The following is a 105,269-nucleotide window of genomic DNA, read 5'->3' on the forward strand; positions in this document are numbered from 1 at the left end:
AGACTCACGGCCACCTGCTGAGGGTCAGGCCTCTTCTCCCCAGACGGGGCCCCACGACCTCAGAGAACCTTGTCTCCCGTGGACCCTGGGGGGGCAGCCCCATAACTCCCCGCCGGCCATGCCCTTTCCCCGCCCACGGAGGCTTCCCCCAGCTGCTCAGAGCCTCGGATCCTAAGGCTGGACCCCAGGATGACCGGGGACATGCACTGAAGGTAGTCAGCCTATGGGCTGGGAAGTCCCTTCTGGGGATGCGGAAGCCCATCCTAAGGGTGTGGACGACCATTGCAGGTCACTCAGCAGGGTGGAGCAGGGACTGGATTCCTAACCATGATCTCTGAGACCCAACATCCCAGCCCCTGTCCCTTCCCACCGTGTGGCCTCCAAGAGTCACCCCGTCCACTCTGGGCTCCCCGACCTGCTCTGCGCTCCTCAGACAAGAGAGCATCAACACCGCCTTCTTCCCCCGCTCCCGTCCCGTAACGGGGACGGTCCTTCAGAAGGCTCAGTCCCTGACCTCACGGTTAGAAACTCCTCAGACGGAGGCCCCACCCGGGCAGCTCACCACTGGTCACTTCGGCGTGATGGGGAGCAAGTCGGCAATGCCCCTGTCCCTGTCCCTGTCCCCCCAGGGAGTGCCTCGGGGGAAGAATGTCTGCTCACCAAAACCACTGTGTGGGGGACAGGGCCCAGGGCCCCGGAGGGAACCCCCAGCAGCTGCAGGTCAGGGACACGGGAGGGGCCGCCAACACACATGCCACGCCGGCACCCCAACAGGGACATTTCGAACCCACATACTGATCTCTGTCACTCGCCGCCGTCCTGGGCAGCAAGAGCTAACGTCATTCGTGCACAGCGTGTCTGGTTTCTGCGGTTCCCAGGCACGGTCCCTGCGAGAGGCGGCGGATATCAAGATTAGCGTCCATTTTACAGATGAGCAACGTCGGGGCCCATTTAGGGTATTTGATGAGCCCACGGTCTGGAAGCTGGGACATGGCGGGGCCAGGCCCACATCTCAGGCTCATAGGCCACTGGTCTGTCCAGACCTCAGTCCCTCCTGACCTTCAGAAGCCCCACTGGAGGGGAAGGGGGAGGGAGGCCAGACCTGCCCCCGGACAGCCTCTCTCCTTTCTCACACCCCCAGGCAGAGGAAACAGGCCCTGTGGCCTGAACCCTGCAGCATCTGAGGTCCAAAGAGGCCCCTGCTGACCACAGCCACCCCCCTACACTGCCTGCGTCACACGTGGGCCAGCGCCTCCAGCCCTGCTCACCGTGGGGCTTACTTCTCCCACACTCAGCTGCTTCCGGAACTTTCTAACCAGACTGGCAGCAGCTAATTTAGATCATGACCCTGAGCCAGAGAATGCGCCCTGGGCAACATGGCTTCTGTGCTGACCCGCGGGCTTCGGGCTGGAAACCCTCCTGGACGTGCCGGGGCCACAGTCAGCTGCTGGGAGAGCGGCTTTAGGACCAGACCCAGTGAGAATCTCATCTTTTTCACTCATTCCCTGCATGTCCGGGGACAAATGGCTCCATGGACCTGAGCCAGCGAGCTCTCAACACGGAGGGATTTGGAGACGCTCCAGGGGTCACTGGGTTAATCACCGGGACTGTGTGGGGCCAGTGAGGTCACCAATGCTCCGGAAAGCCTCCAATTGTATCCAGAATGCCCGTCTCCAGGAGAAACCTCCTGCGTCCGGAATGTGTTGGCTTACTCCTGAGCAGATTCCCAGCAGCTCCCCGTCCTGACTCTACATTTCCCTAATTTCCTTTCACAGAAATAGGACTGACCTTGAGGACAGGAAAGCCCTGAGGATAGAAACTCCTTCCGTCTCCAGCTCCCGTCAGGATCTCAGGTCAGGAGCCCGCGGCTGGCTCCCAACAGAGAAATGTGAGGGTATATTGTAGACACTTACCAACAGCACAATGGAGTCTCTCCCCCAGGGGAGGGAGGCCACTGAGCCCAAACATAATGCGTGTACGTGTGGCCATCAGACGGGAACCGACAGAAGCAGAACGGGAAACGCGTCTACCTCCCGCGTGCGCCAGAAACAAACGCGATATACTGAGTCATGTGCACCCCAAGTTCGCACCGCAGGGTGGATCCTGAGTGCGCACGGGCCCCATGCGCCTGGCGTCTCTAACAGCAATCCCAGAGGGACCAGGCTAGTGATGGGGCCCTCCCGCCCTGGGGTGTGTGAGCAGCCGGGTCCTGCCTGCACTGTCGTCCCTCGGGACACCGGCTCTGACACAGCACGGGAGCCTCCCCCCCGATGACCTTCAGGGCCAGGACGCCAGTCATGACACTGCCGTCTATTGCCAAATCCCTCAAAACCCCCCCACCCCGGCGTGGAAGGGCCCCTCCCTCCTGGAGATGGCTGACCCGGGGGCGGACCCCGGCCACATACTCAGACCTGCCCCTGACCCTCCAGGCCCAGTGACAGCGGCCTCGGCCCTTTCCAGCTGGTGAGGGTCCAATACTCCGTCCCCCCCCTTCCTTTCCTGGGCCCCTGCCAAGGGATCCTGGGGAGGGGGGAGGCAAGTCACTGTCCCCATTGTCTGTAGGGTCCCCAGATCTAGGAGGGCCTGCTTGCCAGACTCTGACAATCGGAGCAGGGCCCCGACCTGACCTGGGGGAAAATTACCGCTGAGGATGCCACCAACCTGTCGTTACATCTGGACCTGGAAATAGTTCGACCCACATCCCGGAGCAGAGGCCCAACTCTACTGTCCTAACAGAATCTACCTGTGGGGTCTCAATAGGCCTTGTGGGCCGGGGACAGCTGGCACTGTGTGTTCCCGAGCAGTGCTGCCTTGCATCTTCGGGTGGTTGACATTATTGAGCGCCTACTGTATGCCAGGTGCTGAGGCCCCTCACTTGACGGTGTCCCGTGTCTCAGGGCACCCGAGCATGATGGACAAGCAGAGCAGCAGGACCAGGACCCCCTCCTCCCTGGCTGGGGCTCCCCGTCCGGCTGGGGGCGAAGTCAGGAGCTTCCGAAGGAAATCGGGGCCCCTGAGGCCCAGGAAGGTCTTTCTATCTTGCGTCCTCAGGTGTCACGCGGGCCATGTGGGTAGTGGGCACGCAATGCATGTTTTCTGGATGTGAGGAAGGCTCTACTCCCATAGACCTTACAGAGGAATTGGGACAATTCTCTGGACACCAAGCTTCTATGTGGGTCACAGACCGCACCAGATACAAGCAGACGATGCCTCCCACAGGCGTCCCCAGCGATGAAGGCCTGAGGCTCTGAGCTGACCTCTCCCTGAAGGTTTTTCTAGACTCAGGTCAGAGCTCAGAGGCCCTGCCTGCCTGACCTCTGCTCCTCGGGCTTCTGACCACCCAGTTCCCACAGATCCGGCCAGAGAAGGCTGCCTGTTCCCGCCACCCCTGTCCAGCCCCGGTGAGCACCTGCCTCACCCCTGCCCCGGCAGGCCCAGACCCAGGACCCGGCGCAGGCTCACGATGGGGACAGCGACCGCGGGCTCTGAGCCTGGGGTTTCTCTGACCCTGAGCCCTCACCTCACCTTGGGACTCAGCGACTATTGGAGGAGTGTGGCCAGGTCACCCAGACATTAGCTGAAAAACAAGCAGAAATGACTGAGGCTCATTCTGGGTCCTGCACACCACCCACCCCTACTGGTTTTGGGGGCCCATCCTCCTCCTGATGGGTCTGCACCCCCACTCAACCTCCCATGAGGTCGTCACTCCGTTCTCCAGGACAGAGGGTCTGTGGGTGCTCCAGGCCCCCAGGGCCCTGTGCCGGACAGCCCGCACCCCCAGACCTCTCACGCCCGCTGTGCCCAGCCTGGCCTCTGGGGTCAGTGATCGCCCGTGCTCCCCCTGTCCAGGCAGCGCAGCCCCCTTGTGTGTCCAGCAAATCCCTGAGGCCCAGCCACACCTTCCCCCGGGATGAGCAGGGGGAAGCCAACCTCTCCAGGTGATTCAGCCCTTAAAGCCTGTTCCTTAACCCACAGGTATATTCAGGAATTCCTCCTGAAACCTGGTGCACGACTAAGAGACCCACCTTGCAAAATGGCACAAGACCCTGGAAACAGCAGTGGGGACACAAAAGTGCCCTTTTAAAGGACAGAGAAACAGGGGCGCCTGGGTGGCTCAGTCGGTTGGGTGACCGACTTCAACTCAGGTCATGATCTCACGGCTCGTGAGTTCGAGCCCCGGCGTCGGGCTCTGTGCTGACAGCTCGGAGCCTGGAGCCTCCTTCGGATTCTGTGCCTCCCTCTCTCTCTGGCCCCTCCCTGCTCACGCTCTGTCTCTCTCTCTCTCAAAAATAAATAAACATTAAAAAAAATAAATTTAAAAATAATTTAAAGGACAGAGAAACAAAGAGAGGAAACTGAGGCACCGGGCTGTTTGTCCAGCCCGCCCCCCCACCCCCACCGCCCTCCCTGAGCCAGGCGGCTTCGCTGCACCCCCCACCCCGGACCTCCCACCCTGTACTTCCCTCTGCCTCCACTTTCCAGGTTCATGGTCCTTGCCTCGGTTTCTTTGAAGAAATGTCCCAAGAGCCTCCGTATTCCTCTGCCTCTGAAAGTCGGATTAAACCTGTCCCACGTGCTTGTGTGAAATCACCGGCTGAACCTGCAGCAGCCCCGTCCCGTCCGGGAGGGTCCTGGTGAAGAATCGGGCTGGGACCCAGAGCGGGGCTCCCCTGGGAGAACCTGGTCCCGTTCCTGGAAGGGATCCTGAGCAAGCCTCCCGGGAGGGGAGCCGTGTGGACCGCAGACACAGCTGTGTCCCTGGGGACCCGGGGGAAGGGGCCCGGACTCGCTGGGGGAAGGGGTGGTAGGAGGAGGCTGGGAAGCAGGTCGGTTCCACAGACGGAGCAGACAGAGTGGGGACGTCCCGCCTCCTGGGGAGCCCGGCCCAAGTCATGCTGGGGCGGGGGGCGGGGGGCGGGGCACAGGCCTCGAGCGTGCCCCGCGTGCAGGGCCCTGTGCAGGGGGCTCCGCGCCTTCTCCAGGACCCCCTGTGGCTCCGCGGCTCTCTCCTCCCCACCTGCTCTACAGAGGTGCCGGCACCCGCACCAGGACTCGCGGGAAGAAGGTGGGGATCGAGTGGGAGGGGCCGCAGATGACAGACCACAGGCTCTGTGACCGGCCTTGTGTGCACCCCCAGAACAGACCAACTCGGCCATCCCGTTCCTGCTGCCTACGGAGGTGGTCCAACTGGAGACAGGCGGCAAGGGCTCACGTCTGGGGACGGGGACTTTGGGATTCGTGAGGCCACAGGGAGACTCCTGGGGGCCGGGGCGTCCCTGTCCTGACCCCTGCTGCTTATGTGGAGTGTTTCTTTAATTCATTCACCTATAGGTTTATGCTGTGATCTCTCTGTATTATTCCCACAACTGGGAAGGTCTTTTTTAATTAAATTAAATTAATTTAATTAATTTAATTTAATTTAATTTTTTTATTCTTTTTTTTTTTTTTTTTTAAAGGGAGGGTCTTTAACAGAGAACACTGTGGACAACTTTTGAGCATAAATTGTTCCCAATATTTTTGGTTTTTCCGCCTTGGGATTTATTCACAGATGTGAGTGACGAGGCACATGCTGGGAACAATTCACACTCCTCCCTACTCACCGCCCTTGTGTGTCTAGAACACCAGCAACTTGGAACATGAGCCCCAGGTTTCTGAGCTGCTTGTATTTTCTCTTTTCTGATTTTCTACACTCATCCCTGAACATGATCCACTGGAAAATCCCGTCATATTTGGGTGGTGAGATCACTACATTTTGCGGAGAGAGGGTCCCTGAGGGAGAAACTACTAAGGACTCAGGGGGGCCTGGGGGAACCGGAGGGGCCACGGCCCCCTTCTTCCAGAGCCTGTGAGGACCTGCTGTCCCTGCGGACGAGGAGCCGTGCACGTCCTTCCGTTTGGGGCCACTTGTCCTGCTCCACAGCAGCGGCTCCTGTGTCGCCAGGGACCCGGAGCCAGCCCCACCCTCCCCCCACCCTCCCCGCCCCCCCACCCCTCACTCCCACCCCGGCATGGGCAGGAGCAGGTGCACTATTGTGTGCCCGACTCCACAGTGATCACTTTTCTTCCATTTAATGTTTCAACCTGTCCCAAGCAGGCAGGTGCTCTCCCATGACCTGGGTCCTCCCGCAGTTCCCTGCAGAGGAAAACTTAAACCCGAGTCAATCTGGAAGGAGCCCCCCTTCCCAGAGATTCAGTGTCTGGAAGGCTCCGGTTTGGGAGAAGAGGCAGGTTATTCAGACGCCCAGGTACCAGAAGCTCCTCTCCTGCCCCTACCTCAGCTCAGTTTTGAGAACGGGACGATCAGAGGGCTCCGAACTGGGGTGCAGAGGGCAGTTGGCCGCTTTACGAGGTCACTCGCCGCCAGGCTGTGGCCTCTCATGCCACAGCAGCGGGAGGAGCAGAGCATTTCTGCTGGTGTGCTGGCTGCAGGGTCCCCGTGTCCCCTGTTTCTGCCTCTTGGAGCCGCAGACCAAGACCCCGGGCTGGGCCTGTGCCTGTGGTTGCTGGGAAGGACCGGAGGGGAAGACTGGGCCCGAGGGCACCTGGTGGCCCCTTCCCCAGCTGGACCCTGGGACACAACACCAAAAGAACCCACAAACGCGCCGCTAAAGGTCCCAGAGGCCAGAGTTCAGGGCTGTCAAGCAGCTGGAAGTTTGGAGGAAAAATCAGAAAGCGTGAGAATCTAGAGGGACTGAGACCCCAAATCAGAAAGCAATGTGTCAACCCCCTGCCTGGCAGCTAAAGAGTTCCCACAAGAGGGAGACCCTGGGGACCCGGTGAAAAGAACAGCACAGCAGAGAGGGACCTCTTACGGACAGATGGAGCCACGCAAACCGGAGCTTTTCTTTTAATTTTTTTTTTTTGGTAATGTTTATTCATTTTTGGGAGACAGAGACAGAGAAAGAGTAGGGGAGGGGCAGAGAGGGAGGGAGACACAGAATCCGAAGCAGGCTCCAGGCTCCGAGCTGTCAGCACAGAGCGGGGCTTGAACCCACGAACTGTGAGATCATGACCTGAGCCAAAGTCGGACGCTTAACCGACTGAGCCACCCAGGCATCCCGTCTCTCATAATTTTAAATGCATGTGGACTGTATGAGTCAGAAAATCTCACTCTTGGTTGTTGACTCCAAAGTCCTATTCCCAAAGAAATGAAAACCAAGGCTGAGGCCAGCGGAGACGAGATAGGTGTCCAGGGAGGGAAATTTCCCCCACCCGGGGCTGCTCTTGCAAGACCCTGAGAGCGAGTGTCTCCTTAAAGCTTGCACCTGACGCTTTCCCTGCCTCACCCTGGTCCCAGCCCTGAGCAAACGTGGCCGCACGAAGACACGCGTGTTTGTGGCATCTGTATGTGTAACAGCCCAAATGGGGAAACAGCTCGAGTGTATCTGTTGGTGGGTGGACAATCACGCTCTGCTGCATCCACACAGGGCAGCGTTATTCAGCACCAGGGAGACGCCAGCCACGAACACGCACGGAAACGTGGGGGGCTCTCTGAGGCACGATGCTAAGCGGAAGGCGTCAGACACAAGAGATCACAGACCGCATGACTCCGTTTACATAAATTTCTAGAAAAGACAAAATTACAGAGTCAAAAAGCAGATCGGGCGTTGGTTGCCCGAATCCAGGGGGGTCCAGAGGGAGGGGGACGGATTGAGAAAAGGGTTAGCGATGGAAATATTCCCCCCCTGCATCGTGATGGTGGCTCCCTCACTGGGTACCTCTGAACAAATGCGTGCATTACGCATCCTTCAAGGCAAACAGGACTTGCTGGGGCCCTGAGACAGGCTTTCAAGCCCCGAGGCTCACGGACAATCTCGACCACGGGGGAACCGATCCAGACTCCAGACAAGGGTTTGTCCAGCCCTCTGCGTCTCACCTTCCCAGGACCGGGTGAGGGGTAGCATGCGCTGGGAGAGTGAAACGCATGTTAAAGAAACAGACACACCTGTCCTTCCTCACAAACAGCAAATGCTTCCGAACCGTTTGCTGAGGATTCCAGGGGCCAGTGGAGCCCGGGAACCACCGAGGGAAGGGCGTGGAAAGGCGCAGAAGTGGGGGGAGCAGGGTTTGTGCTTCACCAGCTATTTTTTTTATTGATGTGTAAGGTACGTAGAGTGGAAGTTACCAATTTTAAGTGTACGAGATTTTCTCGTGTTTCCCAGAAAGCGGGGGGGGGGGGGGGGAAACATAACTTTCCTACAACTCTGTCTTAGATTCATTCAGGTTTTTTACTTCTTGGGTTGCCGTGGGGACAGTTTGATCTGCCATGTGCCTCAAGATATGAGTAGGCACGCCTGGGGGGGCTCAGTCAGTTAGGCGTCCGACTCCTGATGTCAGCTCAGGTCATGATCTCGTGGTTCGTGAGTTCCAGCCCTGAGTGGGACTCTGCACTGACAGAGTGGAGCCTGCTTGGGATTCTCTCTCCTTCTCTCTGCCCCTCCCTCACCCGCACGTGCTGTCTCTGTCTCTCTCTCTCTCTCTCTCTCTCTCTCAAAATAAATAAAATTAAAAAAACCTTAAAAAAAGATATTATGAGTAAAACTGTGCCTCCCCTTTCGGTTTGGATCCTCCTTTCAGAACCATGTGGTTGGGCCGGATGTTGATGTCTGCGGCTACTCAGTTACTGCGACAGGTGGGTTTAGACACGGGAGGCCATGGGCTGCGAGCTTAGTCTGTGGATTTGCTCTGAACTTGCTAGGAGAACTTGCACCTGAGGCGAGTGGCCTGGGCTTATGACGTGGTTCCATTGCATGGTGACAGTAATGCCCTTTTGATTTGTGTGTGTGTGTGTGTGTGTGTGTGTGCGCGCGCGTGTGTTCATTTTTGCACGGCCCTTGTGTAGCCAGCATCATTGGCATCATTATCTCTAGGAGCAGAGCCTGGAGAAAACAGCACGCTGGCAAATGTTGCTTTTTTGCAAACCCTTCTGGGAGAAACTGTTGGGTGAGGTAAAGAGCTTCGCAGAAGTTACAAAGTCTTTCTTTCTTTCTTTCTTTCTTTCTTTCTTTCTTTCTTTCTTTCTTTCTTTCTTTCTTTCTTTCTTTCTTTCTTTCTTCTTTCTTTTTTACTGGAAAAAACCATAGCAGACTATCTAGGCTGCCACAGGGCTAAGAGTTACGTTCACTTGGAATCAAGAAACTCCCCACACTTGAGACGCTCGTTGGTGTCTGGGCAGAGCACCCCCCTCCCCGCCCCCGCCCCAGCACGGTGGCAAGAGTGTGGAAATCACAAGGTGCTGTTTGGAGCTGCCCAGCGTCACGCGTCTTGTGCGCACTAGCACCGTATGAAGGCAGTGGGAGCTCAGGTGAGCTGGGGAGGGACGCTCCTCACCTTCTACTTTAATTTTCAGAGGCTACGGGGTGGGTGGCGCCCACGCGGATCGCCAGCTCTCCGGTTGTCGTCCAGCATTCTACAGTCTTCTGCTAAGGCCCCTTTCAGACTCTGCACCGTGAGGTCCAGAGCTGAGGCTGCAGAGCTGAGCTGAGCCGAGCTGGGAGGGGAACCCACATTCTTGGCCTCGCAGGCAACACCAGCGGCAACGTCTCGTGGCTCTGGGGTCAGTGGTCTTCGATGCAAACGCCGGCAGGGGCGGCTGTGGTGAGGGCCCTGGGGCTGCGAGGGGCTGTTTGGCTCCTGGCCATCTGGGCCCCGGCCACACCTCGAGGAGGCACAGGAAGGATGGAGGGGACCTGGCAGTTCCTTCTTGCCGAGGTCCTCGAGATGTCTTTGGCTACCGAGTATAAGGAAGGTATTAATAATAACTGGAATGGCCGGTATTTATATAACTCAAAGCTCATCAGCATTGTAATGAACCAGTGCTGCAAAGGGGTGTGGAAAATGGGGTAGCAGTGGATTGCATTAGTGAGGTTATAGTCCTCCATTTACTGGGTCATCAAGAGAATGGGTTGATGACTTAAAGTGAGTCAACTTCTATTTTTATTTTTTATATTAAACCGTTTGAAAATTTTTTACATGTTTTATTTATTCTTGAGAGAGAGAGAGAGACAGAGTGTGAGAAGGGGAGGGGCAGAGAGAGAGAGAGAGAGAGAGAGAATCTGAAGCAGGCTCCAGGCTCTGAGCTGTCAGCACAGAACCCGACGTGGGGCTCGAACTCATCAACTGTGAGACCGTGACTTGAGCCGAAGTCAGAGCTCAACCGACTGAGCCACCCAGCTGCCCCTAAAATGGGTCAAGTTGAATCTAAAAAATGACTCAATGTATGGCTGATCATGTTTATAGTGAATGGCCTCAAGTAACCAGTGGACCAAGAAACGTGACTGCTCTCTTGTCCCATGAAATTCCAAGTCCCCGATTTAGGTCCAGCTGGCATGACATCAGCCATGGCATTGAATCAGTTTTACCTTGTGTTTTATTGCTGTGTGTCTGGTTTTATGCTTCAAATTTTTGTGGTTATTCGAGAAGCAGAAGGCGGAGGGGGTTTCGTACTTGCCCACATTTGGGTCGTGTGGTAATCAAATTGTTTGTAAATCAACGCTGAGTTCAAAGTGGGCACTGGGAGTTTTTTTTTTTTTTTTTTTTTAACGTTTATTTTTGAGACAGAACGGGGGAGGGTCAGAGAGAGGGAGACACAGAATCGGAAACAGGCTCCAGGCTCCAAGCCATCAGCCCAGAGCCCGACGCGGGGCTCGAACTCACGGACCACGAGATCGTGACCTGAGCTGAAGTCGGACGCTTAACCGACTGAGCCACCCAGGCGCCCCGGGCACTGGGAGTTTGAAGACCATCGGAGATCCTGGCGGGAAGGCCTGTGCTTGTGGTGTCAGCGACACCCGGTGGCGCGAGGCGGAACTGCAGCCCCGCTGACCGGTCCCTCCTGGATACGCTCCCCTTTCTTGGGAAGGAGTCTTGACACGGGGTGACCAGCCGTCCCTCGTCTCTGCTGTCCCGTCTGTGTGCACTGCGGCTCTCCGGCCTCTGGAAGCAACTGTATGGAGAGAAGTGGCGCCATGTGCCTTTTAGAGGAAGTTTCCAGTTAGGCGTTTCCAAGAACCACGTTCCCACGATGCACGCGGCGTGGCTGGAGTCGCGCCGACTGATGTTTTGGGGAATCAACGCCCTGCCAGCAGAAGGGCTAAACCAGCATCTGAGCAGACGCTCACGGCGCCCGTCCAGCAGGCTCCCATCGGAAGCTGACCCTCTGGGGAACGGGGCTGGAGGTCTCCTGCCCGGCGGCCAAGTGCATGATGTCAGGGCGTGAGAGCGCTGCGCTAACGTGTCTGGAAGCGGCACTGACGCTCTGGGGACCTTTTTACAATGAGACGTTGAGCCCGGGCGCCGGCACTCTGACCAAATAGGGCAAAGAAACTGACGTGCCTCTGTGTCAGCGAAACTCTGGCCCGTCACCACGGTGCCACCTTTCCACCATCACGGTTGACAAAACACGTGTTCACCGAGGGGCGTGGGCTCCTGAGCCCTGCTCGCCTCTTGCCCCCAGCTGGAAGAAAGCCGCGCGGGTCTGCTCCGGACCCGGCTGCCTCACGTGGGACACAAGGGCAAGTCTGTCACCTTGTGCCCGGTTGTCGCCCGAAGACCGGGCAGAGGCCGGCGCTCCCAGCTTCCCCAGCGGCTCTCTTTCCGGATGCTTCTGGGCTTTGCGGGTGAGTGCTTGCCGCCCTCCCTCCCTTCCAATGCCGGCACGCTCCCGGTAGGACTGGAGAAGCCCCTCGTGGAGGACTCTCGTCCCTGTGGGCCGAGGCCACCGGCTGCTGTCCCTGCAGACGCCCGTACGTGCCATTCTGCCTCGTCAGGCAGCTTTCCGCCTGTCCAGAGCTCTGCCGAGGGCCCTTCCGCCCTCTCATGTAGCTGGCCAGACGGGAGCCACGGTCTGGTTGTGGGCGGCAGACTGTGCCAGGGGCTCTGTTACCCAGAGCCAGACTTGGTTTGAAACACTCAGTTTCGACTGTTGCGTATTTGCTTGGTGTGTATTTTTCTCAAGCTTCGTCTCCTTCATTCGTGCTTATTGGGAGGAAAATGTTGCTCTGAAGCCAGGTGCTTATCGTCACCAGCCCTTTGAGAAAACACTGTTGGCGATAAAGCCTGCCTCACTCACTGGCCACACAGCCGCCACGCGTCCTGCTGTGTGTTGGTCCCTTGAGCCTTGCACCTGTCGTGTTTCCGTGTCCCTGCGAGGGTGCCTGTGCAATCCGTCCCCACCACACGGGGTCACTGGCAGTCAAGGGCCTCATGTAAAGGACAGAACTGTTCTTTTCCTTCTGAAGCTGGTGACCTCGTGAATGTGGCCCAGGCCCAGTGGGACCGAGAGTCTCAGGAGTGTCTGGGGGTCTGACCAGCCTCCCTGTGAGCTATCTCGGCCCCTCCTTCCCTCCCACGGGGCCCCCGGCCCAACTTGCCCTCCTCTCTCTGAAGGCAGCTTTCACCAGCCACTTAAATGTGGGTTTCCTCCTCCCTTGTCCCTGACTTTGGACTAAGCTCCTTTGTGCTTGGATATTCCTGGGCCTCTTTCAGGGCTTTACTGGTTTTTCATCTGGGGACAGAGACGAGGGGCACAAAATAGGCAAGTTACACAATTCAAGAACTCCTGGGACGCCTGGGTGGCTCCGTTGGTTAAGCGTCCAACTCTTGGTTTCAGCCCAGGTCATGATCTCACGGTTCGTGGGTTCGAGCCCCGTGTCAGGCTCTGTGCTGACGGTGCGGAGCTTGCTTGGGAGTCTCTCTCTCTCTGCCCCTCCCCTGCTCATGCTCTCTCTCTCTCTCAAAATAAATAAAAATAGTAAAAATAAATTTTAAAAAATAAAATGCTTAAGAAAATTCAAGAACTCCTATAGATGTGACCTGAGGCTTACCAGCAGCTGAGAGTTTTTGTGCAAACCACACAGGCAGCGGCTCTGGGGGAGCTTCCAGGGGGACGGAGGGGAGACCGGGTGGGGAGGTGGTGGCCAAAACCTCCGGGTGTCCTTCTCCAGTGTTGGTGGGAGCTGGAATCAGTCAGGTCTTGTTTAGGTATGAAATAGGAAGTTTCTGCAGTAAGAACCCTACGTTAGGTTTAGTTTAAAAAAAAATTTTTTTTTAATGTTTATTTATTTATTTATTTTTTTAAATTTTTTTTCAACGTTTATTTATTTTTGGGACAGAGAGAGACAGAGCATGAACGGGGGAGGGGCAGAGAGAGAGGGAGACACAGAATCGGAAACAGGCTCCAGGCTCTGAGCCATCAGCCCAGAGCCTGATGCGGGGCTCGAACCCATGGACCGCGAGATCGTGACCTGGCTGAAGTCGGACGCTTAACCGACTGCGCCACCCAGGCGCCCCAATGTTTATTTATTTTTGAGAGAGAGAGACAGAGCATGAGTGGGGGAGGGGCAGAGAGAGAGGGAGACACAGAATCGGAAGCAGGCTCCAGGCTCCGAGCTGTCAGCACAGAGGCCGACGCGGGGCTCGAACTCGCGAGCTGGGAGATCATGACCTGAGCCGAAGTCGGACGCTCAACCGACTGAGCCACCCATGCGCCCCTAGGTTTAGGTTTTAATAAAAAAAAATTCAGAAATCCCTAAAATTTTTGTTTTGCTGGAAGAGAGCAGTGGAATCACTCCTCTGGCACGATGATCCTTCCAGCAAGTCCCCCAGCACCAGGCACTGGGGCCGTTTGACGAGCAAGCTGCCGAATCATTTGTGCAGACCTTCGTTTTCCAAATCAGCTCTTTTACCTAATTGGCTTCTTATGACTTCACAAACTTATCTAAACATCTCACCCTTTACACTATTGGAACACCAAGGTTTTAATGTGTATGATTCTGTAAAAACAAAGGAAGCGTCCTTGCATTGGGGGGTGGTCTTCCCTTTCTGTGGGTCGTTAGGAGTTTGAGGCGGGAACAAAACGAAAACCAAAATCAAAACCAAAGCGCAAACAAACCAAAGATTATTCCTTTTTCTTTAAGTCTCGATAGCAGGGACTTTCCTGGTGACGAGTGGTCTTGACCGCCTGGGGCCGCTGGGTCAGCCGGGTTCTCCGGGGGAACAGAGCCAACGGTCCAGGCAGACCCACCGCCAGAGGGGAAGAGTCGCGTTAGGAGGGTTGGCTCGCCATATGCCGAGGCCGGGGAGTCCCCGTCGGCGGGACTGGGGGTGGGAGAAGGCGGGCGCCCCACTCGAGGACGGGTGGATGTGCCCTCCGTCCCCGTTTCTTCTTCTGGTGGGGCCTCAACCGATTGGCTGGTGCCACCGGCAGTGTCGAGGGTGATTTTCGCTCCGTCTACGGATGCAAGTGCTGTCTTCTTCTGGGGACGCCCTCGCAGACGCACGTGGGATTAAGGCTGTGCCAGTTCTCCGGGCCTCGCTCAGCTCAGTCAAGTGGACGCATAAAGCTAACCATCACGGCCGCCATTGGGCCGGGGGGCTTAAACCGCACGCACCCCGTGGGTTCGGGGGCTCTGGGCTCATCCCCTAAGTGGCTGGCGGAGGCTCGGGGGCCTTCACCGGGCCTCCCCGAGTTGCCCATCCCTCGCCCACGCCATTTCTCCCAACCACTTTCTTCACGTTGGCCACAGACGACAGACCAGACCAGAAGAAATGTGGACAAACCGAGTGTCCCGGGGGGCGAGTCTGGGCACCGGATCCCACCGTCCTGCCTCCGTCACAGACACCCCAGCCTAGGACCCAGGCTGCCCAGCAGTGCCGTCGTTTGTCGCTGCGGTGACGCGTGCGGGGGGCCGGCCAGCACGTGCACACAGGCCCAGCCTGGACAGAAAGAGCTTGAGAGCTCCCGGGTTGTCCTGAGGCAGGAGACCACACGGTCCTCCCCGCGGGCCCGTCCCCTTGGCAGGGCTGAGCCCCCCGGGGCAGGACAGGCCCTCGTCACAGGGTGCCAGCCGCAGTGGCCTGGTGGCCCCGCGCCCGCCCCATCCGGTCCCTCCTTGGGTTTCGGAGAGGCCTTTCTGGGCCCGTGCGGTCGGAACAACGTGACCGGGCTTTGGCTGAGCCTTTGTCGTTGTGTGTGTGTCCTTGAGCCGGAAGAGGAGGGAGACCGACTTTTGTCACCCCCAGGGCCGTTTGTCATTTTAATAAAGGTGACAGGTGCACTGGCATCATTGCAGCCCCGCCCTGTGACAAATGTGATCACAGGCGATGGTGCTGTAGCTGCTGCTTGAGGAGCCCCTCCACGCGCCCGGCCCGCTGCGAACACCAGTCCTGCATCGCTCCCAGGCTGCTCCGGGAGACCCCGCGCCACCTGCCCGTTCCATGGCCAGCGCCTCGGAGCAGGCCTTGAACTTCGCCCAAAGGCAGGCCTCCTTCAACTTAAAAGCGTACATTCCTTTCAGCGCGTGGTCTGGGAGTCTCGGCAAGTGTACACAATCACGGAACCCCCCCCTCGCGGTCAGGAGAGACCATTCCACCCCTGCCACGAGCTCCCCCGTGCGCACCGTGGGGAACCCTCCCCCCACCCCGCCAACTCGGGCAGCCGCCGACCTGTCCACTGCCCCTTGCGAGGACATCGCGAAGACGGGGCGCGCCGCCTCCAGGATGTGGAAATGGCCTCTTTCGCTCGCTGGGATGCGTCCCGGGTTCAGGCCCCCTGGTCACACCTGCCGGGAGTTTGGTCCGTTCAGGGCCGCGTGGGATTCCGCCGTGTGCCGTTTGCTCCTTCCATTTATGAGTTTACCGCATCGGGGATATTTGTTTGCGTTGTTTCCAGTTTTTGGTGACTGTAATCAAAACTGCTAAAACCATCCGCGTGCCGGTTTGGGGTGCGAACGGTGGTTTTCATTTCCCTCGGGCGAGTACACAGGGGGCCGGACGGCGGGCTGGTGCAGTAAGTGTGGGTTTAACTTTATGGGAAACGGCCAAACTGAGAAAATTTTTTTTTTGTTTTTACAACTTGTACATCTTCGTGCTCACCGCAACCGTTTGGGGCAGGTGCTCTCGTGGTCCCGCTCTCCAGGAGAGGGCACTCAGCCCCCCCCGGGCCAGGCGGCCTGCCCAGGGCGCACGCCGGCCCTGCGGCAGGTCTGGGGAGCTTGGCCTCAGCCCTCCGGCCGGATGCCATCGCGTCTCGCTCACTGGCGTCTGTCGCTCTCACGCTGCTGCCTTCCCCCGCCTTCCCTCCTCACGCGGGCTGGCCCGGCCCCGCCCTCCTCGGGCCCCTTGTCCGTCAGCGTGCCCACCAGCCGAGCCCCCGGTGGCTCCTCTCTCTCCTCCTGGCCTTGATCTTTCCTGCTGCCGGGGGCCGTGAACCCGGGAGCTGCAGGTGCGCCGGGCACCGACGCGAGGCCCTCCTCGCTTTTGTCAGTCAGAGCCCCCAGAGAATGCATCTGGAGAAGTCACTCCTTCGCTCCTATTTCTCTGGAAAGTGACCAGATAGCCCCCAAATCACGGAAGTCCATGCCCGAAGTGCTGAGCATATCCATTCCTCTGCCTCCTCCCTGATCGCCCGGCTCTCGCGTTAGAAAGGACGCCGAAGTGCTCGTTTCGGCAGCACGTCTACGAAAAGGACACCGGGTCATCTTCCACCGTTTTCTCTGGAGCATCTCTGTGGCAGTTCAGCAGCTGCTTCCTCGTAACGATGAAGCAATAAAGGCAAACGAAACCGCGAGCACGGGCGCCTCACCGCCTGCTCCCGAGAACACCTGCTCCGTGTGTACGTAAACGGCGTCCCCACCTGTAATCCAGTCAAGCAGCTGTCACTACTTTTCCTGTTTTGCGGATGAGGTGACCAGAGCCCGGGGAGGCCAGACGGGGAGCGGTAGGACCTTCGGACTCCAGGTCGCCCGTGCTTCACAAACGCCTCTGTCCACACGGGACAGGTGACCCGTGAAGCCTGCCGGGGACATTGGTCAGGTAGCGAAGAGTGTGGGCACTTCTGGCTCCAACTGACCGATGCGTGGCCTCGGGCAAGTGGGGTACTCTCAGCCTCAGTTTCCCCATCTGTAAAAGGGACGCTGATGAGTACTTGTTGCACGGACTTCCTGGGAGGGTCGCATGATTGATGCAGAACGCGCTACCTGGTGCTCATGAATAATAAATAGTAGCTGCTTCTGTGAGTTAGGTCTCTGTTGGGCGGGCAGTACTAACCAGTACTAACCTGAGAGGACGGGAGCGACCACGAGGCTGGCTAGCTGAAATAGAAGAGGTTAAATCGGGAGACGGGGTGCAGGTCAGCGCACCGTCACAGGGGAAGACGGACCTCGGGGAGGCACAGAAAGCACAACAAAGAGAAAGCAGCTGTGACCCGGGAGCGGTCGACATTCTCTTAAACCCAAACGTGAGGGAGGCCAGGCAGGCACCCGTCCTGTTCGAGGAGACCCCCCCAAATGAGGATTCGTTGTTCTGAGCTGACTGAGGAAAACCCCCAAAGGTCTAGTGGAGGCAAGAGGCCACCGTTATGATCGGGGTGGCGGTTTTCGTGTGGCAATTTGACCGGGCCACAGGGTGCCCGGATATTTGGACGGTGTTCTGGGCGTGTCTGTGAGGGTGTTTCTGGAAGAGGTTAACATCTGGATCGGCTGGAGTGAAGCAGATTGTTCTCCTGAGTGTGGGTGGGCCTCGTCCAATCAGGCGAAGGCCCGGCTAGGCAAAGAGAGCTGAACCTCCTCTGAGTGAGAGGACAACTTCTCTTGCCTGACCCGCTCCGAGTGCGGGCATCAGGCTCCTTCCTGCCTCGGACTCCGACTGAAATGTCGGCTTCTCCGGGCTCTCGAACCCGCTGGCCTTTGGCCTGAAACCATACCAGCTGTGAGTGCTCAGTTTGCCAACTGCCAATCTCGGGACTTGTCAGCCCCCATAGCCCCACGAGCCAGTTCCTGACAGCAAATGAACACCTATGTCTCTGCATCTCCCTCTGGTTCTGTTTCTCTGGAGAAACAACTAGGAAAGCTGAGGCGACAGAGCCCAGCGGGCCGGCCGGCCGCCTGTTCTCCGGGCTGGAACCTGCGGCAGCCCGCCCCAGGCACAGCCTCCGCCTCCAGAGCAGACCCGGGATCCGACTGGGCGGGGGGAAGGAGGAAGGGAACAGATCCCCAGGCCGTGCACGAGGCCCCGGTAAAGATGTATCGTCACCCGCTAACTGGGGAAGCCTGAGGGGGGCTCGGGGAAAATTCCAGGGTTTCCCTAGCTTCTTGTTGGGCCCGTCGTGCTCACCCTTGAGGCCCGCAGCCGGTCAGGGGTGAGGCGGGCCGAAGGAGCATCGGTGCCGACCCCACCGCGGCAGGGTGCTCCCCCAGACCCCACGTTCGACCTCTGTGCGGCCTCCTCCCGGGAGCTCCCGGGCACTGGGGTTTTGTCCCTCGACACTCCAGCTCCAAAGCGGGTCAGAAGGGCAAACGTGTCAGAGGCCACTCCAGGTCCCTCGGCACCCGAAGCCGAGAGCCCCTCTCTGCCCCGCTCCCCCCCGCAAGTCACTTCGTCTGAATTCCCTGCCACGCGAGCCCCAGACCCCGCCAGGGCGCCGCCCCCCCCCCCCACGCGAGCCCCGCCCCTCCAATGCCCGCGGCAGGTGCTCCCATGGTGGGAGCCGACTGTTCCACCAGGAAAGCCTCAGGGAGGAGCGACGGGGAAGGGAAATGTTTTCACTGCAAAATCCCCGGCCCGCCTCCTCCAGGTCTTGCTGGGCTCCCTCCTGAGCCCGTGGTGGCGGGAGGGGTGCCGGCCCGGGCGGCGCCCCTCAACCGACACCCGGGGTCCGACGCGCTCCGGGCTCCACCCTCAATGTTTTAGTTAAAAAAATGAAATCTCAGAAAAGTTAACAGAATGATACAACCGATGCCGTATGCCCTTCTCTGCATTCACCAGTTCGGGTTTTTGCCACGTTTGTGCTCTCTCCGTACACACACACGCACACACAAATGCACACTAAGACAGACACACGCTAACACAGACGCTAACATGCACATGAAAAAATGTTTACTGAATCACTTCAAGGCATTTCAGATATTTTCAAATATTCTTAAAGTAATGCCAGGTTATTGATTCAATAGTATCAGTAATATATAGTTCATATTCAGTTTTCCCTAACTGCCTCCGAAGTTTCTCCTGCGGCGTTTTCTTGACCCAGAACCCGGTCGAGGTTCCCACCTGTCGGGCCTCCTCCGTCCCCCCGATGCTCTGAGGTGCCTCTGTCGGAATGTGCAGGTCTCCTCATGGGGATCAGGGCGAGCCTCCGGACAGGAGCTCTGTGCAGGTGAGACGCGTTCCTGCACCCACACCGGAGGGCTCACGGGAAGGGGATGTGAGCCCACTGGCAGGGGTGTGGGTCCGCATGCAGGGGAGAAGCTCTCCTGCTGTCAGGGGCTGGCCTTAACGTCCCAGGCAGATGGGGGGCATGAAATGCAGCCCCATGGTGTGGAGGTCCACAGCCAGCTGCGCCCGTCCCCACTTGGTAGAGTCCCATGGTGGCCCCACCAGACGGAAGAGCACTGAAGAAAGGAGCTGCAGGGGAGCAGGTGTCCGGGGGAGGGGGCGGGTGTCCAGGGGGAGCAGGTGTCTATGGTGGAGGTCTCTACAGGTGACGGGTGTCCACAGGAAGGGGGCAGGTGGCCTCCTCGAAGTCCAGGAGCAGGCTCCACTAGGAGTGGCTGGCGTGTGCACGGGAGTGGGACCCAGAACAGGGACCGTGGCTGAAGCCCGCTAAGGAAGCCAGGGGACGGGATGGCCCCAGGGGGGAGCAACGCGTCACCAGAGAGACCGCGAGGCGCACGGGCTGTCACTTGGGAAACGGCAGCGTCCCGTAGTCCCGTGCTCCGGTCACACCGAGGGCAGAGGCCAGGGGCAGGGCCTGGACCCGTTCAAGTCACCCCGTGCCGATGTCCTTGCCCCCAGGATGGCTTGGGACGCAGGGCGTGTGTGTGGACTCAGCTTTGAGGAGCCACGTAGGCCGAGGGGCATGCCACCTTCACCTGGGAGTAGATGACAGACGAGCCCGGGGGGTCGGAAGGCCGGTGGCTGGCGGCCTGGCCGTGGGAGGGCAGGTGGGTCCGGAGGAGCCCTAACACGGAGTCCGAGTTCGCTGAGGGAGAAAGAGCACTGCTCAGCCGGGAAAGGAGGCCCAGAGCTCCCCGCGCCCCAGCCCCCATGTCCCCGTCCCACCCTGGCGCCTCTCCCCACCCACGCGGCAGCCGCCCTGTACCGCAGGGGCCCACTCCTGAGCCCTTCGCCTCTGGCCGGGCCCGGCCCCTCCTCGGCCTCACTTCCCACTCTGCTCCCCACGCCGCCCCCCGGGAGCCCGCGAGCAGGAACCTCCCTCTAATCTTGTTAGTGCTTTGAGCGCAGACCCCTGACCGAGCGGGGCGCTGTGCCCCTCTGTGGCCTCGGACGGGTCGCCGCCACTTCTGCCCTGGTGGTCTCGTCCACGGGGTGGGAGCGATAACGTCACCCGCCTCCGGGGTTACTGTGACCTCGCGTGAGCTCACGTGTGTGTGCGTCTGTCATGTGTCGCGTGTTTGCTGTGTGCCAGGTACGGTGCATACGCACACGTGTGCACGTTTATGGCGTATTCACGTTTAGCACTTAAAACTACTTGGCACACAGGGACTTCGGAACACACGTGGATGTGATGTCAGACGTTATTATCACTTGTACATGGTCTTAAGCCGGAACGGAATAGGGCAGTCTGCAAGCAGGCTCTGTCCTTGTGGCTCGGTGTGGCCCTCCAGGCTTCCTGGAGCTGCACGTGACCCTCTAGGCTTCCTGGAGCCACACCGAGGAGCAGAGCTCAGTTGGGGCTGGGACTCTGGAGACAGACCGTTCAGTGATGCACTTGCTTTGCGACTTCGGGCCAGTCGTTTCAGATCCTCTGCCTTAGTTCCCTCGTTTCCAAGATTGAGGTAAGACAGTACTCGCCTCAAAGGGGGTTGTGAGCGTGTGTGACTCCATGTGTTACAGGTGCGCCGTTGAACCAAGAATGGGCACAAACACGGTTCATCTGACTTTATACAAGAGGATCGGAAAACCAGAGAGGGAAGCAGAACGGCTAGAGTCACACAGCACTCTTTACGGAGCACAGCTGGGAGCGAGTTGTCTCCCTGATGCCGGAGGGGTTGGGCTGGGACCGGTCCTGGCAGACCACTCACGAGCGGGCAATGACACAGCCAGACCACCAGCAGTCAGTCACCCTCAAAGCTGCCGTAATGGCATTTCCACATCTGCTCTCTCACCCCTATGAGACAGTGTGGGGGTGCAGAATAATGCCCCCAAGATGTCCATGTCCTGATTCCCGGAACCTGTGAGTGTGTGACCTTACAAAAAGGGACTCTGCAGATGTGATTAAGATTAAGGATCGGGCCGCCTGGGGGGCTCCGTCGGTTAAGCGTCAGACCTCAGCTCAGGTCATGATCTCGAGGTTCATGGGTTCGAGCCCCGCGTCAGGCTCTGTGCTGACAGCTTGGAGCCTGGAGCCTGCTTGGGATTCTGTGTCTCCCTCTCTCTCTGCCCCTCCCCTGCTCATGTTCTCTCTCTCCCTCTCTCTCTCTCTCTCTCAAAATAAATAAACATAAAAAAAAAAAAGATTAAGGGGAAATGATTCTGAATTAATCCAGGTGGGATTTTGAGAACTTTAAATCAGAGAACGTTTCCCAGCTGCACTCAGAGGGAGACCTGACTTGGGACAAAAGGTCAGAGATGTAGCACTTTGAAGACCAGGGAGGGGGTGTCCTTGAGAAGCAGGAAAGGGTCAGGAAATACTTTCACCCCCGGGGCCTCCAGAAAGGAATGCGGCCCAGGGAGATGCTGGTCTGACTTCTCCTCCCCCCCACCCCCCACCCCTCCGGAGCTCGTGGCCATTTGCCACGACAGCAGTAGAAATCGGACAGAGGCAGGACAGGGACGGTAGCCCTGTGTCCCGTGACAGCTGCGAGTGCAGAAGCCCTGATGGCGTAGCCGGTCCTCAGGCCATCCCGCGGCGTCCGTGGTGAATGGCAGAGCGGCACCGCACGGTGGGCTCGGGGACCCCAGCAGGGCAGGCGGGCGCAAGTGAGGGCGACCCTGCGTGAGGGCGGCTCCGCGCCCGGTCTGCCCCAGACCTGCCCGAAGGACGGAGGCGGGGCCGCGCGCGGCCAGCGCCGTCAAAGCCCAGGGTCCCCAGGTCTTACCTGCAGGTTTGCTCCCCTGCGGAATCCTCCGGACTTCCGAGTACACAACTTCTCCTCCTTTAGGATTTACTGGAAAGAGATTGCAGTTTGAGAGACTGCAAGGCTCTTGCCTCTGGTCTGAGTTACTTCCTCCTCCCCCAGCTGGAGTTCGCTCTCTGCAGGGACACGTGTCCCCCGGGCGTCCGCACGGCCCCCCCCCCCCCACCCCGTCCTCTCCTGCCCCACCCCTGCCGGACCAGCCCCGGCTCGCTGCCCAAACAGGGGCACCTTGCTCCTCACCATTGCTGTATACTGGCTGCAGTTCCAGCCAGGCTGGTGCATTGTGGTAGACGGGCTCTCGGACGTCGGAGTCTGCAGGGCTCCTGTGGGACAGAAACAGCCGTGTCTCCCGGGAGCCCCGATGAAGGAGCCAACGTAATAATCGTGCCCCGTTGGCAGGTCTTTGCGCGAGGTGGCTGCCAAGCCCGGAGACACAGACGAACGCGTCCCGGGTGGTGTGCTGCTATGAACGAGTACGTTACAAATCGCAACATGTTCCCGGACGTGGTGGGCACGTGACACCACCAGGCACTGTGCTAATGCTTGTGACAGTATCAGGGCGATTCTATTATCATCCTTCTCTTATCGATGGAGAAAACGGTGGTTCTGAGAGAGAAAGTGACTCGCTCAAGACCGTGTAACTAGACACGGCAAACTAGAACCTGGCTCCAAAGCCTCCCCTCTCAGAGAGATCCGCATCTCAGAGGGATCAGTCATGGTGAGCGCTCAGAGGAACCCGCATGGTCAGGATGCTGCTGCCACGGGCTTGCCCGGAGAGGGTTTTGAGCTGTGGCGTGCCTCCCGAGGTCAGCCGCTGGGATCCAAGACGGCAAAGCTTCTTCACCGGCACCGCGTCTGGCTGGCGGACCGCCTCTCTGGACGGCCAAGTCGCGCGGCTCCATCTCCTCGGCTGTCCCCACGGCAGGCGTGGGTTAGGTTGCTCACATTCAGAGATTTCCAGGCCGGCTGAGCTAAGATTAGCTTCGGGCACGGATGGATCCAGTGTTTACAGCGGTCACGCAGACAGCCAAGGCAACAGTGGTGCAGGGTGCAAGTTAATAAATAAAAAAGAACTGGCCCTTGGCGCATGGAGGCCCAGGTAGCTAAGGTGGCAGTGAGCTGCTACCTGGGAATTGCCTTGACCTACGCCAAGGGAGACCACAGTGTGCAGACGGCACAACCTGTCTGCGTCCTCAGCGGTCACCAGACCCAGGTCAACTTTTATCCCCTGTGGGCATCTCCCGGAGCACACGAGATCATAGCCCGGGTCTTACCTGGAGGGGTCCGAGGTCGGCCTTCCTCCTGCAAAGGAAAGCAGAGCATTTGGAGCCACGCGAGGAGGGGGCCTTGCCCGGGAGCACGGCCGCAGGGAGGGGCAGGCACCAAGAGGCGGACCCTTCTCTGCTAAGCCCGAGGGAGGCGGCAGATGGCATGAAAATCCCTGAGCCTGGCTTCCAGAAGGGCCGAGTTGCAATGTGAAAGGGGCTCCGTAAAGAGCAACGCTCGACAGCTGCAGGGGGAAGCAGACCTGATGGGCTGTGACAACACTGCCTGTTGAGACACTCAGCAAGTCACGAGGCCCCACTGGGTTTCCGTCCCCACTCCTGTTTCTCGGTCTTCCTTCTCTTCCTCCCAATCCTTGGGGGCCTCGCAAGGGTGGAGAGGGGAGTGCACACAAGGGTATGGTGCTGGATAAACTCCTCTCCTCTGGGCATCTTCCACGCACTAGGGCTATTTGGGGAACTCTGTGTTTGTGAAGAGGAATTCCGGGGGAGCAGGAGGGGAAGGGGGGACCGGGATGGTGGTGGGGGCAGCGGCTGAGAGATCAGCACGAGCCTGAGGGGACAGGACGGGGAGGGCAGGGGCTCCCGCAGAGGTGACCCACCTGCTTTCCTTGGGAGCCGGCAATACAACAGCAGGGCCACGACCCCAAAGCCCAGGGTGCTGAACAGCCCCCCGGTGACACCCGTAGCAATGGGGCCACTTCTGCTCCCGGTCAGCCCTGGAGAGGAGAGCCCACGCATGAGCTGGAGGGAGAGGCTCGTAGCCTTGACCTGCCCTGACCCCTGGAGATGGTGCCCGGGCCTGGAGGAGGAGGGGAAGAATCTGGGGAGCCAGGACTCCCGAGGCAGCAGCACAGGAGACAGCTCTTCTCTTTGAGAGGAAGCTCCTGTCTGCGGCTGGGGCAAGGGTGGGGGGCCAGGGTGGACAGAGCCCATCAGTGAGCGCTAAAGTCAACGATCCTCTCGGGCCTCCTGCTCCCACTCAGGTACCAGCACTCCAGAAACGCTTCAGAAAATGACAAGTTAGAGAATTCCCAGCTTTGCGCACCTGCCCCTGAGAACGTCCTGGTCAAACATCAGCAGGGGTACCAGAACATCCTTGGAGCAGGTATTCTGTCCACATCTGTGGCCTGGGAACAGGAAACTTACCTGACATGCTGAGTGGCACCGCCTCGCTGCGCCGGGCCCCCAAGCCGTTGTCGGCCTCGCAAGAGTAGTTTCCAGAATGTTCTGCGGTCAGAGAGAGGTTGAGGGACGCTCCTCCTCCAGAGGGGGCCGAGCTGTTCCCCAGGGGGACGTCCTCGTGATAAAACCGGTACCAGATGGGGGGAGAGCCCCTCTGGGCTTCGCAGCGAAGCTCCACCATGTCTCCCACCTTGGCCTGGGCCCTGGGCGCCCTGAGGGTGAGGGTGGGGTGCGACGCTGGGACTGAGGGAGACAAAAGCCAATAGAAGTTCCTGCTTCTAATGTATCCATAAAGGAGCAGTAATTATAAACAAATGGCAGAAGTCAGATGTTGATCTTGGAAAACAGGCTGAAACTCATACGGCGGACAAAGCTAACAACCTTAATCTACAAATGCACAAAATACCCAATAGAAGAGTGTGAAAGGGTATGAATCACTAAAAACTTTAAATAGCCAATGAACAATTACTTTCATTACTAATTAAAGACGTACAAATAAAAACACCCATCAGATGGGCAAAACTTAAAAGGACAGACGATACTGATAGAGTTATGGAGAAACAGGTGCCTTGAGATGCTCCGGGCAGGAACGCAAATTTGAGACACTTTCTTGCACGGCGATTTGGCCACACCTGCCAAGTTCAAAACGCACATCAACTTTGACCCAACAAATCTACCTCTAAGACTGCTTCCTTTAGGGATACTGACGTCAGATGTGCAAAGGTCTTTGTGCAAGGATTTCTATGCTAGAATTTTTATAATAGCTAAAAACTAGAGGTAGCCTCGTTGGCTGACTAAAGAAACACAAGAGAGAGCCAAGATCTATTTTTTAAACTAAAGCCAAGATGTATGTTTTAAGTGAAAAACGCAAGTTGCATCGTTATGTATAATCTGATGCTGTGAAAAATTTTATACTTTTATATTTATAATACATTTGAATACTTCTAGAAAGACGCCCATGAAACTATTAATAGCAGTTATATCTTGGAAGTACACCGACATAAAAGTGTGTGCCTGCAGGTGGAGACCTTCACTTTTTATGTTCTCCCTGCTGCACCATCGGTTTTCTTACGAAGATTTATGTATCCCTTCAGAATAACGAATCGTTAACAACTCGAAAGTTGTGCTGAAACACGGCCACGAAGGATGAAGGAATGCCACGGTGGAGACGAGGGCAGGCCCACGGAAGCCCGGCTTTCCCATTGCTAGCTGTGTGCAGACTGCCTGCTTCCCACCTCTTGAGTCTCATCTTGCTCTCCTGCAAATTGGGGATAACGGCGGTTTATCTCCAAGATGAAATGGGATCTCGCATGCCCACTACTAAGCACAGGGCCAGGCACATGCAAGGGCTCAGTGAGGATGATGATGATGACAATGACAAGGACAATGATGGCGGTGGTGGTGGTGGTGGTGAGAAATCTCTCCCTTTCCCGCAGTTCTCTGTGATCGGCACCCTTGTCGCAGAGCTAAGACATAACTCACGGAGTCCAGGCAAGGAGTCCCTCGGGTGTGATGGCAGCAGCAGAAACAGCCTGCATCGTGTGAAGGAATCATAGAAACAAAGGCATGAAGGTGAGCAGAACGTCAGGAATACTGAGTGTGGCGGGTACGATGCGCGGTCCGCTGTGTCGTGAAGAGAGAGGGAGTGGCATTTAGCTCACGTTACACGCCTGCGTGTGTAATGCAAGAGTCTCTGAAGTTTCTCCTTTTGAATATCTCCTTCCAGAAAACTTTGAGTCCAAAATACTCCACAGTCACTGTGCACCAAAATCATAGAATTGTAGGGCTGGGGATGACCACAGTGGCCATCTAGTCTGATTTTCCCACTTTGTGGGTGTGGAAATCGAGGTCAACGTAACGGGCAAATATGCTCGGCCAAGGTCACGCGGCTGGTTGCCTCCAGAGCGGAGACCAGAACGCTCACCTCTATGGCCCTTAGCATACCTGTGCTACTCTCCCCCGGGTCCCCCGGAGCAGGAGGTTGGAGGTTGGGTCTGTAGGGCTGTCACAACTGGGTCAGAGCTCACAAGAAGCCGTTTCCCTTTGGATTCAACACTGAATGGCAAGTGGTCGGAGGGCAGCATAGAGAACGGAGGGATTTGGTGGAGAGTGGCTCGTGGCATCCATGCTGTCCTGTTCTAACCTCTCTGTGCTGCTCTCCCGCGGCCCCACTGCTTTAAGATCCACTTTGTAAAAAAAAAAAAAAAAAAAAAGCGGACTCGTTGTGTCTCCTACAAGGCCACGCACAGAGCTAATGTTAATATGGAGTTTTAAATATGGAAGTCTGAGGCGTATTTATATTCCTGGTAATAAAGAAGCATAAGAATAGGGGCACCTGGGTGGCTCAGTCGGTTAGGAGGCCGACTTTGGCTCAGGTCATGATCTCGCGGTCCGTGAATTCGAGCCCCGCGTCGGGCTCTGTGCTGACAGCTCAGAGCCTGGAACCTGTTTCAGATTCTGTGTCTCCCTCTCTCTGACCCTCCCCCGTTCATGCTCTGTCTCTCTCTGTCTCAAAAATAAACGTAAAAAAAAAAAAAGAAGCATAAGAGTAAAGGCTTGAGGGGGGGTTCAAGGAGAGAAAAACCTGGACAAGGAACAGCCAAACCTGTTTCTGGAGCAGAGAGACCCATAGTCTCCCTTTGTAATCTTAACCACAGATCAGAATATAGTCTATGGTGTAAAAACCCTTTGCATTTTTAGTGAGGAGTTTTGATGCCACTGAGGAAGACCGCTTGGGCTGGGTGGGCAGGAAGGTCCAGGTTCTTGTCGGGGAAACCACAGGGAGGATCCTGGATGCACAGAGGGAGGTTGTGGCAGCAGGAAGTACTGGGGGCCCGAGCCGTCTCGGCAGCTGGGGGGAGGACCTCAGCTCCCCTCCAGGGGCTGGTCCTTGCCTGTGCTGCTGCTGGGGCAGGACGAACTCACCGATGACACTGAGTGGCACCACCTCACTGCGCTGAGCTCCCAGGCCATTGTCGGCCTCGCAGGAGTAGTTTCCAGAATGTTCTGTAGTCAGAGACAGGTAGAAAGACGTTCCTCCCCCAGAGGGGGCTGAGCTGCTCTCCAAGGGGACGTCCTCGCGATAAAACCGGTACAGGATGGGGGGAGAGCCCCTCTGGGCCTCGCAATGAAGCTCCACCACGTCCCCCTCCACGGCCTGGGCCCTGGGCGTCCTGATGGTGAGGACGGGGCGGGACGCTGGGACTGAGGGAGGAAAAACAGTTAACCATCAGTTCATGCTGTTTGAACATCTCCCTCCACAGGAAAGACGTTTCAAACCAGAAACTGTTTTCCTCGGTCTTTAGTGACCTTGTGACATTATCAGAGCCCAGTGATGATTTCCTCAGATCTGAGGACACAGTAAGATCCATGTGGTGCCGTATCCAGTTCAGAGGACTGGGATACACAGTCTCCAGTGTGTTTGGGGGCCTGAAGGCAAAGGTTACAGGGACTACCGAGAAGTCAGGAGACAGTTGGGGGAAAGGAGGGACAGGAGACCCGTGACTCACACAGCCAGGGATGTCACGGAGCCTGGGCCGCGTCGGAAACGAGGTCCACAGAGAATGGGTGCTGATCACCTTATTAGCTCATTTTATAGTCATTCACTCATCCAAAATTAATGGAGCACTAAGTAAGTCCCAGGAAGTGCGCTATGTGCTAGGGATTCAAGAGCGAGAAAGACCCCGTCCCAGCCCTCCCGAAGCCTCAATCCAGAGGACGGGATAGGCAGCGATCACGTGAATAGCAGGTGCAGAACGAACACAGCGATGACTGATGCAAAGTGGAGACTAATGTGCTGTGAAATGTGTCATCCCAGGGACCCGGTCTCGCAGGGGCTGGTCAGGGAATGCTTCCTCACAGGGACATCTGAAATCAACCAGGTGAAGAGGAAAATGCAGAGCGTGCCCGGCAGGCAGACAGCATGTGCAAAGGCCCTGAGTTGGAAGAAGGCTGGAGCCCTGGAATTACTGTAACAAGGTGGCAGCAGCAGTGAGAGGCGGTCTGAGGGGTGGCATGCGTAGGAGAGGGAGGCTGGGCTCGAGGAGCCTCGGGGAGGACACTGACCCCCCCTTCACACAGCCTCAGGAAGTCGCTAAGTGTATCTGTACAGGGCTGTGAGGTAATCCGATTGGTCCTGACTCATCACGTTAAATAAATGTCCGGGGAAAGGTCCTAGAGAGAGGGAGACACTGGGAGAGGAGGAGGAGGACACAAAGGGCTAATCGGTGTGCAAAGTGTCGGGAATGCGAGAAAGACAGAACCTAGGGATCAGGTGGAGTCTCACGGAGAGCGGAGGCCTCTCCTCTGGGCCTTAGGCAGCGGACGGAGGGGTCACCGTGTGGGCACCAAGACAAGCGGTATGGCGGTGGAGTCGGGGGCCAGTGTCCGGGAGGGAGCAGACAGGTCGGTGAACTGGGGCTCTGCTGGGGTCTGAGGACAGTGGTGGCCACAGGGGTTGAAGCAGCAAGCAGGGCAGGTTGTTGGAGTGGCGCGTGTACAGGGGGGTGCAGGCTGGCATGGAGCAGGTGACGAGGCGTGGTGTCCAGTCACCAGCGGCTACACATCAGAGCCATGGCCTGATGGCAGGATGGAGGGCAGAGCTGTGGGTGAGATGCTGCCCTGCGGGGAAAGGGGCATCTCGGGGAGGCCAGCCCACGGCGACGGGGCCAGGTGCACACGCTGGGACACGGTGGTCCAGCCCCAGGCAATAGGGGCGGGGACAAAGTCGGGAGAAGCTCTGGCAAGTCTTGTAGCCAGAGCTCCGGGAGGGGGCCGGAGGAGCCAGAGAGAAGTTCAAGGGCCAGTGAGACAGTGAGGCGGCCTTTGTCCTGATGGACAGACAGAGGAAACCCCACCCCGGCCTCTTCTGGGCTGAGACGCGCCCACGTCAAGTGTCCTTTCCTGCCCATCATTGCGGACCAGGATGCGGTCTGTGGTCTGAAAGCCTTTACTTCTACATGAGGGCGCTCCTGGTCACAGTGGCTGCAGGATGGCTTCTGGGGAACACACAGCAAGGGGAAGGTGCAGGTTCCTGGAAATGGAGAGTCCAGACCTCCCAGATGGAGGCTGTGAGGGCAGGGGCCTGCTGTGATGTCATAGCAAACGGCCCTGTGGCACCTCCAGCCTGGGCCCCCGGGGAAGTTGGGGGCACGGTCGGCCCCTGGTTGTGCCGTCGTTGGAAGACTCAACTCACCTGTGACGTTGAGTGACACCGTCTCACTGCGCCGGGCCCCCAGGCCATTGTCGGCCTCACAGGCATATTTTCCAGAATGTTCTGCGGACAGGGGGAGTTTGAAGGATGCTCCTCCTCTGCTGTGGACCCTGCTGCTCCCCAGGGCATTGTCCTCGCGATAAAACCGGTACAGGATGGGGGGAGAGCCCCTCTGGGCCTCGCAGTGAAGCTCCACCACGTCCCCCTCCACGGCCTGGGCCCTGGGCGTCCTGACGGTGAGGACGGGGCGGGACGCTGGGACTGAGGGAGGAAAAACAGTTAACCATCAGTTCATGCTGTTTGAACATCTCCCTCCACAGGAAAGACGTTTCAAACCAGAAACTGTTTTCCTCGGTCTTTAGTGACCTTGTGACATTATCAGAGCCCAGTGATGATTTCCTCAGATCTGAGGACACAGTAAGATCCATGTGGTGCCGTATCCAGTTCAGAGGACTGGGATACACAGTCTCCAGTGTGTTTGGGGGCCTGAAGGCAAAGGTTACAGGGACTACCGAGAAGTCAGGAGACAGTTGGGGGAAAGGAGGGACAGGAGACCCGTGACTCACACAGCCAGGGATGTCACGGAGCCTGGGCCGCGTCGGAAACGAGGTCCACAGAGAATGGGTGCTGATCACCTTATTAGCTCATTTTATAGTCATTCACTCATCCAAAATTAATGGAGCACTAAGTAAGTCCCAGGAAGTGCGCTATGTGCTAGGGATTCAAGAGCGAGAAAGACCCCGTCCCAGCCCTCCCGAAGCCTCAATCCAGAGGACGGGATAGGCAGCGATCACGTGAATAGCAGGTGCAGAACGAACACAGCGATGACTGATGCAAAGTGGAGACTAATGTGCTGTGAAATGTGTCATCCCAGGGACCCGGTCTCGCAGGGGCTGGTCAGGGAATGCTTCCTCACAGGGACATCTGAAATCAACCAGGTGAAGAGGAAAATGCAGAGCGTGCCCGGCAGGCAGACAGCATGTGCAAAGGCCCTGAGTTGGAGGAAGGCTGGAGCCCTGGAATTACTGTAACAAGGTGGCAGCAGCAGTGAGAGGCGGTCTGAGGGGTGGCATGCGTAGGAGAGGGAGGCTGGGCTCGAGGAGCCTCGGGGAGGACACTGACCCCCCCTTCACACAGCCGCAGGAAGTCGCTAAGTGTATCTGTACAGGGCTGTGAGGTAATCCGATTGGTCCTGACTCATCACGTTAAATAAATGTCCGGGGAAAGGTCCTAGAGAGAGGGAGACACTGGGAGAGGAGGAGGAGGACACAAAGGGCTAATCGGTGTGCAAAGTGTCGGGAATGCGAGAAAGACAGAACCTAGGGATCAGGTGGAGTCTCACGGAGAGAGGAGGCCTCTCCTCTGGGCCTTAGGCAGCGGACGGAGGGGTCACCGTGTGGGCACCAAGACAAGCGGTATGGCGGTGGAGTCGGGGGCCAGTGTCCGGGAGGGAGCAGACAGGTCGGTGAACTGGGGCTCTGCTGGGGTCTGAGGACAGTGGTGGCCACAGGGGTTGAAGCAGCAAGCAGGGCAGGTTGTTGGAGTGGCGCGTGTACAGGGGGGTGCAGGCTGGCATGGAGCAGGTGACGAGGCGTGGTGTCCAGTCACCAGCGGCTACACATCAGAGCCATGGCCTGACGGCAGGATGGAGGGCAGAGCTGTGGGTGAGATGTTGCCCTGCGGGGAAAGGGGCATCTCGGGGAGGCCAGCCCGTGGCGACGGGGCCAGGTGCACACGCTGGGACACGGTGGTCCAGCCCCAGGCAATAGGGGCGGGGACAAAGTCGGGAGAAGCTCTGGTAAGTCTTGTAGCCAGAGCTCCGGGAGGGGGCCGGAGGAGCCAGAGAGAAGTTCAAGGGCCAGTGAGACAGTGAGGCGGCCTTTGTCCTGATGGACAGACAGAGGAAACCCCACCCCGGCCTCTTCTGGGCTGAGACGCGCCCACGTCAAGTGTCCTTTCCTGCCCATCATTGCAGACCAGGATGCGGTCTGTGGTCTGAAAGCCTTTACTTCTACATGAGGGCGTTCCTGGTCACAGTGGCTGCAGGATGGCTTCTGGGGAACACACAGCAAGGGGAAGGTGCAGGTTCCTGGAAATGGAGAGTCCAGACCTCCCAGATGGAGGCTGTGAGGGCAGGGGCCTGCTGTGATGTCATAGCAAACGGCCCTGTGGCACCTCCAGCCTGGGCCCCCGGGGAAGTTGGGGGCACGGTCGGCCCCTGGTTGTGTCGTCGTTGGAAGACTCAACTCACCTGTGACGTTGAGTGACACCGTCTCACTGCGCCGGGCCCCCAGGCCATTGTCGGCCTCACAGGCATATTTTCCAGAATGTTCTGCGGACAGCGGGAGTCTGAAGGACGCTCCTCCTCTGCTGTGGACCCTGCTGCTCCCCAGGGCGTTGTCCTCGCGATAAAACCGGTACAGGATGGGGGGAGAGCCCCTCTGGGCCTCGCAGTGAAGCTCCACCACGTCCCCCTCCACGGCCTGGGCCCTGGGCGTCCTGACGGTGAGGACGGGGTGGGACGCTGGGACTGAGGGAGGAAAAACAGTTAACCATCAGTTCATGCTGTTTGAACATCTCCCTCCACAGGAAAGATGTTTCAAACCAGAAACTGTTTTCCTCGGTCTTTAGTGACCTTGTGACATTATCAGAGCCCAGTGATGATTTCCTCAGATCTGAGGACACAGTAAGATCCATGTGGTGCCGTATCCAGTTCAGAGGACTGGGATACACAGTCTCCAGTGTGTTTGGGGGCCTGAAGGCAAAGGTTACAGGGACTGCCGAGAAGTCAGGAGACAGTTGGGGGAAAGGAGGGACAGGAGACCCGTGACTCACACAGCCAGGGACGTCACGGAGCCTGGGCCACGTCGGAAACGAGGCCCAAGTTGGAAGACTCAACTCACCTTTGATGTCGAGTGACACCGTCTCACTGCGCCAAGCCCCCAGGCCATTGTCGGCCTCACAGGCATATTTTCCAGAATGTTCTGCGGACAGGGGGAGTTTGAAGGACGCTCCTCCTCTGTTGTAGACCCTGCTGCTCCCCAGGGCGTTGTCCTCGTGATAAAACCGGTACAGGATGGGGGGAGAGCCCTTCCAGGCCCTACAGTAAAGCTCCACCACGTCCCCCTCCACGATCTGGGATCTGGGCCTCCTGATGGCGAGGATGGGGCGGGACACTGGGACTGAGGGAAGAAAAGTAAGTTGGTTGACATCTGTATCTTTTCAGATTTCTTGTATTTTCATTTTTCAGACATGACCTCTGCACTGTATTGATGACGTTTTCTAGATCTTTCCCTGTACCAGAACACTCATGCATATCAACACATCAATAGACACATAAAAGCATACAGGCACGTACACGCACAGGACCACAACATACGCACTGGTCTGTGCCTGGATTTTTCCTTCAGGAACGCACCATGAGCATCTTTCCACGTCATTGCTTGAAGATCTGTCTCATTTGCTTTTAGAGATCCAACTTATTGTGGTATGATTCACACGCCACAAAATGCAACTCTCTGAAATCTACAATTTGCTAACTTGGGATAAACATTGCTCGATTACTTTAATAACCGCAAAGCATTCCAGTGCATGGATTCACCACAGTACACTGAAGCAGTTCCCCACGAGCAGGTGTTTATGTCCCAGCTCTCCTACGATGTGACGTCCCACAGTCCTGCATACACGTCACGGTACATTTGCACATGAGCTTCTGAGCATGAATTCTTAGAAGTGGACTTTTCTCGGGTGAGGAATATGAACATTTCAAGTAACCATATATTATGCTAGATTGTTCTTCAAAAACTTTGGACCCTTTTCCCTTTGCATTAATGGAGGTAAGAGCTCCTGCTCCCACACTGTCATGAGTGATAGTCACAGAAATGCAGAGGCTCATTTTTATTATTTCTTGTCTCTTCCTAATCCTAAATTCTACAGTTATTCTTTTAATGATTATGTATTTTTGAGAGAGAGAGAAAGAGAGAGAGCAAGAGCAGGGGAGGGGCAGAGAAAGAGGGAGACATAGAATCGGAAGCAGGCTCCAGGCTCTGAGCTGTTGGCATAGAGCCCGATGGGGAGGCTTGAACTCACAAGCCGTGAGATCATGACCTGAGCCGAAGTCAGATGCTCAACCGACCGAGCCACCCAGGCGCCCCTACAGTTATTCTATCTGAACAACTCCCCCGTGTATCCTATGTGACTCTTCTGTCTACTTGCTGATTTTTCATGGGCTGCTGGTGAACTATAATCCATGAATGAGAAGTTACTGCCTGCAAAGTATTCAGATATTGCTTACAAAATGGAAAATTTGACAGCTGTCATTAATTTTTCAAAATGTATCAAGTCAATTCTTTTTTGTGCTCCCCTATGAAATAACAGTAGTAATCGTGAGAAAATTCTTGTTCTCTTATTTCTTTTTCCCCATCTGGCCAACTAGCTTTTCTTTGTTATGTATATATTTTTTACACCTTTGGCACTCTCTGTGACCATAACTCTCACAGTTGATTAGGCTTGTTTTCATAACTGATTCAGTGGTTTTCACCCTATGTGTACAATATTCTTTTTTTTTTTTTTTTAATTTTTTTTTTCAACGTTTATTTATTTTTGGGACAGAGAGAGACAGAGCATGAACGGGGGAGGGGCAGAGAGAGAGGAAGACACAGAATCGGAAACAGGCTCCAGGCTCTGAGCCATCAGCCCAGAGCCCGACGCGGGGCTCGAACTCACGGACCGCGAGATCGTGACCTGGCTGAAGTCGGACGCTTAACCGACTGCGCCACCCAGGCGCCCCAACAATATTCTTAACTAAGGACGTGTAAAAAAAAAAAATAGAGATTCTGAGACCACATCTGAGAGATTCTGAATGTAATGGGTCCAGAGAGATGATTAGTAATGAGCCTGTTTTCAGAGCTCCCAGACTCTAGCCTGCAGCCAAGGCAGGGCTCTGCTGGTCGCTGGTCCAAAGAGATCCAGCTTGCACTTCTTATAGCTAACTCCTTTTGAGCCCTTTGTATCGATTCATATTTTGGCTGGCTGGATTTTGTCATCATATAACTTGTTCGAGAAGGTTTAATGGATACTAAGTTCCCTGGGTCCCTGCATGTTTGAGCATGTCTTTTGGATTTGGTATAAAATTCTCCATTCTTTTTCCTCCTTTGAAAGTGCAAATCTGCGGAGAAAGAGGATCTCTTTTGCACTGCTGGTGGGAATGCAAGCTGGTGCAGCCACTCTGGAAAACAGTATGGAGGTTCCTCATAAAACTAAAAATAGAACTACCCTATGACCCAGCAATTGCACTACTAGGCATTTATCTACGGATACAGGTGTGCTGTTTCAAAGGGACGCATGCACCCCCATGTTTATAGCAGCCCTACTGACAATAGTCAAAGGATGGAAAGAGCCCAAATGTTCATGGATGGGTGAATGGATAAAGGAGATGTGGAGTATTACTCGGCAATCAAAAAGAATGAAATCTTGCCATTTGCAACGACGTGGATGGAACTGGGGGGTATTATGCTAAGTGAAATTAGTCAGAGAAAGGCAAAAATCGTATGACTTCATTCATATGAGGACTTTAAGAGACAAAACAGAGGAACATAAGGGAAGGGAAACAAAAATAATATAAAAACAGGGAGGGGGACAAAACAGAAGAGACTCATAAATATGGAGAACAAACTGAGGGTTACTGGAGGGGATATGGGAGGAGGGATGGGCTAAATGGGTAAGGAGCACTAAGGAATCTACTCCTGAAATCATTGTTGCACTACATGCTAATTTGGATGTAAATTAAAAAAGAAAGAAAGAAAGAAAGAAAGAAAGAAAGAAAGAAAGAAAGAAAGAAAGAACGAGCAAATCTGGACATGACTCCTCTCTCCCAGCACTGGTTTCTGTGCAAAGTCTAAGACCAATCTACTAATCTTTCTTTCTGAGATGACCAATTTCATTTATTTTTGCCGTGATCACATGTGCACGCACACCCACACACAATGCATGTGCACACAACAAACACATGCACACACATGTGCATATATAACCTCGAAATTCAGTAACCTTATCAGAGTATGTTTTTTTTTAAATTTTAAATGTTTATTTATTTTTAAGACACACACACACACACACACACACACACACACACACACACACACACAGTGGGGAGGGGCAGAGAGGGAGACACAGAAGCCGAAACAGGCTCCAGGCTCCGAGCTGTCAGCACAGAGCCCAACGCAGGGCTTGAACTCATGAACCGTGAGATCGTGACCTGAGCCGAAGTCAGACGCTCAACCGACTGAACCACCCAGGCCTTTCGAGCTACATATTCAATTTTCTTCACTTTGGGAAAATTTTTTATTACATCTTGGACTTTTGTTTTTTGTCTTCAGTTTGGTTTCCTATCTTAGGGACATTCCACACGGGGTCTTCACTGGTCTCCATATTTCGAACACTTTGTTGCTTTCGTTTTTCTTTTTCTACTTTGCATTCTGTCAGGTTTTCTCAAACCAATTCTCCCTTTGATTAACGGTTTTCAGAAGGATACAACCTGTTCTTAAGGCTTCGAACTTGGATTTCATTTCTAAGAGAGCTTTGTGGGGGTTTTTTGGCTTTTCTTCCGAGCTCTGCTAATTTATAAAATATCTTCTGTTTTCTTATCATCTCTCCTTTAACCTGTTTGTTCCTTTTTGCAGTTTTTTTTTTTTCTGGAGTCCGTATTGTCTTTAATTGTATTGAGAATAGTTAGAAGAATTTGTGGGGTTTTTTTGTTTCCTATGGCAATTCTTTTTAAAAGTATTATGAATTACGTGTCCCTTCTTCCCCTTTTATAGTTTCAAATGCATCAATGCAAAACTCCCATATTCTGCTTCTTTTTGCTTGTAACTAATCCTTCAATGGATGGAGGTATATTCAGAGTCTTGTATCTGCTTGAGAATGCTGTGTGTGTGTGTGTGTGTGTGTGTGTGTGTGTGTGTGTGTTTCGTTGACCCAGGGCTGGTGATAGGTTCCAAATGGGTATATCTTATCAGAACACCTTCCCGCAAACTCTCTTTGTCATTTCTTTGGGGCACAGTCCCTCAAAAAAGTACATAGTTTTGTCAGAGTATCTGCCTGGCTCACAGTGAAGCTTCCCAGCTCACAGACAGTTGTCTGCGAATCTAGGGCTCATGAACTTCTGCCCACGTGCAGGAGTGGATGCAAAGATCAGTGTTCTCTTCCTCATCTTGCCTCAAAGGCTTTTTGTTCATCGTTTTATGAATGCCGACTGAGGACCCGCACCGTGCCAGGTGCCAAGTAGGCACAGGGATGTGGCGGAGACCCAGAGTGACGAGGCTCTGTTCTCATGAAGCTTACAATGTGGTTTTGAGGGAGGCAGGCAAGAAACAGGAGATAAAGAAGTTTGAGGCATTGCTAAGTTTGAGAAGAAAATAAAACGTGGTAATGGGATGGACGGCGCCTTAGGGCTGGGGCCTTTCCTAGGTAGGTTACGTTCCAGCTTCGGAGCCTGGGTCTCACAACACTTAAATTTCTTAACTAATCTCTTGACCCCACAATTTACGTTGGGGGAATGTCTGCCTTTGGTCATTCCTGATTTCTGTGACCTGAGACAGAGGTTGTCCAGGAGGAAGAGAGCCTTCAGATCTGTCGGTTCAAAGATAAGACAACTCCACCCGGACTCATGTGTTCCTAAGATCAGCACGTTGCCAGTTTACATACTCACCAGCTGCTGCCTCCAGCCGCTATCGTGCTCCGACTCCTGCCCCCTTCCATGGCCCCGGCGGTGCCTCCCCTCGCGCCGCCGGGAGCGACGGTGAAGCCGTCGGTGGCGCTTTCTCCCGGGGGGCCCGGCAAACGGGCCCAGCTCGGCAGCACGCCCCGCTCTGCCCCCGCTGTCTTCTCTGGGGCTCGGAGGGACGCTAATCACCGTCTTGCCTAACTTCCAGCATACGGTGGAAACAGTAAGACAAAGGCAGTTTACACGTTTTGCCCGAATTACGAACCACATTTTCATAGCCAGAGCCAGAATTCAGGTTTTCTGACTTATACTTAGATCGGACGACCCAAGTGTTTTCAGGTACGCTGGCTCTTTCTAGGAAACCCCAGAGTCCCTGCCGTGCACACGGGTCCCTAAAACAAGTATTTTCTGAACCGTAGTTCGTGCTGTGCTGTGTCGTCTCCACACTTTTGTTGGGCTGGAGGTGGGCAGTGCATGGCCTACGGCCCCCCGGGGCCTGGCTGCCCGCCCGGTCCTACCGCTGCCTTGGCTCGAGCCATCCGGCCCTGGAGGCCGGGCAGAGGCTGAGATACACGGCAAGGAGTCGTAGCCAGAAGCCGAGCAGTTGATGCCGGCGTGGCAGAGGTCACGAGGTGGAGAGAAGGGAAGGCGCTGAGGAGCAGCAGGGGTGACGGTGGGGACACAGGAAAATAGCTGGTGGCCTGCGAGCAGAGTGAGCTTTGAGCTCGTCACAGGCCAGTATCACCTGCTCTGGAGAAATAAGTGATTTTCTGAGAGATCTCCCAGCTCTTCCTTGTGCCTGCAAGTGTTCTCTTGTTTTTCTCGCTCCCTGGACGTCCACGAAACAACCCTCCCCTCTGGGGACACCCGGTCTCAGTTTCCTCATGACGTAGAATGGTCTGGTGAACCCCGCTCATGGTTTTTCCATCATCCTTCTATTTCTCATAAAAACAGATAAACCAACAGGGGCGCCTGGGTGGCTCAGAGGGTTGAGCATCTGACTTCGGCTCAGGTCATGATCTCACGGTTACGTGGGTTCGAGCCCCGCCTCGGGGTCTGTGCTGACAGCTTGGGGCCTGGAGCCTGCATCCGATTCTGTGTCTCCTTGTCTCTGCTCCTCCCCCACTCACCCTCTGTCTCTCTCTCTCTCTTTCAAAAATAAATAACATTAAAAAAAATTAAAAACAAAAAAAACGGCCAAACCCACAAACAACTGGGCTTTCACTCCCTAAGAAGCAAAGATCCAAGTGTAAACACAAGCAACTTCACTCCAAACGTGATGCCACCTATTTGGGTGGTTACGTGGGTCACCACGAGCTGTATGCCTCTGATTTGTGTGCTTTTCTGAACGTATGGCATATTTCAACAACAACTTAAAAAATGTGATACGATAAAATGAAACTTATTTTCACGGATTCAGGCAAAAGATCACGGAAACTCCAGAAAACCCTCCCTCCTTCCCTCGTCGACCCTGCCGTGAGTGCTTCAACGGCTTGGGAACTCTGGACCGGTTGAGGGCTTGCCGCCTACTTGGCTGCGTGACCCTGCTTGCAGCCAAGTGCACGCGTGAGCGTTAGTGCTTCTGGGCACTGGGTTAAGAAAGAGTCTCCCGGGACGGGATCTACAGAACATGCGAAAACCTCGGAGGGAATGCATTCCTCTGGTAAAAGCTGGGGATGGGGCGCCTGGGTGGCGCAGTTGGTTAAGCATCCGACTTCAGCTCAGGTCACGATCTCACGGTCCGTGAGTTCGAGCCCCGCGTCGGGCTCTGGGCTGATGGCTCAGAGCCTGGAGCCTGCTTCCGATTCTGTGTCTCCCTCTCTCTCTGCCCCTCCCCCGTTCATGCTCTGTCTCTCTCTGTCCCCAAAAAAAAAAAAAAAAAAAAAAAAAAAAAGCTGGGGAGTCCCTTGAGCTATCCAGGGGTCAGGCTGAGCCAGGGCTGGGAGGGCTAAGGCCCACAGCTGGCTGCCAGGGGCGCCAGGTTGGGGAGGTGGAGACTGCGAGATCCATGCAGACTTCTGAAAGGAAAGAACCACGTGAGAGGCAAGGACTGAGTCAGCGCCCCCGGGGTTCAGCCACAAAACGCCGCCATGCAAAAGCAGAAGACGCAAAGGAGAAGGGAGTCTGGGTGTGACGGCTGCCTCGCCACTTGTCGCATCGGGCCTCAGTTTCCTCTTAACATGGTGGCAAACCAGAGATGAGTGGCTGACAAGAATGCAGGGCTTACCTTTGACAGAGAGGCTCTTGGCCTCACTGCGCTGGGGCCCGAAGCCATTGTCAGCGGTACAGAAGTAGTTCCCAGAGTCCTGCACCGTCACGGTGACACGGAGGGACACTCCTCCTGCAGACAGGACCGACCTGCTCCCCAGGCTGATATTCTCGTGATAAAACTTGTACAGGATGCGAGGCGAACCTCTCTCGGCTTTACAGGAAAGTGTCACTGTATGTCCTTCAGGAACCGAGGCCCCACGGGGGCTGAGGGTGAGGACAGGACGAGACACGGGGACTGAGGGAAAGAATCATCAGTCAGTGGGTGCTGGGCCTCCTCCCTGCACATTTCCGGTGCTGGCCGGGCTTCAGCCCCTGCCTTCCACGCGACCCCTTCTCCCCATCCGCCCCCCTTGAGGTGACCCCACTCCTGTTTTCCGGTGCAAATGACGCTCTTGTGGAGGAAGTCCCTTCTTTTACCCCTCCCTGCTCCGTCCTGTGACCCTGGAAGAGCTGCCCCCACCTGCCCACCCCAGAAGAATCCTCCTCCTTCTCCACCTGCCTCTGTCCCACATACAGATTCTCTGGCTCCGTCGGCTTCTTCCAAACTCCATGTAGACGTATTTAATCCTCTCCACATTAGAAAATCAGCAAAGCATGGGGCGCTCGGGTGACTCGGTTGGTTAAGCGCCCAACTCTTTGTTTCGGCTCAGGTCATGATCTCATGGTTCATGGGTTCGAGGCCCATGCTGGGCTCCGTGCTGATGAAGCCTGCTTGGGATCCTCTCTCTCTGCCTCTCCCCTGCTTGCTCTCTTTCTTGCTCTCAAAATAAATAAACTTCAAAAAATTAAAAAAATCAACCACAGAAAAGCTTCCGCATTTGTGTACTCTTCCCCGTCATCCCTTTCTCCTGTGGACGGATTTCTGAGAGAAGGGGCCTACATTTCCTGTCTCCATTTCTTTGCCTCACACTCCTGTTTTGGTCTGTGAAAACCTGCTTTTTTTGCCTTATCGCCACCAATCTATAACGTTGATCTTCCGCGTTTGCGATTATAATGAGAATATAGCGCTGTCACATGTGCATCTACTGTACGGGTGTCTGTCGTGTATAATTTGTAAACACATGCATGCAAGCACTAATTATCAAACAAGCCAATGGGGCAGGGGCTATTACTGCCCCTATTTTACAGAAGAGGAAACTGAAGCCCAAAGCAGTCAACCGCACAGCTGGTAAGCGAGGCAGCGGTCACACCCAGACTCCCTTTTCTCCTTTGCGTCTCCTGCTTTTGCATGCAGCTCTTTGTGGCTGAACCCAAGGGAGGTGACTCAGTTCTTGTCTCTCATCAGCTCGCAGCTCTGCTTTGTACGAAGTGGCCACATCTTCTGCTTCAAATACGTTCTTCCCTTGGTTTCTGCGGTTTCTGGGTCAGGGCGCCTCCTCCCACGAGCCACGGTGCTCAGGGCCCTTCCCCTTCGGCGGGGCTGGCCTGAGGTCCTGTCTGGCCTCTCTTCTGGAGCCTCTGCTCTGCTCCTGGCGGCTCCCAGGGCGGGCTCTTCTCTTTTCTGCCATCCATTCGTCACCCCGGCGGCCCGAGTGATCTCTCCGGTGTGAGTCCCGATCGCGGAGCCCGGAGCTCCCTTTGGAATAAGGCCCAAGCCCTGAGCATGGGTCTGAGGCCTCCTGCCGCCCGTCCTCCGCCCCTCGGCCCTTCCACGCTCGCTGCAGTCTGCACCGCCAGCCTCCCGCCGGGTCCTGGACGGGTCCCTCGTTGCCGCTGCGCGTCTTTCGGCGCCTGCCTCCGCCCGGGTCCCAGGCTCTCTCCCAGCCCTCAGCTCCCCCGTGAGCTCTCCTCGAGTCCTGTCCCGGGCAGCGCAGATCGGGGTGCCCCCCTGCCCCCACGGCCCGCAGGTACTCGTGGGCCTCGGCCCGGGGCTGGCCGGGGTGCCGATCCACACCCGCCGGTCGCCCCCAGAACCGTGCGCAAGGCCGGGCCGGGCTCGCCTCAGGCCTCCGCAGAAGGCGCGCAGCGCTAGCCGAGCGCATGCGCCGTCACGTAGGCACTTCCGCCGCGGCGGGCGCTTGCGGTGACGTCACTGCCCGATGTCCTCGGGCCTCTGGGTGTTCGCAGCGCGGAGCCCCTGCCCTCCTGGTCCGATGCCTCCGTCGGGGCTCCCTGGCCCAGTTCCGTACGACCTTCTGCGCAGGAGCTGCGGGAGCGGCTGCACTCTGGCTCGTCGCCAGCCTGGTTGTGTGTTTTCTCCAGAAGCGGAAACTGAGGCTGCGCGGGTCCTGCGCCGGGACCGGACTGCGCATGAGTACACCCCCCCCAACCCCCGCCCCCAAAGGTGCGCCCGGAACTGGTTCTGTGTCGACGGTACAACGCTGAGACTCGAGGCTCCGCAGAAACCGGGTAGGTTCGTAACTTTTTCGACACTCGCCTTTGTCACTTTGGGGGCCTTAAGGCCATCGGGCGGCGGGGTCATCCGTGCTTCCCAGACTCGCTCTCCCCTGCACTCCTGCTCCCCGGCGCCCGCGGAGGAAACGCTGATCGCGCCGCGCGGGCTGAGTACCTTTGGTGGCTCTGTACCCCGCTGGGATCCATACGTGACGTTCGAGAGCCACGTGATCAAGGTGTGTGGTGATCAATAATTGACGTCACCTCTGGGCCCCGGGACTGATTCTGCAGTTACTGAGAGCACGTGCGAGGATGGGGCCTCGCAGGACGAGGGGTGGGCACGAGAAAGCACTGGGCTCCTCGGGTGGGGCCGGGAGGGGAGCTGCGGTGCAGACGTCCCGGGCTCTGATGGCGCCTGCACTGTGCCAGCGACCAGGCGCAGAGAGGCAGGCAGCTGTCCCCGGGAGCATCGGTGGGCCTTGGAGGCGGGAGCGCACTACGGGAGGGCTGGGGGAAGGAGGCCGAGGATGGAGGGCCGCAAGCCCAGGACTTACCAGTCACAGTGAGGTACACGGGCAGGCTGCGTTGGGCACCCAGGCCGTTGTCCGCGGTGCAGTAGTAGTTTCCAGAATGCTCTGCCCTCAGAGACATGACGGACTTCATGCCCTGAGTGGGCTCCATCTTCTGGATGACGACTTCTTCACGAAGGAATTGGTACAAGATTGGGAAGGAGCCACTCTCGGCTTTACAGGTAAGCGTCACTGTATGTCCTTCAGGAACCGAGGCCCCATGGGGGCTGAGGGTGAGGACAGGACGAGACACAGGGACTGAGGGAAAGAATCATCAGTCAGGGGGTGCTGGGCCTCCTCCCTGCACATTTCCGGTGCTGGCCGGGCTTCAGCCCCTGCCTTCCACGCGCCCCCTTCTCCCCATCCGCCCCCCTTGAGGTGACCCCACTCCCGTTTTCCAGGGTAAATGATGCTCTGGTGGAAGAAGTCCCTTCTTTTACCCCTCCCTGTTCCTTCCTTCTGCCTGTGACCCTGGAGGAGCTGCCCCCACCTGCCCAAGCCCTGGGGTCTTCTGCTCAGTCCCTGTTCTCCGCTTCTCCACTCACTGGGGCTGGGCTCAGTGCACCAGCCTTCGTCCTTTCCCTTCCAGATTCACACACTGTTCCAGGATCCCCTCCTCTGTCCCCGCACTCTCCCCGCATCCATCCTGACCCCCTCTGTTTCCCTTGGAGAGAACAGGGTCAGGAACAGGATGGGAGGCCTGTGAGTTTCCAGAGGCCAGGACTGGGGTCTGCCTGCTGAGTACTGGCCCAGTGCTGAATGAAGAGTCTCCTTAGGACGGGCTGGGTTAGGCAGCCATGACATCCCTAAGGGCCTTGAGTGCCCTGGTCAAGGAGTGGTGGTTTCGGGGGTCCTCCTCACCCCTGACTACATCTCTGGAGTGGCTACGATGTTATTACCCATCTCTGTATCTTACGAGGATATGTGTGTTGGTTATTGTCAAAAATTAACTGCTAATTGGGAAAAGATACTTCTGCATCCCTGGGAGAAAGAGAGGTGGAGACAAACAGGGAGGGAGGGACAGAGAACGAGGGAGGGAGGAAAGAGACGCTGCGGACACATCGAAGGGCGTGATGGTCCTGGGCTGGACAGAGCACGAGGCCCACGACAGATAGAGAGACACCCTTGCTCAGAGATCTGGGAGACAGCAGAGACATCAGGACATCACTGGCTGCACCGTGTTCCTCCAAAATGCCTGTGTGGAAGCCCTAACCCCAGAGGTGGCTGTATTTGGAGACGGGGCCTTTGAGGAGGTAATTCAAGTTAAAGGAGGCTATAGGTGGGGCCCTAATCAGGTCAGACCGGGGCTCTTATGACAGCAGAGGAAAGAAGCCCAGGTAGGACTCGGCGAGAAGCTGGCCAGCTGCAGGACGGAAAGAGCTCTCTTGAGACACCAACCTACTGCTCCTTGATCTTGGACTCATAGTCCCCAGGGCTGTGAGAGAATGCACTTCTGCGTGCAGGCCATGCAGCCTGAGCAGACCCACGCAGGTGACTTGGGGAGGAGGCAGGAAGCGGGTAGGGCAAGAGATTGGTTGGGAGGCAGTACAAGGCCCGAAGAAGCCGGAGGGGCTGGGCTCCAGTTGACCAGCAGGACAATCAAGCACTGATGTGCGGCTTTGCCTGGCTCCTGCCCCGTCCCTGGGTCCTGGCGGATCAGAACCCGCTGACACTCACTCTGCACGTGTAGCTGGGATTTCTGGCTCTGTTTGCAGACGCCGGAAGACCCTCTCTGGACCTCGCACCAGTAATACGGCGGGTCTCTGCTCCTCGTGGTGAGGGTCGAAATTTTCAGAAAGCTTTCCGAGCCCAACTGCAGCATGTGGTCGTCTTTGAAGAAGCGGAACCAGAGTTTGACGTCCGACCTCAGCGGAGGGAGCTGGGTCTTGCAGGTCAGGGTCACTGACTTCCCAGAGACGGTTGGTGAGAGGCTGGCTGTCAGCACGGGACGTGGAAACAGCTCTAGAGAAGGATCACAATGGTCCCCAGAGCAGTGAGGCCCGGAACTGCTCTGGAGAGAAACGCAGCCCGTCTGCAGCAGCCGCGGAAGATGCACAGCAGGCAGGGGGGAGGCTGCTTTCCATCCGCAACCCCCTTCAGCTCAAAGCACTCCTGCGCTTCCTCCGATGCTCGCAGGAGTGAGCCCTGAGGTGCGGGGGTATCCCAGCCCACCCTTCTCACCCTCTGCTGCCTCAGGGAGCGTCCTTTCAGCAAGCCCGTCTCGCAGATAACGAAGGCTTTACCTTGGACTTCGATGTTGATCGTGTTGGAAGAGTAGGAACAGCAGCCATTCTTAAATCCGGAACAGCGATAGTCTCCGTTGTCTTTGAGACTTGCTTGCTCGATGCGGAAGTCGGAACTTTCATCAGAGACGCTCAGGACCTCGCCCCGCCTGTGCAGTGTCGTGGTATCCAGAGTGATTTCTGCGTTTGCTCGGCATCTCAGAACCACAGAGTCGCCTTCAAACACGAAGGGGGGAGCCTGTAGGATCAGGTTCGCTGCAAGACAACGCGAGCCTGGTCACTCGGTGCCTTCTCTTGATTAGTGTCCCCAACGGATTTTCTAGGATTGGGATGGGGGAGAAGAACGCATAAAATAACTACAATCCGCTTTTATTCTGATTTTAGAGTGAACACGTGTCCTGAGAAGACTCGGAAAGCAGAAATGTAAGTACAGATCCCTTCCCGCCTCGCGGCCCAGATGTGGACGTGCACGTGTCGGGTGCTCTTTTCCATGGGCACGTACGTGAGAGTCTGCCGTGTTCTCTTTATGAAACTGCAGCAGTGTTTGCGTATTTGACAACCTACTCTGCTACGAACCCTTCTCTAGGCCGTCGGTCTCGCTACCGAACCTGCCTTCTAACGGCCGCAAAGTTTCCCTTCAGTGCGATGCCATGTAATTTACTTAACGAGCTTTCTTTTCTTGACCGTTCAGCGTCTTTCAGTTTGGGGGGAGTGTGTCTATGATTCCAGTAGGTGAATTCTTTTTTTTTTTTTTTTTTAATATTTATTTTTGAAGCAGAGAGAGACAGAGTGTGAGCGGGGGAGGACCAGAGAGAGAGGGAGACGCAGAATCCCAAGCAGGCTCCAGGCTCCCAGCTGTCAGCACAGAGCCCGACGCGGGGCTCGAACCCACGAACCGTAAGATCATGACCTGAACTGAAGTCGGCGGCTTAACTGCCTGAGCCACCCAGGTGCCCCTCCAGTAGGTAAATTCTTAAGAGGGGAATTGCCAGCTCAGAGAGGATAAGCATCTTACTTTCTCCTTGTTACCATACCGCTTCCTTGTTCATGAAATCAGAGAACATCATAACTTGCTTCGAATTCAAACAGGTGGCTTTATTTATTATTCTTTCTGGGGTGCCTGGGTGGCTCAGTCAGTTAAGCATCAGACTCCCGATCTCACTCAGGTCGTGATCTCACGGTTGGTGAGATCGAGTCCTGTGTTGGGCTCTGTGCTGGCAGGGCAGAGCCTGCTTGGGATTCTCACTTTTCTTCTTTTTAATTCAGAAGGAAATTACACCAAAATAAATCAGAATCTCTTTACATAAAAAAACAAAAAACAAAAACAGGTGGCTTTAGGACACAGGGAAAAAGAGAAATGTTTCTTCTTTTTTTCTTGTTGTCTGTATACATTATACCCTTGCACAACATGGGGGTGGGGCACCGACCCCCCATGCAGTGGAAAATCTGAGAATTACGCATTTTGTGACATTAACACGTATTTTGTATGTTCTCTATATCATAGACCGTATTGTTGGAAGGAAGTAAACTGGAGGGAAATGTTATTAAGAAAATCATCAGGAAGAGAAAATACATTTACAGTCCTGTCCCGTAGAAAGTCTGCAGGGAAGGGGACCCGTGCATTTCAACCCCGTGGCATTCATGGGTCAGCTGTACCTCTGTCTGCCTGCCTGCCTGTCCATCTGAAAAATCCTCATGCTGCTTATTATTCCAAATAAATTTTATAAGTTTGAAACTACACGTGTGGGGTGCCTGGGTGGCTCAGTCAGCTGAACGTCCAACTTCAGCTCAGGTCGTGATCTCACAGTTTGTGAGTTCGAGCCCGTATCAGGCTCTGTGCTGACAGCTCAGAGCCCAGAGCCTGCTTCGGGTTCTGTGTCTCCCTCTCTCTCTGCCCCTCCCCCACTCTCACTCTGTCTCGCTTTCAAAAATAAAAAATAAAAAATAAAAAATTAAAATAATTAAAAAAATCAAAACTATACGTAGATTCAGAAACCATTCAAATAATTTGCTTCTCCAATTTTCTTGGATCTGAGCAACAAATCTCTGGGTCTCATCTGTATAGATTATTATTCCGTAAATATAGGCAGCTTCTGGGTAACTGTGTGGTTTCTTTTTTTTTTTTTTTTTTTTAATTTTTTTTTTTTCAACGTTTTATTTATTTTTGGGACAGAGAGAGACAGAGCATGAACGGGGGAGGGGCAGAGAGAGAGGGAGACACAGAATCGGAAACAGGCTCCAGGCTCTGAGCCATCAGCCCAGAGCCCGACGCGGGGCTCGAACTCCCGGACTGCGAGATCGTGACCTGGCTGAAGTCGGACGCTTAACCGACTGCGCCACCCAGGCGCCCCAAGGGTAACTGTGTGGTTTCTAAAGAAACTGTGGTTTGTTTCTTTTCTTTTTTTCTCACCTGAAGAAAAGGTCAAGCTCACATGGTCACTTGGGAGCGAGTCCTGGGTCTGGCATCTGTACTGTCCGGAGTCACGGACCTCCAGGGTGTTTCCTGGGGTTTCGCGTAGCATTCTCCCCTCGAGGTACCAAAGGAACCGTTTTATTTTCTCTGGAGCGTGGAAGTGCAATACGTGACAAGTCAGGGTCACTGTCTCTCCTGTGAAGACGACGGTCCATGGAGGATGGAGGGAAATCACGGGTTTGGCCGCAGCTTCTGAGGAAGAGAGAGACAGAGCCTGAGATGGGGACGCCTGTGGTCCCCGCCGCAGTCGTCTGTGTGGGACGGACCCGAGGACCAGGCTTGGGGGGATCCCCAGGAAAGCCTCCCGGGAGGGTCAGTGGTTGCTCACGGCTGTTTGTGGATTGGAGCCCCCAGGGGATGGCACTGAGAGAAATGATTTCAAGCCGACAGTGTAAGCAGTGGGGTTCGCCGCCGAGTGTCAGTGGGATCAATGGCCAGTTGGCTTCTTACGGGCGCTAGAGAAGGCCGCCCCTGCCCTCCTACTTCATCACGTCCACCGACTCATGGGGACCTCCCAGGGAGCTGTGCGCATCACAGGTGTGCACTTTCTCTCACGGGATAAACCCTATTTTCTGAAGGTTTTGGCACTGAGTAAAGCCTGAGGGATTAACTCGTCTAACACCTTCGTGTCACAGATGACGTTTCAGATGCCCAGAGACTCTTGTCACAGCTGATTGTGGCAGAGCAAGGAACGGACAGGTCGTTTGCTGGAATCCAGAAGTGAGCCAGACAAGGATGAAATCCCAGGGCAGCTGATTTCGGCCAAGGAGAGCGGTTGTATTGCCGTTCGCGAATCCTCAAATATTCAGGACATTCTCTGACCCAGGGGAATGGTGGTGGGAGTCAGAACTAAGAAAATGTGTGACACAGATAATATGTCTTCTCCCCCAATTCCTATTTTGGGTGCGTTTCTTCTTTTTGAGGGCCTAGTTGCTGGATGTTCTTCTGGAGGAGGAACATTTCCTGCAGGATTTTACTTCTGAATGTGTAGAGAACGTAGTATTCCTGCTCGCGTCTTCGCAGTGCGATGCTTACAGAGACGTTCTTCGAGCTTGCTGATGGGAGAAAACCTTATCCCAAGCCCTGCGCGTTTGCCGTGGAGTTGAGGACGTCCTGCATGGTCAAGTGGGTTCCGTCTGCGGTAGGGTTAAGTTCAGGGTCTACCGAAGGCCAGGAGCCGCTCGTGCATTTCTTAGTTCTTCCAGGGAGAGGCGGGGCGGGGGGGGGGGGGGGGCGTGTGGCTGTCCTGGCCCTTGGGTGGTGCCAGCAGAGCACGTGACACTTTCACACCCCCTCTGGTCTCGGCGAGAACAGGAGCTGTTGGAGACCCTCAGACAGACATTGCAAGCGCCTCGTGTTTTTTAGGGAGACATTCTTATCCAGGGACACCCGAAGAGCAAAAGAGACGAGAACTCACCAGATTTTCCACTGACAGGAGCTGCAAAATAAATAAATTAGCCAGAGATGAACACAGAGCAAGGATTCTTCGGTTTTTCAAAAGTCATGGCTGTTGTTTTCTGTTCATTTTATTATTTCTTTCAATAGAAATTCATTTAAAAAACTTAACAGACACTTGTCAAATGTCTCCTTCTCCTTAGACTTCTAAGATGAATAAAAAAAAAAAAAAGGTACCTGCTGGCAAAGAGTTGACGGCTGGGGGAGCAGAAGCAGGAAGCAAAATAACGTAGTGCGGAATGGAAGTGCGGTAGTAGAAACACACACGGGCATCTTGAGGGCGGAAGGGCCAGCGAGGCCGGTGAGTGTGTGTGTGTGAGTGTGTGGTGAGGGGGATGGGCTGTGACACGTACCCGAAAGAGTGATCCTTGAGAAAACTGAATGAAAACAGGAGTCAGCCAGGCAAGGGTGTCTGTACCTGGCGAGACATGGTGGAGGAGGTAAGAAAGGAGGAAGGGCACAGAAGTGGAGAAATAGCACTGGTGTTCAGGGGGGCTGAGACGGAGTTCTGGAAGGAAGCGAGTGAGGAGGACTCGGGTCGGAGAGGCATGCAGGGCTCGCGTCATGGGCGGTAAGTAGCTGTGGGTTTCTTCTAAAAGCTGCAGTATTACCATCATCAACAGGGAGCCATGGAAAGGCTTCAAGTAGGAGAACGGTAAGGTTAGAATTTGTAACTTCGATGGAGCATTATGACGGTGGGTAGACGTCCGTGAGACCGGATGTGAAGCAGAGAGGCTGATTAGAAGGCAGGGGCGAGAGATGATGATGTTTACTTTTCTTCAGAGTGTTTATCCCAAATTATTTGCTTGTTTACTTTCCCACCTCTAGAATAGATGTTCTGTGAGAGCAGGGGCTTCTTAGGTTTGTCATATGCCCCCCTGGATCTACAACAGTGCCTGGCATTTAAGAGACATTCCGTAAATATTGAGTGTGTATTTATTAAGTAATGAATTAAGTAACTAAGTGAATAGAGGTAGGAAGTACAGGTTTGAGAAATGGGTAACGGGAAGACAGAGGAGGCAAAGTTGGCATGTTTATAAACTGCTTAGACACTCCAGATGAGGGGCCGTTCGTTTATTCAACAAATTAAAAAAAAATTTTTTTAATGTTTATTTTATTTCTGAGACAGAGACAGAGCTTGAGTGGGGGAGGGGCAGAGAGAGAGGGACACACAGAATCCGAAGCAGGCTCCAGGCTCCGAGCTGTCAACACAGAGCCCGACGCGGGGCTCAAACTCACAAACCGCAAGATCATGACCTGAGCCGAAGTCGGTCGCTCAACCGACTGAGCCACCCAGGCGCCCCTATTCAGCAAATTTTAAAATGCCGACTATGTGCCAGGGCCTGGATAGGACAAAGGAGATCCAGCAGTGAGCAAGCGGTACTGTCCCTCTCCACATGAGGCTGGTGGGGAGAAGTAATCCAGACCTATGAGCTTTATAGAGAACAGTGGATTATTTCCCATTGCCCAAGTATCTTGGTCACCGTGGACTTTGTATTGTTTTAAATGTGGCTAAAATTTTCCCGAGTATATTCTATGCGGTAGATGTTTACGTGTAGTGTTTTGGGTCATCTTGTCAACATCTCTGTGAAGTAAGTTCTAGGATCATCCCTGTTTTACAGGCTGTAAACTGGTTTAAGTAGCCAGTAGGCAGCAGAACGGAGTTTGGGGCCATTTGTCTGAACACGTGCTATTTGGCCCCAAAGCATGTGCTCCACGCCATTACCCTAACCTGTCCCTCTGTGTTGGCACAACATTGGGATGTCCTATTTCTGGAGTGTTTGGTGCAGCTTCCAACTATGGGGTCTTTTTCCTGCCACTGGGCCCCGCTACACGTCTGCCTCCTCTAGCTCCTGCTCTCTGTCTCCTGAAGGCATTACCAGCTCCTTGGCAGGCAGTGTGGTATTTGCTTACACCACTGTTGGTAACTTTGGACATTTATTTAACTGGGCTCTTGTTAGGTGGATGTTTCTTGTACACTGGGTTTGCTGGAGGCCTACTTATTTATTTATTCACTTATTGTGTATTTATTTTGAGAGAGCGCAAGCAGGAGAAGGGCAGAGAGAGAGGGAGAGAGAAAATCCCAAGCAGGCTCCGCGCTGTCAGCACAGAGCCTGATGTAGGGCTTGAACTCCTGAACTGTGAGGTCATGACCTGACCCGAAATCGAGAGTCGGATGCTTAACCGACTGAGCCCCCCAGGCGCCCCTGGAGGCCCTTTTAGATCATGAGCTTTCTGAGCACAGAAATGCTGCCTCCCATGCTTTCCCATCATTCTCAGCACCCCGTACAGGGCTGTGCATATGTGTCACTAAAAGTTTTTGTGAAATACATAAATAAATATTTTATTCTAAGGTTTTCAGTGTTGGTAAAAACAAACCCCTTTGTGTGTGTGAACTGATAGAGACTGAAACACACCCGCAGATGCATTTAGTGCCGTGTACTAGAAAAATGACATGAGGGGCGCCTGGGTGGCTCAGTCAGCTGGGCGTCCGACTTCAGCTCAGGTCATGATCTCACGGTCCATGAGTTCGAGCCCTGCGCCGGGCTCTGTGCTGACAGGTCAGAGCCTGGAGCCTGCTTTGGATTCTGTGTCTCCCTCTCTCTCTGACCCTCCCCCATTCATGCTCTGTCTCTCTCTGTCTCAAAAATAAATAAACATTAAAAAAATAAAAAAAAAAAAAAGAAAAATGACATGAGTGAGATGATGGAATAGGAGTTCTCCAACCTGTGTTTCCCACAGAAGCAAGTATTTGGCAGCCATCCATAGATAAAAGCGGGGAAGCTTTGGGACCTGGGTAGGAGATTGCACAATCCCATTGGAGCCCAAGACCAAGGAGGATCACTTTGAAAAGGCGGGCACATGCCCTGGCAGAAGACTCACTGACTGTGAGCCCAGCTGCAGACCTAGAGCTGCCTCGTCTTTCTGGGGACTCAAATCTTGTCTCATTTGTTCATGGTCTTGCATCTAGATCCTACTGCCGAGAGACTTGAGAGGAACCATCCCCTTCTATGCCCCAGCATCATGGCCTGCTGAGCTCAGACCCAACTGTTGTTGCCAAAGTAGTCCTGTGACCCCAGCTCCAGTGCCATTCTGCTGCAGTCTACAGGCAGTCTTGGCCATCTAGGAATCAGCCTAACTTAGTGGGAGAGTACTCAAGGACCCAGCAGAAATGAGATCCGTTCATACCCCTGGCAATGGAACCGCCAACTGCGGACCCAGCAACAGCCGTGAAACCCAGCTCCAGCTCTGTTCAACCATATCTTGGAGGCAGCCTTATAACCCCAGGGAGGCTGCAGAAGGTATTTACCTTCCAAAACCAGTCTGTGAAGGTATCAGCTCTTCTAAATAGAGACACCAATGCAGAGTTGCACTGATCATGAAAAGTCAGGCAAATATGACAACATCAGTGGAAACTAATAAAGCTCCAGCAACTGACCCTAAAGAAAAGGAGATTCATGAACTATTTGACACAGAACTCAAAATAATAGTCTTAAGGAAGCTCGGTGAGCTATAAGGACACAACTAAATGAAATCAGGAAAACGATACACAAACCAAATGAGAAGTTTAACAAATAGAAAACATGAAAAAGAATCAAACAGGAATCTTGGCACTAAAGAATACAGTGACCAAACTGAAAAATTCAGTAGCGGCAACAGCATAATTGGTCACTTAGGAGAAAGAATGAGCAAATTTGAAGACAGGCTGTTTGAAATTACCCAGTTAGAAGAAAAAGAAAAAATGAAAAAGTGAACAAAGCTTCGGTGACTTCTGGGAAAACAATAAGTGAATCAATGTACCTATTACTGAAGTCCCAGAAGGAGCAGAGAACAAGAAGAGAAAGATTATTTAAAGAAATAACGACCAAGAACTTCCCAAATCTGGGGAGGGAAATCTATATCTAGGTTCATGGCTCCCAAATAACCCCTAACAGGCTGAACATCAAAAGGTCTAAACTGAAGCACGTTATACTCAAATTCTCAAGTCAAAGACAAGGAGAATTTTGAAATCAGTAAGAGAAAAACAATGCATCAAAGAGTCTCATACAAAGAACCCCCTGTAAGATTTATAGTGGATTTCTTTAGCAATATTGTAGGCCAGGGTAGAGTGGGGTCATATATTCGAAACACTGAAAGGAAAAAAAAAACAACAAACCACTGCCAGTCGAAATACTATACCCAGCAAAATGAAGGAGAGAGAAAGACTTTCCAAGACAGGGGCTCCTGGGTGGCTCAGCTGGTTAATCATCTGACTTCTGCTCAGGTGATGATCTTGCAGTTTGTGAGTTTGAGCCCTGCGTTGGGCTCTACACTGACAACTCAGAGCCTACTTGGGATTCTCTGTCTCCCTTTCTCTCTCTGCCCCTCCCCCATTCATGCTCTTTCTCTCAAAAATAAATAACATTAAAAAAAAAACTTTCTGAGACAAAAGCTGGGGGGAATTCACCACCACTAGACTTGCCTTATGAGAAAAGCAAAAGAGTTCCTCAAGGGCACTAAAGCAAGGACATTAATTAGGAACATAAAAACACACACTCCTTGGTGAAGGTAAATGTATAGTCCAATTCAGAATCCTCTAAATATGGTACCTTAGTGCATTCAGTCTGCTATGACAACAATACCATCGTGGGTGGCTTATAAACAAGAGAAATGTATTTCTCACAGCTCTGGAGGCTGGAAAGTCCAGTATTAAGGCACCAGCAGATTCATCTCTGGTGAGGGCCTGCTTTGTCATAGACAGCCATCTTCTCATGTAATGCGGCAGAAGGGTGAGAGAGCTCTCTATGCTCTCTTTTATAAGGGTACTAATCTCATTGCCTTGCAGAGCCCTAAAGACTTAATCACCTCTCAAGACCTCACCATCTCCTAAAACTACCACCTGACAGGTCAGAATTTTAACATATGAATATTTGGGGATGCATATATTCAGACGATAGCATACTGTGTGGTGATATATAATCACTTTTAACTGTAGCATAAATTAAAAAAGACAAAAGTATTACAAATAACGATAGCTACAATCATTTGTTAATGTATGCAGAATATAAAAACAAGGAGATTGTGACATTAATAACTAAATGTGGGGAGGGAGAAGAAAAAGTGTAGAGTTTTTATATGTGATAGAAATAGATTTCTTAGCTTAATTGACTGTTATGTTTAATATAAGCCTCACAAAGAAAAAAATCAGAAGGAAATCACAAAGAGAAAAAAAAACCTATAGTAGATAACACAAAAGATAAAAAGAGAAGTTAAAGCATACCACTACAAAAAAATCATCAGATCACAAAGGAAGATAGTAGGAGAAGGAAGAAAAAAAAGGAACTACAAAATAGTGGGAAAACAATGAACAAAATGGCAATAGTAAGTCCTTACCCATCAATAACTGCCTTTAATGTAAAAGGAATACATTTTCCAATAAAAAACGTGGGATATCTGAATGAATAAAAAAATCCAACTGTATGCTGCCTACAAGAGATTCATTTTACATTTAAGGGCACACATGGGCTCAAAGTAGAAGGATGGAAAATATATTCCATGCAAATGGTAACTGAAAGAGACCAGGAGCAACTCTACTTATATCAGACAAAATAGATTTTAAGTCAAAAATTGTAACAAGAGACAAAGAAAGTTACTATACAGGGGTAAAGTGGAATTAGGAGGATATGCAACCATAAACGTACATGCACCCCATATGAAAGCACCTAAACGTAGAAGACAAATAAGAGAACTGAAATAAGGAATAGTAACAATACAATAGTAGTAAGGGCCTTAATACCCCATTTTCAACAATGCGTAGATCATTCAGACAGGAAATCAATAAGGAAATGGCAGGCTTGTACAAGATTCTAAACCGAAGAGTTTGCATATCTAACATGTACACCTGATGGATGTATACAGAACATTCTATCCTACAGTAGCAGAACACACATTCTTCTCAGGTGGTCACGAAACATTCTCCAGCACAGATTATGTATTAGGTTATAAAACAAGTCTCAAATTTGAGAGGATTGAGTTTTCTGACCACAATGGTATGAAACTAGCAATCGTTCACAGGATGAGACTGGAAAATTCACAAATAACGGAAACGAAGCAACATACTCTTGAACAATCAATGGGTCAAAGGAAAAATCTAAAGGGAAATCAGAAATTATCTTGAGTGAAATAAAAATGGAAACACATTGTAAAACCTATGGGATATAGCAAAGCAATTCTGAGAAAGAAGTTAATAGTCATAAATTCCTACTTCAAGAAAAAGATAAAGCTCTCAAATAAAAAAAAAACCCTAAAATAAAAAAAACCCCTAACTTTATACCTTGAGAAGCCCAAAGTTGGCAGAAGAAAGGAAATAATAAAATTAGAAAAGAAATAAATAGAAGATAGAAAATAGAAAAGAAAACAAAACTAAGAGCTATGTTTTCAAAAGATAAAGTAAATTGACAAACCTTTAGGTAGACTAAGAAAAAGGGAAGACTCAAAATCAGAAGTGAGAGGAGGCATTGCAACTGATAGCACAGAGATATTTTTAAAAAGACTACTATGAACAGTATATCCCAACAAATTGAATAACTTAGAAGAAATCAATAAAGTTCTAGAAACATGCAATCTACCAAGACTGGATGGATCTTGAAGAGATAGAAAATCTGAACAGACCGATAACAAGTAAGGATATTTAATTGTTAATCAACCCCTCGCCCCCCGACAAAGAAGTCAGATGACTTCACTGGTGAGTTCTACTAAACACTTAAAGAATTAACTCCAAACCATTTCAAGGGCTTCCAAAAAAATGAAGAGGAGAGAACATACTTGCAAACACACTTTGTGAGGTCAGCCAAATAAGCACTCTACAGGAAAACAAAATTACAGGCCAATATCTCTGATATACATAGAATTAAAACAATCCTAAAATGGAATACTAGCAAACAGAAGGAACATGTGAGATTTGCCCCTGGGATGATTCAATGTATGCAGTGCAATAAAGTTGATACACTACATTAACAGAATGGATGATAAAAATCATCAGATCATCTAGGGGCGCCTGGGTGGCTCAGTCGGTTAAACATCTGGCTTCTGATCAGGTCATGATCTCACCTGAGCAGATGAGGTTCCTGAGTTCAAGCACCGTGCTGGGCTCTGTGCTGACAGCTTGGAGCCTGGAACCCGCGTCGATTCTATGTCTCCCTCTCTCTCTCTGCCCCTCCCCCACGCCTGCTCTGTCTGTCTCAGTCTCTCAAAAATAAATGTTAAAAAATTATTTTGAAAATCATAGGATCATCTCAATAGATGTATAAAAAGCATTTCACAAAATTCAACACGTTTTTATGATTAAAAAAAAAAAAACTCTCAACAAATTATGTCTAGAAGGAAAGTATCTCAACGTAGTAAAAGCCATAAGAGATGAACCTATAAGTAACATCACAGTTAATGGTGAAAAGCTAAAAGCTTTTCCTTTCAGTTCAGGAAAAAGGCAAGAATGCCCACTCTTGCCACTTACATTCGGTATAGTCCTGGAAGTCCTAGCCAGAATCATTAGGCAAGAAAAAGAAATAAAAGATGTCCAAACCAGAAAGGAAGAAGTAAAACGGTCTCTGCAGATGGTTATCTTATATGTAGAAAACCCTCAAGACTCCACGAAAATACTGTTAGAACTGATAAGCAATTCAGTACAGTGGCAAGACACACAGTCAATGTACAGAAAAAAGTTACATTTCCGTATACTAGCAACAAACTACTTGAAAAAACAGGAAAACAATCCCACTTCCATTAGCATCAACAAGAATAGAATATTTAGGACTGAATTTAACCAAGGAATCGAAGAATCTCTATACTGAAAACTATAAGACATTGAAAGAAATGAAAGAAAACACAAATAAATATAAAGACATCCTGTGTTTACGGCTTGGGACAATTAATATGTTAAAACACCACATTATCGAAACGATCTACAGATCTGATGCAATCCCTCTCAAAATTCCAATGGCATTTTTCACAGAAATAGAAGAAAGGATCCTAAAATTCGTGTGAAGCCACAAAAGATACTGAGAGTCAATGCAATACTGAACAAAAACAAAACTCGAGACCTACTCCTTGACTTAAAACATATTACAAAGATATAGTCATCCCAACTGGCACAAAAGCAGACATATAGAGCAATGGAACAGAATCAAGGACCCAGAAATAAATCCACACATTTACAGCTGACTGACCTTCAACAAAAGTGCTAAGAACACACAATGGGGAAAGAATAGTCTCTTTTGTATACCGTGCTGTTTTTATTTGTACAAAAATAACTCTAAGTATATTAATGACTTACATGTAAGACCCCAAACTGTGAAGCTGCTAGAAGAAAACATAGGTAGGAAGCTTCTTGACATTGGTCTGGGACACAATTTTTCAGATATGACCCCAAAAGCACTTGGGAACAAAAGCAGAATAGACAAATGGGGTTGCATCTAAGTAAAAAGCTTTTGCACAGCAAAGGAAACCATCAACTGCATGAAGAGGTAACCTATGGAATGGGAGAAAGTATTTGTAAGTCATGATTCTGATAAGGAGTTAGTATCTACAATGTATAAGGAACTCTAACAAATCAACAAGAAAACAAATAGCCTCACTGAAAAACAGGTAAAGACCTGAACAGATATTCTCAATAGAAGACATACAAATGGCCAGTAAGTACATGAAAAGATGCTCGACATCAGTCATCAGGGAAATGCAAATCAAAACCACAATGAGATATCACATCACACCTGTCAGAGTGGTTATTATCATGAAGACAAAAGATAACAAGCATTGGTTAGGAAGTGGAGAAAAGAAAACCCTTGTGCAGTGTTGGTGAGAATGCACTTGGTATAGCCATTATGCAAAACAGTATGGAAATTCCTTAAACAATTAAAAATAAAACTATCATACGATCCAGCAATCCCATTTCTGGATATATATCCAAAGGAAATGATACCAGTACCTTTTAAAAAAATCTCTGTCCTTAGGTTTATTTATTTTGAGAGAGAAAGAGAGAGTGGGGGAGGGGCAGAGAGGGAGAGGGTGCTTCACCTCCTGAGCCACCCAGGTGGCCCGGAAATGTTACCAGTATCTTGAAGAGACACCTCTGTTCATTCCCACGTTCACTGCCACATTCTTTGCAATAGCCAGGATGCGGAAACATTCTAAGTTTCCATACCAAGGAGTATGGAAGTCTACCAACCAAGGAATGGATAAAGGAAATAGGACATATATGTATATATATGATGGAGTATTATGCAGCCTCAAAAAAGAAGGAAATCTTGCCATTGTAACAGCATGGATGAATCTGGAGGACACAACGCTAAGTGACACAAGCCAGACCCAGAAAGACGGATGCTGTGTGACCTCACTTTCACGTGGAGTCCAAAAAAGTTGGAACTCACAGAAGCAGAGAATAAAATGGTATTTCCCAGCTGGTGGGGGAGCCAGGGGGGTGTGGATCCAAGGAAATGAACTTTCACTTACGAGATAAATAAATCCTGGAGACCTAATGCACACCACGGGGACCATAGTTAATAAGAACAGACACTCGAAATTGGCAGGGAGAGTAGATCCTGACAGTTCTTACCACACCCGCGCACAAAAGGTGAAGTGAAAAGATAGAAATGTTAATTAGCTCAATTGTGGTGGTGATTTTAATAATAGATGTATGTTAAAACATCATCTTTTGCATCTTAAACATGTACAGTTTTTATTTGCCAATTATACTTCAGTCAACACTGGGGGAAAGAATGTCAGGTGCCCCAGGCTTTCCCCGAGCCTCACTGCCTTCCCTCTGGGGCCCTGCTGTCCCCCTCCCCCTGTGATCTTTATCTGCCCATCACTGCCGGGATTTGCCATGGTGTAGGGGAAGGAGACATCGTCGTGTTAGAGACCGTGCCCTTCCGTGCCCAGGACCAGGGTCTGGGCTGGTCATACAAGCAATAGATGATCTCCTTTGCAGAGAAACAAGGAAGGTCTCCTCTGAATCAGGCAATAGGAACAAGCAAACAATACATTTTCTGGACTTCATGAAGTAAGATTTATCGCAGAAAAACAACGAATAGATCCTTCACCGTGTGGTCACGGGGTTTCCTTCTCCGTAAGGGTGAAGGTTTATCCCAGCTCCCTCCACTGCTTCAGACTCAAGGGAGAAACCCCTGAGCTGGATGGGGAGTCCCGAGAACAGTCTCCCCTTGCAGGAGAGAACGTCTGAGCCCCATGAAAGGGCCAGCCCTGGGGTGGAGAGAGAGGCTGTCCCCGTCCCACCTTGGGCCCGCGTTGGGCACTTGCACTCACCCAGGACCAGCACTGACACCCACAGAAGCATGAAGGCCTGGCCTGCCCTGGGATGAGGCCAGATGAGGGCTTTTCTCAGGAGTAACAGGGCTGGTTTTGATTCTTGAGAAGCACAGCTCCACAGCAGCCCCGAGGAGCTCATCTGAGAAAGTTCTTTTTCGAAGAGCAGGTCGTGCTAGTGAATTAGAAAGAAGGAAGTGGCACTACCCTTCTTCAACTGAGAATCAGAATGTCCTGCCCTATGACCAAGGTGAGAAAATAAATTCTAGGCTTAAAAAAACACACACATGGCTCCGTGACCCCACATCTCTAAGGCTGGGAAATTACCTTAAGGGAAGTATGTGCAGATTGTCTAAGAGAATGTTTACAGCGGTGTCGTTCATAACTGCCCAAAACACTGATAGCGCGTGAAAGGTCATGAACACGGGACCGTGGGTGAAGATTCTGTACATCTCTGCGGCGAGATGCAGTGCAGTCATTATGGATGAGATCAACCCCCATGGAGAGGCGTGCAGCACCCTGGTGAGTGGGAAGAGAGAGCCCAGGAGTGGGTTGGTACTCGTAATATCGTCCCAGTGGGGTAGATGTGACAAATAGAACACGTGTGTGCAAGCTGATACAAATACGCTGTTTTTTTTTTTTTTCCTGGAAAGTATGCCTAAGATAGTAGTTGTGTTGATAAGAACTGTGGATGGAAAGGAAATACTTCATTTTATGGCTTTCTTTACTGTTTTTTTTTTTTTTTTAAATGTTTGTTTATTTTGAGAGAGAGCGTGAGCCAATGGGGGAGGGGCAGAGAGAGAGGAGTGAGAGGATCCCAAGCAGGCTCTGCTCTGTCAGCACGGAGCCCAACGTGGGGCTCGATCCCACCAACCGTGACACCATGACCTGAGTCGAAATCAAGAGTCAGGTGCCACCCAGGCGTCCCCATAAACAACCACTATGTTAATAATTAGTGACAAATAGTATGTTGGTGCGTTGCTTTGATAACTTGCAAAAGTCAAGCTTCCATCCTGGCATACTGGTCAACAAAGATCCCTAGGACATTAGTAGCATGAGGACTGCCACTTTCTTCCTTTCAAGTAGTGTTTCTCACCTTTTTTCTCCCCCTGGGCCCACACCTCGGTCCTCCTAAGGGGACGTTTAATTTCACGCGGACAAATGCATATCCCGTTGCATACGTGATGCTCCCCTGACCTGCGGCGCTGGGAGACAGGAGAAGCATCATAAGGGTAAACAGAGTTTAACCCACGGCAGCCCAGCAGGACCTCAACGCGAGCCAGGAGCCTTCCCATGCTTTTGGACACAAACAGCGTCGATATGTATATTCTTGGACGGGTCTCCCGGTGCGCGCGTGCGCACACATTTCTACTGGGTACACCCCGAGGAGTGGAGTCTGCAGCTCCTAAGGCTTGCGTATATTTTGAGAAGGCACCGCTAAATTGCCTTCCAAGGTGGTTGTGCTAATGCACACCCCATCAACCTGTGTGTGTGAGTTCTCGTCCCTCTAAAATCCTTGCCGATCGATACTGGTATTATACACAGTCTTGTAAATTTTAGCCCTTCTTCTGGGATGATCTCAGTGTGGTTTCAATTGTTGTGTCCCTGATGAATTTTGCAACTGAGCATGTTTCATATTTAATTGGCAATTTAGATATTCTTTTTAATGTGAAATCTCTTTTCCAATCTTTCTCCCTTTTTCTAATTTTTCAGTCTTTCTCATTCTGTGTTGTGGGGCTTTTAAAGCTGGATATGGATCCTTTTTCCAGGTAATGTGTTGCGAATGTCTTTCCCTGTCTCTGTCACACTTTGATAGAGCCTTTGACAAATCCCTGCTGTAACTCTGGTGGTCCATTTAGCAGTCTCTTCCTTTATGGTCAGAGCTTTATCTGTCCCTTCCAGGAAATGTTGTCTACTCCAAGCTCTTGAAACTATTCTCCCAAGTTATTTTCTAGAAACTTGATTTCTTTTACTTTTACTTTGTATCCATAGTATCATTGGAATTGACTTCTATATATAAGCAAGGGTTCATATTCACTTACAGATGGCCACTTTGCCTGGGTCTCAAATTTATTGAAAATCCAAGCTTCCCATAGCACCATGCAATTTCACCTCCTTGTAAGACAAACAGCCATGTGGGTCTGCTTCTGGAAACTCTGTTCTCGTCCAGTTGTCTGTTTATTCTCATACCAGAACCACAGTGTCCTAATTGTTGCCTTTTTCTTTTTAACTTGAGAGAGAGAGAGAGAGAGAGGAGAGAGAGAGAGAGAGAGAGAGAGAGAGAGATACAGAGCAAGAGCACGTGCGTGCGTGAGAGCACGGGAGCGGGGGAAAGGGCAGAGGGAGAGAGAGAATCTCAAGCAGGCTCCTCGCTCAGTGCAGAGCCCAATGTGGGGCTTGGTCCCACAGCCCTGGAATCATGACCTGAGCCAAAACCAGGAGTCAGTAACTTTCTTGTAGAAGTTACATTTTTTTGTTAGGCTTATTCCTAAATAGTTGTATGTATTTTTCGTGTTATTGTAAGTGATATCATTAAAAGCTTTCTCTAAATATTTATTGTTGGTGTATAGATACAGCTTTTTTTTTTTTTCTGATTTTCTGTCAATTACTAAGAGAATTATGTTAAAGTTTCCCTCTATAATTGTGAATTTGTCTATTTCTTCTTTAATTTCTTGTCTTTTTTTTGTTTTATAATTTGAAGTTGTTTTATGGGTGCATATACATTTAAAATTACTTATTTATGTAATTATGTAATTTATTTATATTTATGTATGTTATTTATAATTTATATCTATTTATAAATTTATATAATTATAATTATTTCTTTCTGGTAGTTTGACTCACTGCTCTTAAATGTCTGTATATGTTTCTAACCTGAGAACCCATTGGCGGGGGCCCATCCACCTTTGGACCTGATTTAGATGATTGAATCTGAATCTGATAACCCTATCCTGTGATTGGATGAGTCTTCGGGGGTCTCTGGAGGTGGTGAGCTTATTTTTCGTGTAAGAAGGATGTAAATATTTGTGGCTAGAGTGCAGACTGCCTCCTAAGAAGCAGTTCTTGTATATGTATGTACCTCACCCTCTTCCCATCAGAAGTTCCTTATATATCCTTCACACTTGAATCTAGCCACCCAGTAGAACGTGGCAGACGTAAAGCTGAGCACATTTTGAGTCTGGCCCTTCAGAGACGTGGCAGGGTTTGTTTTTATCTTGGAGCCCTGAACCACCGAGTATGAAGTCTGACTGCCCTACTGGACAGTCCCATCAAGGGGAGCTGCTCCAGCCCCAGCCTGCCAGACCAGGCCCCAGACATGTGGATTAGGCCATCTTTTTTTAAGAATTTTTTTATTATGTTTATTTATTTTGAGAGAAAGAGACAGAGTGTGAGTGGGGGAGGTGCAGAGAGAGAGGGAGACACAGAACCCGAAGCAGGCTGCAGGCTCCGGGCTCTGAGCTGTCAGCACAGAGCCTGACGTGGGGCTCAAACCCACGAACCTCAAGATCATGACCTGAGCCGAAGTCAGACGCTCAACCGACTGAGCCACTCAGGCACCCCAGGAATACTCTTTTAGTCATCAAGTAATAATTCATTTATCCCTAATACTTCCTTTGTCTTCAAGTTTATTTTTGTGATTAGATCAAGCTTGTTAATCATGTCACTCAAATCTGCATACTTACTAATTTTAGTCTGCCTCAGCTTCTGCGTTTTGTGCATGTATAATTTTACCTTATTCTTTCCAATTCTTATGTTTTATTTCTCTTGGCCATTATTCAGAGAGTGCAGGCACAAAGTCGTGAAGCCCGTGTCGTCTTCCCCCTTTGGGGTTTCTTGGTGACCAAATGTCTGCTCCTGACTCATATTGGATGGGGAACTTGAGTTAAAAATGAACTTTTATGGTACGGTGTAGGGAATATAGTTATTGATGTTACAAAAATCTAGCTATGAAACTGTCTTGAACTGATGTTTTTTTATAAGAGTGTTCTTTAGCGATGGTCTAAATTTCTACCATGATACCTTATCTGTTCAGACTTTCTTCCCTAACTCAGGACAGTTTTTATTTTTAGTTATTTTCCCTGGTTTTTATTTGCTAGTATTTATTTATTTTTAATCTCAAAATAACCAGCTCTTGAGTTTAATTACAGTTCTTTGTTTTGTAATTTATAAATTTTTACTTTTCGTAGATTTTTTGTTTTCTTCAAAGTATTAAATGAAATGTTTAATTTTTTTCCTCTTTAGCCATATGAATATTCATGGCTCTGGATTTTTTTGTGTGTGTGCTTTGGCCATATTTTGTAAGTTCTGATACAGTCTTTTCATTATAACGCGTTCTAGGTAGTTTACAATTTCAGTTTTGATTTTGTCTTTGAAACAAGAGTTTTTAGAGTTTTCCAATCTCTAGATGGTAGATTTTTCTTCTTCTCTTTTCGCTATTATTAATGACGTTTCGTTCATCATTTCATTGTAATCCAAAAATATGGTGTGTGTATATCCTACTTTCTGGAATTTATTGAGATTTTCTGTGACCTAATATGGTCGTCGTTATTGTTAGTTGTTAAGTATTCCATGGGGCTTTGAGAAGAATGTATATTCTTTATCTTCAGGACAGAAAGTTCTACATATATTTAGTATAACCAGCTGGTTAAATATGTTAAATATGTTAAGTAGATCTTCAGTGTTCTCATGTAATACTTTTGGTTGATTTATAAATTGTAAAATTATGTGATTTGATATATGGAAAGTTGTGGTCAATCTTATGTTTTTCATCATTATATACTGCCCTTCTTTTGGTCCAATTAAATACCTTTTTTTTTTTTTTTTTTTTTTTTTTTTTAGCTTGAATTAGATTTGTCTGAAATTAATGTCAGGATTCCTGTCCCTATTTGTCTGGTATGCTTTTTTATTTTTTGTTTTTTTAATGTTTTATTTATTTTTGACAGAGAGAGAGAGAGGGAGGGAGAAGGAGAGGGAGTGGGGGGAGGGGCAGAGAGAGAGGGAGACACAGAATCCGAAGCAGGCTCCAGGTTCTGAGCTGTCAGCACAGAGCCCGACCTGGGGCTCGAACTCACAGACTGTGAGATCATGAGCTGAAGTCGGACACTCCACCAATGGAGCCACCCAGGCACCCCTGTCTGGTATGCTTTTTAGCATCAATTCACTTTACCTTTTAGGTCACTTTGTTTTAGAACGATTTCTCACATATAATATATGCAAAAACCTATTGGGTTTCATTTTTAGATCCCAAATGTATCTATTGCTTTTGTAACATTTATTTATCACCTATGCATTCATATGACAACTGTGTTGGTCTTAATCCTGTCACTTAATTTTGTGTTACCAAACTTTCTCTTCTAATTGCTTTATTTTCTTTCAATCCCTCGTCAGTATTTTCTTTTACGGTTGTATTACATTGCTTATACTTCAAAGAGTGTATAGTGTCTTTTCAGTTCTCTTAGTGGCTAGCTGTGCAACTCTAGTGTTCTTAATGCTCTTTTTCTTGATTAGACTCCATTTATTTTCTGATAAAAAAGAAAGAGACCAGCTCACTTTTACCTCTTGCCATGTTTTCTTCCCTTTCACCTCCTGATGAGTAATAATAGAACTTCCACATTCTCTAAAGTTAGAACATTTATGCCGAGTCCTACAACCATAGTTCTCACACTTGAGGAACGTTGGTGCCGTGTTTGCGTGGGCTCGAGAGTCCCCTCCGACTCTGGTTCTTTGTCTTCAGGGCTCCACGGTGCCACCGTCACCGAGCTCTTGCACGTTAGAAAGAATTTGTCTTGTCTTTGTTCTGAAGATAACTGGGTCTAAAATTCTTGGGCTAAACGTGCCTCTCGTGCAGCACCAGCCGTCGTCGTGGGGCGTGGGGCGCGGCTGTGGCTGCGTTCCCCGTGACTCACCCTTGACCTCTGAAGTGGCGTAACTTCGTCAGAATGTGTCGGATGCTCCCTTCCATCACGTCCACCTGCGTTTACTCTGTTGGCTTTGCTCAGTGTGCCACGAATGGCTGCGTGGGCTCTTCTGCGTAGCACTCGTATCACTGTTTTCCCAGAATAACTTTAGCCTTTTGATTCTTTCCTATTTCAGTTTGCGGAGTTTTCTCGAATCTGCCTTCAGTGCTCGGTGCGTCGTAGCAGTTTCTCATCTTTCCTGTTTCCTAACGTAGCTCGTTTTCCTCTTCCCTTTCCAAATGTTAATTTACCTGCAGTCTTGTTTCTTTGATTTTTCACTCGCGATAAGTCTATTACATTAAAAAAAGAGAGCTTTTAAACAAACTCCTCTGATATCACGGGGAAGACAGTATCTGATTCCCCCCCTTGGACTCAGAGGTCTGGCTTTTCTTCCGCCGTGCGTGCCTTTTCCCCAAATTGCTCTCGTACAGACGGTGAGCCCCGCGCCGGTGACATTGTCACGCGGCTTATCTCTGCACGGGGCTCAGGCTCCCCGAGCTGAAGAACAGGGCGTCAAAGGATCGGGGATGTGAGTCGGGCCGCGGACGGCTTGCGCTGAGCCATGCTGCCGCAGGGCGTTTTTCTGTCCGTCTCGGCCACGGCCTCTGTCTTGGGGGCAAAGAGGAGGTCTTCCTGTATGTCACGGGATTTCTGCGAGACGGGTCAGCAGGCTTCCGTCCAGCGGACAGTGTTTGCACCGGCAGAGTCGCCCGCCGTCTCCTCCTGTATCCCGGGCTGCTTCATCCGGGCCTGCCGTCCCAGGCCTGGAGAGCCTCCGGGGGGCTTCTGCAGCCCCCACACTCCCCAAACCTGGCCTTCAGAGCAAGGGGTTAGTTACTTCCTGAAGCTTTGGACCTTGCCGCCAGCTTTTGGAGAAGCTGCAGCTCTTCCCAGAGGCGTGTGTAGGAGCCTGTGTTCACTGTCGCCTTCTTTCTTCCCCTGCTTTGGTTTCACATTTGAGTTTCACTGTGGTTAAGAGCCGTCCTTCACCGTTTGGCACTTGGCATTGTGGCTTTTCAAAAGTTTCATCAAAGGTGCAGCTTTTTCGTTCTCTTTGTCATTTGTGGCTGGTCTCAGAGAGTAAAGCGCGGTCGATACGCTTTTATTCTGAACTGAACGAGATCCCATATGTTGGACGCTTTACCGTACGTCGCAGCAGGTACTCTGCGTACATTAGCTGGTTTAATCTTCGCGTCGACTCTGACGCGTGTGGATCGGTGAATAACGCAGGCAAAGTTTATCAGGCAGGCAGTATGATCCTGATTTTCTAGGTGAGGAAAACGGAGGCTCAAAGACATGAAGTGCCTTAATTTCAAGTGCCTTGTGAGGCCAGAGACTCAGAGCAGCCAGGACTAGAACCCACATCTGTCTGAGCATGAGCCTGACAACTTCAGTAAAGAGATTCACCAGCCACTGACATGGGAGCAGGCAGCCAGGTCCGACACTGCTAAAGCCAGACGCGGTCAAATGACTCTCAAGAGCAATTAAGGGCCTGTTCTGGGTCCCTGATGGCAGGAAATGGAAACCCGGTGTTCTGCAGTTTATAAATAAGCATTGTGCTATTTATATGTGTATATGTACCACTGCCCTGCTTACACGCACATCAAAGCCAGAGGTTTGTGGAGGGCCAGAGAAGCAGGTGTCCTGGAAAGGGGGCTTAAGCACACTCGTCTTGTGGTCCTTCAGGGCTCTGTCAGTCCCTCTGGGAAAGGGGTGGAATCTCCAGGGTGCTCCGTGGAGGCAGCCACGAGAAAAGGTGGGCAAAAATCTGCACAAAAGGAGGATTTAATTGCTTGTTTTAAAAAAGTGTTTTCAATGTTTACTTTGTTTTTGAGAGACACAGAGAGGCAGAGCGTAAGCAGGGGAGGGGCAGAGAGAGAGAGGGAGAGGGAGACACAGAATCGGAAGCAGGCTCCAGGCTCCGAGCTGTCAGCACAGAGCCCGACGCGGGGCTCGAACCTCTAAGCTGTGAGATCATGACCTGAGCTGAAGTCTGATGCTTAACCCACTGAGTCACCCTGGCGCCCCAGGAGGATTTAATTTCTTAAATGGTACATCTGCTCGTCTTCCTGAGGGGACACCTGACAGGCCATGTTTTGTGAGGATGGGGGGCGGGGGGGTGACGGGCACAGGCTCTGTCACTTACCAGCTGCAGGACCTTGAACAAATTATTAAACCTGAGACCAGGTTTCCTCGTCTTTAGAAACAGAGACAACGACGCCCATCTCACTGGGTCGGCAAAGTGTCAAGGCCCAGACCTGCTGGCCCCTGGTGCCCCTCCAGCTCCCTCCCCTGCAACACTTCCACCAAATTGCCGTCACTTGTGGTAACGAATGCTTATTAAACATTGCCGAGTGAATACATACATGTTTAATAACTGCTTGGGAGTATAATTTTCGGTGATAAAATTCACTTGTTTTTATCACCACAATCGAAGTTTTAAAAATTTCCATCGCCCCAAATAGAAACTCGTCGCCCATTTGCACTTTCCACTCCCACCCACAAGCCCAGGACACAGATTACTCAGTTACTTTCTTCCTCCGGAGTCTCGTCTGTTCCGACCGCGGGCGCCTACTCGGCGTGGACTCACACTCTATGCGCTCTTCTGTGGCTGGCTCATTGCGCTTTGTGTGAGGTCCTGGGGCTCGTCCTGGGGCTCAGCCCCGTGACAGCGGGTGTCGGTATTCTGTGGATGGATGTTCTGTGGTTTCGATCTTGGCTTGGGTACCAGGGTGTATTAAGAATCTGCTGGAGTATTTCAGTTTCCTTTAGGGTGCTGCCCACTCCAGCCTCAGTTTGATGAACACGCACGGTAGCCAGAGACGGCCGTCTGCCCTCCGACTTTCCGGGCTTTGGAAGCAAACCACCCGTGCCTTTGGGTCAAATTTGCACACTTGCTACTCTTTTCCTGACCGCGTGCGGAGGGGATATTAGCTCAGGTTAGCCTGGCCCTCAACTCCTGTCCTTAAATGCTGCCCATTCCTTTTGCGTGCGGTGGCTTTGGCGCCCTGCACGGGGCTCCAGGGGACAGACGCTCCCCCGCCTTCCGGCCTGTTGCGAGTTCCGAAGCCACGCCCACTTGTCCCACGTAATTCAACCCCTGGACGCCCTGCGTCAGCCCGTCTCCGTGGATTTTTATTTCTTGTCAATTCCCTAATTTGCCTGGTTATATTTAGAAAAAAATAATAACCGAGGCAGGCACCCATCAGTAGGTTTGCCGAGCCAATCTCTGCCCGTCTTGGGGACATGCCAAGGTGAATCTCACCCAGAGTCTTCGCACACAGAGCCTTCTTCCCTCCGTGCTTCCTTTCCAGCTTCACCCTCTCAACTCTGGTTCTCAGCCTGCGAGGAGGCTGCCGTGTGGGAGGCAGGGGGTTGCCTGAGTTGGGCAAACGTGGAGCCAGATCCCAGCCCTGCCACTTACCATCTGGGTGACTTTGGGCAAGTGGCAAGGTGTGAGCCCTGGCTTCCTCAGGTATGAAGCAGGTGTTACGTCTCCTTGCGGCCCAGTTGTCAGGACTGGAGAAGATGTTCCCAAAGTCTATGCTGCCAGCACAGAGGGCAGAGAGGTCATGAGCCCATCACCCTGACCTCTGACCCCAGGCCTTCTTTCCGCTCACGCAGTCACTGCACCCACAGGCCGCTGTCGGCCTGGGCATCCGGGGGCAATTGCCATCTCACCCCAGGACTAACATACTTATGAATGCAACAGTGGTTCAAATCGTTAATGAAGGACTTAGAACAAGAGGGGCGCCTGGGTGGCTCAGTGGGTTCAGGTCATGATCTCACAGTTCGTGAGTTCAGGCCCCACGTCGGGCTCGGTGCCGATGGTGCTGAGCCTGCTTGGGATTCTCTCTTTGTCCCTCCCTCTCTGCCCCTTCTTGTGCACGCTCTCCCTCTGTCTCTCTCTCAAAACAAACAAACAAACAAACAAACAAACAAACAAACTCAGAACAAGAGACCTAGAACTTGTTTGGGGCCTGTTTGATCCTAGAAGGTCGGTTCTCAGTCGGTGATGGCCTCTGAGCAGTGCCCCTCGACATGAAGCCTCAGGCTGCCGCTGGCCTCATGAGGATGCTCGGCCCAGCACTCGGGAAGGCCCTGAACTTGGCTGAATGCTCTGCCGCCATCCTGAAGGTCCTGATAATTTTATCTCCGGACTTGTGTTCTGAAGTCTGATGGGGCCGTAAAGTCAGCGCCAGGGCGGGAGAAGGGCCTGCGGTAGGCGTGCCTGCCTTCCTCGCTGCGCATGCACACCGGGAATGCCGGTGAGCACAGGACTCCGGGCGGGCCCGCAGGCATGGGGGTTCAGCGGGACTCAAAGTGAGTGAAAAGCAAGCATGTTACGTCGATGACTGGCAGCCCCGAGAAGCCGCACTTTCCATGTGAACCAGAACTTGCTTGAACGTAGGAAGAGGGCGGGTGTGTCCTGAGTGAGTAACCTGAACAGCCAAGGAAGCGCACATGCTCCTCCCGACGGCGCCTCCCCAAGTTATCTGATGGCCTAGGCTAGGGCAGCAGGAAGGGAAGAGGAAGGCGGGGCAGTGTGCAGCCCGCTCCTTTCCAGACCCTCCTTTCCAGCTTCCCAGAGGCAGGCTGTGTCGGCGGGAGGTGCACGTATGAAGGGATACACGCAAAATGTTGAGAGATTTTTGCCGCATTTCCACTCCTCTCACAGCATCGGCTACTAGGTGTATGCTGTCTGATCTCCGTGATCCCACGGATGCAGGAGAAGCTCTTACGTTTGCAGTTACGCTATATATAAAGATGAACAGTAAAATCCATGCGAATCATTTCCAACGTTATTTTTTTCTCTCCGTAGAAGGACTAAGAATTAAGTAGCAAAAAACATCTTGGCAAGTTGAGGCAGAGACCGTGGAAAGAAGGAAGAAGCTTTATGTTTCTGTATTTTGAACACTTTTTTTCCCCTTGCTTTTTGAACAAGGCGTCTTGCGTTTCTCTTTCTCACTGGGCCTGGAAAGGTAGGCGCGTCCCTGCCTCGAACGCTGCTCTCCTGTGTGAGGTCCTGGGCAGCCCCCGGCCCTCGGCGAAGGGGGCCCCTGTGCAGGTGAGCTCACTTCCTTTCGTAATGAAAACTCTCATTTTTTACACCAGAAACGAACAGAAGCCAACTGGCTCAAGGCCTTCCCCTTCCCCTCCAGCTCATGTAAATTTTTGAGGTGTTATTTTTCCGTGCCTCTGGGAAGTCCAAAGACCCAACATGCTTTTGCATAAACATAAATGATATATTTATCTTGGGGTTCCTCTTTCTGAAACTCTTGAAGTGACATTTGGCTGGGGGCTGTTTTACCCTTTTATCTCGAGTTCACGCTCAGCCTTAACAGATTTTATTAAATGTAATAAACAAGAAACCGGGATGGAGCTGACGTGAGCCGAAGGCGATGACGTGCACAGTAGGGTCGTCCGATGTACAGCGGGATGGGGCACAGAGACTATCTAGGTAAACTTTCTAACTTGGCTCAAGTGTGAAAGCAAGGAATTGTCAAAAGCGCTCACAATTAAGAAAAAAAAAAAAAAGTTTAGGCCCAGGGGAGAAAAAGCCAATGTGAATCTCAAAGTTTCCAGAAGTCTTTGGGGGGCAGCAAACATGGAAAGTTACATCCTGGCACGTGAATCGGGACACTGAGGGGAACGGGTGGGACCGTGTGTGCGTGGCAGCCCGTGTCCATCCAAGGTACCGTCGCCCCTGGTTCCCTGGTTACAGTAGCCGCTTGATTTTGGAGCTCTTCCGGCAGCCGCAGCCGCGGAGGCCCCGGGATCTCGAGTCAGCTGTGGGGGCGGGGGCTGGTCTCTTGCAGGGTCGGGGGGAGTTGCTCCTGGAGGCTCAGCCCTAGAGGCTCGCTCTCCAGCCTTCCCCTCCGCGTCCGACATTAAATCCCTTTCTTCATAAAGCAGCCGCAGGGGATTCTGCCGTGGCCGCGGAACCCTGACTGATGGAGCGGTCGGCACAGAAAATGGGGTGTCGGTGTCTTGCTCCAGTGACTCCAGCCAGGATGCTCGTTTGTTTCCAGTGATGCAGACACGGCTCGCTCATCTCTCCCGGTCCCGTGACCCGAAGTCCTGGTCAGCCACGGGATTCCGATCACCATCCTGGCCTTGCTTCCTGCTGTAGGAGCCGCGTCTTCATGGGTCTCCACCTCCCTGAACCCGCCATAATCAGGGAGCCCGCTTCGGAAGCAGGGTCATCACCTGTGTCCAGGGCCCATTTCTAGTATGCTTCTCAAAGAGGCTTGGACTTTTTTTTTTTTTTTTTTCAAAAAAAAAATTTTAATGTTTTTATTTATTTTTGAGACAGAGAGAGACAGAGCATGAGCAGGGGAGGGGCAGAGAGAGACGCAGACACAGAATCCGAAGCAGGCTCCAGGCTCCGAGCTGTCCGCACAGAGCCTGATGCGGGGCTCGAACCCACAGACCACGAGATCATGACCTGAGCTGAAGTTGGACGTCTAACCGACTGAGCCACCCAGGCACATCTACAATTTTTTTAAATGTTTTATTTATTTTACAGAGAGAGAGAGGCAGAGCATGAGTGGGGGAGGGGCAGAGAGAGACGGAAACACAGAATCCGAAACAGGCTCCGGGCTCCGAGCTGTCAGCACAGACCCCGACGTGGAGCTCGAACTTACAGACCGCGAGATCATGACCTGAGCAGAAGTCAGACGTCTAACCGACTGAGCCACCTAGGCGCCCCAAGAAGCTTGGACTTTTATCACATGCCCTCTTACCCGAAGAGGAGGACACAGGCAGGGTGTGTGTGTGAGTGGGTCAGACGTGATGAACCCACTTCTAACACCTCATCTGTACAAATCCTGAATCCTCCCACTAGGTTACACCAAGGGATTGCTGGGACCCCAACTTCACTGATCCCGGGCCGCTGCGGAGTAACAGAGAAGTTCTGATCCACCAAGAGAGCAACTAATGGGGACCGCTGTGCATTGGCTTGTGCAGGCGCGTTGAACCCAGACCCTGTTAAGTGCCCCAATATCCATGAACTCAGCCCCAGACGAAGTTACTGTCTTTCTCCCTGGTCTCCTATCCTCAGCAATATCCAGGTTTTGGCTGTTATAAGCCCTCCTCTGGCGTTTGCACTGTAATGGCCCCTGTGACATGTGGAGATAGTCCTTCCCAAGACAGACTGGTTGCTGCTCCCATTCTATTAAGAGAGAAACCAACACCTGATAGGCCACTGGATGTGGGCAACATAGATCACGTTTGGCTGCCCTGCTCTGACTCAGTAACCAGATAGCCCACACAGCTGCTATCCTTGGGTGGGCTCCCCAAGCAAGCAAGACGTCTTCGGCTTGTTTAGGCTGTAACGCAATCAGTTCGTCCTTGGATTTTATGACCCCGTGGACTCAAAGGGTCCAGAAGCGCTGTGGGTGATCACGATGTTGCGCGAAGCCCGTGGCAAGCCCAGACGGGGGACTAGCAGTCAATGACCCCAGGGTTTTGAAGCAAACCTGTCCCCTTCACCAGTAACTGCTGTTTCTTTCGAGAAAACTCGTGGGTAGCACTGAAAACCGGGCCAGCACTGGACGCCTGAACGTGGTACCACACAGACCCGAGCCGGAGGTTGTCCGACCCACTGACCAAGAGCTCCTGTGCGTCCAGGACCATTCTGTCACCCAGTGGACGTGGTTTCCGGGAGGTCGGGCACCTGAAGGCACCTGCAGGTGTGAAAGACGGTGACTGGCTTGTGTTCTGCTGCTGTCCCACCCTGCTCTCGGCCAGCAACTACTGCCCGGTGCCGAGTTCCCTGTGACGGGCTGACAAAGGAGGAGAAGAGGAGAGTCGTGGCTGACGTATGTCCGCATCAGCTGCGGGGGATACCGCAGCCCCACTCGGGGAGCCCTTGAAGGGCAGCAAAGAGCCCCGCCAGTGCCGGAGCTTCTAGCAGCACATCCACCGGCTCACGGGCCTGCAGGAGGAGTATCCAGGGCCGGGTCTGCTCTGAGCCACGAGCAGGGGCCATGTGGTCCGAGGTCCGGAAAGCCCAGAGCTGGACGCTTAGGGAAGTTATACGGGTGGGCTGGTGGGAGTGGGCCCAGAGTAGGAGACCATTTGTGTCCCGTGAGTGCCCACCAGAGACCCTGCTGCAGACGGGGGTCCCTAACCCAGGGGACTTGGTGATCTGCCACAGGTGAGTGTCAGCGGGCGTCTTCCAGGGCGACCCTGTGCTTGCTCGATGGGTCCGCATGGGCAGTGGCACTGATGGCAGATACGGTGGTGACGTACGGGCTCAGTCATATAAGCACTTGCTTGCCCAGGCCGGTCTGGCCACTGCAAGACACAGGGGCCACACCTGCGCTTTGATGGAGTGGGGGGCCCCGAGTGAGGCCGGCTTGCTGCTCAGTAGTGGATCGTTCACATTGCGTCTCTTCCATCGCCGGGAGGGCAGAACTGTCCTCAATGAAGCCGATGATCCGTTCATTAAAAAGTAGTTATGGGGCGCCCGGGCGGCTCAGTCCGGAAGCGTCTGACTCTAGATTTCAGCTCCGGTCATGATCTCGTAGTTCGTGAGTTCAAGTCCCACGTTGGGCTCTGTGCTGAGTGTGGAGCCTGCCTGGGATTCTCTCTCTCTCTCTCTCTCTCTCAAAAATAAATAAACGTTAAAAAGAACTATTTATTAATGGCACGAATATCTGAAATGGTAAGTAAGAGAAAATATATTGTGGTGGGAGCAGTAAATTAAACCATGGTGTGCTTCAATACGCTTTTGTGACTTTTATTAAAAAACACAGAACTAAACAAACAAAAAACAAAAACTCATGAAGCGGTTTTATTATCTCGGGGGATGAGACCATGAGAGTCGGAAATGTACATTATTTCTAGTTTTGGACTTGAGATTTTTTGTTCACTGAAATCTTAAAACCTACACAGCTAATTGCAAATAAAGGGAGTCTTCATATCACCAATTTGTAGCAGAATTGGATTTTTTTTGTAAACTAGAATGTTAGATACCTGTTGGTCTTAATACACGTACACTTTATTTACTGTATTTTTTCCATTTCACTGTGAAAATGGTGTGTGCACATAGTGTTTTATTGGCATAGTCTCGGAAAAGTGCGGGACATGTGTGTGCATCATTTCCATTATGGATTCAGGTTTTTTGCATGTTTGTATCTTTTGTTATGGATGAAGTGTTTATAAAAACAAAGTGAGCTGTAGTTAGAATACTCAGTTTTTAATTTTGTAATTTTTAATTTTCTTTTTTGTTTGGGGAGGAAGAAAAGTTTTTAGCATAAATGTTTTACATAATTTGTACCAAAAAAAAAAAAAAAGGATGGCCTGACACTGGAGACATTACTAAGTATATGTTTTTAAAACAAAATTAAAAAAAAAACCCACAAAGACGCAAGCTTTTTAAAAATTTTTTTTTAATGTTTATTTTTATCTTTTTTTTTTTTAACGTTTATTTTTGAGACAGAGAGAGAGCATGAATGGGGGAAGGTCAGAGAGAGGGAGACACAGAATCCGAAACAGGCTCCAGGCTCTGTGCTGACTGCTCCAGGCTCTGTGCTGACGCGGGGCTCGAACTCATGGACCGCGAGATCGTGACCTGAGCCGATGTCGGACGCTTAAGCGACTGAGCCACCCAGGCGCCCCAATGTTTATTTTTAAGAGAGAGACAGAGACCGAGTGTAGGCGGGGGAGGGATAGAGAGAGAGGGAGACACAGAATCCGAAGCAGGCTCCAGGCTCTGAGCTGTCAGCACAGAGCCCGACGCGGGGCTCGAACCCACAAACTGTGCGATCATGACCTGAGCCAAAGTCAGATGCTCAACCGACTGAGCCACCCAGGTGCCCCTAAACACAAGCTTTTAAACTGGACTAAACTGGAGAAACTTCTGACATCAGCTCTGCCCCTGTACTGTGTACCCGAGTATGAATGATGCCTCTCTGACCCCAGCGTTTTGGATAAAAAGTATTTAGTAAGCACCTACTCTGTGCCAAGCACAGTTCTAAGTGCCTGGGGTCTGTCAGTGAGCAAAAGAGACAGAGGGTGTTGTCCAATGAAGCACACTTTCTCGAGGGCTGACATACAGGAAGCGTAATAGGTGAGTTTTGTAGCGTGTTTCACAGTGACATGCTAAGGGGAGAAGAGACGAGGGAGATGGGCTGCTGGAGATCAGGGTGAGAGTTTCCAAAATACACGCGTTTCAGGGTGGGTCTCAAGGCCTTGACGGCCATCCGGGGGGAAGGGCTCTCCCTGCAGGCTTTAGGGGGGCTACAGTGTCTGTAGCTGAGTGATGAGAAGGAGAGAGGCGGGAGGTCACTGGAGGGAGGTCGGGGGGAGCGCTGTGGGCAGGCCAGGGCCCTGCGTCTGCTGATGGGAGAGGGGACTTCACTGCGAATTTGAGAACACAGCCTGACTGCGGCGCCAGGAATGGGTGGTGTGGGGGAAAGACGCCAGCAGGGACCACAAGCCCACCGCTGTGATGGGCGAGGGGGGCCCTCGCCAGGGCGGAGGTGCTGGCGGTCACCGAAAGAGACCGCGTCCGGGTGTGGATATTTTAGTGCTTTATTGTGGAAGATTAAAAACCTACAAAGCAGAGGCTAGTGTGAGCCCCTTCCGCCCACAGCGTACCTGTCACCAGGCTTCAGAAATGGTGCACACGGCTGGCCCCCTTTCATCCACCTGCCCCGCTCTACTGGATTGTTACAAACAAGGCTGTGGCCCTTAATCTACAAATATGCCAGTCTGAGTTCTTAAAGATGAATACTCTATTTGTAAAATAAAGCATAAGTATGGGGCCTGGGGGGCTCAGTGGGTTGAGCGTCCGACTTCGGCTCAGGTCATGATCTCATGGTTTGGGGGTTGGAGCCCCGCGTCGGGCTCTGTGCTGACAGCTCGGAACCTGGAGCCCGCTTTGGATTCTGTGTCTCCTTCTCTCTCTACCCTCCCCCACTTGTGCTCTGTCTCTCTCAAAAATAAATAAATGTAAAAAAGATAAAAACATAACTATAACACTATCACTTATACCGAAAACAAATAATTTCTTAACAGTAGCATACAAATTTCCTTTAGAGTTTCCTAAGTAGTATTTTTCCTAACTTGGTTTGAGGCGGGATCCAAACAAGGTCTCTTTGGTTGATGTATGTCAAGTCTCACTTAGCTTATAGGTTTTCTCCCTCTTTCCTTTCCTTTCCTTTTTCCCTCCCCTCCTCCCCCATCTCCCTCCCTCCTCTCCCCTCCCCTCCCCTCCCCTCCCCCTCCCCTCCCCTCCCCTCCTTTGCCTCCCCTCCCTTCCCTCCCTTCCCCTCCCCTCCCTTCCCTCCCCTTCCCTCCCCCTCCCCTCCCCTCCCCTCCTCTTCTCTTCCTTTTTTCTCTCCCCTCCCCTCCTTCCCTTCCTTCTTCTTGTCATTTGCTTGTTGAAGAAACTGGGTCACTTGTCCTGTAGATTTTTCCACAGCATGGATTTTATTGATTGCTGTAGCCCCTTGTATTTCCTGTCAGCTGGTTGTTGGGTCTAGAAACTTGATTGGATTCAATTTTGATATCTTGGGCATGAGTACTTTGTAGGTGACATTGAATACTTCCATCAGGAGGCACAGAGTGTTAGGCTGTCTGGTTTTTGATGCTAACCTAATCAGTGGGTGTTCCATGAAATTTGCCATCAAAAGAGTGGTTTTCTGTGCCTTTCATTCCTTCTTCATTTATTGGAAGAATTACTTATTCTCGTATCAACTATTCGGTAACTAAAGACATGCCTCCTGCAAGAAAGACAGCCCAGTACCCTTGGGTGGGAAATTGTATTTGGAAAGCACAGCCTATGGGAGGGATGCTCACTGCTGTTGGGTTGCTAATTATTTCTAGGCCTTTTCAGTGGACAGACCTAGGAAATAAATATCTTTTTTAAAAAGAGCTTGATATCAACTTCTGCGGATATTTCCAATTAGGGTTTGTAGGGTTATTAATTTTGTTTTTGTATTTTTTTCTCTAGTGTGGAAAATCTTTGTCTTAAATAACATTAACATAATTACCTTTGCTTTTGGAAGCTCAGCCTAGAGCCTGCTTCTTAATACCCCAATTAATTAATTAATACCCTATTTAAATTCTTTCCTCTGCAAACTAGTGGTGTGGATTCTTTTGTCTACAGCGCAATCCTGACTGTAAGCAGTGTAGGCAGGAGAGGTGGCCCTGGGCTTGGTGTGGGAAGGACCTGGGCACTGTGCATGGTTAAGCCAACCGATGCAGATGACCCCAAGTGGGACAGTTGTTGGGGACGCATTGAGCAGAGACCTGAGTCACTCAGGCGTGCCTTTGTGCAAATCCCAAGTCACCAAAACCTGTGCTTCTGTTTTTGAACAGGAGTGCTTCTCCACCCTTCTTCCTTTTCCCTAAACGGGACCGTGGGGAGCACATGACATTAGGCTCCGAGCAGGGGTCCAGGGTCTTCTCTTACCCGTGATCCTGGTCACCTGAGCAAGTCTTTCAGCGGCTGCCCCATCACCAGTTCAGAGAAGGTGAATCAGGAGTCGTGGATGTGAAAGCACGTGGGCAGTTGGGACCAGCTGGTCACTCCCGGGACCCTGAGGACTACACTGAGCTGGGGCTTCGGGGCAAGGATGAGTCACGCAGGCGGGACATCCTCGTAACTGTCCGTGGCATCTTCATGCTGAGACCTGACCTTTCCGGCAGGGTCCCCTTGGAACTGTGTCTTCACCGAGGAGTAGACAACTGCGGCATGCTGGGGTGGAAAGAAGAGGAAGGAGATTCGGGAACAGGGAGAGAGAATGGGGCTGTGGGGAGTGGTGGGAGAGAAAACAGGCAGGGACGGACACTCACCTTGTCCTCTAGGGACGCTCCAGAGGCACTGGCTGTGGAGGGAAAGGCACTCACTGAACTACGGGCATCCCGACCCGCTCAACCCAGGCTGCGAGCTTTCCCCCCAGAGGCTGGGAGCCACTGAACCCTTTGCACCGGTGCTTCTGCTTCCCCCCCACCCCCGACCCCCAATGTGCCCCACAGCACAGGTGGTTTTCTGTCTTACCGTTACGTAGCCCAGCCCTCTGCAAGCTGTCTGTAATCTCCATTGATCTGTAAGGTCCTTCCTCACGACCACGCCAAGAAACCTTGCTTCCTGCCTTTACCACGTGTCAACACAGAATTTCTCTCTGCTTTAATCTTTGCCTCTCTTAGCTAACAGCACCTCCTCCTGACTCCAACCTCAGAGTACCCCCCTGACTGCTCGGCGGGTTCCCATGAGAGCGCTTCACGTGCGTGCCCGTGGGAAAACCCTCTGTTACGTTAACGGGTTCTTGTCCTTAGCTTTATCTCCACGGTTCTCCAGAAAGGGAGCTGCAGTGAGAGGGAGGTTTAGCTGATGGCATTTGCCAGATCCTACGTGTTGGGAATTAAGAGTCTCAGAGAACTGGATGGAAGCACCATAGCCACATAGTGATGTATGGAGACAGAGCCTTAAAAAAAAAATGCTTCTGGGACAATTGAGGCTTCTGTTTATCACTGTGTTCTCACCATCGACCTTTCAGGGTTACAGATCTTCTTAACGATGTGATAGAACCTAGGTTCTCTCTTCCCAGAATTATAGTCATACGTGTTGAACTATGTGTACAATTTTAGGGGTTTCATGCAAACCTCGGGGAACTGGGGAAGAAGTCTTGCTACAGATCATTAGTAAATAAAGTGCCTGAGATAGAAGTTGTCCACCAACACAGTGCTCAGCTTCAGTGGTGTTCTGACAAATCCGTTAAAGAGTGTGAACAACAGTACGTGATCAAGGTAATTCTAGAAGACGTATTCAGTTAACCCCAACAACTTGGAGGCAGTTCTGATTCTTCCACTCAAAGGGTCCTGACTCATGGGGGTGGCTGAGAAAGCCAAGTGACGGACAACGCAGGTGGTCAGTGTTGGTCAAGGACGGTGATAGGCTCTATAAGCAGGAGATCTTGCAGCAAGACAGAAGACTTGGTCTTCGGTTCGTCTTTTGCTGGATTTGTGATCTTGGGAAGGCCCTAATGCCATTTGTAACACAAGTGCAAGATTAGACTACAGTGGAGATTTCTACTACGAAGATACAGGGGATTTTAATTTGCAAGTGAGCTGCTGTATTTGGAAAAGCCACCTATGAAGTGGGAGAAAATATGTGCTCGCTATATATCTGATAAGGGGTTAATATCCAAAATATATAAGGAACACAGGGAACTCAATAGCCACAATCCTCCCACTACTGCCTCAACTAAAAACGGGCAAAAGACCTGAATATACATTTCTCCAAAGACAGATGGCCAGCAGATGCTGGAAAGGGACTATGGCAACATCACTGATCATTAGAGACATGCAAATAAAAGCCACCATGAGATGTCACCTCACACCCGTTAGGATGGCTGTCATCACAAGGGCAAGAGCTAACAAGTGTTGGGGAGGAAGAGGAGAAAAGGTAGCCCTTGTGCCCTGTTGGTGGAGATGTAAGTTGGTGCAGCCACCGTGGAAGACAATATGGAGGGTCCTCAAAAAATTACAAATAGAACTACCATATGATCCAACAATCCCATTTCTGGGTATGCACCCAAAGGAATTAAAAATCAGGATCCTGAAGAGATAGCTACACCCCGTGTTTGCTACAGCATTATTCAACGGTAGTCAAGACATGGGAACCACCTAAGTGTCCCCGAACAGATGAATAGGTAAAGAATATGTCACACACACACACACACACACACACACACACACACACACACACTGGAATATAATTCGTCCGTAACAAAGAAGGAAATCCTGACATTTTGACACCATGGGTGGACCTGGACGTTGCTGGGCTAAGTAAACGAAGCCAGACACAGAAAGAAAAATCCTGCACGTGCTCACTTTATGTGCAGAATCTGAAATAGTCAAGCTCATAGAAACAGACGGTAGGATAGTGGTACCCAGGGGCTGTGGGAGGGGGAACAGAAGGAATGGTCAAAGGGTACAGGGTTTAAGTTACATAGGATGAGTGAGTTCTGTGGATCCACTAGGGAGCACTGTGCCTGTAGCTGGCGATAGTGTATCGCATACTTACGATTTGCTAAGAGGGTAGATCTGTGTTAAGTGTCCTAACCACACACACACATAATAATCATGATAATGATAGTAATGATCATAATAAAAAATAAGAGTGGGTGGAATAAAATTTTAGGAGATACTACCCATGCTTGTGGCCTTGAGGATGGTGATGGCTTCGCTGGCATATACTTATCCTCAAATCGTCCAGTTGTATACATTAAATATGTACAGATTTTTTCCACATCAAAAAAAGTAGCAGTGAACTACTTATAATATGCTAGAATATGGATGAGTTGCAAAACATTATGTTATGGGAAAGAGGCCAAAGAGACTACATTGCATATGATTTCATTTACATGAAATTATAGAAAAGCAAAACTCCAGGGACAGAAAGTGGGCCATTGGTGGCTGGGGCAGAGCTGGAAAAGTTATCTGCAAAGGGGCAGGAGGGGTGTTGGGAGTGTTCTATGTCCTGATGGTGGTGGTGGGTCTGGGACTGGATACACTTGTTAAAATTAATTGACTATCTGTCACCTATCCTTAGGTGTCCCCATGGACGGATGTGTCCAGCTTGGACAGAAGACGGGAGTGCAGCCATGGAGCCCCAGCCCAGTAGGGCCCACGGCTCCCAAAGGACTCCGACGGTGGGAAGCTGGATGCGAGCGGGTGGGGATGAGGCCATTGAAGGGTCACAAAAACTGCTGGATTAGAGACGGCCGCTGTACCAAGGAGCAGCAGGAAGGGGTGTCAGGCGGGAAGTCAGAAGACAGCGCCACTCACCTCTCAAGGAACGGCCTTCTTCTGCACCTGCTGCCAGACAGGCGGACGCCAGCTCCCAAGCACCAGCCGGGCGAGTCCTTTCCCACCCAGGTCCCCAGCACCCTCCAGGATGCTGAAGGGAGAGCAGCCACAGAAACAGAGAGGCCAACTCCACCCTGCCCTCTCACCGCCACCAGCTCCTGTTCTGAAGTTTGCCTGAACTAGCGGAGGGCTAAGTTTTGATGAACATCTCGAACTGGATATTCTAGCTGCTGACTTGACACCGTGACATACCGTGTCCACCTGCTGTCTGTTACCTACGAGAATGGAGAGTGTACTGCAAAGCCTTTGCTGCCAAAATGTTCACCCTGAGCGTGTGGGAAGATCTCCCGCAAAGTTTCAAGAAACAGTGGGGAAACACATTTTTGTAATTAAGTCCTCAGTCTCGCTTGTTCCATATATTGGCTACATGGGGCTGTTTATATGAATGAACCGAACATATGTGTCTATGTTTATATACGTTACGTGAACGTGTATCTACACACGTTCTCACCACATAGCAGGTGGCTTGTAAACCTCATTACTTAAATACTTAATTCATTACTTCAGGGAAATTTTCAGACGTCCGCCTTCACGGTCACAATGTCGATCAGAAGGATCTGATCGTTAGCAGATACACGAAGCATCTTTTGGAGTCTGTCTTCTCTCTTTGGAATCTAAGCTCCGCCTACAGGGATTTCCACCTGCCTTGTCTGCCGATCGACTCTGTGTACTCACTGCGGCGCCTAGCACGTAGGGGGTACTCGGTAAACACGTGTTGAATGAAGGAGTATAGTTTGCAACCAGGATCTTCCCCAGTGACTTACCTTCCCCTTCTTGCCCCGGTCGAATAGTCTGGATCTCAGAATATACCAAGTGTCCCTCTCCGAGACTCCCTGGAAAGGAGAAATGGCACTTTCAAGGCTGCTGCCGTCAGTGGTTATGTGCTACACAGGTTTCTTCCTAAGCTTCCTCCCCACGCTTCTTGGACACAGAATGAAGCAGTGATTTCTCGCGGCGTCTGGGTTGGGGATGCCGTAAGGACAACAGGGCTTTCTCCAGGCATCCAGCACATTATCTTTCCCGGGCTCAGGCGGGAGCAGCTTCCCTACGGGGACTCCTCACCATTGCCGTAGAAATGCTGGAGCTCCACTGGGCTGTCTTTCTGTCCCTGGCACCTGCCATCGGGGGCCTGTCCTGGGCCTGTGGCGGGAGAGCTCCTGTGACACATGGAAACACATGATCATCCCTGGAACATCATAAGATGCACAGCAGCAGGATGGCCAGAGATGAAGGGGCATGGGGGACATCGGCAGACAGCGGGGGCCAGGGACCCAGAGAGGAAGGGGTGTGGCGGGGCGGGGAAGAGGAGAGGGGAATCAGCAGATGGCAGGGGACCAGAGACCAGGAATGGTTTAACTGGACCTTCAGTAGGTCCATATAGAGCCGGACTGTTCTTTTGAAAGAAACCCTAGGACCACAGTATGGGCAGACTTTTGGGGACAAGGCTGGCCAGTGTCTGACATCATTGTAACAACCATCCCATAGACAGAACGGTCACACTCAATTGGCTAAAAAAGCCTCGCCTCATCACCAGGAGGTGTTGACTAAGTGTCTTCACACGGTCTTACCCGGACAATTCCAGAAGGAATTAGACACAGTCTGTGCTCCCAGTCACTGGCTATAACCCAAGACTGAGACGTGTAGGTAGAAGAACCAGATTTTCCAAACCCAAGTTAAAGACACAAAGTCTGATGAGTACACGTGCACATGTGAGACTTCCCTGAAAGCTGGAACAGTTGTGCACATATTTACAGCAACACGTTGCCTGACCAGAGTCTTGTCTGCTCCAGAAATATTCTGCGCCCACCTAGAAAACCTAAAATCTTTGGTATTACCCATTTGGGTGAATGGATACATTTCAAATAAATGGATCTAAATACATGCAAAATCCATAATACGAACTATTAGAAGGTTCTAGAAGTTGTGATTTTGCTCATTTCCGGGGATGTGAAAACGTGGGCACCTAGCCACAGGGGCAGAAAGACACCACGTGAGCTAATTTTGTAAAACCACAGTCCTTCATAGTCTATTCTTGGAAGACCGGAAGCCTGAGGCCTCACCTGGTTGTGTTTCCTGGAGAACCATCTCCTGCAAAACAAAGCAAAGGCACATTTGTGTCAGCAGAGGGCGCTCCTTCCCAAAAGCTTCATGAAGGGAAACTGGCTTAGAGAGGCCATCAGAAAAAGTCCATTGAGACCACGCACCCGGTCCTGGACTTTTAGGAAAATGATCTGGAAAAGGACTGAACAAAGCGCGTAGCTTGCTGGGGATAGGGCTATACGTTCCTGGGCCGAATATGCAATCGTCTGAGACTTGACGAGGGTTCAAGGCAGAGATGATACACCTCAAGGAATACTGCCGGGGACCAAACGGTCTCTCTTGCAGAGCAGTGAGGGGATGTCACGGAGCATCCGTGCTCATGCCCAGAGGAGTCTCGGGCTCCGACTCAGGCCTGCTAAGGAGGCTCGTGGTCCAGATCCAAAGTGGCCCATGCAGCCACATGGATGGTGCTGAGAACAACGTGGTGGGTTGAACCGAGCTGATTAGATCAAGAGACCGAGTTGGAGGGTGGTTGTACTAGAGCTGAAATAGCTTCTGGGCCCGTCTTCCACACTAGGCTCTCTCGCATCTGAACTATCCTGATGGGACTAAGGCAGAAGCCTCTGGAAGTGTGCGGCTCCCCCCCGGGGAGGGGAGGAGGGCGGGCTGGCCCGTGGAGAGCCCAGCCCTTGGAGCACAGGACGGCAGCTTCAGGCTTTGACACGGGGAAGTCTCCAAGGAGGAAGGAGGATAGAGATTAGCCAGCCTCCCTTCTCACAGCCCTTTGGTGTCTCTTGAACGCCCATTTGTGGGGGATTCAGATGGGCTGCGGTGTGTAGCTGACTGACCATTTGAGCCAAAAAACTGCCCGGGGAAACTGTCCGTATTGTTTTTGGAACTTGACATTAAGAAGTTTACTTCCTTCCTACCTTTCACTCGAGACTTAGAGAACCCGGCCAGCTGCAAGCAACCCTCAACCACAGCACCTGTTCACACCTCAGGCGGAGGGTGTATGTCTGTGGGTGTTGAGGGCGGTGAGGGGGGAGAATGGTGGGTGCTCCAGGGAGCGGGGTGCTCGGCAGGGACCGGGCTTGGCCTCTAGCAGCGGGTAAGAGAGAACACAAACCTGACTTCCTCTGGTGCCAGCAGTAAATCAGCAGGCCTGCAGCCATGAGAAGAATGCTGAGCAGTCCCCCAGTGGCTCCTACAGCAATGAGGCCCATTCTGTTCCCTGGAGTGCCTGAAGGGGGAGAGCCTGCATGAGCCCCGGGGAGAGAGGGTCAGGACATCCTGGAACTTTCCTGAGCTCGGCTGGGGTCCTGAGCCCTGGAGTGAGAGAGGAACCTAGCTGACCAGGGGTAGGCCCGGGGCCGGTGCACACAGGAGGCAGCCTGAGGGGCGGGACGGGACCCTGCGCTCCGGTAGGAGGCTCCAGGCTGAGGGTCTGGGGGGGCCAGGGCAGAGGGGAGAACGCAGCCAGCTCCCTCCGCTCACCCACAGACACCAGCTCCAGATTAGCATTTGAGGGGACCCTCTCTCTGGATAGTCCGTATTCTTGTACTCTGGCCTCTTGGGAATTGGCCCTGGCCACCCGGGAAGATGCTACGTGAGGCTGGTTTGGCAGCCCGCTGAGAAAGAGAGCACATATCACTGCTGACGGGCACTCGGGGAACCAGGAGCAGCTCCGACATGGCTCGCCATTAAAACCACGCTGGGACGCCAGAGGGAAACAGCACTGCCTCGCTCCTCCTAGAGGCGCTGAAGGGGAGGAGAGAAGCCGAAGGAAGCAATAAACTCAGTTGTCAGGGGTTTCTGACTTTTCCATTGGGTCCATTCTCCTCATTCAAGAGATTTCATGTGGCTGATGCATTCATTCACTCATTCACTCATTCATTCATTCGGTAGCCGTTTATTGAGTCCTGCCATGTGCCAGGCCTTGAGGATAGAACAGTGAACAGGACTGCGAGGTCCCTGCCCTCATGGAACTTACAGTCCAGGGAGGGGAGGCAGACAATAAACAAATACATTCATAACATGTCTGGTGATGGTAAGGGCTAAAAAGCAAACCCAGACTAGAGGGGCAAAGAGTCGGTGGGGGTGGCAGTGTTTGCATGCAGATTCTTGGTCCTGACAGAAGCCAGATTCAGACTTCGGATGCCACAGGATTACACAAGAGAACATTCGCATACCAGAACCACAGCAACGTTAATTATGATTCCCACTTAACTACATGGCACTCTGTGTCTGTGGTTCCTGCCACAAGGTAGGCACTCAGCACCCAGGGCCACCGGCCATTGGTGGCATTTCCATCTCTATGCTTTCCCTTCCTGACAAAATCAACACACCTATGAGTGATTCTGCCTGCAAACGGTGTTCATGGGGAGTTGCCAGCCGCCCCCCACCATGACAGCTAAACCAGAGGAGTGGAATGCCAGGGAGAAATCCAGGGACACAGCAGCTTGGCTGTGTGTCCTAGAGTGAGTCTTTCCCCATTGCCCGCCTGGGCATCCACCTGTGCCAAATCAGAATCAGCCATGCCTAGGGTACCTAGAGTTCCAGATTTAACGAGCAGAGAGCAAGTCTTTCCCCTCCCTGATAACCCCATTTCCTAGAAGAAATGGCTCCTCTGGGGAAAGGAGTTGAAATATGTTTTAGTTTGAAAGGCACAGAACAGTTGTGCTCCATCACCTCCAACAGTCTAGAAGAAATGGGCTAATTCCTAAAAACATACAACCTGTCAGGACTGATTCATGAAGACTGGACAGACCAGTAATGAGTGAGGAGATTGAGTCAATAATAAAACCCACCCAATGAAGAAAGCCCAGGGCCAGATGGTGTCACCGGTGAATTCTACCAAGCATTTAAAGAAGAATTTTAACTCCAATCCATTCAAAGTCTTTCCCCAAACCGAAGAAGAGTGAGCACTTCCAAACTATTTTATGAGGCCAACATCACCCTGATACCAGTCAGATAAGGACGCCAGGAGAAAAGTACAGAGCGATATCCCTGATGCATATAGATGCAAAGATTTCCAAAGAAGGTATCTGACTGGTCAACAGGTACATTAAAAGGGGCTCAGCATCCCTCATCAACAGGGAAATGCAAATCAAAACCACAAGGAGATACCGACTCACGCCTGTCAGAATGGCTATGATCAGAAAGACAAGAAGTAGCAAGTGTTGGCAAGGATGTGGAGAAAACCCACATGCGCTGTTCGTGGGAATACGCGTTGGTGCAGCCACTGTGGAGAACAGTATGGAGGTTCCTTAAAAAATTAAAAACAGAACTACTATGTGATCCAGCAATCTCACTTACGGCTATGCATTTGAAGACAATGAAATTACTATCTGGAGGAGACATCTGTCTCCCCATGTTCTTGACAGCATTATTTATAGTAGCCAGGACAGGACAATACCTCAGCGTCTATTAACAAACAATTGGACAAAGAAAATATGGTATATGTCATTATTATATATATATGATGTATATCATATATATACATATATACATATATATACATACATATCACATACATTATATATAATATTCCATCACATATATAATATATAATGTTCCATCACATACATTATATACATAATATTCCATCATATATAATGTATGTGATATTCCATAATATATTATATATATAATATTCAATATATTATATATAATATTCAATCATATATTATATATAATATTCCATCATACATATAATATTCCACCATATGTATTATAATATTCCATCACATAATATATATAATATTCCATCATATATAATGTATATGATATTCCATCATATATATAAAATATTCCATCATATATATATTCCATCATATATTATATATATAATATTCCATCATATATAATATATATAATATGCCATCATATATATTCTATACATAATATTCTGTCATATATAATGTATATGATATTCCATCATATATATAATATTCCATCATATATAATATCTCACCATATATTATATACATAATATTCCATCATACATATATTTCACCGTATATATTATATATAGTATTCCATCATATATACGATGCACTATTAGCCATAAAAAAGATACCCTGCCATTAGCAGCAACATGGATGAGACTTGAGAGTATTATGTTAAGTGAAATAAGTCAGACAGAAAGACAAATACTGTAAGAGCTCACTTAGATGTGGAATCTAGAAACGCCAGAGTCGTAGAAACAGAGCAACTGGGGTGGCCAGGGGCTCTGGGGGGAGAGCAAGATGGTGGATGTTAGTCAAAGGGCACAACCTTCCGGTCATGGGAGGAGCCAGTGCGGGGTGTGTAACGCACAGCGTTGTCGCTACAGTTCGGGACACCGCGCCGCACACGTGATAGTTGCCGAGAGCAGGTCCTAAATGTCCTCCCCACGCACACCCGTGCGCACACGATGCTGGTGTGAGGTGGTGGAGTGTTAACCCGCCCGTTGCGGCAGTCGTCCCACGTGATAGAGCACGTCATCATGTTGTACATATCATCATATACGTACCACCAGTTATGCCAATTCTGTCTCAATACAGGTGGGAGAAGAGAGAGGGAGGAGTAGACTCCACAACTGGATCGGTGGGTTAAGATCCTGGCTCCTCCGGCCGTGTGGCCACAGACAGTTATTTCATCTCCCTGTGCCTCAGTTTCCTTTTCCGCTGTTGTTGGTGTATTGTTGACATACGTGAAGCGCTCTGAACGTTTCCCGATGTGGCGGGTGGCGTCCAGGCAAGTTTAGGTCTCGTCTGGCACCCTCACGCTACGCCCCAGGCCCTTGGGAACCTCGTGCTACCTTCCGATCCGTTCAGGGGACGTCCCCACAAGTTAGGTCTGCTCCCACACAGCATCACCCCGGCCACCTTCAGCCCATTCTACAGACTGAATTGTGTCTCCCCCAAGATTCACATACTGAAGAAGCCTGGAGTCCCAGTGTGACGGTTTTGGGGATGGAGCCTTTGGGGGGGGTCATCAGGTTTAGGTGAGGTCTGGGGGGGCCCCATGATGGGATTAGTGTCCCTACAAGAAGAGACACCCGAGACACCCCCGCCCCCATCACCCCTCTCTGCCATGTGAGGACACAGGTGCTCCAGGAAGGCCACTGTCTGCAAGGCGGGGGAGAGGGCTCTCCCGGCACCAGACCAGTCAGGCATCCTGATCTCAGACTTCCGGCCTCTGGGCCGGTGAGAAATGCATTCCTGTGGGGGAAACCACATGAGCGCAGACTGCCAGAAATTCTCTGCTGCCGGAAGCTCTCCTGTTTCTGCGCACCGAGGTTTTGCAATAAGGCCCACGAATTTAAAAGATTTTGTGAGAAATCCCCTCTCTGTCATTGGCCAACCGAACCCTCGACGTCTGCTTACTCCGTGAGAGCGGAGGATGACACCCGCTAGAGTCGTGCACGCCAGTGCGACGGCACGCGTGGGCAAGGACACAGGTCCCTTGTACTGACCTTAACCTCCGGAAGGAAGAGGAACATGTTCACACTCAGCTCTGAGTTTCCAGCAGTCTCTCTCCTGCCCACTTCAGGGAGTGTCGCCTTTGGGCTCCCCGAGGACACCTGTTTCGGTACAAGAGCCCTTTCCCCAGAGGCCGCCCTCCTGCTTGCAGAGCCTTTCTGGGGTTCAGGGCCGGCGCATCATCTTCTGGGGGGCGCCCCTTGGCGGCTTCCGACTGTGCTAGCCTCTTCTCCCTCTAGAAATGCCACGAGCGTGACACCAGGCTCGGTCTCTGCCCATCTGTGCCGGGACCACACCCACTCACAGAGTTCACTGAGAAATTTCCAGAGTGAGAGGCGGACGCTCCCGTGGCACCTGTGTGTGGGAAGACCTGACCTGGGAGGGCCCCCGTGATCACAGGACTCGCCCCGAGGGAGCTGAAGGGAAACTGCACAGCCGGGCGGCCCCCACAGCAGCCCCCCGTCCCACAGCCCCTGAGCCACCTGCTCGGTCCACGGCTGTGTCAGGGCCGACCGCTCTGGGCCCGTTCAGTGTGGCTGACGGTGGGGACTTCCTCGGAGGACTTCTGACCTTGCCCTCCGCCTCTCGCAGCTACGTGATTGTGTGCAGGTGTGAGCTTTGTGACCTTACACGAATTGCCACACCTTTCTGAGCCTCAGAGTTCTTTTCGGTAGAATGGAGACACCAGGGCCATCTTCACCTTCCGGGATAGTTGCTGCGGTCAGTATAACCGTGTGTGTAACATTCATTCTCTCAGTAGGTGTTTATCGAATGCCTGCTGTGGGCCAAGCCCTGGTCCTGGCACCTGGGATACAAGAGCGGTCAGAATACAGACCTGCCTTCGGGAGGCTAGTATGGGAGGGGTGGGAGGGACAGAGAGACATGGCAGGGCCGGTGGGGGTAAGCGCTTTGAGGAACGACACGGGGGCCCTGGGGAGGAAGGGCCAGGGTGGTCTGGGCACGTCTCACTGGAAAGGTCTCACTGGGGGAGGTGAGGGGTGAGTATGAGGCTATCATGAAGAGCAGTGCAAAGGCCTTGAGGCAGGAATACGACTGGACGGCTTGAGGAAGAGACAAGGGGCCGCAGTGGCTGGAGTGGAGGAAGTGAGGGGAGGGAGGAGGGAGACCAGGTCCTGCAGAGCCGCGGGACCTGGTGGACGATGGCCGTCACCCTGAAGGAGACGGGAAGCCAGCGGACGGGGCTTTGTACGGAAGAGCAACGTGAGGTACAGGCTCCTTGGGATGCTGCGCAGGGAAGGGGCTGTGGAGAGCAAATGCGGACGCAGAAGGCCCGTGGGGGCATTGCCGCAATGACGCAGGGAGGGAATACTGGCGGCTCGGGTCAGGTGGGGGCAGGGGAGGTGCTGGGAATGGCTCAGGTCCCGGCCTATCCTGAAAAGCCAGCTGGATGAGACGCGCAGGTGGCCTAGATGCGAAAGACGGAACAAAAGGCAGGCCTGAGTTTTGGCCTCAGCAAGGAGGAGGGTGGGGCTCGATGTCCCTGGCGATGCGGCAAAGCAGGAGCCGTTGGTTCGGGGGCAAAACCAAAACTTGGGATGAATTCAGTTTGAAGATGCAGATGAGCCCTTCCTGTGGAACATGTGGATTGAGCGCTGGATGCGTGAGAGGTCTCAGCTGTAGGGGGTGTGGGAGTCGTGGGTAAATAGAAGTCCGAGGTGCATTTAAAGTCACGAGACAGGGTGGGGGGCGCCTGGGTGGCTCAGTCGGTTGAGCATCTGACTTCGGCTCGGGTCATGATCTCACGGTCCGTGGGTTCGAGCCCCGCGTCGGGCTCTGTGCTGACGGCTCGGAGCCTGGAGCCTGTTTCAGATTCTGTGTCTCCCTCTCTCCCTGCCCCTCCCCCGCTCACGCTTCATCGCACTCTGCTTCTCAAAAATAAATAAATGTAAAAAAAAAAAATTTAAAGTCGCGAGACAGGGTGAGACAGTGCAGACAGTGGGCACGGAGGGAGGACGGAGGACAGAGGCCCAGAGAGATGGGAGGACCCGGTGAGGGGAGCCTAGACCCCGTGTCTGGCCGCGGGCAGGGGACAGAGCGCGTCTGGTGAGTCAAGGAGGAACGTGGTCCCGGAAGGAAGGCGGGGCCAGCTGTGTCGAGAGCTGGTGACGGGCCGAGTGACACGGAGACAGAATTGCCGTTGACCCCAGCAACGTGGAGGCCCGTCCACCTTCATCAGCGCGAGTCGGGTGCCGGAGAGAGCCCGGTGCCGACGGGGTTGGGAACTCTGGGCGGGAGCCTGGCCGCTGTGGCTTCTTGGGGACAGAAGGAGAGAGACAGGGGCCCAATGGTGGGGCCCAAGGGAAGGCCCGTCCCCTGAGCGCACGTGACCGGGCCTGCGTCCCCTCCCCTGCCCTGCAGTCTGGGCCCTGAGACCGTCAGGCCTGCGGGATGGCTGGTCCTGTGGGGCTGCAGGAGGCCGCGATGGGCCCCGATGCCTCCCTGAGAGACGCGTGTCCTTGACACGGACAACCCTGCGATGCCGTTAACGAGCCTCTTTGACATCAGCACGCGACGGGTCAGAGGGCGGGCACGTGCGGTCGCCTCGCGAGAAACGGCTCCTGCCGGCCATGCCCCACGTGCCCTATCAACGTTCCCACGAAGAAACTGTATTGCGGTGGAAGATGGCAAAGTGGAACCGGAGGAGGCAGAATCACCAGCGGCGTTGGCCACGCCCACCCCCAACCTGAGGAAGCCACGCTAAGGAAGGCCGCCGGAGAGGACGGCTCACCTGTGACAGTGACGTTCAGGACCGCGCTGCAGGCGAGGCCGTGGCCGTTGTCGGCCGTGCAGAAGTAGCCCCCCGCGTGGCTCCCGTGGACCACAGGGATCTCCAGCTGCGCCCTCTGGGAGCGCTGGTGTTTCCTCCCCAGACTCTTCCCCGTGTCCTCTCGGTGCCAGGAGAACATGGTGTCCCCTGTGCCTTCGGCCGCGGAGCAGATGAGGACCAGAGGCTCCCCCGCAAGTGCCCGGCCCTCCGGGGGCCGGGTCTCCAGGAGCACTCCAGACACCGGGACCCCTGCGTGGACACGAGACAGCAGGTGAGGACCTGGGGGCAGGGGGGAGCTGGCGTGTCGGACGGGGTCACTCTTTACGTGACTTTAAGATGAGATCCACTCGTCAGCGTGGGGTCCCTGGGTGGCTCAGTCAGTTAAGCGTCTGACTTCAGCTCAGGTCATGGTCTCAAGGTCCGTGAGTTCGAGCCCCGCGTCGGGCCCTGGGCTGACGGCTCGGAGCCTGGAGCCTGCTGCGGATTCTGTGTCTCCCTCTCTCTCTGCCCCTCCCCCACTCATGCTCTGCCTCTCTCTCTCGCAAAAATAAATAAACATTAAAAAAAAAAGATATACTCGCCAGCAGGTGCTGGTGTTGTAGCACATAGACTGTGCAGTTGGGACCCAGACCCTTACTAAACGTCCTGTTTCCATCCTGAGACATGAAGTCCCAGGAGAGAGAAAGCAGCGTTTGAGTTTTGTCTGAGGTCCTGGCGGCCGCCTGAATCGTCTGCGGCGACAGGTGACCGCGACCTGTCTGCAGTGACAGGCGGTGGCTGGCACTGGGCTGGACCACACCTGTCTCTGGGAGCCCTGCTCAGGTGCCTAAGACGAGATGGTGATTGTATTGATCTTTGCACGTGTGTGCGTCCCGCTCGTGGGCGGGTGCTCCCGCTCTGGGTGGCTATTGCTTGGGAAGAGGCTACGCCCAGCCCCTCCGTAGTTCGCCCCAGATCTGGCCTTCTAGAAGGTGCCGGCTCAGTAAGGAGCAGGGCGCCTCGTCGTCTGGCTCGCGTTCGTCTTCCCGAACCCTTGCATCGAAGTTGGCCGCTAGCGTTCGGAGGCGCTACGGTTCCCAAGGAAGGCTGAGTTTTTAGAAAAATTGTGGTGGTTCTTTGATCACCGTACCTCGCTTCTCAGGGCCAGCCGCCCCCATCAGGAGGCGGTCCCCACCTGCACAGCGCGAAGGCAGCAGTTTGTGGGGGTGGGGGAAGCCCCCACCCCACCCCCACCCCGCCGGCGGCTCTCCCACACTCACCCTGCACGTAGACCTGCACCGGGGGGCTGAGCTTGTGGACGCCCCGGGCCGCAGCAGCCCCGCACGTGTATGACCCCGCGTCTTGTCTCCAGATGGCTGTGATCTGCAGTTCCGGGGACCGGCTCCAGTCTGACAGCACGACCCTGCGGTCCCTGAAGAAGCTGAAATGAAGCACAGTGTCCGGCCTCTCTGGAGGCAGCTGAGTTTCGCAGCTCAGGTTCACAGAACTGCCCTCTGTGGGCTGGGAGGGGGTGAATTTCAGCTTCGGGTGTGGAAACAGTTCTAGAGAGAAGAGGGAAACCAAGGTCTCAGAGGGCGGCCCTGGGGGCCCTGGAGCAGGCGGGCTCGGCTGCTGGGTCCTGGGGGACTTCAGACACAAGGCACGACACGGGCGGACCCCGCCTTCCCCTCTTTCCGCCCCAGCTCGAGTGCAGGGGCCCCGCGGCTCTGCCTGCGGGGGGACACGCGTCCCTCGTTACCCAGCGTTGGGACGGCAATGTGTGGGTGCCCCGTCACACACTGAGCAAGTCGATAATCTGCATGAAATGAAAGGTTTACCTTGAATTCGAACAGACTTGGTGTTTGACCTCCATGCGTGCATTTTGTCCACACGCCCAGTGCAGTGGTAGAAGCCACTGTTGTTTGAACTTGCTCGTGGTATCGAAAGGTCCTGGCTCTGATTGGAGGCGGAGATGACTTTTCCGTTCCAAATGTACTTCACAGAGGTCAGTGTCTCTCGACTCCTCGTCTGGCACCTCAGGACCAGTGTGTCACCTTCAAACACGCCATGTGGAGCCTGGAGCACCAGCCGGCCTGGAAGCCACACAGAGACAGGGGCTTGGTGCTGAGGACGCCCCCTCCTCTGGGTGCAGCTTGGGTCTCAAGGCTTGGCTGTGTTTTTCCTGTCTCTCTCGCAGGGTTCGTCTCCTGCCCCGGGCCCACTCCTTCTCTCCCGAGTCTGTATGACCTGCTTCAGCGGCAAGTCGTAAATGAACCCCAAACACACCACCTTGACACCGTCCCCCCCCCCCCCCCCCCGCCACTCGGGGGCAGAACCACAGCATGAGGATTCTAACGTGACCGTGAGCCGCACCGTGACTTTGCCGAACGCGGTTACAGATCACCCCCGACCGGCTCACCCGGGCCCCGAGCGGGAGTCATTGGGAGTCGGGGGGGGGGGGGGGATTCCGGGGAAGAGACTAGAAACTGTCACCGTGCACTGGGGTTTGCTCTGTGGCAGGCTTGTCAAACACAAACCCCGGGGGCGAGGGACGGGGAGCGGGGTCCCTGGCGGACATTCTCCCGCTCTTCAGACGCTCGTGACAGGTCAGTTCTGTCCCCTGTAAGGTGACTCAGGGACTGACTGCCTGTCCCCCTGCGCGGTCCCCATGCGGTGGTCCAGACCATTGTCTGTGAAGTGGGCAAAGCAGGACCGGGAGAGAGTGGGTGCCCTCTGAGGCAGGACAGTGGGAGGAGAGAAGGGACGGGTGTCAGGAAGGGGGAGGGGGAGGGACACAGGCCTGATGGGGAAACTCCCCTCCTCCGAACTCATCTGTGTCCCTGTCTTGTCTCTTGCAGGAGGCTGGCCAGCCCTGAAGGCACGGGCTAAAGCAGCCTCAGTTTGCAATCCCCTAAACGAATTCCTTCCTCCCCGTAAAGGCACAGGGATGTCTGCTGAGTGGTGTTAGAAAATGACACTCTAACGTCTGTCGACAGTCCTTTGAAAAACACCTACAGACAATGAGGGGCCCTGGGAAATGATGGTGTTGGAGGTCAAGGGTTAGCGCTGAGCGAAGGCCCCCAGGTCTGCCCACCCCAGGGCGCGAGGATACGCGAAACGACTTGTAAAGGTCTAAGTAGTTCACCTGCTTGCTCACCTGAAGAAAAGATCATGTTCACTTGGTCACTTGGGAGCGAGTCCTGGGTCTGGCATCTGTACTGTCCGGAGTCACGGACCTCCAGGGTGTTTCCTGGGGTTTCGCGTAGCATTCTCCTCCCAAGGTACCAAAGGAACCGTTTTATTTTCTCTGGAGCGTGGAAGTGAAATACATTGCAGGTCAGGGTCACTGTCTCTCCTCTGAAGGCGACGGTCCATGGAGGATGGAGGGAAATCACGGGTTTGGACGCAGCTTCTGAGGAAGAGAGAGACAGCCTGAGATGGGGATGCCTGTGGTCCCCTCCGCGGTCGTCTGTGTGGGACGGACCGGAGGACCAGGCTTGGGGGGATCCCCAGGAAAGCCCCCGTTGGGAGGAACACGGTTTGCCTAGGCTCGGCTTTCCTGGCTGCGTTCACCTTTGCCAGGGGTGTGGTGGCCGCTCTGTGGTCTGTAGGGGCAGGCTGGCCTTTCCAGGGGACGACCCCAGCCGGCCCCGCTCTCCGTGGAAGGGCAGCCATGCGGGCTGGGCCCTCGGTCAGTCCCTCCTGACTCCCTCCTGTTACAGCCATCTGTCTAAGAGGAGCCTTTGTGTGGCGTGGCCGCGTGGTGGGGTGGGGGCTGTCGACGGGGGCTTGGGGGGGAAGTGTAGGAATTTGGGGGTTGATTATGCAATTATGGAGAAGTTGTATTTTTACCAAAACACGAAGTGGGTGTGGGATAGTGATGCTCAGACAGAGGCACACAGAGCGTGAGTGCCAGGAGCCAGAAGCTTCTCACTCCCCAGACTCAAGGATCTGCTTCTTGACAGTGGAATATGGGCCTTGCATGAAATCAGGCCCTAAGATCTTTGGAACCCCGACGGACAGACAGGAGCTGGAGCGTGTGCAGTAAGAGTTGATTTCTCCCCGTTGAAAATCAGGGAAAAGACTTCTCTCTGCCTTCCTTTTCTTTAAGAATTCCTTTCTAGCGTACGTGAATCTTTGGACACTTGCCAGTCTCACCACTGGGGAATGTCCTGCTCAGGAAGGAGCCATCGCCTTTTGGGATGTGGACAGCTAGGGGCAGAGACGTCTCCCTGCTCCAACACGCACAGCAGCCCCAGCCCCAGACTATGCAGACGTTCTTTCCTGGGGTGGCTAAAAGCCAGTTACCCCGCACAGTGGTCTTCCCAGGTACTGAGATAGAGCTCGGATGAACTGTGTGGGACAGAAGGCACCATCAGGGCCTTGTGCCTGACAAGTGACTATTTGGCCGTGGGACCTGTGTGCCGTGGGAGGAGGGGCTGCTCAGCTGAGTCAGGAGTCGAGATTCCCTGGTGCCCTGGTGACCTCTTAGCGGATGGCCTGAGATGCCCGTCGCACCCTGGTTTGACTTGTCTTCAACAGCAAGTGTTTTCTTTCTCTGCTACCTCTGTGGAGAAGATTTCTGGACTGGGAGAAAATTTTGCTTTTAATTACATTTCCCCAGCAACAAACTGCCACAGAGGCACTTCCCTCTCTAGGTGTTTATTTTCTGAGTTTCGTACCTTTGAGATTGGGAGGGCTGGTCACTGAAGCGGACCCAGAATACACCACCATGGCCTGAAAAATTATGTTGAGCTGAGGGCATTTCAGAGTAGATTTCATATATATTTTTTATTCTGAACACCCTTACCTGCCTCCCAGAAGGACTCCGTTATAAATCGCCTCCCAGGAGTAACCAGGAGCAGTGGACTCTTACCAGCAAGGACTAAACAGACGTCACGAAACTACCCTAACGTGCCGTCTGCTCTCCAAAGGGCCGGGGTGTCTTTCCTGAAAGCCCTTCGTTTTCCAAGAAGTGTCCTCCTCCCTGGCCCCTTTCCCTGCTCAGACGGTATCTGAGCCCCAAGTCCCAACCGCCTCCCGGGCTAGCAGTTTCTGTGCGCCCTGGTAAGAAGGGAATACAAATCTTTCTCCTGCGAATCTGTCTTTTGTCTGTTTAATTGGCAGTCCCCAGTGAGACACTTAAGGGGAAAGAGATGTTTTTCTTCCCTGAGATGCTACTCACCATTGGAAACCTCCACCCACACTCCCTTCCCCTTCGTGGCCTGCTGCCTGGGCCAGCAGTTTGTTGGGCTAACCTCTCGGTGTTAGGAAGTACAATTGCAAAGTGACCTCTCGCATTCTGCCTGAGATGCAGGAATTCATGACTTTGGGGACAGTTACCAGCCAGTACTGGGTCAGGAGATGTCAGGGGAATAGAGCCAGGAGAGGACCCCCCCACCCCCACCCCCTGCCCCCAGTGGGGGGCGCTGGGAGTGATCTTGCCTCTGTGGTGAAGGAGCCAAGCTTCCTGGGGGGTTGGGGGGTGGGGAGAGCTCTCATGGGGTTTTGGTTACCTCCCTCCTCCCCCAACTTCCTGTCGTGCTGCCTGAAGCTGGGGCCCCTACCACGTTTAACAAATCAATATGAGACTGGAGCTTTGTTCTGCAGAATTGCCTGTGGTAATCTAAATCCGGTGAAGTAGAAAATAAACCAGATTATTTCCATGTGCAATATTCCATTTTCCAAAACTAAAATCTCAATCACGCGGGCATGCAATTTATCGTAAAATCTTAAAGTGGAATCACCGTAGGCGTGCTTTTTCCTTAATGCCTTTACGCTCACATGAGGACTGTCCACATTTAAGGGCGGCTGGAGACTTTTAAACATTCTTACCTTTGTCTGCAAGAACACCCAAATAGATCTTTTAGTTACACCCGAATGTAAAGGGGATGCTCTCCCTGTGTTGGGGGCAAAGTTATAGAGTAATGGGAATGCTTGTTTTAGATGAAAAAGCTGCTGTTCTGTTTGGTGATGCAAATGTTCTTGTGTCTCCACAGACTTTTTCTGTCTCTCTTTAGAGGACCGTACAGATTATTCCATGTCCGCAGTGACCATGGATAGAAACCCCTACTGTCCGTGTTCCTGGGAAGCATCTGGGATGGGAAGGGGGGACTGGGAGGCGGGTCTTGGACCCGAGGGAAGGGAAACCTTCCGCTGGGCTGGTGTGTGCAGCTTGTTTCTCACTGGTCCGCGGAAGCTGTCCCCTGCTGTGTGCTCAGAGAAGACGCACCTTGTCGGGGTCTCATGAGGTTTGGACTGAGTCAGTGAGCTTAACCACATCTAGTGGCTGATCTGAGATACTTGGTGTATTTTCTTCTCCATCCTAGAGCATTTAGCAAAGTCTGGCCAAGTGACAATCTCTTCCCAGTTAGGCAGGGTTTTGTGGGAGATGGTCCGTGTCCCCTGACCAAGGGGGACGGCCACAGGCCCAGGAACTGCAGGGGGCAGTGTACATGAGGGGGCCGTGGCTCCTGCTGGCTGGGGCCGGATGACAGCAACCGGCCCCCGAGGATGAACTCAGTGGTCCTGAAGGGATTTTCGGGGGTTACCAGAACACCTGGAGACAGCTCCCCCAAAGCCTGGTCTTCCTGCGGACCAGCAGGGCGGGGGCTCAGAGGCAACACGATCTGAGCCGTTACCAGGAAAACATCTACACAGCCTGCTGGACTTTTGGGTGGAGAGCTTGCTCATGGTAGGGGTGGTGCTGTGTTGGGCCAGGAAAGGTGAAGAGGCAGAGATATTTGCATCCTGGGTGACCCTCACCGAGGTCTCAACCTACCTCTCACCTTTCCTCCCAGGCTTCTGTGCACCTGTCAGGGCGGCCAGCACCCCACATCGGGTGCGGGCACGCCCCTCCTTGACCTCTGTGACATGCGGCCCAGCCCTCCCCCTCCATTCATCTGACACAATGGCAGGTATGACCTGAGAGCATGACTCTCTGGCTCATCGGGTCAGAGTCATAGGACAGGGTGACGTTGCCCTGCCTGTGTCCTCAGGATGGGGATGCGGGGACCAGGTCTCCCCTTAAGAGCACTCCAGACGGAGGCCGGTCACTAGAATATCTAGAAATGGAAAAGAAGAAAGAAAGAGGGGACCTACTTACCAAGCTGTCCGCAGACTGGAGCTGTAAAGAGAGGTGAGGGTGAAGGTCAATGCGAGGCCGGAGCTGAACCCTCCCACCCAGAGAGCCCCCTGCCGGGGCCCCACTCCAACGAGGGCGGGAGAGGCGTGCCCAGCCCCACCACCCGAAGGACTGAGTCAGGGGACACCGTGGCGGCCAGAGCGCAGGTGGAAGAAGGCCTGGACTTCAGCGGTGCGATGCTGGGCGAGCTACGGAAGCCCAAGCCTCCCCTTCCTCATCGGCAACACGGGGACCACAAAGGTGACCTCGTGGTCTTGTTTCAGTGGGTGAAATTAGTAAGTCTTCCATTACTGGCTGCTGTCACTGTCCTTTAAAAGTGAGCCTGGCGGGGCGCCCAGGGGCGGGGCGCCTCCAGCTTCGGCACAGGTCATGATCTCAGGGTTTGTGGGTTCGAGCCCCGCGTGGGGCTCTGTGCTGACTGTGCAGAACCCGCTTCAGATCCCCCGTCTCCCTCTCTCTCTGCCCCTCCCCTGCTCCTCCTCTCTATCAAAAATAAATAAACCTTTAAAAAAATACATAAACAGGAGCCTGGTGTGGCTGCTGCTCAGACCTGGCTTCACCATCTCCTTGCCTGGGGGCTCTTCCCTTCGGTATCAAGAAAAGGCAGGTCACACCCTGATGAAATCTAACTCCCCCTTGAAGCCTTCTCGGATGCCTCTGGGCTGCAGGGTCCTCACTCTGCCCTAGGCTCTAGTGAGCCATCACAGCTCGCTGAGACTGGAAATCGATATGCGGTGCGGCTAACGCGGCTAACAGCACGGTTCCTGCGAGTGTGGACTTGACCCCTGACGGCCGCTGTATGGAGCTTAAGGGCGAGAGACCGTCTCTGCGCCTTGGCTCCCGTATCGGCAAGGTGGGATTTATCACAGTTCCAGCTCACGGACTGCTAGGAGCTTGGAGTAGACTCACACTTGGGGTATTGTTGGAAAAGTATCTGGCGTGGTCGGGGCTCAGCAATTAATTATCAATTGCCATCAGCGAGAATTAATGACTGTCACCACACATTCTCTCAGGAGTCATCGTGGAATATTTTTGTGGTTGGTTTTCAAGCCAAATGCTTTTGCATTTGTACTTTGAGTTCCTCACCAGAGTGCCGGCTCTTGGGGACAGAGACCGTGTCCTCTGTGTCCTGTGTTCTCCCCCGTGCCCACGATACCCTCTCGTTCACTGTTTACCAAGTTCCTGTGATGTGCCAGCCTCCCTGATCACTCTGCCCCTAGTTAGGGTCTGGAGAAGCAGCTAGGAACAAGAAATGAGCTTAATAAATATTTAGTGTACAAGTGACCGACTGGTCATTTGTATTAGCTTGTGCTGCTAGGACATTAATGCCTCACTTGGACCAATATTGAAAAATAGTACAGAGGTGGAGTGGGTGGGGGGGGGGAGAATCCAAGGGAAATCATCTTATTTCCTGTCTTGCAAATATCAGAGCAGGGCATGACTGTAAGATTCAGAGAAGGAAATAACTGTCTCAGTAGAAACTCATTTCTTTCTTTCTTTTTATTAATTTTTTTAAATGTTTGTTTATTTTTGAGAGAGAGAGAGCCCACGAGCAAGGGAGGGGCAGAGAGAGAGGGAGACACCGAATCCGAAGCAGGCTCCAGGCTCTGAGCTGTCAGCACAGAGCCCAATGTGGGGCTCGAACCCATGAACCGCGAGATCATGACCGGAGCCGAAGCCGGAGGCTTAACCGACTGAGCCACCCAGGCCCCCCGGCAGAAACTCATTTCTATGTCGGCTCACATTTAGGACACGTTCCCTTCGCACGGATTTAGGGCCTCTGTGATCAGGGAGGTAACTGAATCTAACCGTGGATATTTTACGTGGCGAAGTAGGCCCACGTCGGGAGTAGGAGGAAATTTTTTGTAGGCAATTAAAAGCAAGCGATGAACACACTTTTGGAAATCATTCCCCAACCCCCCCCCATACCGTTCGATCAACATCTCGCCTCTAGTTCATTTCCTACTATTTTGAAATAGGAGTGGAACCCATTTGTTCAGCAGCCCAGAGGGGGTGGGGGGCTTTTGCTCGCGGAGAGGTTCGGGTTCCCCCGAGAGCAGAGGCTTCTGCTCGCCCACTTACCCAGGACCAGCAGAGATGCCCACAGGAGCATCGGCGCGTGCTCTGGGATGCTCTGGGACGGACGGACTGGCCGGTCCCGGCGCTGGGCAGTGAGTAGAGCAAGGTGCCTCTGAGTGTGGCCGGCTGTGATAGCGAAGTGAAAAGAGGAAGTACAGGAATGTTTCTTAAAATACCAGCAGCACGTTACCCAGGGCCAGAGACTCTCAGTGATGACAGTCACTGTCTAGCAGAGTAAGTACCGCTCCGACTTCGTGGTGTGAACGGCGCCTCAAAGCTTTCGTTGTCTCAGTCTCAGAAGCTTCCAGCCGCTGCCTTCCAGGGAACCTGCAACACGTGCTCTCTCTGCTGCCAGAGGCCAGGCAAGACTGCAGACCTGCTGTGAATCACATAATCCAGGGACGTCCTCGAATCGGTCCGGAGCAGGAGAGGTTCTCCTTCGAGGCCGAAATGCGCTTCTCTGACCTCAGGGGCCTCCGCCGGACCACCTCCGGCCGAGCATCCACATGTGACGAAGCATCCAAATCATAAGACAGCTCGCGCTCCGTCCGACACATATGAAAATAGCCTGACTCATTTTCTCACAGGAAGCTACCAACTTTGATCTGATTAGCAGGTGGACGGCAGAATCAGTTATAGGCCGATCTCGCTCTTCCTGGAGAATGCACTGCCAAACTTTCCGTTGAGGGTCCTGGAAGCCAGAGTTTGTTTACAGGAATGTCCTGACGAATGCACACGGATTCTCTAGCTGTAACTTACGTGGGGGGCCGGGTGCTGGGAGTCCAGGGGTAAGCAAGGGTCAGTACGCTTTCATGGGAAGGGGGCAGGCAGAAGAGCCAGCGAAGGGCTCAGTACAGAGTGAAAAGCGCTGTGAGGGTCCAAAAGGAGGGAAATCTAACCCAGGGCTGGGGAACCAGGAGAGGATTCTCAGGGGAAGTAACAGCCAAGTTGAGGTGTCTTTCCAGGACTGAGCAGTGAGAATGGACCAAGGTGGAGGGCACTCACCATCACCATCATCTTCACCCCCAAGACATCTGTGACTCGGTGACCCTTGATCCTCCTGTGAGTGGCAGATATCAGACAGAGGACGAAGTATGAGTGATCTGCATTGCTGTAGCACAACATTCCATGTGCCTACAACAGCTCCTTTCTCTAACTTGGGCTTGTACTGAACACCACTCGTGCTCCGGGCGATGTCCGTGAACTTGGAAGTATAATAAGATGAATAAAAGACACTTCTTTTAATGTTTTTATTTATTTTTGATACAGAGGGAGACAGAGCATGAGCAGGGGAGGGGCAGAGAGAGAGAGGGAGACACAGAATCAGAAGCAGGCTCCAGGCTCTGAGCTGTCAGCACAGAGCCCGACATGGGGCTTGAACTCACAGACGGTGAGATCGTGACCTGAGCCGAAGTCGGACGCTTAACTGCCTGAGCCACCCAGGGGCCCCGTGAACACACAGATCTTTTTTTTTTTTTAATTTTTTTTAACATTGATTTATTTTTGAGACAGAGAGAGACGGAGCATGAACGGGGGAGGGCCAGAGAGAGAGGGAGACACAGAATCCGAAGCAGGCTCCAGGCTCTGAGTCATCAGCCCAGAGCCCGACGCAGGGCTTGAACTCACAGACCGTGAGATCGTGACCTGAGCCGAAGTCGGACACTTAACCGCCTGAGCCACCCAGGGGCCCCGTGAACACACAGATCTTTTTGCTCGAAAACTGGGCCAAATTAGAACAGAATCACAGCTCCTTAGTGCACCCTATTCCAGACTCGCACCCACACTGATGTGGGAGAGCGTGTGGAACAGACTCTGGATTTGTAGCCTGAGGCCCAGCTGTGGATTTGCTCTGTCACTTGCACAGGTCAAGGCAGATCCACTTTGCTACTTTAGGTTTTTTTTTTTTAACAAAACCCTATTTTTTCCCTACGTTAAAGTTTTTTTTTTTTTTTAATTTTCAAATTTTATATATTTAAAAAAATCTAAGTTCAAATTCATTAACATACGTAGTATCGGCTTCAGGAGTAGAACCCGGTGATTTATCACTTCCATGCAACGCCCAGTGCTCATCCGAACAAGTGTCCTCCGGAATGCCCATCCCCCACCTAGCCCATCCCCCCACCCCCACTCTCTGTCTATCCTACATTTTTTTTTTAATTAAAACTTTTAGAAAAATGACAAGAGCAAGACAATAAATATCTGTGTGTTCTTCACCTAGATTTGGCAATTGTTCACATTTTGTAACATTTGCTTATCTTTTTCGGAGGGATGGCCAAGGTGGCACTGTTTGCAGGCTGTGGAAGAAGGCTGCACGCGGGGGGCTCGCCCACATGTATTGTGCTGCAAGATGGAGCTGGGGGCGGGGGACAAGGAGGACCCTGCGGGCTTGGGGCCAGCGGCCAGGAGCTTACTTTCCTTACGTTGTCACGTTCTGCAGGGAATCCAAAGGATCCAAGAATTTTATATTTGAACCTAAACTAGTGGGTCATAATACAGCTTGATTTGTCACTGATTTCGTTTATAGGTAGCACGGGGGTCAGAATGAGTGGCCCCAAGATGTGCCACTTTGGCATGCAGATTTTTTCGAACTGAAAACAGTCAAAGCCCTAAAGACTCCGAAAGAAACTCTGATACCCTCCCCTCCTAAGAATTTAGACGGAGGACCTGCCCCAAGAAGAGAAGCATCACCATCGAGAACCGTAGAATAATACGAACTAGCCTGGCAGAAGCAGCTGAGCGCTGCCTGTGTTAGAATTCCTCCCTTCATCCCATGGCTGCCGGCGGCCCCCAGACATTTGTTTATCCGACATTGACTTTTCCATCTTCCTGTTCATGGTTTTCCTTCCCTCTGTAGCCCAGCTCTTAGTTCACCTTAGCTCAGAATGACGTAAATACCTCATTTTGCCCAACGTCTTTGGGATCTCCTTTATGTGGATTCCCCGTATGGATGTCCTTAAAGTGTATTGTCTCTCATTAATCTGTCTCATGTCATTTCAATTCTTAGACCAGTCAGAAGAATCTTGAAGGGTGGATAAGAATTTTTCCTCTCCAACAGCAGAAACCATTTTTTTTTTTTTTTTTTACTATTTCACCTCCGTTGACTAAAACATTTTGAAAAAAAAATCAGCAAAATAAAAATTGTTTTAAACTGTAACTTTTAGTCCAATTTTGTGATTTCCCAAACCAAAATCACTGGAGGTCAATATGTTAGAGAATTTAAAATTTAGATGCGTATGTTGTACGTCTGAAATTAGTGTAACATTGAGTGTCAACTATAATTGAATGAATGAATGAATGAATAAAATAAAAAACAAAACTTAGATACTATAGGGGCCGAGGGCAGGCTGTTCCAAGGTAGGCCACTCTAGCATAAAGGTTATTTTGAGCAGAAGGCAATCAAGACCCTACAGGCTCAAGAGAAACTTTCCTCCCTTAACCACACAGAAGACTCTAAACTGGGGTCTTTCTCAGAATAAGGGTTATGAGCAGAGATAAATTCGATCTGAGTGACCCATCTGTATGGCAGGGCAAACATCTAATTACCAAACATCTGTTCTCCGTGTCGCCCTGTGAACTACTTGCCTCCCCTTGGAAGTCCCAGACCCCTGCCCCCTTCTCCTTAGTTCAGGGTGACATACTGACCTCATTTTGCCCGACTGTCTTCGGAATTTCCGTGTCTGCGTGGAGTCCCCGTATAAACGCTGTTAGATTTGATTTTCCCCTGTGAATCTGTTTCATGTCAATTGGACTCTTCATCCGGCAGAAGGACCTTGAAGGGGACAGGAATCCTTGCTCCCTGATAGCACCAAAGTAAAACCACCCATCCACTGGCAAACAACATTAAACTGCATTTGGCTTCCAAATTTCATCTGTGACTACCCGTTTTTAGCTGGAACTGCACATCACCAAGACCTCAACAGAGGGAAGGATTTGGAGAGGCATGATTTAAAAAATGACACTGGAGGGGCGCCTGGGTGGCGCAGTCGGTTAAGCGGCCGACTTCAGCCAGGTCACGATCTCGCGGTCCGTGAGTTCGAGCCCCGCGTCAGGCTCTGGGCTGATGGCTCGGAGCCTGGAGCTTGTTTCCGATTCTGTGTCTCCCTCTCTCGCTGCCCCTCCCCCGTTCATGCTCTGTCTCTCTCTGTCCCAAAAATAAATAAATAAACGTTGAAAAAAAAAATTAAAAAAAAAAATGACACTGGAGGGGTGCCTGGGTGGCTCATTTGGTTAAGCGTCTGACTTTGGCTCAGGTCATGATCTTGCTGTTCATGAGTTCGAGCCCCGCATCACTTCAGATCCTTTTAAACATTAAAAACATTGCACTGAGGGTGTTCTCTACCTTATGGGAATGGGGCAAGTTCACATTTTACCGATTTACTCTGGTTTAATTGTTTCTCATAGATTGGTGTCCCTGGCATCTATTTTATTCTGACTCAGCCTATTTTAAGCAGTGTGAAATCAAAGCCTGTGGGGTCTGGCATTTTACAAGTGTGGTGTCAGCGCTGACCAATGTCGGAACAGATCTACGTTCTGTTGGCTATGTTTGCCTGGGCTGTACCCAACTTTTCAGGACTTACAGCAGATTGCAAAAATGGCCACAAATTCTTCCCTTCCCTGCATGAATGATCTTATAATGTGACTTTGCCGCTCCTCTCACGAAGAGGGAATCTGCTTCTGTACGTCTTTAATGTGGTCTCGCCTTGTGACTTGTTTTGGCCAATAGAAGGGGCAGCTGTGCAAGTTGCAGATGTTTATCTCAAGAGGCTTTGTAGGATCTGCCTTCACAAT

At 52.3% G+C, this 105,269-nt stretch overlaps 2 protein-coding genes and 4 long non-coding RNA genes across 6 annotated transcripts; 4 read left to right on the top strand and 2 right to left on the bottom strand.

Moving 5' to 3' along the window:
• Positions 1-18,851: 18,851 nt before the first annotated feature.
• On the bottom strand, positions 18,852-59,353 carry FCRL5 (Fc receptor like 5). The gene is given in 18 exon segments (XM_086694842.1): positions 18,852-19,975; positions 22,056-22,124; positions 22,335-22,417; positions 23,369-23,396; positions 23,980-24,096; positions 24,527-24,805; positions 27,488-27,766; positions 29,757-30,035; positions 32,026-32,304; positions 32,678-32,956; positions 39,725-40,003; positions 42,657-42,929; positions 44,349-44,655; positions 44,657-44,682; positions 44,915-45,169; positions 47,325-47,579; positions 48,805-48,825; positions 59,142-59,353. Coding segments are annotated over 18 exon segments (3,405 nt in total). The 5' UTR covers positions 59,284-59,353; the 3' UTR covers positions 18,852-19,820.
• Positions 32,200-34,168, top strand: LOC147572225 (uncharacterized). Its single transcript, XR_015246460.1, has 2 exons — positions 32,200-32,279; positions 33,025-34,168. It is a non-coding gene; the product is annotated as an uncharacterized LOC147572225 (long non-coding RNA).
• On the top strand, positions 42,066-46,654 carry LOC147572226 (uncharacterized). The gene is made up of 4 exons (XR_015246459.1): positions 42,066-42,338; positions 42,748-42,853; positions 45,299-45,337; positions 46,419-46,654. It is a non-coding gene; the product is annotated as an uncharacterized LOC147572226 (long non-coding RNA).
• On the top strand, positions 59,269-82,887 carry LOC147572227 (uncharacterized). Its single transcript, XR_015246461.1, has 2 exons — positions 59,269-59,663; positions 80,670-82,887. It is a non-coding gene; the product is annotated as an uncharacterized LOC147572227 (long non-coding RNA).
• Positions 76,518-94,665, bottom strand: FCRL4 (Fc receptor like 4). Its single transcript, XM_086694867.1, has 10 exons — positions 94,416-94,665; positions 93,097-93,351; positions 92,539-92,820; positions 91,241-91,528; positions 84,153-84,266; positions 83,047-83,074; positions 82,049-82,143; positions 81,751-81,819; positions 77,909-77,940; positions 76,518-77,810 (listed from the first exon to the last, which is right to left on the bottom strand). Exons 1-10 carry the CDS (start codon positions 94,525-94,527, stop codon positions 77,694-77,696), a joined length of 1,392 nt encoding a protein of 463 aa, XP_086550993.1. The 5' UTR covers positions 94,528-94,665; the 3' UTR covers positions 76,518-77,693.
• LOC147572228 (uncharacterized) lies at positions 91,411-93,112 on the top strand. Its single transcript, XR_015246458.1, has 2 exons — positions 91,411-91,550; positions 92,631-93,112. It is a non-coding gene; the product is annotated as an uncharacterized LOC147572228 (long non-coding RNA).
• Positions 94,666-105,269: the final 10,604 nt, after the last annotated feature.

Source organism: Puma concolor, chromosome E4, assembly GCF_028749965.1.
Source record: "Puma concolor isolate L17-30 chromosome E4, mPumCon1.1.hap2, whole genome shotgun sequence".
Lineage (NCBI taxonomy): Eukaryota > Metazoa > Chordata > Mammalia > Carnivora > Felidae > Puma > Puma concolor.

What these genes read in the sequence shown, in the direction of transcription:
- FCRL4 (XM_086694867.1), bottom strand. Translation starts at nt 94,527, where the DNA reads ATGCTACGCGAAACCCCAGGAAACACCCTGGAGGTCCGTGACTCCGGA. An exon ending in GAACATGATCTTTTCTTCAG is followed by an intron (nt 93,352 to 94,415) that starts GTGAGCAAGCAG and finishes TGTGGCTTCCAG; the next exon opens with GCCGGCTGGTGCTCCAGGCT. An exon ending in ACCGGGGCAAGAAGGGGAAG is followed by an intron (nt 77,941 to 81,750) that starts GTAAGTCACTGG and finishes TTCCCTCCACAG; the next exon opens with CCAGTGCCTCTGGAGCGTCC.